This window comes from Metopolophium dirhodum, chromosome 7 (assembly GCF_019925205.1).
Source record: "Metopolophium dirhodum isolate CAU chromosome 7, ASM1992520v1, whole genome shotgun sequence".
Lineage (NCBI taxonomy): Eukaryota > Metazoa > Arthropoda > Insecta > Hemiptera > Aphididae > Metopolophium > Metopolophium dirhodum.
Window position 1 is genome coordinate 8,547,847 of NC_083566.1, and position 130,267 is coordinate 8,678,113.

General features: G+C 28.7%; 4 protein-coding genes and 1 pseudogene across 4 annotated transcripts; 2 read left to right on the forward strand and 3 right to left on the reverse strand.

Annotated features, from left to right (window-relative positions):
- The first annotated feature begins 343 nt into the window (after window positions 1–343).
- Window positions 344–4,271, forward strand: LOC132949258 (uncharacterized). Its single transcript, XM_061020046.1, has 2 exons — window positions 344–535; window positions 3,186–4,271. The coding sequence occupies exons 1-2, from the start codon at window positions 533–535 to the stop codon at window positions 3,588–3,590; spliced, it is 408 nt and encodes a 135-aa protein (XP_060876029.1). The 5' UTR covers window positions 344–532; the 3' UTR covers window positions 3,591–4,271.
- A 5,020-nt stretch (window positions 4,272–9,291) lies between these two features.
- LOC132948363 (choline O-acetyltransferase) lies at window positions 9,292–44,258 on the reverse strand. Its single transcript, XM_061018793.1, has 10 exons — window positions 44,243–44,258; window positions 44,017–44,138; window positions 22,369–22,557; window positions 15,368–15,543; window positions 15,085–15,265; window positions 14,602–15,015; window positions 14,306–14,529; window positions 12,739–12,922; window positions 10,621–10,815; window positions 9,292–9,498 (listed from the first exon to the last, which is right to left on the reverse strand). The coding sequence occupies exons 1-10, from the start codon at window positions 44,256–44,258 to the stop codon at window positions 9,292–9,294; spliced, it is 1,908 nt and encodes a 635-aa protein (XP_060874776.1).
- Window positions 44,259–53,227: 8,969 nt separating this feature from the next.
- Window positions 53,228–67,911, reverse strand: LOC132949256 (vesicular acetylcholine transporter). The gene is made up of 2 exons (XM_061020045.1): window positions 67,216–67,911; window positions 53,228–57,907 (listed from the first exon to the last, which is right to left on the reverse strand). The coding sequence occupies exon 2, from the start codon at window positions 57,828–57,830 to the stop codon at window positions 56,196–56,198; it is 1,635 nt and encodes a 544-aa protein (XP_060876028.1). The 5' UTR covers window positions 57,831–57,907; window positions 67,216–67,911; the 3' UTR covers window positions 53,228–56,195.
- Window positions 67,912–79,431: 11,520 nt separating this feature from the next.
- On the reverse strand, window positions 79,432–80,541 carry LOC132948364 (uncharacterized; annotated as a pseudogene).
- Window positions 80,542–97,208: 16,667 nt separating this feature from the next.
- Window positions 97,209–111,113, forward strand: LOC132948365 (tigger transposable element-derived protein 4-like). The gene is made up of 2 exons (XM_061018794.1): window positions 97,209–98,591; window positions 110,931–111,113. The coding sequence occupies exons 1-2, from the start codon at window positions 97,209–97,211 to the stop codon at window positions 111,111–111,113; spliced, it is 1,566 nt and encodes a 521-aa protein (XP_060874777.1).
- Window positions 111,114–130,267: the final 19,154 nt, after the last annotated feature.

Sequence of the window (130,267 nt, forward strand, 5' to 3'; positions counted from 1 at the left end):
ATATTTATCTCGTAAATATTTTTTTTATTATTTTTAAACAATTGGCTAAGCGATACATATTAAGTAATGCTTCCATGTTTTTCCTATGACGTTTGTCATGTTCATAAACATAATAATAGTACCTATATAATTTATGTTAATCGGGCATTCGTGTGTTTAATGCGCCGTGTTTATTGACGAGTGAAGATCACTCCAACTGTTATATTATTATACAGTAGGTATATACCTAGGTACTGGATTTATAAACTCGATAAATGTAGGAGGGGATTTGAGACGTACCCTTCCTACCTACCTGCCTACCTACCATTCCAGAAAATAATAACGTATATAATATTCTGTTTGCTAAACATCAGTTCACAAATTCTTAAAACCCGTCAGTGGTCAATGTTTACCGATTAGCATTACTTACATCGCAGTAAACGGTCGTTGCATTGTGCCTATAATAATTTCCCGATATTTTTCAAAAATCGACATACAATACTCAAATATTTATTGCTCATTTGGAGGATTTTTTGAGACAATCTGCGGAAAAATGGTAAATATCTTTTTCATTTTAAAAAATACATCGCAAAATATAGCTGTAAACGTTCAATATTATCATATTCGATTCAGTTGAGTTAAGAGAGGAATATTAATAAACTGAATACATTGAATTATTGCTATTTTAAACAAATATAATACCAAACATTGTTAACTCTCGGGTGAAATGTTTTGATGGGTACCCGGGATTCAAGCCCTCGGGATTTTATCAAAAAGTTAACGAACCTTTTTAAACGAATTGCGTCCGGACGCAATTCATGTTATTTTTTCACCTACAGTTAATTATTATAAGTTCCTAATGTGATATTGCTATAATATAGGTAGGTCAGGCAGAATATAATATCGTTATATAACTCATAAATCATAATCACATATTTATAAGAAAAAAATTGTAATCGTAGAAATATAATATCATAATATAAATCATAAATCATAATCACAATTATAATTTAATTGCGCTATCATAATATAAATCATGAATCATAATCACAATAATAATTTAATTTCTATAAATAGTATTCTTTCTCATAATAGTTTTCTGGGTACTCAAAGTTTTTCTCGACTTCTTATCAATATTATATAGTATCGGTTTAAAAGCTCATAAACATTTGTATGTTTGGGAGATGAGAATCAAAAAAAACATTATATATTTGATACATTTTTAATTTATTATTATTATTTTTGTAAAAAAAAAAATTAATTAAAAATAAATGTTGAAACCACTGGAACCACTAAAAAATGTGCAAGTTCAAAGAGGTTCGTTTACTTGTTTTGGTACACAATTCGTGTGCACCCCCTATAATATGGTATTTGGGTCACTATTTTAAACGATTTTGATTATTAAATCTTTTAAGCAGTAGTTGAAAACTAGAAGTTTATATTAAAATTAGAAGCGTAGGTACAAATAAAGCCAGAAAATGAATTTTAATTCGAAAGAATTATATTCTTAATAAAATTAAAAATACTAAGGAGGGAAAACACCAGATTTTAATTTGTAAAATTTGTATCGCATTACTAAGAATAATAATTGTATTTTTAAGAAATTGAAAAAAAAAAAATAATAATTTGACTAATTTTATGTACGTATTTTATGTAACTACCTATATTTTTATATTTATTCAAAAAAAAAAAATGTTAAAACTGTATAGGGATTAATTAATAAAATGTTATAACATATTCGTAAATTTTTGTATTACACATTTATGGCCTGATCCCCAAGTACCTAATAAAATATAAGCAGTGTGGCCCAATTACCGACCATACGATTTGATAAGCCTAAACAATTATAATTTATCTAAGAGATTCAAAGGTTAGTATTTTAATTATGTAAATGTTGTTTTTGAATTGTTATTTAGGTATCATTTATGATTTATTTTTAAATAAGTACCAATTTAATGAGTATTACAGAACAATAATAAATACAGTTTTCAGATGAATAAATTAATTTTGAATATTATGTAAATATCGTATACGACACATATAATGCAGCTCAATGTTTGTGGAGATAAATATTGAAATGTAGAGCAGCCCTTTTATTTTTTAGTCTATTATATGCTCATCCTTACTGCTGAATTTGAATTTAAAGAAAAAAAAGTACTTAATAAAACCGTCCGAGTTCCATATATTGCATCTAATTATAATAATATAGTCATTAGTCATTTATTAGAATTGGCCGGTCTGAGTGGCACGGGCCTATAACATCATGGGCTATACAAATATACAAACAATTAATTTTATATTATACTATTTTTATATAGGTACATTACATTTTAACTTCCAGCTTAATTTTGTATAGCTAAAAAACTAAAAAAAAAAAGGTTCAAATGTTGAAATAATCAATTTGACAATTTTCAGTTGTAATACATTAGTTACAGTTTTGAAGTCGTAAGGATAATGATAACTTTTTAAAAATCGTCCAAACATTTATTTACTATATGAAAAACATATTTTTCATATGAAGAAGAAATTATAATGAAACATAAAGAACAAAAAACAATTTGGGTTTAGTTCAGTTCGCTTCCTCGTAGTGACCTTGGATAATGTTATAGTAGTTGTGTGAATATTGGGACGCACTTGAACGGGTCATCATTATAGGGTCAACATAATATGCGATGAACGATGCAAGTCCGTAGGTACCAATATAGATACTCTGTATAAAATACTTTGCAGTAATGTTAGTATTTTGTTGTCGAACCGGTTATAATTTCTGTTATAGTAATTTATTAACATATCATTTTAGCAGACGTGAATTTATCTTACATTCTTATGATTTCCGTGGTCTGTATTACCAGTACAGTTATAGCATATTATCGGAAAGATTTAAATATGCGAGCAATAATTGTATTATAAAATATGTAGGTAGGTAGTAGATACTTGATTTAGCTGTTTTGAAAACCTATAGCACTATATTATATTATAATATTATACTGGAGACAGAAATAAAAACATTGCTTAGTTCATGACATACTTAACTCTTTCAATCGAAAATGATATTGCGTACTTTGGGCAATTGTCGATGCAGGGACAAATACAATAATTCAGTTGAATGAAAGTTGTCTGACTTTTAAAACTCCTGATCCTAACCAGTCCTGTTAGGACCTACCTTATAGATATATTTCTATTGTTGTTTTTAAAAAAAATTTCAGAGTGTACTACGTCTGTCAATCGTTTTTGCAGTATTAACTTGCATATGGGCCCAAAAGCCGTTTTATGCATCCAGCAATAATCAGTATCCAAGCGTCTTACCCCAAAATCTACCACCAAGTAATTCAGATGTGGGGAACAGGATTGGCGAAAACTCCACGCCTGACCCATTCCTGGGTTCGGAAAAGCAGCCGATATACAACGTGGAAAAAGAACTGGTTGATAGAATATCAAGCCAGTATCCCAGAGACAAGCAACCGTTTTGGTATGTGAATGCTGCACAGCTGGACAGCATCAGGTACCAACAGCAACCGGTGGTACAACCAGCTGTACAACCGGCCGTACAACCGACTGTACAACCGACGAGGCGTCAACTAGTAAACGTTCAACAACAACAGCGCAATTGACATTTTCCATCAGGAAAAGCGTCACGAGAACGCTATATTATTATAAAATATTATATTCACCATATTATTATCACAAATCTTAACGTCTCTGAACATTAGAAATTGATTCAGGAAGTAGTTAAATATAATAATAATAGGATTATATTATATTGCCAAAAGAGTTTATAACTTATCTAGACAGTTAGGTTCTATCGATTCATTTATCATTTAATAATGTATGATGATTAATGAATTACAAAAAATGATTTCGATTCTAGTGTAATTTAAAATATTTACACCTATCCAAATACACAGTTTCGTCGATCATTTTTAACTAAGTAAATATATGTTACTAACGTAATTAGGTAAATCGTTTTTTAATTTATGTGTTGTTTACAATTTCAAATATACTATGGAACTTAACTGATATACACTTTTATTTTGAAAATACATTTTTAAAAGTGTTTATTTCTCGTGAAAAAATGTAAAATTATCAAATTCAAATAAGTATTGCGACTTTGATTAGCTATAATATATATAATAAAATAAGACATTAGTAAATAGGAATAATGTCTAACAACTTTGTATCAACGTCATTGTAAAAGTATTATTTAATAATTTATCTTTCTTGTATACCTACCTACTAAATATAATATTTAGTATTTAATTTTTTTATCTCAAGTAATAAATTATATTGTTTTATTTTGTATTCTATTTTTGTACTTCAGCAATACGAACGATAAACGACATTAATGAGGGCTTGGAATGTAAAAGAAAAAATGTGCACAATTTTATGAAATTGATGAATTAAAACTAAATGCCTCAATAAAAAACCAAATTTTCACCATAAAAGAGAAAAAAACTGAACGAAGAAATATCTTTATTTGTAATTATGTAATTCACTTATATACGAAAAAAGTTATTAATTTTCTAATATCCATTATTTGTATGTCTTTTATAAACTTGACTAACTGTTTTTGCAAATGTGATATTGAAAAATAAAAACGATATTTTTCAGTAAAAGTTATTTTCTTTTTCTGGGGTAAATTTTGGTTTCTTTTAAATATCATCAGCTGTAACCTTTTTAGAGGTTCTGTATAATTCTGTATAATTTTGTAATCATACGCAACAACTATCAATGGTCCTATGGGAGTATCACTTATTAGTTATTATATTTAGTAGTTGTATATTTGTATACATATTATTTGTGGTAGGTACTCTTAATTTGTATTCAAATATGTTAAAATTTTTGAATTTTGTTAAAGTCATAAAAATAGCCTATCTTTATGAAACCCCTTCAAAAGCGAATGTGGACTGTTCACAATAATATGTCAAGTATATGTGTTTTTTTTTAGTACTTTTTAAATTTTGCATTCTTCCGTCTCTATGCATATCAATATAGGTATTTAAACACACCTAAAGTCCAAACACTACCATCACACCAACTAATTTACATCAGAATGATCGCTCAGAGCTTATCGCACAATAAAAATAATATAATTACTATGGATAATATGGTATTGAGTTAATCCCCCTCTAGAAGTATAAGTAATAAGTATATAGGGTATGGATTGTGGATAATAATAGAGTCTGGAATGCATGGAAATTCAGTGTTAAAATTTATATTTTAGAGCAATCACTAAATAAAATTACTACTTAATATATTTAGATTTATTTTGATGTATATATTATAATTTAATGCATTCATGATTTTTTGATATCAGAATATCACATATTTCACGAAACACGTATTTTTTTCACCATAAAATAATAAATTTATATGTAAAACACTGGAGAAACTGCTGATTAATTAAAATTTTTACACTTGAAACAATATAGCTTGTAAACAGCATTGGACCTTTTTCTTAATTTTTAACATAGATATGATTTTGGGCTGGGTGCAACGATGACCAAAAACAAGTAACAACAATACTATATTGTAGGGTGTTTATGTGTAGGTTCCATTAAACGAATAAGTAATTATTGGCAATAAGTTAATTATTATTTATCAAGCACGTAAATCGTTTCACATTTGTGTACAACACTTGGTACTCGAATATTAAAAAATAAAAAAGGTCGACCTTAGTCTTGGAAAATATGGCGTTGTTTGAAATTATTAAACAGAACCTATCTGGTGTGGAGTGACCCTCGTCCGTCAATCCGTAAACAAATAATATTACTATAATTAACTAGTAATGACTACTTATGAATAATTCAATTTAAATGTTTTGAATAATAATGGTCATTACTGATTATACTTATTGATTCATATTAAAGATAATTTAAGTTAATTAAGTGTTCATTAATTTATATTTTTTTAAATTAAAATTAACTATATTCCATTATTGCTATATACTATAAATTATAATAATAATAAGTTGTACAACTGATGAAATTTAACTTTGGTATCATATTATTCAATAAAATTTGTATAAAATAAAAAAAATCTTTAAAATTTGTCTAAAAGAACGTATATACAGTTGGGGTGTTCCATTAATTAAAACAATTAGTAAACGGGTACTCTCAAAAATCAAAATATAAAAAAAATTGATGAGCAGAAGATTCTCCTGCAGCGCTTCTTCTAGGTACCTAATTCAAGCACTACCACGAGTACGTGCTTGTTTTAATTCAGCATGTAGAATACTATGAAGTATGAAGTTATATGAAAAAAAAAACTCCAAATATTTGTGACTGATACGATTATTTTATTGTTATCTAATTGATTATAATCATTTATTTTTGTATAGTTACAATTCTAAAGCGTATTAATAGATTTTTTATTCAAGCACAAAAGAGGATCGGACTGGACAACAATGAAGTTTACAGATCAATGCATCATACTTACAGTTGGACAATTTATCAAAACAGCCAAGTGCATTCAATATTTTTGTTCATTAATATATTAATACTTCTACCTAATGTTTTATTATTATGGTTTTAACGGTATCTAACAGTGTACATTATATTATTAAGGTATTGACGGTATTAAGTATAATTAAATCGTCTGTAACTCTAAAGAGATTGCGTCAAAGTTAAAGCAGAATAATAACGAAATGTTTGAACATTATTTGTGCTTACAAACAGCCAACAGGGGTATGCAATAAGTACGCCACTGTAGTATTAATTAATCGAATACTTTTATATACTGCCCATATTTGTCCCCTCCAAGAACCTTTGAAAGAACTCATAATAAATTTGAAATTTCTTCCGAATAGTTATACATTTTATAGTTTTATATTATTTTTAATTTTGTCATGAGAGATACTGATTAAATAATTTTAACTTTGTTAGTATTAGTAACTAGTTAGGTTTTAGATTTATACGTCATTTTATGAAGATTTAAAAGTTGTAAACTGTTTTTTTTTAAAACAGGTAATAATGGCCTAGGCCCTAGGATAAAGATATTGAACAAGTCCAAAATCAGTAAAAGAGGACTTATAATCTTTAGCTGATAAACATATTTTTTTTCAGATACAAACAAAATGTTATACTACAATAGTTTAATGACAATATTTGAAAATTGTGATTTTATTAGGTACTCAGCTTTTTTTTTATAACGGAAAGGGCCCAATTATCTGTAATGTATAACTATCCGAAATAAAGTCTGAGCTCGTCTATGTTATGTTGCATACTATCATTGGTAATAGCCAACAGGTATATTATGTTAATTAATTTAGACATTATACCTAAATATTGTTATTAAGTAGATCATATATTAATATATTATATAGTTATCTATATAGGTACTATGCTCCTAAATCGTAAATTATTCATACATATGAAATATCGGGTATTTATGTTGTATTATCGTTAAATGGGCGCGAACACTGTGAACCGTATATTATAGTCCTTAATAATATTATAAACCAACTGATCTTTACACGGAATACCTACTAATATATTATGCCACTTAAAGCCAGTCCGGTCCTATTAAAAGAAACATACTCAATAAGAATCGTATTATTTTGTATGCGTATAGTATAAACAACAAGAAACATTCGAATAATAAGTAATAACATTGATAGGTACCTATATAAGAATAAATTGCATAGGTAAAGTTTAAAAGTTTGAACACATAACAAATAAATAACTATCGTCTATAGAATACAGATACTTTACATATAAATTGTATAAACTATGTCAATATAGGTATAGTAACACTATTATATTCTAACTACTTAACTAGGAGGTATATTGTAAATATTAAAAAAAAAACAACATATAGGTAATATAACAACGAAGAGAGTGAATAAATATTTTATACATAATTTATTATTTAGTACGATTTACCTTTTAAGAGTAAATGTACAAAATAACATTATTATGGTAATACATTTTTAAAATCGTAATTTGATAAAAATTTAATAACATTTAAACATAATAGTGAATAATAAGTATACTTATCTAGGTACTTAATAACAATAATAACTTATTTCAATTTCACAAAAACTATTTCCAATAGTATAAATAATGTTATAGGTAATTCTAATGATATGTAAATGTTATACAATTGATATGTATCAAGTTAACTGAATTGTTGATTCAATTTAGGAATGATCTTATTCTGATATAATTTAATGATTAATGATATGTAATTTTCAAACAATTTATGTTTATAACAAGTTAACATAATTCTTATTTAATTATAGGGATGACCTTATTGTGATATAATGTAGTTAATGATATGTAAATTTCAAACAATTGATATGTATTAAGTTAACATAATATTATGAATTAATCACGGAAAGTATGAATGATATTGTAAAGATACTTATACTTAAATTAAATTGATATATATTTTTTTTGTAGACTTAGTCAAAACAATATTAGTCTCAATGATTACAGAAAATTTAATTGATATATTAAGTATAATTTTATGTGTAGATAACTGTAGGTACCTACTTCTCAAGGTAATTATTTTAAGTGTAATTGTTGATCACTACAGTGTGGATATTCTCATAAATATTAAACCTTGGTATTGTTCAGGAATACAATTGCTGCTAAACTATTTGAGCTAGTGGTAGTAAATAAAGTAAATATACATATAAAAAAAAAATAACAAATAACATTAGATAAATAGCAATAATATGACTAGGTAGTTAGTTTCTTAACTATATTATAATGAATATAGTTTAAAATATTTAACGTAAATAATAATATTAAACATGTAGGTAGTCGTCAACAATAATATAATTTTCAATTTAGTATTAAAATAAAATTATATCAGACTACTATAAACGTTTTAAAAAAATTATTTATAAACTTGTTTTTTAAATACCTACATTATGAGAATCCATGTTCTTAATTTTATATTTTAATAATTCAATCATGCCTAAAATCACTTGAAACATAACGAGTCCATAAATAGTAACGATACAGTATAATTAATATAACGAAAAAAATAAATTTTAGAGTTATAAGTTTTAAAAAAATCAGTAACATTATAAATAAATAAATAAATAAATAAAACAATAACGAGTGCTTATAAACTTTAGGTTAGTTTTTGACGTGGTAGAATATGAATAAATTTATAACGACGCAATGCACTGTAATGCATTCGATAAATGGTTTAGTGTTTGGTAACTAAAAATTTCAAAGTGAAAAGTACAATTGTACAAATATAATATTGAACTTATTTTATCACTCAAAGATATGTATATGGTACTAAAGATAAGATGAGAAAATTCCAAATACGGATGCAAACAGTATGAACAATGTTGACTTAATTTCTTTTCATGTATATCATTTTCTGCATTGTCATCAAACTTTGTTCTAGAGCCACAGTAAAAGCATTGTTGTTTGTGGTTTTAGATGATTTGAACGAAGATACACAGAATACCAAAGAATTGCTTTGGGGATTATAGGAAACGCCATAGCCGTCCGGCACAACTGGTCCATAGCCCATGAAACTGTCCGTGGAAGTTAATAGCTACAATAAATAAAAACACAAAACAATAGGTACATTAGATTATGGTAGGCACCTAGATAAAACCCAAACATATGAATTAAATATGTATCCTACATACAAATATCGGCAATAAACAAATTACAAAGTATGTACAATTTATGTTTATGATATATAATATAGTCACTATATTGCGTTAAATAATATTAATTGTATACCTATTAAAAAATAATTGACATTTTTCGAGTAGAGTATACTAAGCAAAAAAATAAAAATACGAGTAAATTAGGTGGTAAAAACCAGATAATACCTATGCTTTGTTGGTTAGGTATCATCAATAATCAATAGCTATCATCAATATGCAACTGGTTTTATTATTTAGGTTCTGTAGTGAATCGATAAATTAATTTGTGCTGTACGTACAATAATATTTTATTTTATGTAATTTAGCCATTTATTGTAGGTAGGATATTATTAGGTGTGTTTCATATTTGTAAGTTATCTAAGCGATATAAGCTACTGACGAATTGCAAACAAATATTGAAATGTATGGCACACCCAATTTTAATAAAATCGATTTTGGTTATTGTATTGTAATAACCCATTTTTTATGAAGCATTACTTATTTCAATTGATGGGAAATCATTTTCAAATATTATGAACATTTCCTAGCTAAATATATTATAATAAAATATATCAGCTACTTTGACAATATTTGTTTCGAGTTATTATAACTTAAGATTTTAAATCTATAATATATATAACATTTGATTTCGAGTTCATTTTTATGTTATTCCATTGATACTTGTGTAATAATCAACACTTTTCAAAAACCTAACCACTAAAACTAATGTGATTAGAACTCATCCTATAACAGAGATGTATGAAAGGAGTTAGATTTGGCGAAAAAAAATAGCTTACGTTTAATATTGGTAGGAGGTAAATTATAGTTACATTTTGTACCATAAATTATTGTCATTCTAATTGATGTTTAATTAATTAATGTTTCTCACTTTCGATTACACGGTACACGTATACATTGAGTATAATATAATATAAAATTAATACTCGCAAAAACTTAAAGGTATTATATTATAAATTATAACTAACATATTATATAGGTCTGAAAAATGTAAAACAATTTACTTGACTTGTTGATAATGAAAAATGATTGGCAATTCTAAATGAATCGTCTTCGAATACTGGACACGATATGGCATTTTCTCTTGCTGCTTGTCTTAATCCCAATAAGTGAGAGTCTATCCCCATACCGAGAATATTGTCTATCATGATGTCAGTTTGTTTTTTTACTGCAGTTTCGAAAAGTTGAAGTTTTTCGTTCTAAAATATATATCACGCACAATAGTTAAGTTTAAAACAATATATTTGACTTAATCCTGAACACTTTTTTATCAGAATTTAGTTTTTAAATAGGTATGTGTATAAGTAAATATTCCATGTGTCCACCAAAACAGGGTAGGTAGGCACACAAAAAAAATTAAAATTGTGGCGAACGCACAAAATACATGAGTTAAACAATTGTAAGTCATAGGAATTTAACTTTCATAAAGTCATAAAACTTTATATTCCCACAAACAGAATTCAAAAACATTTTTAGGGTACTGACAATATTGAATAATATAAGCAACTGAATTATAGAGTGTACCCTGCTTTTGTGGACACATGGTATAATTAATGCAATGCCGGGTCTATCTCTAAAAAATGGTTGTCAACATTAAACGATGACCCTAAACATTATTACCTGAACAATTTTACTCTTTCTCTATTTATCTGAAGGTTGAATGCTTTTTTATGTATAAATATCAACGTAGCTTATCGAATTATAAGAGAAATAATATAACATTTTAAAATATTACTTATGACTCGTTATAAGTTATGTTACCACATCATTTTTTTATTAAACCTTAATTATCTTCATTAAACTTATCAAAAAATTAAACGTTGACTGGTACCATTCATCAGTAAATAAAATTAAGTAAAATAATATTGTATACAGTTCTGTTTTTAGATTTATCAAGAATGAGATAATACCTATGTGGCTATGTTGTATGATAATTCCTAATCCTGGTACTATTGTTGAATGACGACTGGAAAATGACCGTTGGACGTTGGTCGATATAAGTCTAGTAGTATTAAAAAGGCAAGGATTGGGTAAAAAAAAGAAAATTTAGACTCGAAGTCTGGGTTGCTAAAGGCCAGTAGAAAGTTAAATTCCTAGAGTTATTACTATTAATAATATTGTACTTGTCTTAACACAAGTTATATATTTTGTTATTAAAGACAAAATAATTTATCTTGTGCCTCTGTTTCTCGATTAGTACTTAGTACATTTGCTTAAACTGTTTAAAGGTTCTAATGTTTTAATTATATTTAGTATAATTTTTATTTTATATCCCACACATACTTAATATTGTGTTTATGCATTATACAGTTTAACTAGATACCTACCTAGCCAATTTGATAAAATGAAATATATTTTTTATTATACTTCTATTTAATAATAATAATTTATTTAAACTCAATTCATATAGGTAACATAGCGGTGCAATGCATATAAGTTTATATAAAGTTTCTTACATGAGTTAATTAGGTACCCGTCTCTTTAAGCAAACTTGTGGCTTATTTAGTAAGAATATACATACATATTAATAATAATGTAATAACTATTAAGTTACTGTTTTATTATGATAAGTAAAAAAATAGTCTTACCTTTTAAAATTTTAAATAAAGTAACTAAATAAAAATATATTTTCTGAAATGAAGGTAGTGTTACCAAATGTACCTATAGCTGTTCAAATAGTATAGTGTACAATGTACTTATTAAAGCTGAACATCGGTTACCTATATATTATTTGTTTTTTTTTATTCAAATTTTGGTATACATAAATATATTAATAATTAATAGCGGGTAGGCTTATACTAATTATTGATATTGATAATTATTATGAAATCTTTAGTTTTATCACTTATGTAAATGTTTATGCATTTAAAAATAATTTGAATTTATTACTCATGATATTGTGCCGTACGGTACCTAACTTTACCCTTTATTAGTGTTTTATTAGCTATATTACAACGGTTGTACTTATATGAAGTTTGATATTTGGTGATGTCACCAGAAGAAAGTTCTTCTCTATCTTTACCCCCATCTCTTTCTCCTCGACAACCTCTCACCGACCCACATATACTTATACATATACAGATGACACCCGGCACTGCAGCGTTTCAGTAGATTATTATTACATCAGTCACTGTATAGTATATCTTCTTTGTGCCTAATATGCCAGTTTCGGTGACGGCAGACTGATTCATTGCCTTAGCCCATTCCAGTGCTTCCACAGTCGCCGCCCGTATACAATCCACTCTACCCAATCGGAAACGTCTGGTGGAGGCGCTCTCATACGTAGCCACCAGTTTACCGTGCAGCCTGTAAACATAGAATCGACCGCAAGGTGGATGATTAATTAAATACAGAGAATACCATAATTTTACAGTTTATTAATTTATGATTTTATAAGATTAATATTTTAAATAAACAAGTGAGCACAAGTCTATTGTTTGTTATGATTTAAAAAAAGAAAAAATAGTTTTATCAGCCAAAATTATGATGTAGGTATAGTTGATAAGCTGTTTGCTGTTATATACTTACTTATGATAGGCTAATTGCATTGCAAGTTGTATGTAGACATCTGGACTGATCTTACAAGATTTTATGAATTCTTTTCCGTATTGAGTAAATCGGAATACATGGAAGTTTAAATTTTTGACTAATCTAAATATTTTATAAACAAATATGAAAAACGTATTACATTTTAAGCATTAATTGTAATAAAAAAGCTTATTTTTCATTCTATATATAACATGTACAACATAGTCTGTTATATATTATTATTATTAATTAGTAAATTAATAAAATAAGCACTATAATATATAAATATTTGTTAGAATATTGTTCGAAATAATGTTTTTAATAAAATTAATATTTATAACATATTTTGCAGGTATGCATCATTTTCTTTATTTAATAATTATTTCATTCCAATAGTCGGTAGTTTTTGATATAACCATACCCGACACGAAACAGAATATAATATTATTTGTTTCTGTCTTCTGAACAGTCCCTACTAAATTACTGATTTATTTAATAATTAATAATTTATTAGGGGAACGGAGTGGTCGAGCAGACTACGGCGTCGGTCCCGACGCATACTGTCGCCGGTTCGAATCTCGACTATGGGCGGCTTTTCTCTCTGGGCAGGCAACTGTCCCCGACCGGACATGGCAGAAACCTAAGGATGCCCAATTTGAAATTCTGCCAAAACCAAACAAACGTGTTTACCAACCTACAAACCTACCAACCTCCCATACAAATAAACAAACAAACAGCTAATTACCGGGCTTAATGACCAATAAAAAAAAAAAAAAACAATAAATAATTTACTGTCAGCAGAAATTTAAAAATATACTCGTCATAAGCTACCTGCAAAGGGACATTTTAAATATTGAGCGATACGAAGTGAAAAAAAGTATTAGTCTCACAATATTTATTTATTTTTTATTATTTTTGTGAACATTTATTTTTTTATTTTTTTTTATAGAATTATTTACAGTGCTCAGAAACTTTTATACAGCCCCCATATTTCTATGCAAAAAAATGAGTCTAGATATAGTTATTACCATATTATATTGAATGTGCATAGAACTATAGTTCTACGAATTTAAACATGGGTCTTAAAATAATATATTATTTTATTTTACTGTGAAAGACGTATGTATTAATAATCAATTTCATAAAATAATAATATCTTACTTGTCCAAAACAGTAGAAGCATCAGCTATGTGTTTTATGAGTTCATTATTAACACTCCATATGAGTTTTTCTGGTTTTTCTGTTGATGTCATTATATCTATTGATTGTTCGTTCAAGTCTTTGGTACTTTTAATCAATTTTTCCATTAATTCAATAACTGCAATTCCTTCAGATGGTGAATGTTCGTAACATAATCCATTTGCACCGTCTCTTCCAATGACCAACTGTATAAATAAAAGTTTTTACAAAAATATATATATTTTTAATTGTATAAGTTATTATTATGTATTGTTTACTTGTATAGTCTTGTCAAACCAGCGGTTGCCAGAACAGTACTCACTACCTCCACCGTGGATCATTTGATGCATCATGTTTGTCTCGTCTCTGTCATTCGATAGTCTATAGCCTTTTGCACCTACTTTACACGTGGAATTAAATTCCAGACCAAGTGGTTCCAAATCGTAATTGATGACAAATAAACAACGCTCGATTAATGCCAAATTATTGCGATTTGAAGCACTTTTCATCAACAACTCCCTGCTATGCGCCCAGTCGTCTCTCTTTTGCGATGTTAAAATGCCCACCGAATATGCACCCGCAGTGCCAGCGGTTTTTTTAGCGTCCATTATAATGTTCAGTAGTTTTGTCACAATTTCTTCTTCAGTTATGGGAGTTGCGTCTTCGCCCGAAGTTAATCGCAACACGTAGAACTTAAGACAATTAAGCACTTACTTAGTAAACAAAAACTATGTTTTACTTTAGACAACAATACGATATACCTGTGACTTGCAAGCAACTATAATGTGAGGTCTTGATAATGTCAAATCTGATTCGAAGTCAACGAGTCGATCCTTAACTAATCCTGGTTCCCTATATGATTTCATTAGTCTATAATACTGTGCCATGCATAACGGTTGTCCTTTTTCTCTGGATGCAGCTTTTTCTACAGGCAGTTCTCGTCTACATCACAAAATTTATGTTTTATAAGTAAATTTATAATTAATTTACGTATTTCATTATTCTATTAAAATCTATATTAGGTATTATGAAAAAAATATTTACTTGTCCAATATACGTTTGAAATTCATCATTTCAACTACAAATCTAGCTGAAAATTTGGCCATCTGCGTCTCTGCCGATAGATTTGGTAATGGTGGAAATACCATTCCGGGATTGGAATTAACTGGCAACGAAGATTGGTTACACAGATACATATCGTGAAGCCACCAATCATACACCTAAAAGCAACTTGTATTCTGTTAATTTTATTATTATTTTAAAAAATAATGATTTCACACATTTTAATTTCCATCGGTCTAGTATAAAACGAATACAAGTTATTAAATTAACTGGACAATGATTTTCAATAAATAGTATGTAATGCCATTGAATGCAACTAATGCGAGAAGATTCCGTTAGTTTCATGTAACTCACTATGTAAGCTTGCCAATTTTTTCTTTTGGGTTTATTATATACCTACATTACACTATGTACACATATTATACTTAGTAAACGTTTTTAATGTTCATTCTAAGTTGGGAAATTCGTCCAAATTTATCATGTCAGCTGTATAAACCCACGCTCAAAAAATATTACATTTATATTCATACAAAATTGGGCTTTTAGAATTAAGTAAAAATCAAAAAATGTGTTTCAATAATACAATTATTATGATCACACGGCGTTCTAAATAGGCTTTTTAGGTACATCATTGTCGTGTGGTCTGTTTCCCCGACATCTTAAAAGTTATAATATAATTATGCAGGTTTGTTAAAAAATAATAAAATGCCAATTAAAATTGGTACTAATTATAAGTGAGTATTATTATAAGTATGGAGAAATTAGTTTAATATATAATGTCGTTTACGATTGAATAAAGTTTCCAATAATAGCTGGGAGTGCAATAATCAGCAACATATAGTTTTATTTTAATGACAAAACAGTACCTAAATTAAATTATAATTTATAAATTAATAATTATTTATTGGTTTATAAAATAGTTTTATTAAAATGTATAAAGTATCTAACAAGTTACTCTGCAAAATTGTATCATGAATTAATTATGTTTCTAATTACTTTTAATTAATTAAATTATCATTAAATAATTATTAATTTTGGTCTATTCCTCTAGTACCGATAGGTTAGGTTAGAAAGTTATGATTTCTAAATAATTAATTACCTATTTAATTATCTTTAAAATAATATTAAAATAACTATATTATATTTGTATAAAACATTAATATGGTTACACTTAAGTATTTAATTATTTTAATGAATACTAGTTTGATAATGTACCTCAAGTATTTTATGATTAATATATTTGTTTTTTATTAGAAATGTATTTTTTTGTTTTTGCCAACCTACCAAACTCAAAATTGTAATGTTTTCATTTTATTACTAATTATTTGGTTTTAAAAATACGACTAAATACCTATCATCATATTGAATAAAACTTACTGAAATCATTATGAAAAATTATGGGTCGACATTTCACCGTAAATTATGTTTCCACAGTAATTATTTACCGTAATTCATATAACGCCATAACGGATACACGGACATCCGACACTCGTACACTTGGTATACTCGTACACAAATACTATAATATGTACTACAATATATACCCTAGACTATTTATGCACTTTCATCGACGTTTTTGTTGTATTATATGTCATCGAGATTAAAATAATTTTTAATAGTAGGCAGGTAATGAATATATTGTTTGATATATTGTTTCATCTATCAATCAGTTGATAATTATTGTTAATTTCTATGTTTAAAAAAAAAATGTTTTTTTGTAATTTTTTTATGTTCTTTTTGAGGTGAATTGTATTGACGTATATTTTAATTTTTAGTATTTTTCACTACAGTGGTTAGTACATTAAGTTTAGTAAATTGTCAACTAACATTCCTTTAATAAAGTGTAACCGAAATTTAAAATTTTTTTTTCTCTATTATTTATTAAAAACTAAATAGCACCACATATTGAAATAACTTTTACTTCAAAACAATGATTAGAATTTTGGTAAATTTTTAATTTATCTCATTCACATTATCGGTAAATATATAATATTATAAAAGATATAATAATAGTATGAACTGTTTTTGTTTAAGCATCATAATAGACTTTTAAGTAAACATTTTACTTTTCACTATTCTTATTAGTTTACAACGATGTATAACTGTATAAGTGTTGTATGTCACTAGCAGTTGTTTTTAAACTTTAATTTTTTTGTGAATGAAGGTAAGTGGAAAAATAAAAGTATCAATGAATTTTGTAAATAGTAGTTTACAATAATTATGGTATGGATCTAGGTATACATAACCAAATAAATTACTAACTTCACATTTTAGTTTATTAAGATGTTTTAGGGGAATTACGTTTTTCGTACAAAAGAATAAATATTTAAAATCTTATTAATAAATTAAATTTTGTTTTTGCGAAAAAGTTTACTTAAATCAGCATTATACCAAATAATATATTTTTCAAATTACTTTAATCGTACCAATTGGCAGTTCTGAATTTTTATTTAGTTATATAGGTTAGGTTAGTATATACCTATGCTTGATTATATATATTTGTGTATAATATTATAATAGTTTTCAGGTAGGCAATCGTCATTCGTTTTATTGTTAGGTATGTATACTTAGTGATTATTATGTATATTTTATAGAAACGAACGGGGAAAATATATTTTGACGGGAAAAAAGAAGAAGGGTAATTTAGCAGCTATAATTCTTTGGAGGCCCTAGGGGCCGTTATAATATATAGGAGCTATATAGACACGAGCAAAGGGGGTGTAATTCGTACGGTACCCACCCGGCGGCGGGGCTAACGCTATTCGGTCATTGGCAGTCGCATCGAGACTGCGTGCCTCCAGCGTGGGCGGTACAGTACATCCGTTCTTCACACACATAATATTATCTAACCTCAAAATATAAATAATAATAATAATAATAATAATAGTAGTAATAATAATAATAATTTAAGGAAAACAATACAGTTATGATCGTTCCGGTAATACTTGTATAATAAATTGCGTGATAAACCTCGGTAATCTTTATTCACGACCAGTCGCCGTACAGTAAAACGCCGCGTGAATTATTCAAAACCAAACCCCGACGACGCCGCCGTACACTTTTGCAAGGGGTTGTTCATTTGTTCGGGTCAAAATAAAATCGTAATCGGAAAAAAGATAAATATTGCACGTTATATTGGGGATAAAGAGATCGAGAAAGAGACAAAAGAAATCGGTATAGATACGTGCACTAGCTCACCTAGGTATCTAAATACGCAGATCTCGGGGATTACTCAAGTAGAAATGTATGTATATAATATATTGCAAACGTCGGCACTAGGATCAACTAACCTTAAATCAAGTTATATCCATGCCACAATGTGGGTGCCGGTGGGAGCTTACGAAAAAACTACCGATAACTTATTGTATACGCGACACTTACACCGAATAGTGTAATAAGAGCTCGTAAAATTATCAATGTGCTCGATCTTCTATGCTCCACTTGTAGGAAGAATAAGAGATGCAGTTCGAATCGTGACTTATCACAACTTGGATAAATGCAATACACTCGTATTTTTTGAGGTGCAAGGGAATATTATCACAAAGCCTATTTTGAGTGCTAGAATAATAAAAATAATAATAAAATTCATTCAGGTTTATAAAGAACTTTGATTCATTGATATTGTGTAATAATTATTGATTATTTCATTTATAAATTATAATATTATTACAATATGCGTGTATACCTGTAATTTCCATGTTATAAAAAAATAGTGAATTTTAAGAAATTCACTGTAAACAATTTATTACTGTTAATGTATGTTCTATATTAAGTATTATGGTTAAATTATTTTACCCACTAAAAATTAGGAAAAATTCTTGTTTAATTGTAAATCACATTTCTCGTTGGATTACTTTCATAATATTATAACTTTAAAGTTTAATGATTAAATATTTAAATGGTTTGTTTTGTTGGTACCTACGTTATGTTTGGAATATGTTGTATTTTAAAAGAAAAATTACTATAATATGATATAGAGTATGGTCTTAAAATTTATAAAAGTTAGCCTAACATTTTTTCTTGGAAGGTTATAAAAATCTTATAAATAATAATTTGAATACGTGACATGTTCAAAGAAACATTACTGTATTAATTATTTAAATAGATCAAAAGCTTATAAAAAATGCCCTGCAGCTAACGATTTTTTAGATTTCTTAGAAATAGGTACCTATAGTATATAAGTGATATAACATGATAACCTTTAGAGCGAAGGTAGACATTTTTAATTAAAAAAATGTATTTTACCGTATTAAAATACTACAGTATTTATTTATGGTTTTGACAGACTTAAACTAAAAATTAAATTGTACAGCCCAACTCATTTATTAATTTATTGAGAATTTCCACGAATTGAACATATTATTTAACCATCAGATAACTTTAACTGTGATATAAAAATAATGAGTTTATCAAGATATCAACGTAGGTAACATTGTTAAACCAATAATCAATGTCACTAATTAGTTGAAATTGAATTACTAATCTGTGTGCAGAGCTTAAATTGTAATAGTATTAGTGATAATAGTTATGAATAGTTATAGATTTTTATTTATAATTTAATATATTGGCAGGGTATAAAATGAAAAAATGTATTAATAATTTCAATATTTCTTTCCTAGTGCTTAAAATTAATTTGATACCTTAACAAAAAATGTTTTTGTCATTATATTATGACTTATAATTATATAAGTACAATCTAATATAAATTTGTATTAGAATTTCACACCGAATTTGGTTATAACGTTATTTTATTATTAAAACTTATTAAGTTGTCTTGGAAAATTCTAAATAAAAAAGCATATCAACGCATGTGTTGTCTAATTTGAGTCTATATCGTTATCATTCGAAAAGTACACAGTACACACAAATAAAAAACATGCAATATTATTTATATTTATATTTTTTTTTCGTTTATTGAGAATAAGTAGTAACTTCTCTGTGTATGATTATATTATATAATATATATAATATTATTTATGTGCAGGTACCTATACCTTTATTTGTGACCATATAAGCTCACGAGGTTTATGATAGGTAAGTCGTAGGTACACCCATGTATGCTCGTCAAAAATACAGAGCCTTGTTAGAGGAGGAGAGGGATACGTAGGTAATGTTTTTGATACATCATCGCCAGTTTGTGAATCATTTGTCACGGTGACAGTGATATGAAGGGCTCGTCGTCTGCAGAACCATTATTGTTATATGCGTCCATTGCGTCCCATCATAATACCATAATATAATAATATTATGATAGGTTATACAGGTAGGTATATATTTTATTATATTATTTACGAACAGTAAAAGATGATTGGTAGTGGCCCGAGGATAAAAAGTAAGCGCCAAAGATAAAAATTAACATATAATTTGCGCCTTAATTAATAGGACCTATCCTCCAAAGATATGTAATAAAAATAAATATAATTTGCACCTGTTATAATTTAAAAACACACAAATATTAAATATATTTAAAAACATTCAAAATCGTCAATAAGACATAATATGTAATCGTAAAAATCTATATGTTTGTTCATTAAATAAAATGCATAAATCGCCTTTATTCGTAATTATATTTTTATAAAATTAATTTTCACCACGGAATAGATTACACGAATGCTTACTACGCATAAGTTTAGGTATTTACAATATAGTATTATCACACAAAAAGTCAGACGCTCTTTCATAGCCAGATTTGTTGATCAAGACTATATAGTACTATACGTTTGTCGTTTTTGAACGATATGTCTAGTTTTGAATTTAATATCTGAAATGAAGCACACTGCGCACGGGTATCTGGGATTTTGGTGCTTTTATACGATACGATTATAGAGACACAATATATGTCATTAAAACATAATTATATTTTTGTGCAATTTTTCACCTTTGGGTTCGTAGCATGATCGCTATATTATAATTGTACACGTACTATAACCTACCTATCTACTTGTATAAGTGCGTGTGTGACCAAATAATTATATTATTATACCTATAAATACGAAAGCATCATTCGATTATTCGAATGTAGGAATCAAAACCGAAATTGATGTTTAACCAATCAACGTTGCAGTGTGAATAAAATTCCCCGTTTATCTCGTTTTTAGAAGGGTTCCCGGCCCGCCGGGAAAACTCATCATAGAGACAGACTCGTCACGTTTTCTACTAATTGGATTTGCTCCCGGAACCGAAAAGTGTATCCCTCTCTGGCGCTCTCCCCAATTCGTGTATGAAAACTCCAGGGCGTTCGTTACTCCATTATTGTTCACGTGATCTGAATTACATATATTTTTACTTTGATATGCTGTAAAATGATTTATACCCTTTTCGACTATCAACTGTTCCAAACCCGAAATATTAATAAAAAATCGTTTAGAACTTTTTATTTTATTATTATTATAAATGTAATATAATGATAGTACCAATAACACAGTGGCGTACCCAGGATTTCTAAAAGGTAAATACACGAGTGGACATCGCACAACTACAGAATAGATGACATTTCATCTATTCTGTAGCACCACAGTAGTATAAAATAGTATCGTGTATTATTGTACGTCAAACTTGGACGGTTTGCACAGTAGTGATTAGCGTGAACGGTAGTTTTGTAACCCTACTACCCTGGCTATAGATAATAATTAATAAATAAAATTGTTATCTATTAGTAACAAACAATTTACACCGCCATATTATACTAATTACATAATATAAGTATATTATCATACGAACTGACGTATACCTATACTCATAAACATACTATTATCCATGGATGTACTGTTATAATAACAATATAAAAATAATACAACCGATATGGGGTGCATCTCGCCAACCCGGTCATGGGCCACTGCCCCCTGAATACGCCACTGCAATAACAGTAATAATAATAATAATAATAATAATAATAATAATAACAATAAAAATTCAACGAGACCTACTCGCATCAGGTTCTATATACTCATACTAAAAATATCGGTATTCTTGATTCAACGTACCCAATTGTCATGTTCTTCTCTGCGTTCGAGTAATATTTCCTGTAACATTGGACCAGGTCCACTCGTGAAGTCTGCCACCAGCTTTCTAGCATGTTCGTATTGTTTTTCATTTAATATTGGTTTCAGCGTTTCCAGATATAGTTTCGTAGTACGTTCCAACAAAGGCACTGGCAGTTTTGGTAGTTTTGTCTGAAAAATAAAAATGTATGAAGTAGGTACGCAATTAATAAACATTTTCTACTGCGAGTCAAATATATAAATCAATTTTTAATTTTTTTTTATTTCTGTATACCTAATACGTATAAAAAAAAAATAATAATATTACTATATTTTTTAAATCCAATCTTTGTTGTGTTAAGTTCACTTGGAGAGGATAGAGATATACAATTAATGCAATAATATATTTTTATACGTAATACCTAATATTATGAAAAGTAGATACGTCAGTTATAACAATATGGATGTTTTTTTTTTTAAATTGACATATTTTAACACATTTTTTTATAGTAGGTATAAAAAATTGTTTTTATTATTATGTTTTTTTACGTTAGTAACTATTATATTGTGCGTATGATCCGCGTGTTCTTGGTCATAATTCGATTGTTTTTTGATACGGTTGAAGAATAAAGTAAGTTTAATTTTCTAGTCACTGTTATTTTTTTCTTCTGAATGTTTTCGTTTAATCATAAAACTCCCCAGGGCAGGTTTTTCCGCCGCAGCAGACTAATAGAAGACACGTGGTGGCGCATCCCACGGTAGCAAACAAAAACCGCCTTCGTCAAACAAAGAGTCCATTCCCCAAAATAAATTCCATTAATTTTGATTACAAACACAGTAAAGTGTACAGGTTCAGGTAGACGCCATGTCATAAATCATATATTCCCAAATGATAGTTGAGAATAAATTGAATCACTCTAATAATATTCTTAATCATATTAAAAATGAATCATTCGTTTAATAAAATATTGCATATAATTGTTTTTTTATTTGTGTACCTACACTTTAATAAAGAATATTTATTCATTAATATATTAATTAGGTACTAATAATTATCATTGCTAAGTAAAAATGATAATATAGTTGCTAGTATTTAACAACATTATATTTTATTTTATATTATAATGTAATTAATTAAGAATTTTAAATAAAAATCATGTGTTTCGATACAATTGAATGTGGAAATATTTAGTTGGAAACATTAGCATAAATGAATAGATATTGAATAAAATAGAATTTAAAATATTTATACAGCGTGCCTCACAAGTCACGACGTTTGTTATCACCGATGACTTTTTTGGATTCACTGTACTATACAAAGTGTTTCACCAAGCATGCTCACCCCATATTTTCCTCTAATAATAAATCTATTAAAATTCTGATCTTTGGAATTTAAAACGTACTTATAAAGACCATATTTTAAATTTCTTGAGATATTTTGTAATAAAGAATGTCCTGTGGTGATTCAAAGTTCGGTTTTTTTAATGAAAACCTCCCTTTTTACTTAGTAGATAATTTTTTCTCAGTTATTAAAATGTTTCTACTTAGGATATTAGGTATATATTATGTAGGGTAGTCCTTAAAAATGGTTTAAAATTAAAAAATGTATAAAATAGATGTATTATTGGATATTTGAATTTTGAACCCAAATTTATAATCTAATATTTATTATATACTTGGACCATTTTTACAAATTATAAAGCTTGATAGATTAATATTAATTACTAATATTTTCAAACCGCTATAGATTTTATATTATCTTCCAAACCCATTATTATGGACCTATTATCTTTACTACACAAAATAAATCACTCAAAAAATACTACATAGTTTGAATTTTGATTTTGATACAACAAATTTTGTCAACATTTTCACAACAATTTTATCTACTAAATAATGTACAGTAGAAAAGGGAAGTTTTCATTTGAAAAACAGAAACTTTTAACTCCACAAGACATTCCTTAAGTAGGTAGTAAAAAAATATCTAGAATTTTAATATACAACAGGTATTAAATTAAAATTAACAATTCCAAAAATCATATTTTTAATAACTGCATTATTGAAGAAAAAGGTAGGGAGCATGTTTGGAGAATCATCCTATATAAACCGATTTTCTTTTAAAAACATATTTCTTATGTGATGTTATTTATTTGTTTTAAAATTTAAAATTTTTACTACAGTATAGAATCACGTCAAAGTGAACAACTTGAAATATTAGTTCTTAATGTTTTTATCAATGTATTTTGTCTGTACCTATAACTTACACTGACTTACGAATTCCTGTCACTCATTCACAACAATGATTTACCCAATATGCTAACTAGGTACTACAAAGAATAGGTACATTTTTAACGTAGGATTCAAAACTTTATAAGTACCTACCTATATGTACAAAAAGTAGTAAAGTCAGAAATTATTCAAGACATACAAATTGCTATTTATATATTCATAAACTTTCATTATATTGTATATTGTCTAGTAAAATATTTCATTAACAAGTTTGAACATGTTTGAATGTAAGTTCATTCACCACTTTTTAAAATATATATATTTTTTTATCTTAATATTTATACATTTAAAGTAACACTTTCAAGAATTTACAAAATGCCATGAATATTTTAATACAATAGTATCATATACTGTAGCCAGTGTTTAAATTGGAAAAATGTAGTAAAAGAACGTAGAAATTCATATGAAAAAATAGCGTTATTATACTTCTATACTATGTAATAATATTATAGGTATATGTACTATGCAGTTCGTATAGCTCATATAAATACACGAATATGATATACTTACATTTTATGAAAAAATGTAAAGAGTTTTTCTCATATCTAATAGATTTTATTGGTCATTGGAAAATGAATACATAAAAAAAAATTGTTCACCTAAATCTAATAGTTAATTTGAAGTACTTAATAAATGTTAACGTAATAGGTATTATACATTGTTACAAATAATTCAGACACAAATCTAGTCTCTTCTTACGAAAAGTATACTTATTGTACAAAAATAGTAGGTATACAAGTAGGTATTCAAGACTCATATTATATTTTGATCTATTTTTAATCCCAACTTAAATTATGTGTTTTTTTTTTTTTTTTAAGATTTTTTGGATCTCTATTTCATTGAGTGTATTCTCCATTGAATAGGAATGGAAATATTTATCAATAATGAGGTATTGATTTATATATCAGATTTTTTATCGGATATTAACAATATTTTGCGGTTAGTTGATGTGTGACATGGTTATATTTAATTAAATACATTTAATGTAATCAAATAGATTGGTCGGTTTATCTAACGTGCAATTATTTCACGGAGGTTTAAAATTGGCGGTTACGTTTTAAAGCGCAAGAATGTGTGGTTCAAAAAAGCAAACACGGCGCAGAACGGTGTAGTTTTTGTACGCGGAGTGGCGCAGTCAGTTAGGTCCCTGGCAGCCAGGTGAAAATCAATAAGTTGCCCTCGGCACATAGGCCGGCACGCAACCGCTGTGGTTGAATTATATGTAACAATAATTTTACCCTGGGTTTCATTTGAAACGAGGTCACCGGCATTCCTATATTATATTTGAAATTTAACTACCAATATAAATCATAATAAATCCTATTCATTATACAATCCGAGGAAATTCCGAGGTAATATTGTGTATTTCATAATATAAATCATAATATGTATAGGTATACTAAATTCAGAAACACTTTATATAGTTCAATGATATTATTACAATAAATAAATATTATAAATATTTCAATAATATAGAAACTGTACTGTTAGCCAGGCCGTAGGCCGTAGCCAGGGAGTTTATAGTTCCAACCCCACCCCTTGCCCACCGCAGTTTTTACAAAATAATATTAAAAATTTTAAAATTGTTAGTCAAAAACATGTATTCTCTTAACTCCCTCCAGCCTCCCCCCCAAAAAAACCAAAAAATGCTTTGCTTGCTACGAGCTTGATTGTTAATATCCATGACATATAGAAATATAGATCAAAGATTTACAGCTTAAAGCAAAGCTTAAATTGAAGACAAAAAAATGTTTAATAAATTGTTTTTGAAGACGGAAAATCGTTCAAATTAAAATTTGTATTAGTAATCAAAGTTAAATTTAACTGCACGTAGTTTATCATCGTCTACCGAGGCCCAGGATTTCGCTGCATTATTTTTCATATAGAAACCTAACACCATGTTTTTGATATTAAAACGTATTTAATTATTTTTTCCTAATTTTTACTTATATCCAAGACATTTTTTTTTTTAAATTATAACATGGTATTTCAATATTATTTAATAGATATAAGAATTTTGATTTAGTTTTAAAAACTAGAATTTTAATGTAATATTATTATGTAACTAACATTCTCTTGTGACTCTACTATTTTACACAATAGTCAGAAAATGGTAAGTTTTATCCGCATAATAATAAAAGTAACCTATGACGTGTTCATATGATAATAGGTCTATAAGTATTCATAAATTGTAAAACGTTTATTTTACAAATATTAGTTCTTAAATGCATATTGCTTTAAAGCATATTTTTGGTGTTTTTCAGGCAATACAATTTGACTCATAGTTAACAAAAATGCAACTCTTAATACCTATATCTACTTTTTTTTTATATATTACAATATTTATTTATACAATCTGTAAATGTGTTTTTTTACAATAAGTACAAGCGCTGTGGGAGTTGATGGATTGGAGGCTTGAAGGAAGAATCCATCCAGTGATTTCCATCTTACATGGATTGGATTTCGTTCGTTAGGATTTTAAGATTACATAGTTGACAATGAATGTCAAGTATTTTCAAATTTCAAATTGTTGTAGATTTAAAGCACTAATAGTGCAATTAAATTTTAGACAATCATGGGTTTCATGTTTATTTTTGTTATTTTTGTATTAAATTTAATTCGTTCACGTATGAAATTCATACATAAATTTATTTAATAGTATTATGTTACATCATATTAAACGAGTGCTATTCATGCATTCGAAGACATGAAAAACGATGAAAAGTTTTCAGCTCGTTAAAAACTGTGGACCCTATGCTTTTATTTGTTTTGGTTCGACAATTTTGTTTACCCACTGGAGCGTTATTGTTTGTCCAATTTGTTTTTCTGCTCTTCATATCCACCCTTCTGATCCAATTAAACGTACAGTCGGACTCGTCAATTAGTGAATATGGGTACAACACACAGCGCGTAGGAGGGATCTCAAAGAATCCCCCCAACAGAAGTCAACATTGAAATACGATGTAGGTATTATTTTTTCGTGTTCGGAAAACGTGCATTGCTACGTAACATAGTCATATGGAGTGGAAAATTATGCCCTCGTGGAGTATAATAATATCTAATATTTATATAATATATTATACACTCGAAAAAATTGAAAAATGGTGCCTTTATGTATTGGTAGGTATACATCTTACTTATTATATACTGCAGAAATTTATAATTCCGTTATTTTTACCCATACTGATCATCAATATCTACGTAGTTTTATTTCCTATATAAATTACATCAAGATTAATCGGATGTGTACCTAGTCGAACAATGAAATGTTTATAGCGTTAGATAATAATGCTATATCGACCATATTTATACAGGGTGAATCATGAAGGTCTGGCAGTATTACTCTACAATTGCGTTTAGTTATTTCATATTTTCGTGATATACCTACACTGGGCACGTGTTATTTTTATTCTTTTTTTTTTTTATTGAATTCGACGTGCGATTGTCAATTAACCATATATACTACGATTTACGCCAAAAAGCAAACCCAGCAATCGGCCATCTGGACCCTTTTGCGGTGTATGTTTATGGGGTGCGGCGGTGTATATGTATTTGCAATTAGACACGTGTCATGCCGGAGAATTCTATTCCTTTTGTTATGGTAAACAGCAAATGATGATGAACGATAACGCCGTGCGTGGACAATATAATTTTGCCGGTTATTACATTACGCCCAATTAAGTTCTGGTATGTATAGTATAATATTATTATACAGTGTTGTGAGTTGTGACGGAAAATAAAATGATAAACTGCGCGCAGCATAGATAAAACTCGTTATTAATCACTATCTAGGCGTATTTTCAAGGCAATTTGTGTATATAATAATATTACGTAGGCATGATAGGTATACCTACTTAATAAACGTGATCGACTCACTGGTTTGTTGCTGAATTTAGCTGGTTTATAATATAGGTAATAAGCTCAAACGACAGAATTGGTCAATTAATCTAAAATGCCAGATGAAATATAAGACTGTGGGTGATCAAACATGCCATTTTAAATACCTAGTGTTCAACTTGCAGAAATTGTTCAGTAAATCATTGGATAGGTAATAGTTACCTAGGTAGCTAATTAGTAATTAACCAAGAAATTGTCGGAGTGGCTGACGTTCATATATTAACATAATTTATAATGGATTGTGCTTTATTATAAAACTCATTTACGCTTTAATGACAATTAAATTCTTCGGAAACATATAAGAAATCGTTCCTAGGTATTAGTATAAATACGCGTATAGAGTAAATGCAGGTAATTGCGATTATACCTATAATCAAATAGTAGTATAGTAATCACATATTAACAGGTCTGTAAATTAAATGATTTCGCATTTTATTCTGAATTCAAAATAACTAAAAAAACAAATTTGATTCAAGCCATTACCATTCTAAGTGGGTACAACATTTACTTTGCATATTATTATATTATACGTTAATGAATATAAATGCATATTACTGTTTTTTTTTAAAAAAATTTATTGTATATTTGAGGAAATCTTTATGAACTTGGACAAATTTGATACATACTAGATATTTTTTTGAATTTATAGTTTTAATATTTTTTGAATGTACTTGATACTTTTATACATTTATTATCTTTCAACCCATATAACTGGGCAATTATTTGTTTTAGTTAATTTAACAACATTTTGTATATTTTGGAATTTTTAGTGCATATTTCTCTATTTTTGAGTGCCTATAAGTGCATGTATAATTTATGCTTTTTATACTTTAATTACACAGTCCCGATGATATTGTTATAATATGTACAGTGTTTTGATCCTTTTAGTTACGGTTTCAATAAAGTTAATTTACACCAATTATTGAAAATTGAAATACTACGTAGTGTGTCTTATAAATCAACGAGTACACCTACTTACTTTTGATAAATAATTTAAAAAATAAAACATGTCATGAAATAGCTTTTTACGTTGTTGTTGTTGTATTGTCAACCGAGGTAATCGGTGGAGAAAATATGAAGGAAAACCAAAGACGTCGTTTTCAGTACTTGAATGCTTCAAAGGTAATAGGTATATTGTATGTATCAGCTGTGTATAATTGTTGGTTTAAGGTTACCTGCTTAACCGGAGTACGGTGGGTTGTTCAAATATTATGTCGTCGTAATATTGTCTCGTCATTGTCTCCGAGTGTTTGCCGTATAATATCATCTTTGGGTACGTGGAGAGTACCTTTATACATTATACATGTTGTATATGTCATCAGGTGTAGGAGGAAACGCCGTTGGAGAAATATTATAATATAATAATACAACACCGACGGGGGTCGTAGGGTAGAGGTAGGAGAGAGATATGCTCAAAAAAAAAATTATTCATCACGCGGTGGGAACGGCGGCGTCAAAATAACGGGACGAAGGAAGATGATCCGCTGGCAAAGGGGTCGTTTTACACGGGGGTGAGGTTATATATACTATACAGCAACAATAATGATTATTGTTTCGCCCTCCGCTCCCTTTGTGTATACCGCGACACTACTACTATACCACTACTCATGTATATACTTTATATTGTACATATATATATATATATATATGTGTGTGTGTGTGTGTGTGTGTAAGTCCGACGTCGCGGTGCACGTGTCGCCGTTTCCCATCGCTCTGGCAAATACGGCCAACCCGCGCTTATTATATACACATATTATCACACACACACACAAACATACACGAACTTAAATATATATATATATGATATTTATCACTATGTATATATACGCGTCACGGTCGTGTGCGGACAAAGTTTTTTTGTCATGGGGTGCGTGTGTATATAGTGAACGCAGTGAGCGTTGTCTGATATAACGAGTAGGTACCAGGGTATAGGTAGGTACTATTTCTATACCTATTTGATGTAGAATATTAGAATCACAGATATTTGTGTATTGCAAAATATACACCGACAATAATACGCATATCTGCAGCAGATATTGTATAATATTTAATATGTAGGTGAAGGTATTCCCGTGCCGCACGACATAAAATTATAGCACAGTTCTGCAGCTCCTGTATAAATTTAGGTATCATATTATATACCATTTTACATTTGTATGGGTCCTGCAGTATTGCAACTAATTCAAGAACTTTGTATACCAGGTTGGCTCCACACTCGCTTTATAGAAGTGGTGTACCTTGGAGTATTTTTGAAGTATTTTTGTTGAATCAAACATTTTTGACTTAATTTTGAACGATGCCTTTGCTCCTGTTATGTAATATGTGGGGAGTCGATTTCTGCAACCACTAGTTTGGTGCTCATACCTTTATTATGCTCAGTAAAATATTGTTACAACGAGTAGGTACTGTATAAATATATCACCAGTTTTAAATAAAAAAACAATATAGATTATTTTTGGCAGTGGTCGGGTATTGATTTCGAATACAAAGATTAATCATCGTTGTTCTTTAAATATTTTAATATATGTCTAGACGGTTGCAACCACCTCGCCCAGTCACCCAGCAATATTCTTGTGAAGATTTATTAAACGTTCATTTTAGTTAAATTAATATCAACAAAATAATACTTCAGATACTTATCTCATTGAAATTGTATTTTTATTGGTTGTTCATGGCACGCTTGGTTTTAATCAATGTATGGAAGCTACCTATAAAATAATATATGCTATTGTGTATATTTTACTATTTACATAATATATAATATAATATAGTATAGAGCAGTATACGGTATCTAATGGATATTTCGCCTCGTTTACGAGACCTGCGGGCTGCGGACCAGTAAAGGCATTTCATACATAATATAAAATTATTGTAGTACAATCGAGCGTATCAATAACTCGCCTAATACTTACTGTAAATTAAGATTGAAATGTTTAACACTAGTATTGTAAATTGTAATGCAAAGTTTAAATAAAACAATAAAGCCTGCACTATAAATGGAGTAATAGGTACATTTTTTAGGCATCTTCCCAGAGTGGCCGTAAAAAAATATGCAGTATGAAAAGTCGTAAAAAATAGCAACCGGGTACATCGTATATAATAATAAATGATAATATTGCGTTGGCCACGATCAAAAGAACTGTGCGTCGACGAGATACTCCGGAATAGGCATCACGCTAAAAGCATTTTAAAATTCCAAAGGGACTTCTAGGTACAGGTACTAATGTATTATCATATACCTATATATATATATATATATATATATGTATCCTGACTTCATTTATACATATATATACGTGTTATGCGCGATATAACAGTATATATTATGAACGACGAGCAGACGGAATTGGACGTATACATACGCATGTATGGACTGGAGCTAAGCAGATGTTATTATTGACGCAGTGCAATATAAAATAAAGGATTTTAAGGAAACGAGTTTTACTTTTCAGCACCCATTTACCCCAAATCGTGCCCATGATTTATGAATGTATTGAATGTTGTCACATAATACATTCTACAATATTTATACGTATATAGTCATACATATACCTATACACGTCGTGCTATTTTCTACGGGAGATATAATATATATAGTGTTATCGTTGATTTAGTGTATTATACATTATGTACATTTCACAGCAGCTGCAGTATACCCACACGGCCGCACGGTTATGAATTTCAACTATCGTTTATAATTTTCAATTTAAGAGAATTAATTAAGCGATTGAAATCGCAAACAGGATTTGCATGCATCAAGCTGTGCTTGTCTTGCGTCGTGTGAAAGCGCCAAAGCGAAATCAAAATAATATACAAACCATATATATATTTATATATAACAAGGGTGAAAAGGATGCGGTAAATATCGTTTTTTATTTTGTGCATAAATAATAATATATACACGCGGGTGCATAAAACAACCGGATGTAATAACGAGCGGGAGGTAAAAAAAAGATAAAAGAACCGACGTGCAACTATTCCTGCGGGGGTAGACGTCCTGCTGGCTGGCTTTTAAAATGTTCATTAAAAATATAAATAAAAAGAATTTATTTACTCCTGTTATATTACAGTGCGTGGCGACTAAGATAAATGAAAATTCGGCTGTTGGTACCTCGAAAAGTCAAGACATAAACTATGTGTTGAATCACATATAATACAGTTGCTAAAAGAATCATAAATCCACACAGTAAACATATTTCATAAAAAAAAATTATGAGTACCTATCATGTGTGTACGGTGTATCTAACAAAATATCGCATATATCTGTATTTAGAAAACAAAATGTATGCTTGAAACTTGAAGTAAATCAATGTACCACAGAATGCATATTAATATAATATGCTTTATAATAAAACAAATAGGTACCATTTGTGTTATCTGTTTTGCTGCAATAACATTGTCATTTTTGTTTCCCCGTTCCATTATTCTACCCACACAGCATTAAGGAAATATTTTCTTCTCATGATAAAATAATATTGTACTATATAATATATGATTGCATAAAAATGTTAACTTAATATTTTTATAAAGTTTCCGTAAAAATGTCTTGTGAAAATATATGATAAAAATATTTTGTAAATGTTTTTATAAAATAGTTTCAAAAATATGAACTTCTTAGTGAAAGAATATAGCTAAAATATTTCCTAATTATTTACGCATTTTTTAAAAATATTTTGACAACTATATTATTTTCCTGATAATATTTTTACTGTAGTTAGGAAATATTCTTATGCTGTGTGGCCTTGTGGGTATGTTATATTGAAGCTAATAAGGTTCGATTTGGTTATTATACATCTAAGTAAATAAACTTAATTGTTTTGGCGCTATAGTGCTATGCTAGTTAGAATGCTTAAACAATAAACTCTGTGTTTCGTAACTTAAAAATATGAATTATTTGTTCCATTCCAATGTGTCTAATATCAATTAAAATGTCAATAAATTATAGTTTTAGTGTATGGTTTAGATGGTTTAATTCAAATACAGTGGAGTAATAACAACCGAACTTGTAGTATGAAAGTTCATGGTATATATTTTAGTATTGTTTATTTAATGTTTATGCAAAATATGAATGATAATAATTGAATAATGACATATAATAATGCAAAATATGAATATGATTATTTCTAATGATTATCAGAAAATTATTACTAATGCTATAGAGTTTGGTATTGGATACCTACTACCTATCTTAAAAAAAAAAAATGTATAATAGTTTTAAAATAAAAATCCAGCTCTTGCTTATTTTTCTGCATGGTTGACGCAGTTCCAACGATTTTTAATACTTCTACTGGTAAATTTAAAAAATAATGAAATAACGCATTATCAAACCATTTCTCAATATGATAGAATCTAAACTAATAAAATGTTGTAAATATAAAATTGATTTAGTTTCCCGAGGTTTCGACGTTGGTTACCAAAACAATGAGTAGAGGTAACTTTGGTAGTATGACTGAAATAATATTAAATTTAGAAAATCATCTACTTACCTACTTACCCAATTATAAGTTTTGAAGGTTTCCTAACTTATTATTTCAAATACGTGAAACAGGGTTTGAAAGTCTTTATATTTCGTAAATTTAATTCAAATAAAAATGCCGAAAACAAAATACTTTATATCATAAAAACTTATTTTAAGGAGATATATACTGTAAAATTCAAAACATTGTCAAAAATACAGTTGGGAGAGTCACATATTACAGGTAATATGTATTTACTATTTATTGAGAAGCTTTTTTAATATTATTCTTGGATACCGTATTTTTTCGTTCATATTTCTTCAATATATTTTCAATCAGAATATTGTTATTGGCATTTTTCGCTACATTTATATCTCATTTTATTTTATACCATAATTTATTCTATTTTCAATCATAAAAAAATACGATTATTATTCCATGTTGTTCAAATATTTTATTTCATTATAGTTTTGAATACCTCTCGCTTACGTTATTATATTACACGATTTGTGTCTATAATAATCTAATAAAAAACGCCTGATGTATACGTTGTAATGACTACAAAATTGTTTTTATTTTTTAATTTAGCAGGTACCTATAGTGTTAAAAGAAATTATTTTGGTATTTTAGTGTCAGCTAAGAATAAATATAATTTTAAAACCATATTACAGTAAATAATTACATTTTGAGACATGAGTATATTGAAAATAGCACTTAAAATGTAATTTAAAGTTTTTTCATGGAGTTAAAAAGATAACAAAACATAAATATATTTTAGGCTGTAAGTGTCGAATAAATCAGCAAAAGAATAAACATTTTTTTCCTAAATTAAATGCTTCGGAAAATAATGTCTAGACAACACAGCAGTCAACACTCAACCATATATTATATACTGTATCGAATAAAATGCTTTCTCGGAAAATCCGTAAAAGGCTGCATATTTTATAATACCAAATCCAATTTTATTGACACATGCATATCAATTATTATTGCATTGTAAAAATATTGTTACATTTCATATATAGTAGCAAATAATTCAGTGTGAGGTGCAATAAATACGATTTACGCTTTTACAGTATATTTTAATATTATTTAGTAATATAATTAAATTATAACAAAATATAAAGGGTATCATATAATATTACAAAATAATATGACTGTATGAGGTACATGGACATATTTTATACTTTCTACCAAGCATATTTGGTGTATTATTTTTTATGGCATATAAAATATTCTGTTCAGTTATAATTTTAACGGGCGGGGTACAGCGGTATCCTGCTAAATATTATGTTGTTCACTACTCCAACTTTAAATACTCATAAGTATAATTAATTAATTAATGAATCTAAATATTCTGCTCCCGTGTATACAATCAAAATTCAATGTATCTATTTATTTAAAAACGAGTGATAAAACTATAACTATATCTTCTTTTTTCAAAAACGTTGTGTAATAAATAATAATAATTTCAAATTACGTTAATTAATAGTCTTTTCAAGAACGCACATACATTTGCCGATTAAATGACTATTTAGTGATAAAAGAATCGCTCAGCATGATATACCGCCTGCTGCAGTAGCGTATTATTATTATTATTCGTGGTAGGTCCATATTTCGAGCGCGGCAATAAACGCATACCTATATATAGTAGTTATTTTATACAAAGAAAAAAATTTAGAACGAAAATATAGCATAATATTACTTTGCGCACCCGCACTAGCTGCGCACAGTGTAATATTGTACATATTATTATTATAGCACGCCGTGTGTACAGAGTGCAGTTCGTCACGGGGGAGGGGGCTCGCCCGCTCTGAATCGGCTCCGACTATATAGCTGCACCGCCGCGGGACTCGGCCCGGCCCCAAGGGTCATTAGCTATGTAAATGGAAACACGTCACGTCGGCGACGGCATTGGCGAACGACGTCCCATATAATATGTATATATTATCTACATTATACGGCGAGCCCGCGACACTGCAGAATAACGGTGCTAAGGTTTTCCCGGAGCAGCAGCCGGGCAAGGGGGTTTTCCGAGGGGGAAAACAAAAGTGTGCACACTATATTATATATTGTGTGCACATAATACAAGCCCGACGGACTCGCCTCGGATTTTTCATGCTCAACGATTCATCAATCTATGTGTGCACGATGTTATATAATATTATATTATTATGTTTCAGTCGCGGGTTGGCTGGTGTGCGGGAGAACGTTCAACACCCCGCGTGGGACATGCCCCAGTTAGCAATTTAATGGTTGTTGGCGTTGAGAATGATTAAGTACCTACCTAGATCAAAATATGTAATACTGTAATAGAAGAAACAATTGAAAAACATAAGGGTATTGATTTTTAACATAATATATTAAACAATTAATATTTTATTTGTTAGTAGGTATATGTTATGTGGTTTTGTGATTTGCGCATACAAATTTAAATAAGCTATTTGTAGTATACTATAGAGATCAGCTGGTCCTTAAAAAATGGTCAATGCCTATATTAGCTAGAGGTCAGTTTTAAAAATAATGCCTTAGATAGTGGTACCGTTTTCCTATACTTATAATATTATAAGAAATTAATAATGTATAATAATATATTAATATGTATGTGTAAAATAAATTAAAAAACATGTACACACGTTTATTATGACATACTTACAGTATTGATATTATGATACTTAATAAACCTCACTTGAAGTTTAAAAGTTTGGAAAGTAGATAAAAGTAACACAATACACAAATGCATTAAAACGTGTAATACGTTTATTTAAACTAAATAAATACGTTTACGATAAAATCCCGATGGAACCGTAGAACCGGAACTGAACCCTATATGAGTATTTAGTCCCATGGCCAGTTTATTCCAGTTCTCGATACTGGACAGTGATGGTTAGAGCTGACTGAAACTGGTTTTTTTTTAAATAAACGCGCCTTTTTTCAACAAATTTTTATTTTAAATTTTCTAATTCGCGTACACCCAGATAACTTACTAAGTCGGATCTGCGTGTGATACTTGATGATGCAGTAACACGCCGCAGTTGGATCACCGCGCCGTCATCTCCACAGAGAGTATAATATATATAAAATAGGTCGACCCGACCTATAACAACGATGGCAGTTGAAAAAAGGGCAAGTGTAGCCTCGAGGGATACAATGGCAAACACGCGTGAAGGGCGAGTGACTCATTTTTTTTCCTATTTTATTTTTTCTCTTTTCTCTTTTATTTTTTTCGGTCTGTGTCCCTACAAAACGCTTCGAGTAGGCTAGGGGAGCTGCTGGTGTTACGAGTAGGAAGTTTGACTTGATCCACTTTAAATGCCACGGTGAGAACAAAAGTCAACGTTGATTCTTAAAGACAATAAAAATATATAATATTATGTTGAATTTTCTCCTTTAAAAATGAAAAAAATGCAATTTAATTTGTATCTGCATACGTTTAAATATTAACCTCTATATTTTATAATTTGTACTCTTGCCTAATAATATTATCTATATTTATAATTATTACGTACCCATGTAAAAAAATTATTTTATTTGAAATCATGTATATGAACATACTACAAAAACATTATGATATTTTCATTAAAATCATTGTATTATAACTTATAACTTTATAAATATTTAACACTATCCCTATTATAAAAAATATTCTATGACACGCTTCAAAAATATTGAAAGTTTTAACTTTGAATTACTTATGCAAAATTTTCATTGATCAGTTTGATTACTGTAATACATGATTTATTATATAAGTATCTATACATTTAGGTACCTATTTAGTATTTTATTTATTCACTTTAACGAAGTACAAAACCGTTAAACTAAAGATTTTTTTTTTTACATTCATATTAGTACCGGAAATGGTTTCACTTTAGGACAAAACGCTATAAAAGAACTGATTCAACCTAAAATGCTTTTTAGAGTCATTGGCTATTAAATAAATGTTTTTATTATTGTGTCTCGTGGTGTTTTTTATTTTCTTACAAATTTTATAAATAAATTAATTCAGCATGAAACTAATTGGAAAATATGTAAGTATATGACGTATCACACATATTTTGATCGCAATTTATTATTTGGATATACGTATAATATAGGTAGTAAATAATAGTATTAGCGTCGTCTTATGCATTGAAATTAACAAATAGTAAATAATTATAATTTAATAAAAATAAGTATTAGTAATTATTATATTTTATAAAAAAAAGTACTCATGTAATTAAATTATAATGCTGAGAGAATTCAAATTTTTTATTATTAATGCAAAGAAACAAAGAATACGACGCATAAAAGATCCAATTTAAAAGAGAAATTAATCAATTTTTTCTTTTTAATTTCCATTTTTGCAATAACGTTATAATGTAATTAATTGAAGTAATTAAGTTAGTAGATGCTATAATCAAATAATACGAAAATCTGTAACAACAATAATTAAAAAAAACTGTACTGAATACAATATATTTTTATCCAACAAACCATATTACATACACATTGCTGTTAAATGACTATATTGTTTTATTTTATAATTAATATTATAAAAATGAAGTTGAACAAGTATAAATGTTAAATTTTTTTGTCAATAAACTTAATTCTTAAAACTTAAGGTGATTTTAATATTTAAAAAATAATTGTTCACATTTGAAGTAACTTTTTAACAGTGTTTATGCACTTTTATTTCATTTTATCGGATCATTATTGACTGAAAAATTACAAAATACTCAATATCATTGCATATTTTATTATTATAGATTTTTATCTTTATTGCACGATTAATAATTAATATATAAAATAAATAGCACTAAGATAATTTTGTTTAATAATTCGTAAAATAGTAACAATGTACCTACTTAATATATTATACATATGTTTATTTTAGTAATAAGAAGGTACCAAACAAGATATAACTTTAGGGTTCTAAGCACGACCCCAGATAACACACTTACTGAATTTAAAAATTTTTAAATATTTATATTATATATATTTCTATACATAATATATAGTTATACTTAACAATAAATATCATTACAATATTAGTACTTTTTCAGTATCGTTGACGTCTTTCAGAAAATATTAGATTAGTAGACTCGTTGGATAACACACTGAACGCAATATAATTTAATAATTTAAATATTATCTACGACCATTTCTATACAAATATTGAAATATAATATAATGGTATAGTGTGGGATTAGTGAATTTTTGTCTCCAATGCGTCTTTGACTTAACGTTGGGCATCTTATTTTGATCGTCGTACATATTATTAAATGACGGATGAATATAACACAAAAATAAAGGCTATGAATGAACAAAAAAAAGGGGAATGTAGGTAACCGCTACGCTGTTTTGTAGGAGTCGAGTGTAACTCGTAATTGAGTATGTCACTATGTAGGTAATGGATGTGTTAAATTTGAATTCAATGATAAATCATTGCATACGAAAAACGATTCTGAGCGAAGTCGGTCTGACAGCCTCTACCTATTATCATATAAATAAATTGCTATTAATTATTGTAGTATAATTAATTTTACTATTTTACAGTAATACGGTATAAACTGTAAATAGGTATAATAGATAGCGTCAAATTTATCCAAATGTTTTGAAAATTTTATGTGTACGTAAAATTTCAATATAATATAATGATACACGTACAATTTTCAAGTTTTCACAAAAAATACTTTTGAATTTCAACAAAATATTTAAAATCGTTATTCTTGATTTAAATATCGAGTTACGTCCCAATTCGAATTTAAAATATCAATAAAAATACATTTAAAGAACAAAGAAAAATATAAAAATGTAAAATATGTTTGCATTTTTTTACTAATTATCGTGCACACAAAAATAAACACATCATAGCAGAATCGATGCATTTGGGTAAGTTTATCACTCCGCTCAGAATCTAAAAAATCCAAATGAAATAGTTTAATGTCTATATAAGTATTATAACATACATAAATGTGCGTTCAACACGATTTCTTTCACGGTTAAAAATTTGGGGGAGAAAACAACAAAAAAAAAAAAAAAAAAATAGAAACAAATTCACGTGAAATTCACACTGGCTTGTAACACAAAACGGTACGCGTGTATATATATAGGTTTAGAGAGCGCTAGTTGGGGGTCGCTCCGTGAACTTTTGGGCCTCGTATTGATCCAGTGCCCTGTGTTGTGCAGTAGTGTTTATATATATATATATATACATGGCGGCGGCGGGACGTTTGCTCGGTTTTGCCTACAAACGTTATTTTCCCCCGTCCAACACGACGGTTAATTGTACGTGTACGGTATGCCCATGTATATCAGTGTGTGTGTGTGTGTGTGTAGACCAACCCACACACGCAGTAAAGCCCATATATATGTGTGTATGTATTTACTATTTGTTATGTTGTATCACACACATGGGAATTTTGTACGACTGCAGGTATTAATCAATTCCGGGGGAGAAAAAAAAACAACTGTCCGTCCCGGATCTAGAAGATATTATTATTTCGACGCATTGCCCGCGGGGTATAATACGCGTGAGCTGCGTTTTCCGATTTGGAGAAATTCAAATCCGACCGGTTTGATTGCGTTTTGGCCTGCATATCCTATAGGAGAGCCAATATAATATATATACCTATATATCATGGATATTTCACGTTCGATCTCATTTTCCGATACGTTTAGCGCCTCTGATTCTCGGCATGGAATTCGATTATGTCGACGTGTTACACTTCTGCATCGCCAGAAAAACTCATTTTCTTCATTTATCCGCCCCCTCGCGCCCTCCACAAATGGAAGTTTTTCACCCTCCCTCACAGCCACGAAATTACCAAAAAACACGCGTACCCGTTATATGCGGTATAAGGTACCCTATACTGCTGTACCTGCACTACGTTATGTATATATTATTATTATCGCGATAGGTTTTTAAGAGGGCGAAAATGTTATGTATTTTTCATTCATGAGTGGGCTTATAATATTATATGCGTGTAATAAAAAAAAGAGCCCACAATTACTAGCACGCTATTTCATTTTCTTTTTAAGTTACTCATTTTTTATCGGCTTTAGATTTTAATTGTAACTAAAACATTTGTTATGCGAGATTGCGAGACAATGTTTTGACTGTTAAATAGCTTATGATAAAATATAATGCAAAATCTTTATACACATTAAAATATTTTATATTTATTATTTGATTAGAATTTAAATTGCAGTCTAAATTAAAACAAACATTTTGAAAATGTTTAAATACGTACTAGGTACTTATTATAATATCTTTAAATTTGTTAAAATTATAAGGTTTCCTCACTTAAATATTGTATTATATACATTTTTGAAAAGTATTAATAAAGAAACTTCATAATTTTGATTATTTTCTTAACATAATATTTAATATTTATTTAAAATTTAACGGAATTTCTACTGTACATTTAAAGTTTAAGCTTCTAATAATAGTTAATAACTATTAAGCTCATTAAATATTGAGAATTTCTACGGATCAAATTTACAACATCAAATGCATTTGTTCTGTCGTATTTATAAGTATTAAAATATATGTATTATGATGTCGAATAGTGTAATACATTAATATTTAATACCATGAAAAATTGGAAAATACTTTTTCACACGAATGAAATAATGTTTCTAAATACAATACAATGTACCTATTTAGTATTTATCTATTAAAAACATATCATTGAAAAATTAATGTTATTTATATTTATATTATACATTTATACATTGTACTGACATTTTTTTACTTAAAACATAATATGCAATCTATTTTTACAGTCTGTTAACTCAGAATAAATTGCTTTTGATAAACGTTACTAATGAAGATTTATTTTAACTCAAAATGTCGCAAGTAAAATAATGGAAAATGTATAAATGTACCTTTACTATTACTTATTAGGTTATTATTATTAATTTATTGATAATAATAATAATCGATTAACAAATTGATTGACAAATTAATATTGTTTATATAGTGATATAATATAGAAACGAGCAAACATTGTAATAACAAGCAAATAACATCGTAATAAATTATTTAAAAAATCAATTTCGCAATAAACATACATATCATTTATAAGTATGAAGTATCAAACAGAATAAACAGGTAGGTAAGTCAAAAAAAATTCGTTTTGTTTATTTAGTTTAAAGTTTTTTTTCGCGTGAAAAATGTATCAAGTATTTTGTATATTTTTTATGCAATGTTTGTTAGAATTTGTTATGGCCAAAATGTGATTTCTATACAACAACGGCCGGAGCCACAGATTTTTCAGAAAAAGATTGCATGACGCTTTGCGGTAATAACTATATAATTTACTTTAGTGCTATATTAATACCTATACACGTTGTATTAAATTGTATCTACGTTTGTTTTATGGACAACTTACACTCGTACAGCTTTTTGATAATTTACGTATTGATTTATTTGGCCGTGTTGTACGCATGATAAATGAATATACACGTTTTCATCAATCGCACGTTTCGCTTTTAAGAAATTTGATCATTGATGTGCTCATACAGTCTTAAAAGCGAGAGGAATACTGGGCGTGACCGTTGCCCTTTCTTTGGGTCGGTCTTGTGGTCCTGCGTAATAGTGGTTAGTTTTCACTCGTAACTTTATACGTTATTAAATATAATATGTTTAACATTGTATAATGCTTAAAAATTAAAATATTTAATTAAATAATAGATTTAAGTCACGGGAATGGGAACAGTTGTGATTATTAGATGTATTTAATACTTATAGTTTAGTTGAGTCAAGACGTTTTTATTTTATATAGGTATCGAAAAGTAAAAACTAATCTTAATTATTAAGTAGGTACTTCCTGCATGCTTCTTAAAAATGTAAGAGTTTAGCAAACCAATTTGTTTTTATAAAATGTATTTAAACTTTCAAAAATGTTAATGAATCAACAAGGAACGTCTAATCGTGGCTTTTAATCATTATATAAAGTTGGGTAGTTATATTTAATTTTTGATTTCGTTAGATTGCTTGAAACGTCAGTATAACCCTTAATTCGTAAGAAACAATTATTATAAAGTCCAACATACTGTGCACTTGGACTTACTTGGACCACTAAATATTTATACCATGATTATTGATTGCATTCAAAGAATAATTTTTAAGAAAACTTTTTCTTATACCATAACATTTAACATTTCTTTCAAAAAGTAATGGTTAACTAGCACATTTAACTTGTTAAAAATATCGAATTTATGTTAATTTTCCAACTAAATACAATATAATATAATGAATTTAACATAACTTTTAGAATATTTTTACTACCATAAAAAAATATGTTTTCAATAAGCCACTACAAATATAATATAGGTAATTCCATTATATATTTGTATAATACGTATACTAAAAGTTATAAGACTAATTGGTTCTTGTTAACATTTATATAAGAATCTAAAGTTGTTTTGCATATGATTTAATTTATCTTTCTGCAGTTTCAGGTTATTATTTTGTGTAACATATTATACAACTAAATATTTATTATTCAATAATTTTCTTAATGAATTTCCTTCATAATTCAGTAAGATTTAAGATTTAAGATCATAATAAAACTAAATAGGTAACTGCGTTTTCTATATTTAACATTGTAATATAGGTAATCCATAAATATAAAAATATTCACTAGGTAGGTATTTATAATTTTACAGTATTTATATGATTTAATTTACTCTTACCTAAATTTAGTTTCCTAGTAGTATAGTATTTTATAATGATGATCAACATTTAAGATAAGTGTACGTTTACTGCTCGTTTCCAATTTTACTGTCCATTTCAAAGTGAATAAATTATATCTTATAGCAGCGTTATAGCCTCATAGGTTCGCTTTTACTTCCTATCCAAATAATTGAAAAGTCTGGTATACTACGAACTTATTTAATAAGGCGGAAATTAATATGGTAGGTACGTGGTGTTGAGTTTCATGGCAAAAGCTTGCCAAGAAGTCTCCTGGGAAAAATGCATTTATTGTATAAGCCTGCCTGTCCCTTTAGGCCATCGATTTACCTCCTCGTCCGGTGTTCTTGGCCGTTGTTCGCCCGAGTCTGAAGCCACGTCCTTGTCCGTACGTTCCGTATTTAGATTCCACCATCCTTTTGCGATCGTTTCCTTGATATTTCCCCGCCATCCTGCGAAATGATTTTTACGGTTTTAGTATGTTAATAGCTAAATAATGGTATAGACGTTAATTAATGGATTTAAAGTAGGTACGTAATGACAATTCACGCAGTACGCATGCACGCAGGCATGTTATACGTACACTTAACCTCGTATGAAAAAGATAGATCATCAGATCGCACAGTTTGGGTCGCTTGGAGATTTCATCATTTATTATACAACGCGTGTAATTTTGCTTGACGAAGACATTCGCTCCCCTTTCTCGTCGTATAGCTAATTACTCTAATTTGACACTTTATCCCGTTAAGGTGTCACTTAAATAATTCGGCATGTCTTCCCCAATCAAACGATTTTGCCAACAAACGTTTCATTAAAGTAATTACATGGTTATAAAATATTGGTGTTTTGATTTAAACTAATGTAAATACACACACTTCAACGCTACTTTTATTTTCGCAAAATAATGTTTGTATTACATTTAATATGAAGCGAGAGTGATCCATACGATTTAGAATGGTTTGTATTTTTTTAGTTAAATAATAACTTTTCTTGTAAAAAGATTGTGTCAAAAATTGTACGTAGTAAATTATGACTATTACCAGGCTAATTAGTGATTATGTTTATTATTTTAAACTGTAGTTTTCTTAAATGTAAGGAAAAACTGTCAACAAATTATTAGTTTAAATTGTTATATTAGCTGGTTAATTATCCAATTAACGTACTACAGTAATGTATAAATTTGTTACAAATGAAAATTGTGGATGAAAACAAGGTGAATAACTATCAAATTATCGTATTACAAAAATGTAAACATTGAAATTATAGTTGTTTTATGCTTGCCTGTGTTACCTATGTGTATTTTTAAAACTTTTATTATATAATTTAATTTGATCATATTATGTAATATGTAATTTTGGTTTTAAAGCTCAAAATTTGAGTAGGTACATGAGTTAGTCTTGATTTAGTAAAAAGTAAGTATAATATATTAACAATTTACAAATGAAAATTCTTGTTATGACCTACGAGTCTTAAGATTTTTAAAAAAACATCATATATACACCACCACCTATGTCCTACAGTAAAGAAAATGGTGCATAGAATGGGTTTTCTTAATGCTATAACTTTACCTAGTCATTTATTTTAAAATGTATAGTGATAATACACTGGAAACGTCCTGATTTAAAGGTGAGCAAGTGAGACTTACGTTAAAATCCCCATTGGCCTTGTATAATTTCCACATAATGATACATAGTTAATAGTGTAGAGAGTAGAGACATGATGATCGAGTGAGATAAAAATATTATGATTAATGTTGGCAGAGGGGTACTATATATAATATATATGCATTTCAATATTTGTATTTATCTTTTGAACTTCGGCAAACCTTATCTACTATGTCTATTTCTAGCCACTCTCGTGGGCCCAATTAAATGTCTTATGTAACGTACACAGTATATATATGGTCATTGGTCAGTCGTAAAACACATTTAGATAGAGGATTATTTCATCGGCACCCTCGTTGACGGCGGCGTTCGTGCGCTGCTAAAACCACCCGGAGTGATAAAAACCGGAAGGTGCGTTACGATTTTTATTTCCGGTTAATGGACCATTTGCTTACTGGTTACACGCGAGCCACGTTATATAATATATTATTATTGTTCGCCTACTCTCCGGCTGTCAGGTGGGACATTTTCGGAAATAAAAACGTCTTGCGCTTTCGTTTGCACGCATCAATCACTTGGCGCCGGTCAGGAATATAATATATATGTACACGTGTATACGACGTACGGACGAGGTGCCCCCGGAAGTGGTGGTGGCGATTTGTCCCCTCCGGCGCAAAAGTAACCGGCTGATTAGTTCGCTCTGACTCAGACCGTCCCTCTCTCCACGTATAGGGCGCCGTGTAACCCATTTGCCGTGCCATTTTCCCCACGCGCTAGGAGTTCGCCCTCTGCCTTTCGAAATTACTTTCGACACGTTTTTTTCCATCCCCTTTCCTTCCCCGTACACCTTCCTTCTTTTGTGGGACTTGGGTACTTTTTCTAAACGCAATTCGGCGCTATTCCAAACTGCAAAAAGGACGAAAGAAGACTTATATATAATACAAAGTTCCCGAGGATTTAGAGGATTTCCTTCCAAAACCGTCACTATATATAGCCAACTACACAATAATAGTAAGGATATAAAATATAATAGGTAGTAATCAATTTTGTTCTAAACTTTAATTAAGTATGTACAGTGTTTTATATTTAGACATTTTGAATATAATAATATAACATATTTTATGAGTTAATTAATTACATATAACCTTAATAATATATTGTATTGCACGAAGAGTCGGATTATACAAAATATATAATTAATCGATCTACATTGAATTTACTATAATTTATAATATAAAAGATTTACGGTACTGATATAACATAGTGACTTTAAATAAATCTATTTGTCTGTTGTTTATTTTATTTATACTAGTATGTATTTTATACGTCTTGTATATATGTTAGTTTACTGACTGGTGTGACTGAAAAAGACAATCAATAGAATAAAAAAAAAAACAGTATTTGCAGGAGGTAGGCGAGTTAAATAGAAATATAAGGGATGTCTGGCTCTGTCTTTTTCAGGAAACTTTAATGTTTGTTGTTCGAATGTTTTAAGATGGAAGCAAACAAACACGTGGATGAAGGGGAGAAGTGACATTATATATACGATAAGTTATCCCTGCGGCTCTCTTGGGATTTGCGTACACCCAGATGGGGGACAAGGTATTTCGCTTCGGTAGTAAAAACGCTTTTGCCCCACTACCCCTAGGGGATCAGCGGGGATACGGAACTTTCGTAAAATTATATATACCATAATAACGGGTTTTCGCGGCAACGATTCGTTGGGGATTAGGACTTTTAACGGGGAAAACGGTAAAAAAAAAACCACCAAAATGGACATTAAGCTATTAAACTACATTATTTCAACTCGAGTGAGTATCGCTGTGTGAGGTCCTTTTAGTGTTACGAAAATGGACAAAACGGGCATTACAGTTTTTGGTAGATTTAGTAGTTTGTTGTGTAGTGTGCCCATCTACGAAATAAAAACAAATTACGGTAATAATAGCTTTTTTGAATTAGAGAATAATAAATCTGAGGTTAAAATTAAAATTTATGCGAATTCTGAACTTTGTATAGGTACCTATAGTATTTAATATGATATTATACGTTGTGAAAATAGTCTATACTAATAAATTAGTTGTATTTAATTATTTTCTGTAACTGTAATGGGTAACATAAATATTATGTAATAATTAAAACAAAATAGATAGTATTCATTTTTGTAGTTATAATATATATATTTTGTTATTGTCATTAAATTTAAGATGTTGCAAGTTTGCAAGTCGTATTGAACTTAAAACAAACGTAGCCTAATGCTTAAATGTAGGCTTAGATTATTAAAAAAATGTTTAAATAATATAAAATAATTGGTCTTCTTCTCAGAAAATATTAATGAACAACTTAAAATTAATATAATCTAAGCTTTTTAAACCATTGCAATACATTAATTGTTATTCACGTCATCCTGTATATACGGCCGTTAAAAATATAAAAATATATTTTCGAATCATTTTTGAGGCTCGCCGGTTCTTTGCGGGCGATGTCAGCCGGTCGTCTCGCGCATCGCAAGTATGTGCAAAGCCTCGTTTCGTCTCGTTCGGGGCTCCGGAGGGTAATCCACTAATCCCCCATCCCTTAGCTCCCCCCCCCCCCACCGTGGCCGTTAATCCAAAACGCGTGCTGCAAAGCTAACCACGACCACCTACCCTCGTACACATGTACACTGCCACGCAGTGTCCACACACTCACGCACGCACCCACCCAAGCACGCACACACCCAAACACGCAAACACGCACACAACATCGTGCTTGGATTACGGGCTGGAAGAAAGGGGAGGGGGAGGGTAACGCTGCGCCGCTATTCATCAACCCCGCCGACGCGTCTATTGCACCACCACCGCCGCCGCCGCGGGGTCGTGTCACCGCCTGGATCAACGCGGGATACTTTCGACGGGGTTTTTATTAATCTAAATTTTGGCATTGATTTAGGTCCACTATGATATAGCTAGTGTATACGTATATAATATATATATACGGTATAAACACACATATATATATATAAACGCGCGCGTGGTTGTGGTTCGTTTATAGGGCGTAAAAATTACACACGTACCCCTGCGGGTGGGACGGGCACGGCGATAATTTCTCGTCCGAGACACACGACGCGAGACGGTCATAAAAAATATTTAATAGGTATATTGACACAAGCCCGAGACGGAGAAAAATAAATATTATCGATTACATATATATAGAAAGGAAAGGCAGTAGTGCGAAATAAACTTTATCTCAAAATGTGAAAATACATAGCGATGACAAATGCTATGCTAGCACTTAAGACTCCGAATGAAATATTTTATAATTTAATCGTATGGTAGACCTATAATTTTTGCTGTGAAAATTAAAAATAAAAACATGTTTCATTTTTGTTTTCATGAAAAAAATTACGTTTCTGTATAAAGCTTCGCGAAATACTCGAAATTATTATTGCCAAATAATTAAGAGATTTTAACGAATGTAATTAAACATTATTTTATTTTTTGTGGTACGCGAATATTTTTCATTTGAAAGTATGATGAATAATTTAAAATTTGTAAGTTTTGATGCTTCATTTGTATGCTTGGAAAGTAGTTTTTCGTCGCTATATCTGACTTAATTATTATTACTTTTTTCAATTTAAAATAAATAAAATGTTTATGATAATATTTTGCTTTGTTATTATGGAAGACATATAACATTTTCGTTGAACCGTCATGAAGTAATAGCAGATTCATTGCCATAAATTAGTTGTACATTTTGGAGTCCATTAAAAAATATTACCTACTTAATTACAATGTTGCATGATTTGAAATGTGTCCACATTTCATCTAAAAGTCTAACCAGAACCATTAGGAGTAAAAATATTATATGTTACATATTATTTTGTGATTTGTAATCATTATGTTCTTATAGACATAACATGATATATCGAGCAGAGGCGTACACGCGTATTTTCAGGGGAGGTAGGAGGTTATATTAAATATATATATACATATATGTTTTATAAAAACATTTTCATATGGTGAACCCCACTGTGCACGTCACTGATGAGTTATGCTCAAAGTTAAAAACTAATCATAAAATATAGATATTTCATACGGCCATCGATGCTGATCTAATATTGATTTGTAATTCAAATTACTTTAATTGTTGGTAGTAAATAATATAATCCAACTTATACTCATACTTTATTTTTATCATCTTGAAAATCAGCAATTTACATTTTATACTATCTCGTACATTTTTTTAAACACAAAATTGTAGTTTATTAGCAGTAAATGAGTTCCACTTGATATTTCTTAACAAAATTACTTTTTTCTACTTCAACATTAGAAATTTCAACGTAGGTGTTCGCATCAAAGTGTTTTACCAAAATGACAAAATGGTCACACACGGATATGGCGTATATTAGCTTTTTTTCATTCAAATTGCTGATATTTACAATATATGTATTATTTAATTGTTTTATGTTAAAAATGCATAATTACGAAGACATTTGACAACATTGAAATTGTTGGTACATAATATAAAATAAGTGAAAAGTTTTCATGTTATGGGAATGCTAAAAATTTATTTTTCATTCACATTTAATATTGTTAATAATCTACTAGTGACAAAGTTAAAGTAATAATTTTATACTTTTTCCAGGACTATTACTGTTCACTAAAATTGCTTTTATTATTTTTTTTTATTTTACTAAGTATCGCGGTATAAAGATATAACTATGATAATTTATTTATGGTTAAGCCTTAAGCGCGTATCCAGAATCCAAGTCGTACAAATTATCTGTGATTTGCGTAGGCAGGTTTAATTTAATATTTTATATTATTTGCTAGATGGAAAAAAAACCAAACCAAATACTAAGTCACTCGTCTCTTTACAATTGTGTATTTTTAAAAAACATGTTATTCATAATCCTTACTAGAACTTTCACGAACCACAATATGAAAATACCGTGTCTCCAATGCACTTTTCTTTATAATATCCTCTCCAGCCACGGCAGCCACTTCACCGGTCGAATTCCAATTAATGTAATCGCCACGGTGCCCACTTCAACGACAATAATAACAATTTATCAATGGCAACGCACGGTCTGCGTCGAGGGTTATTGTATTGAAAAATCCATATTTTTATTGAACGCGGACCATACGCCAAACGAAAAGCACTCGACGGTGTCGTCGGAAATGTGCCTTTGATGGTCCCATCAGATGATTAAATTGTACAGACTTTTGAACTTGTGCCAAATGAATTTAGGGTGGATTTTACTTTTTTTTGACTAAACTTGTACAAAATAGTCCGACATTCCCCCTCTGCCGAGTTCATAGTAAAATGAAACCTCTTCAGTTTTGACTTTCCGAGGTTGCCCCCGTCCGAGTCAAATTCCACAAAGAAACTAACCCTTTCGCGCGACCGAATTTCGTCGAGATACGTACTTAAAGGTTGAACATTAAATCATATTACATTTTGAATGTAGGTACTTATGCAGTTTGCAAATAAAAGTATTTGGTATAAAGGTACATGTGAAAAATAAACAGTATAAATAATGATATATGCATGTGAGAATAAGTCAAATATAGGAAGTATTCTAGAACCTATACTTAAATAGTGAAATATAATATAATTTATATGACACGATTATTTGTAATACACTTGTACTAAATGTCAAAATGTATAATTGTAATATATAATAAATTGTTTGCTTGGAAGTTGATTTAAAACAAATTAGAAAATATTATTTTTTACCAGTATTAAAAATATTATAAACATTGTAAAATATTACACATACAAAAAGGTTACGATTTTGAATTTTAGTTCCTGAGTGGAACAAGGAATTTGTTGGTTGTACCATGAATCTATTTTTTATGTATATAAATATATAATTTTGTGTCTATTATTATTACATTTTGCTCCTGACTTCAACACCAAGGGTGATTTCTGTTACACAATTTGATTTAGTTGGTATTTTGGGTTAAGGTTAAAATTATAAAATTGTTTGTGATTTTCTTAATAATTTGGAAAAATTCAAGAAGTATCAAAGACAACAGTAAAACAGGTAGCAGCTACCTAATTTTTTTATTTTTGATGACGAGAAATAATAATCAGCTGTAGTAACAAAAATAACTAATACTATCATACCGGGCCCATTAAGAAAACAAATATATAAATTTGTTTTTAATAAGTTGCTTACTTGTAAGGTTTTTATAGTGATTTATAATAAATTAAGTCTGCGTAAAACAAAATCTCAAAAAAAAAAAAATAAGAAGATTTTATGGTATAGGTATACCTACGTATATCGTCCTTGTCCCTTCCTCATACCAACCCATAACACACTTAAAACAACCAACTAATCCAATTATTATCACGTTGTTTTGCACCACAGTACCACACCTTAAAATAGTTATAATTTATAAGTTTATAACTAAGTTAGATTAAACCTGCAACTAACTAATAAATAATAATCACAACGAGTTAAAACAAAAATATACAGGAATATCTGTCAAATAATATATAGTGGTAACTATTTTCTTTAATATATTGAAAGTGATTAAATATTAAATTGGGAAATTTCTGAACTTTGTTTTAGTTTATTAAAAGTAATATTAATACTATATCATGGGTATTAATAAATAATAAACGTTGCAACAATATATACATTCTGACCTTCAGTAACTATAAATTAATTATAGTTGACGTTCGTTTGAAATAAGTAATAAATATTACATTTCGTATTTTTAACACTATTGTACACTACCTATATATAACCATTATACATTTATAATGCTTTTACGTATAATAAACAGACGATATTTCTAATCAAAACATCGACGTTGTTTTAAAAATATTATTTTGCCGTTCTTTTGTACAAATATTTTTTTTCAAACATATAATTACAATTCATGCGTTTTCATAAGTGTTCGTTGACGCATTGTAATAAAGAATACAGCATAATAAACCTACATCTAGACTGTGCAGTGGAGTGGCATTCAAAAACCGATCGAATTTGTTAAAATATTCAAAAGGACTGACGGCAACGCTGTTAAGCTTTTCTTTAGGGATGTTTGTTGTGCAGGGGACATACATATTTAATACACCGGTCAGGGGTTTATAAAGTGTATGCTGTATAGTATGCGCGGAAAAAAAGCCTGCAAAAATACTAACACAATTCAAAACAGTGTAATTTTTTTTTGTGAATATACACATATTATGTATTGTTTATAGCAGATAGTATTCTATAGAATACATAATTAACAAATAACAATTAACTAATACGTTGTACGCAATTGATCAATATTTAAATGCAAAATGCAAAACATTTGATTTCCAGGATAAATTTTCAAAAGAATGAAATATAACATGTATAACTACCGTATTTTCATGTCAATGACAATAATTAATTATGTTTTAAAGATTTATATAAATTATTTATATCTTTAATATGGAATTGAATTTTACCTTTATAAATAATTTTAATCCATTCGTCTCGACTCATCCCCAAAGAGTATTTTATGGTTTAACTATTATAGCCATAATTATATAAAACATATTATTACTTCGTTATCTATTGAGTTTTCCATGTAGCAATTGACGGTACCTATAGTGATAAATTCATTGACGATTCAGTCAAGAATTAATTATTAAATTAACCTTGCACAATGCACACATTTAATTATTACATTATATTATTATCATGAGAAACAACGAGTGTTTAAATAGTACTCATCATATTAATTCCTAAACATGTTATGAGAAAACTATATGATATTACTAAAAAACATCGAACTTGGACTAAGTGGAGCTAGAAATATATTTGCTTTACAATGATGTGTATTTTTAAATTTTTCATAGTATTTCTTTATTAACTTTATTCAACCGTTTACTGTTTTTAGGAAACTTATTTTAGGAACTTATTATAGGTATTTTAAGCGCCTTTTATCCATCAAAATAAATCCTTCAACGAATTTAAACTAAAAACCAATTTTTTTTATGTAATATAATGTTTTATTCAGGTCAGATAACAATATAAAATCATGATCAAAAAAACATTTTAATGGCTGACTAATTGTTCACGAAACAAGCTTTTTGTAATCTACTACTACTTATTTTAACATTCTAGTCTCTAGGATTATAATTTATAACAGTAAACAAGTGTAATAATTGTATTAACTGTTATTTGTATTAAATTACAATAATGACATGGTTATAAATTTCAACAAGATTAAATAACAACTAGATAATAATAATAATAATATTATTCATACAAAGAAGTGTATTAGTAACCTATAAATATACCATTAGTACTTTGCCATAATATTTACAATCGTATTTTTTAATGAGAACAAATTAGTTATTTTCATTAAAAATTAAGATTTATTTTATCTAACATGTTTAGACTAATGGAAAACAGAGTAGTCCTAAATAATAAATAAATACAATTGTTTAGTGTTTGCTTAAATACATAATTGTTTTCATTAATATATTTTAACATTAAACATAATGAAACAATAATAATAAAAAAGAACAAGAAGGACTTAATAATATTTTTTATAATTTAATCAAAATAATAAAAACTGATGAAATTGGTAACAACTTAATAAGTTTGACATTCAATAAATCAAACAATGTTTCAAACCATTTACGAAAAATTAATTTTAGGAATTTAATTTCATAAAAACACATTGATATTATAATTAGTTAATTTGTTTAACAATACTTACTGCAATATTCTACGTTTCTATGCAATAAAATAGATTTATTAATACGAGACGGACGTAGACGAATAGCTAAAGTCATCGATTATAAGTACCTATATTATTTTTTAAATTGTTTACAAGGTAAAGACAAAAATTAAAATTAAATAAAATGTGAAATCATAGTTCACTGTAAATGTTAATATAGTCTAAGTAAACATCAATCTATATTTAATTATTCTTAATATAGTTGTTCTTAACCTATAATCCTTAACATATAGTCCTTAACTAACAATAATTTCGACCAATGATATGTATCGAATTTGGTTTTATGATATGTATGAACTTGGTTGCTTACACGATTAAGTGTAAATATTATTATAGTAATAATAATATTAAAATGTATATAATATATAAAAAAAAAATAATAAAAATAAACATTTTTGTACATGTTTATTATTAGTAATTAGTATTGCTAATTTATGTACAACTTAGTATTTAATGATATGTGTTGATATGATTGGTTACCCCTTAAGATAATTATATAATATCTACTTATTCTACTTATATACTTATGAACTAATAATGTATACCTATTACCTAATAATATAACAAATAATAATTGATACTTGAAAATGGTTAAGGCAAATAAGTTGTAAGTAGTCTATACCGATTAAATTTAATAGATTTTATATTATAGTATTATAATACGTGAAGCTAACATTACAAGCTCGACTTTTCACATGGATATGTAATTTGAAATTGTATAATTGTGTTTGCGTAATAATACATTTCACGAGTTGAAACTCTTCAAATTTAATTTCTGTTGATATGTTTTGGTAATTTTTGAGCATTATGAAAGTACGAAATATTTATAATTTATTTATATATATGCTATATATATATATTAACTGTTTAACGCTGAAAAGTGATATGTAATATTTTATTAATTTTCATAGTTCTGTTTCTTAATGTTCATAACAATGTGTTATTACAAATATTATTAGAACTATGGAAAATAAGAAAATATATACGAACATTTTTATTCAATGCCCGATGGTTAATGGGTAAACATTAAAATCTAAATAATTTAACTTAACGGAAAATTATGTGATATTTTTTATACGTTGATGTTTTTTTACAGAATTTGTCATTTATTAAGTTAGTTTTACCTTTAATTTACTTAAAATATAATAGAATGTTTAGTTTTTAATTATTTAAAAAAGTGATCTAAAATTAGTATATTTATATACGTAAATTATGATATTAACATTCAATTTGTATAATGTAAATTTAAAATAGTTGTTAGTAAATTAGTAAAATGTATTGAATAATTTTAATTTTTTTTCGTGGGAAGTGTATCACTAAAAAATTAGTTTTAAAGTAAAATAAGTATTATTCATATTTTATGTTTCTTGTCAGTATTGTTTATTCGATGTATAACTATTGTTAAATAGGTAATATAAGTAATGTTAATTTTAAATAGACGTAGTTTATGCGATACAAAGTTGATGAATATTGCACTGGATTTAAATAGAATACTGTACTAGGTAACAACTAACATGTTTAATGATTATATTAAACAATATGATGTCAATTGATGATGCTTTGGTGTTTCAATAGAAATTATTTAGATAATATAGAGTGTCTTTAATTGTCTAGCTTAATTTTTGTATGCTATTTATATTTATTAAAATATATGATCCAAAACTAAATTTAGTTATTTATTATTTAAATGCATCGATGCAAATAAACATGTTAAATCTTCTTATAATAGTAACTTATTATTATTTTGTTCTATATAAATTAAGTGTTATGTTAATTAAATGTATTAATCATTAAATAATTTATAATAGCTGATGCACAATTATGATTTAAAATTGTAAAAATGAAATATTCAAATATATTGAATACCAGCTATAATAATAATCATAATTATTAATAAAGTAATTATATTATAAATATTCTAAATATTCATATTTCCCATTAACACTCAATCAATATTTCATTACCAAAAAACAAATAAGGAACGATATAGACCATATAGAATAATGGGTTTTTTCCACCATTAATTTTAAACATGACTGCTACTCGATATAATATTGCTTAGTCTACACATATAATTTGTATTAAGTCTTTTTTTTCCCGAGAAACTATTCATTTAAAAACGGTAATGTGTGATACTATTAATCATCTCACCTTCTATTTTAATACAGATCAATAGTTTCCTCGTTTAAGCATTTCAATGCTGTTGCCTAAATGGATTCCTATCCTGTGCTGGTTGAGATGATCTTCTAAAAGGATTGGTGTCCTGCGATTGATGGAATGTGGCATTTTCATTTTCGATCGCTACATGGCCATCCATATCAGTTTCTGAGTGTCCTTCCATTCTACTATACTCGCTATTAACTGGTATGGGTTGTTCTTGCATGGCATATGTTTGATATTCTTTATCTGGAGGGTCAGCCATAAGTATATTTGCCTCATTCTGGAATGGCTTGAAGTCATAAATATTTCTAAGCCTCATCAATGCCGGAGCGTATGCTAAATTGGAAACAGCTATGATGACATTCAGCCAAGTGAAACCAATCATTTCTACCACTTCACCAGCCACTATAGGACCAATGGCATAAGCTAATGAGTATGAAATATCGGCAATCGCGTAAATACTACCATAAACTGAAACATATCGGACGTCTACAATGTACCCAAGGGTTGGCAATATAGCTGTATCCACTAACGCAATTCCGAAACATATAATGCAGATAGGAATCATTAGAACTTTGTATGAGGTTGAAAAAGGAATTATTAAGCAACTAAGGCCTTCGAGAGATAATCCAATAGCCACCATAAGCCATTGATAGTTCGGGAACAATTTCGATAGCTTTACTGTCAGTATTACACCAAACACGTGTGGGAAAAATGCGGGTAGCCATATCATCCCCATTTTCCAGTTGTCATGAGTAATGTGATCTTCCATCCAGAGTGATATAGTAGGTTCTAAAAATGCAAGTGCAACGTTTGACATCATCAAGGCTCCGGAGCATACAGCAATATAAGGGTCCATAAAGAGTTTCCATATGGGTATGGTTGGAACTTTTTTCAAATGTTTTTGTTCTTTGAGTTGTTGTTTTATGGGTTTCATAACGAGGAGTAGCATTAAACCATCAACAAGACAAACGAATGCTAGTATAAGGAATGGAATTTCTTTACCAGCGAATTGATATAAAGCGCCCCCAAAAGGTGGTGCTACTAGACAACCGAAGCTGATGAATGCTAATGCGATCCCTAATGCTTGAGCTCTTTCATTTTCTTCGGTAAATCGATCAGCTATCATTGCTAAGCCAGAAGTATCAGCAAATGCAGATCCGACTCCTTGAAGACTTCTAGCTATGAAAAGGACGGAATAACTTCTTCCGCATGCAAATATCGAGGTGGATAGGAACATAATGGATAAGCCAATCATCATTGGTATGTCATATCCAATCCGATCGATTAGAGCACCAGAAAATGGATTCACCATGAGTTGTACGATTGCTTTGGATGCAAATAATACTCCAGTTGCTGAATCTTGTCCATGGTGGGCAGGTGGGGTGATCGGATCATCCGTAAAGTTTACTCCCGTGGGGATTTCACCCCAAGAATCTACGTACCTCAAATAATCTGGTATGATTGGCACAATTACCATGTATAGCATGTTGTCCAACAACAATGCTATAGACACGATTACTAGGATCAGTCTTCTTTGAATAACTGGCTCTTGAATCTTCTCCCATAGTATTTCCTTTAACTCGTTGACTTCTAAATTAATAAGTGGCACTTGGAACGTGCCCACAGCGCTCCAACACCGAAATAGTGGATTCCCTGATGGTTCCATGGTGAAGGTTCTGATATCACATTACACGACCTCCCCCGATGAAACGATGATGGAACTCACCATGATTGATCCCAGACCTTCAACAAAAAGATACAAAATAATTGTGTTAGAAAATTAATGTAAAACAATAGATGAAAAATAATGAGTGTATCTCATTGCAAAGGTATGAAATCCATCATGGAAAGTTCTTCAATAATATAGACAACAATAATGCATTAAATAAATATGAAATCTGCACCTTTGCTGTGAGAAAAACTTTAAGAAAAATGATTTAAACAATTTATTAAGTAAACGTACATTTTACTTTGATAATATTATTTACAATTTTTAATGGTTACACTTAATAATATGTATGTTTCTTATTTTAATATTAAATCACATAAATATATACTTCTAGTATAATATACATAGTACCTAGTATAATCTGATAATAATATTATTAATGTTTAACACCAGATCAGTGTAAAAGACGCGATAATTACAGATGCCACATACTCCTGAGGGTTTAGGTTTATTTAAAGTTACAAAGCTGTCAATCGAAGGGACTGTCAATTGCACGCGTAACCTCGCGGCACAAACGATTCTCTTTTACATTTTGAAAATAAATTACATGGCTGCTATCGTAACGAACCGACCCAACAACCTACCCTTTATAATTGAGTTATGTTATGTGAAATATAATTATTTTTTGGCTATGTTTAACACTATTTCTTTTTATTCAATGTACCTATATCGTACATTTATTGCAAAAAACGAAAACAAAAAAATTATTTATATGGCATAGGTAATATTGTTAATAATTTGAAAAAAAAAATGCTGAATAAAGTATAAGTTATCAGTATATTTACGTTTAGTCATCATTTCCCTTAGCAATGATTTTCGTGTTTGTTTTGGTCCCCCACAAACATTTTAGCAAAGTTTATAAAGACATCCACTGTAGTCACTACCCTGTCTCATTATTTTTAATGATGCAATTTGCTAATTAACTGGTCACCATATACATTGGAAGGGAGCAACCCTCCTAGTATGTTTCGTTCATTTTATAGGGTTCGAGTGTCGATAATGTACGTGTTTCTTCGCTCGATGCAGATTCGTTTGACGTACACAAAAAAAACATCAATGAATTTGTATATGTAAAATAGTTCAGTAAAAGAGAAGACATTTTATTCGTCGAGTTACCAACAATTACTCAAATTGGTGAATTTGTTTGTTATTTAGTAGGAACTAACATCTATTTTTATTTTAATAACCCGTAATAGATATTGGACATGTACTTGACTAATACATGAACAACATATTTAACATTGGAAAATATGTAGGTACTTAATCAATAAGTTCAGATGAATTCAAATAAAATTTAAATTGTATTATTCAAATTTCAAGTTTTTAATTTGTAATCAAAAGAATTGTGGTTTTGAAATTTTAAACAAAATTAAATTCAATTATTGACTAAAAATATATATGACTTATTATTAAAATACACTTATTACTAAGCTAAACCTAATCATAAAAAAAAGTATTTACAAAAAAAATAATTCTCAGCTAAACGGACTTTATCTACATTTTATAGTATAATATATTAAAGAAAATTTCCAATCATGGAAAATGTAAATTACTGTTGTATAAATTATATTTGTATTACCTAGTAAACAACCATATTTAGTTATTCAATTAATTTTTTTATGAACAAGTTGAACTTTGTTATAATTTAAATAAAAACCCAGTCACTACAGTTTGTTTAAATTTCTACATTTAATATTGAGTATTTATTCAACATATTTTGCATAGTTTAACATAATCGATGTAATTTAGTAGATTTATTATTGAATCACAATTTTATATTTCAATTTACATACTAATTTATATTACTTACTATTTTAAGATGAAATTGTCATACAAAATTATGCACTTAAAGCATATCTAAACTTATAACAACCGTAAATACATTATATAAGTACTAAATCTTTAGTATCTACCTAATTATTATAAAATACAATTTAATTTGCTTTACGATTACTGATTGTTTGATTAGTTATTGAAATATTCTGTGGTAATTATTTACATTAAGTAAAATGCCAATATTGTAAAATTGTTTGTTCATAATAATGATAACTTAATAAACGTTAATTACATTTTACAAACTTTTTAAAATACATGGGCGAATCGTACAATTAAAATATGTACCTATATACCTAAGTTTATAAATTGAAATAAAAAAAAAAATAAATTGTATTTACCTAAGAAATAAATTAAAAGCTGTTACGCTCAAAGAATTAAAAAAAATAATGAAAATTTTCTATTGAAATGTGTTGGTTTGGAAAAATTGTTTATGCAAACTCTGAAAGGGGTAGCTCATTCTTAACGTGGCGGAAAATATATTTTTAACCGTGCGCACCTAAGTCAATTTGATCACGTTTCGAAAATCCGGTGTTCTGCTGAAATTAAATCAACCACTTCGCTTTTAACATAAAAAAACTGGATTTCTTTCTTTTTGTATAAAAAACTACTGTCGATTTTTATTTCTTTTCATATAGATTTATTTCATATTTAAAATATTGATACAACTAATAAAATCTTTTTTTAGTAAATTTACATGACTACTGTTATCGCTCTAATAATTAAATACCTAGTCAAGTTTAGTTTATTTTTTTTAATTTTAACGGAGATATTATTCTAAACGTGTTATTTTTAAATAATACCTACGATAGGTATCTACATTAATTTGTTCAAATTGTATTATTACTTATCTGAATAAAAGCATCCATATACTTATAACAAATTGGTTCGGATTCAATAAATAATTATTATAATTGCATAACATAAAATATACTATCACAATTAATTGTACTATTTAGTATTTTATAAATATTTAGGATTAATGGAATTTGTGAATGAATAATTGAACGTTTGGCTTTGAATGACAAATATCAAATGTTTGCGTGAAAAGCTTTTTAAAGAACATAAATTAATAATTCAATTATATTGAGTATTGATGAATTTCCTAGAAGGTTCTATATTATTTCATGTATGTCTGAAATAGTATTATTTTTTTAATTTATGAAAATAAAGTAAATGGATTAAATTACAAATCTAAAAAAAATAATAAATAGAAACCGTACGTAACTCTGTTAAAAATCGTAAATATTTAATTGGTATATCAGCTACATAATATAGGTAATTGATAGCTACTTGTGTATATTTATAGTATTCATACATAATTGTAGAAATAACCAATATTGATTAAATGGTCTGAATACTGAATATGTTAATTTGTACTATAGTTAGTACCTTATTTCAATTAAACTGTTCAACAAATATTCTATACGATTACCCGAAAAGTTGACGTTAAATTAAAACTGTATTTTTCAACTATCTTTTTTAATTGTCATAGGAAAACCTAGAATAATTAATTAACGATAACAAGAAGTGTAAACCTAATATCTATATCAAACAACATCACTTAAAATTCAGCAGCACAAAAAATAAAATAATATTTAAAACTCACGTCACATGGATCAAACGTGTAAATTAAATACAATTTTGAAATACTAATACTAGATTTTTTAAAAAATTAAATATTCTAGTCATGATTTAATTTCCTTGATAAATATAAGTATATTTATAATCTTACAATGACAACTACCTACCTAATCAATACATTTTATAATATCATTTAATTATTTTTTTTTTTCATATGAGTTATAATACATGTCATATTATTATAACGATAATAGTTTAATAAAAATAAAATCGAGTAAAATATTCGGGCTGTGGTATGTGCGTTGTACCTATTTACTATTTTAATTTCTCTGGTGGCAAGGAGGCAACTACTCCTCAGATACCTAACCAATTGGACAATAGTGTCTTTTTACCTTATGGATGTTTACCACAGACCGCCATACCTCCACTTAAGAATTTACCTCAGATTCCACCTATGTGGACATATACGACGTTTTCTGCACGATGAAAAATTCCGTTTAAAAATATTCGAACGAACATTATGATTTTATAATAATATTTGTTTAACTAAAACTGGTCTTCAAGTGTACATTATGAGGTATCATACCTAAATACGTTATGTATAGATATTGGATAGGAGTCCTGACCTGTGTGCGTTCGTTGACGTGCACATAATTTGGCTGGCCTTAACGTAATGTCTTCGATCTGTATATACAAATAGTATACTAAATAGTCATTAGTCAACGAAATATCGGCTGTAGGTGCTAGATTCGAAGAACTTTTACGAGTGGATTGCTGCGTCGACGGGATCGCCATTTTAGTTTGTACAGTTGCCGGATCGAGGTGGTCACTATGATAAGTTATAACTATTGTTACTGTGGTAGGTGCACCTAATCAACCCCGCCACGGCTCGTCATTATTATAATATCCGAAATGAGAGGGTCGCCTGTTCGTTATATTATAGGCCTTGTGCATAAAATATATTATATCGTCGTCGCATGTCCGATTTGTCGAATGGTGCCGTGACCGTGCGCACTTAAACTTTTCCTCAGTCTTTCCGCCTCGTTATTCCCTTCCCAGTGGTTATAAATTATACGTGTTGTGTGTGTGTGTGTGTGTGTGTGTGTGTGTGTATGTGTACCCTACACGTGCGTGTCGTATACGACAACGGCGTTTTACGAGCTATTCTTGCCTCACGAAGACAACCACGTAAGTCAGCCGCTGCTTCATCGCATTACAAAATATCTTTGTAATACTCCGGCGTGTATAATTTAATAAGCAAATAACCATTTGCTATTATTGGCACGTAGCTGTCGTCGTGGTTTTGTTTTCGAGTGGACGGAAACTCGCGCTCCGCTGGAAGAACTTTTCATCCGTGTCCATATTTGAGTATCGTAAGCTCCCGCAAGTCATCACGCGCGGTCTATACGACGGGCACTGGGCGGCGGATAGAACGATGGAGGGTCAATTATAGTGGTTGACGGGAGGGTGAGGTGTTGGCGACCGATCGAACTGGTGCCACCTCCACCGCCTTTACAGGTACTTACGTATTGTACGACAGTAATTAGGTATTATAATATACATCTAAGCGAAAACGACGGTATAAAACCGAAACGATGGGCGAGACGAGCACCGAGCTCCGGACTCTGGGAACAAAGAACCGACGTAAAGTAACAGCGCGCGGTTCCCGAGGGCTCTTATTGCGATTTCCTCAAAATCTAAACAAAACAAAAAAAACAAAACTAAAGAAAGAAAATTATCGTTAGAGGGGTTGACCTGCATGTACACGACGCACAACTGGGGCGGCGAGCGGCAGCGGGTGCTCACAGGAAGTAATTGAGTTTGCCGAGGGCTGATGGCCGCGGGCGGCAGTGGTAAAATACCAGCGAGAAAAAGCCGCCACAACTGCTATAGGCCTTTTGTTTCGAAAGCCGAATGCAAACGCGGTCTCGGTTGTGTTTTCTACCATCCCCCTATATATATATATATATAATAATATACGTATGCCCGTCACGGTGGGATCAGAAATTAGGTTACTTTTTTCTATATTCTCCCCCATATAACAAAAACCCAACTAACTGACTGCGTACACAGACCGACGACAATGGTAAATATACATCTATATATGTATATTACATTATGTATTGATGAGTCTGAATATCTTTATATTCTTACGGGATTTACACGCTAAAGATTTGTCCACAAAATTTGAGCTTTTAAAAGCCAGTTAAAAAAGCACGTCTTGTGCGAGGGTTATAACTTAAAATGTGAAACTATTCAAATTCGATTTCGAGGTGTAATGATTTTTAAAAACCAATAAACATATTAATATTATACGTATTATTTTCTCTTGGTCGGAGAAAAAATTTACGTAATTATCATATGTACAACATTATGTACAACAAATAATTTGCTCAAATTAATTTTTGAAGGCCATGGTTAAAACGATTTCAATTTCTGTACAACTATTAGGATGTAATATAGTAGACGATGATATTGTTTTAATTTGACAACCAATATTATCAAATATTTCAGTTATTGCTGTTGTACTTATATTATAGTTTTAAAAGCTCTAATAGTTTGGGTTACCCAATTTCTATGAGTTATTACTTATTTAACTTGCACTTAATGAATGGGAAAATCTATAGATTATATATAACCTAATAAGATTCTTTTTAAACCACATTCAACACAAATATTATTGATTATCAATAATCGCTATAGGTACTAGTTAGTATTGTTTAGATTATGTCGTTGACGTTTAAAAATTATATTAAATAAAAGTTTTAAGTTGTAAGTTTAAAATATTTTATTACATGATTTTATATATATGGGATAAATCTATCTCAAAAAATTGAATTAATTATAATCGAAAATATATTAGATTTCAACCTTACCAATATTACAATATAGATTCACTAGTCTCCAAGTAACAATTCCTTATGTTGTATTTTATTTTTCTAGAATTTTAAAATGTCGAGAAATTGAGATTTTTGTAAAATATTGTTTTAATACTTAATGAAATATAAATTATTTAGTGTTCCTAGTATAGGTATAAGAGTAATAATATTTTATTTTACAGCATTTATTTTAAAATAATGGGCTATATGTTTCAACTATATTCTTTCGATGGTTTCTTAAATGTTTATTTTTTCTTTTAAAAAAATGATAATATCTTGTCGACGTTGTACAATGATTGATCTCGAAAATGTTGCACTTGTTAAATAAAACACATCTTCTGTTAACAAATTTGGTAAGTAATCAAATTCGATATCTTTGATAAATATCTAAGGTTGACAAATTTGAGATTTAGATAAGTATTTTCTTTTTTCTGACAACAGATTTTTTTACATTGTTGTTAAATCATTAATTTAGGCCTTCTTAAGTATTTTTGAGAAATATTAAGCAATATATTTTATAACACGTCTACACCTTTGCTAGTTTTGTGTAAACCAAGTTCCAATCAGAATTTTTTTTATTTTAAATAAGCCTAATCAGGCAAGACGGGTGTATCGATAAATTGGATCGCTTCGTTGTGTGTTCTTAACTCTGTTAAAAATTGAAATTTGAAAGTAATTTGAAATTAAAATAGTGGACAACCCAATATTGAGTATTGCATTTTAGGGAATTCGATACCGTGATTTTATGTTTTTGTCTAACACATGCGTGACATAGTATTTTAGACGTGTTTTTTGCCAAACATTCAAATTGATCTATTGAAGCGATAAGAATTCTGAAAACAGATTTGAATTCGTCGTCAAGTCTACTTGAAATCGACTTTCCCACATTTTTGATATTATCCCCCAAATTTTAGAAAATATCAATTTAAAAAGAGTATTTAAACATTTTTGTATTTCAATTTTTGGAGAAGCTAAAATCAAAAAATCAAAATTGTGGGAAAGTCGATTTCAAGTAGGTATTTTTTTTGGTAAGGCTTCACCAAGTTAGATAGAGGAAAATATTATCACAGAAACTATTTGTGTTTCACCTGTGACTTAGTAAATAGTGACGAAGCTGTGAATCTTTTTTTTTTAAGAGGGGGGGGGGGGGCAAAATATTAAATATATAACTTAAAAATCATTAAAAATTAAAATGTAAAAGTATAATAATATATTTAAAAATAAATATGCATTAAGCAAAAGAATAAAAAGTGTCTTGAGGGGAAATGCCTATGTCATCACCACTCCATAAATACGAAACTGTGGTAAATACTAAATGTAACAGAAAAATCTATCTACTGTTATATAAATGGAGAAATATCAAATAACTGAGATAATACATATTTTGTTTCGTTAACATGAGAAGTTTATTGCCTATATCTTACTCCTTATAAATTCAATAAATTGATTACCTATGTTAAAATAATATTATAATGATGGAATATAACACTGTAATATACTCTGTACTTCACAAAACAGTCAACATATTATTATATATGCAAACAAGTAAAATATAATCCAAACGGAGTATAACAATTTCTTGTAAAATGTTATTAATATGTTGAATATTACATGTAAATCATACATTGTTATTTAATTCATGCAAAAATCGATATTTAGTTATATGGAATGTAAATTTGAACTGTGGTAACATCTGGTATGTAAGAGACAAAATTATTCTGAGAATTATAAATTGATATAAAAATTATCATAGTTAGAGGCAGCAATGTACATCATTATCTCATTGACTGGACTTCATAAATTGGGACTAAAAACAAGACAGACGTGAATTTACAGAGTTACTGTATGCACCTTTACGTCACTCAGCATAAAATTTGGTGTAACACTTGGAATATTTTCAAGATTAGTTAAATACACATAATATTTAATTATTGTTTGTAAATATTTATTTAAACTTCAACTGAAGTCGTATCTATTCAAACGATTGTTGATATTGGCACGCAACAATACATTATAGCCATAACTCATAGTACTATACCATCTTGTAATAATAAGTAATGGAATGAATACAAATGTGTTAGAAAATGAAAGACGTAAATCTACTATATAATATTACCAATGGGCTATGTTATACAGGTTTTGATGTCATAAAATCAAAATGTAATGAAACTTTTGTTACCTACCTCGATCTATCATTGTTCGTTAATGTACATGAATCAGTTTAAACATTTTGTCATTAAACACGGCTTACAATCGTTTCACGGGAATGGCAAATATTACCATCGTATTTAGTTAAATTTCAACAACCCATAATATTCCATAATAACCCATTTCATTCGAGTACTGCAAAGACGCAATCCAAAAACAATAATCCGCATAATACCTATAACTGTCCAACAGTTAACCGTTTGGTCTTCACTGATCCTCTTGTAGGTATAACATCATACTAATCGCTGAATACATAATTTTAGATCAAACTTGTAGCAAGTAACGCGTATTATATATACAGATAATTGGCATGGTCGTTGCAGAGATTTCTCGCGCTGTACAGGTAAATAATAATTCGACTCTGACAAATAAATCGCGGCTGCCAAATGGTGTGGTCGTAGACTTCTATGGTATAAATCTGAAAAGGGATAAAATATTTCATGTTTCGCGTTAAAAACCGGGCCACATTTTTTGCGGGTTACCACGGTTCTTACACCCCGTAACCCGGGTTTGAACCCGTTTTGATTCAAAACTGCCGACGATTATGTGCCCTTAAATAACTATATTAGTTAAATTAATCAAAACGCATCTTTCCTCACGTTTTATGCCATTTGTGTTTCACTTTAATGAACTCGTCTTGAATTACGTTTTATTTCAACCCACCCTTATCGTACGTACGTATATACACTTACTGCTTATAAATAGACTTATCTTGGAAACGGTTGCTCACTTGCTCATATCAAAATATAATAATAGTAACGGTGACAATAATTTATTATAAAGACTTTGCAGTGTAATATTATAATAGCAATGCTCACCCAGAACCGAGTTAGCAGCCGGACCCGCGGACGAGTTCCAGAAGCCCCTGATGGTAGTGGCCAACTTCTGCGGCGACGCCGCGACGGACGCTACGATTGCAGCGTGCAGTTTGCTGCCGGTTGTGCCGCCGTCTCCCGCCGCAGCCGGTCCGACTTGGTCGGCCGTCGCGAGCGTCGCGTCCGTATCCACCTTGACCGAGCGTCGACTATGCGTACCGACCACGCCGCGACTCCCCGTGTAACCGCACGCGCGTGATCACCAACTGCCGGTGCACATCACAACGATGACCGCGGACGGCGACGACGCGGAACGTTGATGATGACCGTGGCCGCTGTGCCCAAAGTGCAGTCCTCGTGATGCAGGACGGTCGGACGGGCAGCTATGGCGCTATGCACTCAGGATCTCGAAGCGAAGATCGCGATCGAGTTTCCTGTGCAGTGGCGGTTGAGGGTGCGAGTAGTGGTCGCGGTCGTGGCGATGCGCGTGCAGTTGTAGGAGAGGGTGAGGGGGCGCTTTTGACTCCTGGAATGGCGGGGGGGGGAGAATAATGTATATTTTTATTTTTGTAGTGGTGGTGATGACGATGGTGGTGCTGGCGTTGTGTTACGCTACGGAGATGGACATACGGAAAAACGCGGCGCGACTGTGGCTGGTGATCGAGCTCGGGCGCGTGACGGACGCTCAGTGCGACCGGCAGGTCCCTTCGAACGCCGCCGGCGCCGAATCCGCTCGTGGGCGTGCCCGAGGTGCCGGCGCCCCGCCCGGGCGCCGCCTCGATTCGCGCGGGTCGCCTCCGACACCCGTGTCCCGACGTCCCGGTGCCAGCGTTCGCGCGCGCGCGTGTCTTCGCAGCTAGTGGGTATCTGGGTCAATGCGGCCCGGCGATTCTTCGCAGGTCCACCCCGCCACACCCCACCAACGACGTATATGCAAATTAAGACCGGTGACTGACTATCGCTACACTACTATGTGGTGCAGGGTGTAATGTGGGTACGCGCTTATACGAGTAATATAATATAATAGGTAGCTAGCTATATATAGCCCGCCAGGTTATCACAGCGACCGCGGAACACACGCGTGTGTAAACAGAAAAAAATTTGACGAACGAGTGGAAATGAAAACTCGGCAAAAGAACAGAATAACACCGTATATAATATGATACTGTAGCAATTGTAAAGTATACTCGTAAAACAGACGACTTTATTGTTGTTGTTACGATTTTAGAGTCTGGCGTTGTATTGCGGAACGAGTATAATAACTATTACATACATAAACTATAATATTGTTCTCGGTACGGGGTAACGACGATACACGCGTCCGCGCCATTGTATAAGAATATAAGATGTATAATATAACTATAATATAAGAATAGTACTGTATGCGATATGTGCAGTGTGTGTCCGAAGAACAAGACCGCAGAGTAACTGTTATATTATGTAATATATGTATATAGTATTGTATTATGTTTTATTATATAGGTACATAATGGGCTATGGTGGTGTACTGCTGTTCCGTATTACACTGGTAATGCAAAAATATAATAGTTTATTGACTCGTTCGCTGTATAGTGTAATATAGTACCTACACACTACAGTATATTCGAAATTCTGATATTGCACGTTTATATATAGTATTTGTTTTATAATAAATTAAATTATAACTGAAAATTGCGTAATTTGTGACTTGGAAATAACTTTGCGATCGATTTTCCTCCTTTATGCGTGTTACATAAACTATATTTACGATAGTTTGCTGAACTATACCCTGTGCCAGTAAAAAAGAATTCTCTATGAACGACAACTGCACGTACTTCAAACATTAAAATATTCTTCTCGTTTCGTTTAAATATAACTTGAAATAACATTAAGCTTACATAAAGTTTATTTTAAACCACATATATTTTTGATGTTAAATCATCATCATAACTGAAATCAAACTAAATTACATATCAATAACAATACACTGTCATTACATTATATTATAAGGATTAAGGACACTATTACTCTTAGCATTGATTATAAATATTTCATTTTAATCGTATGTACCAGTTGTACATTTATTAATTTATGTCAAAGAAAAATAAGAATAATATATGGTGAAAAGGCACTATATTAAAAATTATAATAAAACATGCATTATACACTCTGCAAGACTTATATTGTTTTAACTTCTAATTATAATTTTCATCTGAAAAAAATAACCTTATAGATAGAAAAAATATAGTAAATGAGTATTTGGTATCAGTCTTACTTCACTCGCCATATTGCAGCTAGGGTAGCAGTTTCTTATGAAAGAAAATTTGAAAGCAATGATAATCCATCGTATTCAAAAAACGATTTTAAGTTCAGTTGATGCCGAGATTACTTACATTTCTTCAACGATTTTTGATTGCCATCGATGGTTTTCCTTAACGCTTAGAGAAACTATTGAGATAGGTAATCTAAAAATGTTTCTTTTCAAAGTACCATCCCGACTCAATCTCTGATCTTATAACTACGACATTGTTACATAAAACTTTTTAAACACTCTTTTAGCTTAATCTTCTATCTGATATAGTGTTCACAACAAAAATAAATATACATTTCTTGTTTTGCTTGTAATCTAAAATCTGTTATGAAATAAGAGAAAATATTTTTATACAAAGTGCACTTTATTATAATACAAAAGATAATAGATATTTAAGATAGTAGTTAATACCTACACAAATAATTTGTATAATGCAAAAAAATACTACCAAAACTACCTACATTATACTTTTACTGCAATTACATTATTATATAAACTATTAAGTTTAAAGAAAAATGAGGGCTTCAAAAGTTTTAAGGAGTAACCAGTAGTAGACCATTTTTGCTGTACAATAATTAATTTTTTTTTTCCTATTCATATATCTCTTTATGTAAATATTACTATCACTCGTTATCTAAGGTAAACTGAATAGAATATTTTTCTTCATTAATCGGTAGGCATATTGTGTTCAGTTGGCAACAGTTGCCATTATATGGACTAGGTATAGTAGGTATATTAATACGTTTAAATCAATTCATAAATTACACACGTTTTCCCATTCTTAAACCAATATTATAGTAATCCAATAGATTTGAATAATTTACATTTTACACACATTACTCATAATTAGTAATTTATTTAGGTGCTCATTTTGTTACTGACATAAATAACTTTCAAGTATAATTGTACAGACGATAAATAAGCTGACTACTGTTTATTAGATCTAAATTTGGCTTGTAAGATACACATATTATACTATGGTATATTTGCACGTTAATTTAATCCTCTGAAGTCTTAACAAACACACTAGTTAATATATTTTCATTGTTTATTTAGACCTATTGACAATTCCTAAGATCTACTAGCTATTTATGAATTTATGATGCAAGTTTATTTAAGCTTTGTATGAATATTGTTTAATCTTAGGATTATTTTAAATATACGTATACACGTTACCATTTAGCATTTCAGATGATTAATATTGAACGTTTGAGAAATAACTTTGTCAAGTTGTATCTAGATATATAATTAAAGCTTATATTTTGTATATTCACGTAGGTATACTCATTATTCGTAAATTCATAAATCAAAATAAATATTTTATTGAAACTAAAACAAATCTACAATGACAACTTTTTTTAACATTTATTGGACTATATATACAATTTTTATTTAGGTACCATAAGCATAAATGCGAGAAAAAAAATATAATATAAAGACGTGGAGACATGATGTGAGAAGTCACTCAGCAGTAACACTCAAATATGAACGATTATATGATTAGACTATATTATACATATTATATTTGTTATTTTTTTTTATTTTATTTTTTATTACTGAGCCAAGTCATGACATCATCGCCTTTTAAGCATTCTCGAAGGATTTCCAAGGATGTTAGCCGAGTGAAGTGCAGAAATTAGTGGATAATGACAACTTAAACCAAATTGTTTAACTGCAGTGTTGTTTTAAAATACAAATATATTTGATTTTTAGTAACTGTTTTAATGCTCTCAACATATTTTTGTGACTTTCTCAAAAGTACCCAAGAATATTAAAAATCTCTCTAAACTATTTATTTGAGGTCCTTAGTACTGCATGTAATTTTTCGAAACTTTAAACTGTCTCAAAAATATCAGTCATTTATCATACATTTATTAATTTTAAAACCAATAATTTCGTCCTTAACTTAAAAAAAATTATTATATCATCTAAAAATGACAAGGTTATAAGAAATATAAAAGATACTGATTTTTTTGTGTTGTTTCATAAAGAATTTGCAACGTTTGTTTAATTTAAAAAAATAATATTTTCTTTAACTATGAATACTCATATGTTGCACGAGTACCTACCATGCCATGAAAGTTTATAAAACTGGTGAAGGATTCTAGCTGAATTAAAGTTTTATATTGTAGTATAAAATAAATATTATATTTCAAGAAAGAAATATTTTATGTAGGATTGTTCTCATTGAAATATGTATTAGATTCTGAGCGGAGCGATAAATAGTCGAAATAATGGTTCGATTTTAAACTTCAGTATCTTGTTTGATGGGAAAGTGAATCTAGTTGATGCTTTGAGAAGGTCAAAATCCCATATTTCAAAAGCGCAGTGAGAAACAAAATAAAAATTAAGGAAAACCGGGAATTCTTACGCAAAATCTGTTTTTGAGAAAATTGATTTTGGTTTTTGGTGTAGGTAACTCTTAAAACAAATGACCGATAGAGACATGTAGATACACGTAGATACATTATGGTTGTTTATATTAGCATTTTCTATACACGATAAAATTTTCAAAATATTTTGAATTTTTCTTTGTTAACGGTCATTTTCAGTTTCTAATTTTTTTCTTTTTATGAATGTCAATACAATTTTATTTTTTGGGTAAAAATGCTTGAAAATTGAATACAAGGCTCTTAATATATTGTTAAAATGATATTTGAAAAATATTTAAAACCTATAGCAACAATTTTTTTTTACAAGCATTTAAAGTTCAAATGTTGACAAACCACTTACAAATCACGAAAATGTGGAAATTATTTTTAATTAGAAATTCATAAAAATTTTTGTTTTTAAATCTAAGATTTCAAAATGTAATACAAGATTCCTCATACCTTTGTATATATATATATACCTTTATCAGAAAAAAAAATGTCTACTAGAAGGTCAAATTACATTTTTAAAAGTGTTTGAAGTTCAAATTATTCTTTATTTATTTATCGTAGTTGTATAAAATGTTATATAAAAAATAAGCGTTCATTTAAAGTTAATATTTTGTGGTAATTATTAATTATTATTAATCTGAAAATGACCGTCTTCGCTCATCAGTCTCACATTCTTTTATTAAAAGTAATAAAATAAATCATAACATTTATACGTTATCAATAAAGTTCCAAACTGTTAATGAGACAATATTCTATTGACAATATTGAATACAATTATATAATCCTAAAACTCAAATGTTCACATTTGTATTCGTTTAAGTATAATGAGCATAAACCACAAAAATATTACATCAAGCGCTGTGGCTCTATGCATGCATATCAAATAAGTAATAACTATAAAATCAAATTAAAAATCAAATTTTTATTATGGACTTCCGTATCCGGCATTGGTCTCATAAAAAAAGAAATATAACACGGCTTCTGATAATTACATTTTTTAATACAGAGTTCAAAATATAACAGGAATAAATTCAAACTAAACTGCAGTATTTTAAAAATATTTGTGTATAAGTATACGCCATGAATAAATATATTATAATGTAATACTTTTGAAAATTATAATTTAACTTTTGTATGTACTTACCTATAGTATTAACTATTAATACGCAACGCTATAGTTAATTTTTCACTTTAAAATGATAGTTAAATTTTTATCGATTTATAAAAAATTAAAATTAATGCGTTTCATTTGAAATAAAAAAATATACCAATATAGACTATATAAATTATTGTATACTACCTACATATACTTATAAGCAATACAAATAATTTAGTTGATGGGTCCATCGTCCATTTTGAATTATTACAAAATATAAATTTTCCAATGAATAATAATTCACATTTAAATTATTATGATATACATTTAACAGAGTTAAAACAAAATCGCAAATGGTTATAACTGATTTACTTTTTGTTTTGAGATTGAATGTGACAGAAGGTGGCTCTAATAATATTCAAAGTGGAATATACGTTTGACAAATTTACATTTATGACATATTAAATATATGTTGACTTTTTTTCGATAAGTCACTCTAAATCACGTCTTTGTTGGATATTAAATATATTTGGCAATCAAATTTTTGCAATATTTTTTGTTTATTTTATTTTGCGTTCGCAATATTTTCATTATAAGGCGTGTTAGATAAACTACTCTTGTATAGAGTAAACTTATTATATTTAAAATATATGAGAAATAAAATTTAGTTATATGGTAGATACTATATAGGTATTAGAGTTTCCGATGAATTCCCCTATAGTCGGTAAAAGCATTGAAGGAAAAACTACTGAAAACTATTGATATATGTTTTTTAAAACCATGGCTGATAGCATGGATTTAATCGAGCTCAGAACTGTTTATCCCATTTGATATTGTGGGAGTCATGTAAATATCATTATTCTTCCACTTAAAATTAGTAAAATCCATTGGGACTCCATGTACATAACATTTTATAACAACTTCGGATACCACGCCTTGACATATATGAGATTTCCTTATCCATCAAAAGATTATAGGAGTAGGTACGCAGAAAGCTAAACAAGAAAAAAGGGCGAACTTATAGTCTAGGGCTTGAAATCGATATTGGACACCGATTTTGAATACCAATTAAAACCATCAAAAGCAGAAATCGATATATTCAAAACCAAAAACGAAATCAGAAAAAATAAATACCGATATCCGAAACTAAAATCAAAATCGGAAAAAGTAAATACCAATATCTGAAATTTAAATCGGAAAAAATCATAGAGTAATACTCTCTGGTATTATTATTTATTACTCTATGGAAAAAATATAGACCCAGGGCCGGTCTTAGGGGTGGGCGAGCTGGGCGCCAATATGTCATGGGCGCCTTCAGAGTTCAGATATTAATTTTATAATAATAGTTTTTGTAATTCAAATTATTTTTAATAATTCGAGTAAATACAATAATGTATAGCAAAAATTAAAAGATATCTTGAAAAAAACCATAGCTGTCACAGACTAACGAAAATAGATAGCCGAATCAATTATGCGGGTACTCCACCTTCACATTCGAAAGTATATTTAACGCTTTTGTCTTCGTGGAAATGTGTGGATCGCACTTAGGATTCTATTGACAATTCCTGTTACAGTTGCATCTGGAGAATGTAGTTTTTCGAAACTTAAGCTAATTAAAACATTTATGTAAGAGCAACTATGGGTGATGAAAAATTATCATCACTTGCAATCTTATCTATTGAAAATGATATTGCTGAAAATCTCGATTGGACAACATTGGTAAATGAATTTACAGAGATTAAAGCACGAAAAGTTCCACTAAATATATGAAGATTATTTGAATATAAACATACCTACCTATTAAATACTATATACTTATTCATATTATTATTATAAAAATGACTTTACTTTAAATTTATTTCAGTAATAAAAATGAATTAAACAGTTTGTTTTTTATTCTGACTTCTGAGTAAAAAATACTTAATCTGAACTAGAGGGCGCATTAATTTTTCTTGCCCAGGGCGCATAGTTCCCTAAGACCGGCCCTGTATAGACCTAACCTCGTAACCCGCATCTAATATGACGTAATATGTACAACAAATTATTGTTACTGACTATACTAAGAATGTCTTAAACATTATTGTCATATTTATTTTTAACTGATAGGTATATTCTAATGTATTGATTTTTGAGAATGACAGAATCTCATCCATATTTTCATACTAAAAGGGGGAACGGCTCTTCAATAAAGCTACAACCAATACAAATAGTAAGAATAATACATATCAAAAATAAGACATTGATTTGAAGTGTTTACTTAGTATTATTTCCGTGTTGCTCGGCAACACAATACGTCTTAATGTTGTTTGTTCGATATGAATAAAAAATTTCATGGACTTTTAAGTTAATATTTCAATTACTAAATTCAAGCTAAATTGTTATTATTTGTAAATTGTTCTTTTTTTCCAAGACCATCACAGTATAGGATATAATATATAGCTTTCAGTTAGAATTTACTTAGATATCATATAAAGTAAAGCGAGGTCACATCTGACAAAGCTGAATTTAACTATAGGTATTTCAAAAAATGTTTGCAAATTTAAATAATAAATACCTACGAAATATAGATAGCTCATTACTATGTATATTAACTTATAAATACCTAGCCGAAGGCTATAGCTTTGCAGCCAAATTATTTATTCGGGTTTTAGATCTCTGGTATTTTATGTAATATGTACAATCACCGGAATAATATTATAAAAAATGGGTTGCTGGGTGTGCACTCACCCCTCTGCAATTGTAATCCATAATTAGTCTAGGTGTTAATCAATACTTTGGTCTCGGAATTCAGGCTTAAATATTCATTATTTTTTTATTGTAATTTTGTGCACCCACATAACATTAATTCCTACATTCGGTTTACTAATGAATAAAATAATAGTAGTTAATTATTATTATTATTTATTTTTTTTCTACATGTTGTACTGCTTATAATTATACATAATTAGGTACTTTAACTAATTGATATTCTAAATTATAATTTTAGAGTTTTGCAGTTTTATAATTTGAATTGTATAGATAAACTATTTGAATTCGTATATAATATAATAGTGTACAAATTATTTATAATTATAAACAATATAAAACGTAAAATTGTATTCATGTATTATCATCAATCAGCATTCCCGTGTCTGAACAATTTTTTTTTTGTTCCAATAAATTACAATATTCATGTATGGACATCAGTAATAGTTTGCTTGAATTTCTGTTTCAATTTTATAGATAGTTATAGATATGTATAAAATTATGATTGAGTTTGATTTCAAGAAAAAATTTCTTTAACAAAAATATGGGAATTTTTTTAACAATAATTGATCTTTGGAGGGGGGCTGATGAGGAATTTACCTAATAGAATGTACACTATTCTACAAAACTGAAATGGCGCCCCTAAAAAATACTAAACATTATTTGAACGGTTATTATTCAGGTTCATTTGGGTTAACGCTGGGTACTTGGTTCAGGAAAAACTAAATAAATATTTAAATATAAATAGATAAATTATTATTAATAGACAATACTATACCTAAATTATTATTGAATGAAACTAAGCATAGTACATAAATATCAAAATGTGTGAATAACGATAAATATATTATGATTGTAAAATTATTCATGTCAATAATATTTTAAAAAATAATTCTGGTTTCACGGATTTCGGATTTTAAATATTTTAAGGGTTTTTGTGTTATGGGTTAGGTTAATTCTGGAGAAATCCTGTAACCTCACTTCTAACAAACACACACATACATTTTATGTAAATTGATCTTTTTCTTTAAGGTTATAAATATTACAGGGATAATACCTGTAGGTACAATAAAAATGTGCATTTACTAAAAAGGTTAAAAAATATTTAATGAAAACTAATAAAGATTATATGGAATGAAATAGACATTAACACGAAACCATCACTATTTTTGCGTACAGTGGGTACACTGTCGACTTGGGTTACATAATTTTTCAGTTTTTAGATATTTTCTTACAATATACATGTTACGTTTAGCAGACGTTATGATATGAATAATATGAATTATGTTCACTTGGTGGTACCAAGTAATTTGAATGACATTTTAACTATTTGTATCAAACGTCTGTATTCATAATTCATACTATCGTAGAAATAAACTGCTAACCACTCAGACTATAAAACCAAAAACTCTCTGCATATAGGTCAAAAACACTTAAACACTTGCATATTATTATTTAAACAAAAAGTGATAAATTAAACGTATAAGTAGTAAAACGTATTATATCACTTGACATGAGAAAATATATGAACTACATTCTGACTATCGAACATAAAACAACACATCGTTGCTAGGAGTTGGTGGTTTTAAAACGTAATAAGTAAGGTATCTAGTTGATTATTTTCTAACACATTTTTTAATATAGAGACTAATTTTTGCATTTAAAAATAATTAAAATGAACATAAGTCATTTCAAAATTAGTTGTATCCCTATAAAGAATATTCTAAATACAAATCTATATTTTAATAGTTGCGACCCCTTAAAAATGTTGTGATCGTTTTTCATAATTAATTTTCCTCAATCCGTGACGTCACAAACTTTCAACAATGCTAAATTAATTTTATTATTTAATAAACACAATAATCTTTGGTGAATTATTAAAATTAATTTGAAATTCTGCTCTCTACCTATAAACAATTTAGTTTATCAAATTATATTTTTGTAATATTATTTCAAATGATGTTGACGTATAATCATTTTTTAAATATTATATTTCACTTATCATGAAACTACGTCAATATCCATAATTAATTAAATTCTGTTAGTAAATCATTTTATACTTTTATTCTTTTCAAAGTGTGTAATTCAGTTATTGCATAATTTCTCAACTATTATGTTACTGTGTATTCATTCAGATTTAAATTAAAATGTAAAACATTTTATTCATATCTATAAAATATAACCTACTTTAAATTAGTTTATTTTTCTGAATTTGGATTCTTTAAACAAAATGAATATTTATGGCATGAATGTCAATGATTACTTGTTTTGACTAATATTATTAAATATAATTTTTTTTAAAAGGTGGACAAGTAAGTGTCGATCTGCTGTACAATAGGTTACAATGGGTCACCGAAATGGATGGTGTCAAATTTGAAGTGAAGTCAGCTTATGATATTACTAAGTATATTTGTATGTTTGATGATATTATTGTGAGTAAAATAATTTATGTGGAACCTTGTTTTAAATTTTCGATCCTTAGCTATAAAAGTTGAACATTTTATACATTTTTAACTATAAAATCATTTTTAAATTTTAAATTTGATGATTAATGTTGTTCAAAACCAAACTTTAAGTGCTTATGAAAAAAATGAATGACACTGCCCATATATCAGTGAATAATTTAAATGTCATTATGATGTGCATCTCACCTTAACGATACTCCATCAGATCGTAATCCTCCGGAAGCGGACAATGCATTTCGTTAGATCGTAAATGCTGAGGCTCACAAACATAATATGTAAGTTCAAGACTCATTAGGATGGAATTTCACTACACTGCACACCACTTTAATAATAAGTACATATACGACGACTCAAAAACAGTTTGATCGAAAATCGAACACATAATATTAACACAAATATATATTTTTCGACCATAACATATTTCGATTACATAACGGCGGGGGTTGTCTGACTGAAAATCAAGTGGCCGAAAGTCTAGTGATCGAAAAGGTATTGGTCGAACACATTTTCGATCGAAAAATATGATATCGAAAATGCAAATGATCGAAATGTTATGTAATCGAAATATGTTATGGTCGAAAAATATATATTTGTGTTAATTATTTAAAAAAAAACATAAATTATAATATAAAATTAACTAAAGTAGGTATTATAAGGTAAAAAAAAGTTGTAATAAAATATTAAAATAATTGGTAGGTATAACTAGTATAACTTATAAGCATTAGTTTAGTATAAATAATATAATATAGTGAGTAATTAAAATTTAAAATTTTGTACTATTCCTCTTAAATACTCTAGTAAATCATAACCTGGATCAGCTAAGAATCTTTGTTGCACTTCTTTTAAACGTATATTGTGGGATTGGACTTGAATTTTAATTTTTTATTACTGCGCCCGTAAAGTAGCATCTCAATTACTGCTTCAGTTTCGTTCCGAGTAGATTGTAAGGTTTTGATTAATTTATGTAATCCTACGGTATACAATAATAAAATTAATAATTTAAATAATGATAAATAATAATATCCATTTCAGACAAACCTGGGTGTGGCGATATTAATCTATTTAATTTTCTATGCCAGGATTCTGCCGTATTTGTCGTTCTGGGCAATCCTGATGATAACCTTTCAGCTACAGATCATAATTCTGGAGGGAAAAGTGGAGGCGTGTAAACTGGTTCTCTTCTTGGTCTTCCTCTTGTTTTTATAACTTGTCATATGAATGTTCAAAGTATTTTAATAGACTTTATTCTTCTTCGTTGCTCCCAAATAATGGTTTGATTATGGCCCAACCTTCCTGAACCTAAAATATAAAATGTTAAGATATAGACAAAAATACAATAAAACAAAATGAATGCAAATTACAATAACATTATAATACAAACCCTATCAACTGGTAAAAAGGCCATCGCAGGTAAATGTCTAGCAAGGAGATTGAACTCAGGATCATTAGCATATTCGTCGATAATATTTTGAATTTTTCTATAAATACTCTGGCATAAATGGAAAAAACATATTGAATGGGTTGCTTGGGGAAAATTTTCAGTTAAAGAATTTATGGCCGCTTTTTCAAAGTCTGTTATTATTTCCAAGTCATTAGTTTGTGTAATATTAATATTTTTTTCGATGCACAATTAATTTAATAAACAAAATACTTGAGTATATAGCTCTTCACTTTTACCATTCATCAGAGCAAATACTAACGGTAAGAAAATTTCGTCGGTTCCGCGTTTAACTGATTCGTGAATAACATACATTTGTTCAAAAATTTGCGGACAAGCCTTGAATGTTCCATCTGCTAACCAGCAGATAGATTCGCTTAAATTTTTACAGTTTTCATTCGTCGTAAACAATAACAAATCTTCATTTTTTTTTAATTAAAAATAATTCACCTTTTAGTGTTTGACACATTGTCGGGGCTAGACATATTTCATCAATAGATTTTGGTTTTTATAGTTTTCTACATAGCGTCTTTGACGTTTTACTAATTGTTGAACTGAATTCTTACTCACGTGTGAAGCAACAATTGTCGAACAATCGTTAATAGATTTCTGATAAATCTTTAATAGTTTCGCATTCATTTTAATTTTTTCTTTTATTTTTCTTACTTCCAAGCCTATAGGATCGGGAGCATGACAGTGTTGATCCGGAAAAAACGTTAAATTTTTATCTAGCTGATGTTTTTTTCATTTTTCGCCACAGTTCGAACTTCTGCACTACATTTATTAACACATATCCAATAAAAAACGTGTTTGCCGTTAGTTTTTCGTAATAAATCTTTGTTTTTTTTATTTATGAAATTATTTATATTTAATAAAATTCCTCCATGGATGCTAGGTACAATATCAATATTCATATTAAAATATAAAAAAAATGAACTGTTGCAAAAATATAAATAAAATACTAACGTAGGTATATTGAACACTGAACAGATGATAAACACTATTGGTACGCACGTATACTGAACAGTCGTTACACAACAAGTACCTACTACGATATATCTACATACGGGATAGGTACATCTATACAAATATTAGATAAAGTAATCGAAAAGCTAATCATTATCTTTACTTCGATCAAAAAACCCATTCGACCACAAAATATTTCGACTATATTAATTAAATATTCGACCATCTGTTTTTCGACCGCATGACGATTCGATCACATGACATTTCGATCACTTCTTTTCGATAACTAAACCTTTGACCAAATGGCTTTCGACGATTAATCTACGATATTAGGCTCCATACATTTTTATTTTCACGTCTTGTTATTCTGAAGGACGTCCCTGGCTATAGTGAAGGGCGCAGGCTACATCTTCTTAATATTAATTCTTACTATTATGGTGTATCAGCCTACAAATGTAATTTAAAACGTATACAAACAATTTATTCATATTTTATATAATAATAATATTATAGTATGCTTGCTAAATAATATATTTGTTGTTAGTTTTCTTTTACCACTTTTTTGAAATTATAATCTTAAAATATATTATAATATTTTCTATTGAAAATTGTAAGCAATGTCAGATTAGGTTTAGTTGTTTCGATTTTCAAGGAATTTTAATTTTAACGTCATGGACATTGATAATGTTTATTCAGATGTATATATGTCACCACTCACCAAACAATAATCATTCTCATTAAAATACGGTACGTGGTAAAACTAATTTCAACATTCTCATTGCATGGAAGGCCTGGTATTCGGACCAAAGAGTTAATATATCTCACGAGTGCTTTTACTTTTTGTCTCAAAGTTATAATACTCTGAGGTGCCGTTAGAGAACAGCTTCCTCCACAAGTTATACACGTGAAAAATTTATTTTTACCATATACCAAATTTACTTATTGTTTTAGATAACAGATTGTAAATATATTTATAAATAAGAAAAAAGAAAGTTAATATTATTAGAGTTAAACAATAAAATAAAAATTACTTGAATCATTACTTATATAATAGGTACTTTTAAGAATTTGGTAAGTATATACGGAGATTTGTTGTTTTTTGTTAACATTAATTAATGTATAACATATTTCCCAAAATTAGAGTTAGTTGGTAAAATGGCATTGATTGTTGAAATGGAAAGTATAAATAAATACACGTTGCATATTTATGTGTAATTATTAAACTTTATTTCAAATAATAAAACGGAGAAAAAATATTAATAATTCTGTTCATTATTCAAATTTCTGTATCCTTAATATACAACCATTGGCCATATTATTATAATTATTAAAAATTAAAATAATTACTTATTAAAATGTTATTTTTTTTTAAATTTATGCTCGATTCACCATTATAGGTCCTAATAAGTGAGTCTTAATAAAAAATATTGTTATGTATAATGTATATGTAGATAGAAAATTGAAAAATATGTAGAAAGAATAACGAGACTTACTAATATTTTAGATTCTGAGCGGAACGACGAATGTATTGATTTTACAATGATTTGTATTTTTTTATTTTTTGTTGTGTCTGTGTACATGATAAGTAGTTGAAATAATGCTTCGATTTTAAAATTCAGTATCTTGTTCGATGGGAAAGTGAATCTAGTTGGTGCATTGGGCAGGTCAAAATCCCATACTCCCATTAGTGTTCAAAAGCGCCGAAAAAACAACAACAAAAAAGGTGGGCAAGTGGATGTCACTCTGCTGTACAGTAGATTGCAAGTGGGTCACTGTAATGGATGGTGTAAAATTTGAATTTAATGATAAAATATCATTGTATAAGAAAAACGATTCTAAGCGAAGACGGTCAGACAGCATATAATATTACTAAGTATATTTGATGATATTATTATTATTAAAGTAATTTATGTGTAACCTATTTGTGGAACCTTGTTTTAAATTTTCAATCGTTAGCTATAAAAATTGAACATTTTATACATTTTTAACTACAAAATAAATATTAAATGTTGTCAAAAATCGAACTTAAATGCTCATAAAAAAAAATGTGCCTATGTATTTTTATATTTTTCAACTGCTATTGTAACAATATATCAGGAGCCTTGTATTAAATGTTTACGCATTTTTACCCAATATATAAAATTTTAGTGACAATTCATTATAGAATAAAAAACTAAAAATATTGAAATTTGAAATTGTCCGTAAACAAGTCAAAATATTTTGAAAATTTTATGGTGTATAGAAAATGAGAATTTAAACATTGAGTCAAATTTTCATGTATTTACAGTTATTTGTTTTTGAATTACAACAAAATAACAAAATCGCTACCTACATGTTAAATCGAGTGAATATCCAATGATGTAAAAATATAACTTAAAACGCTCATAAAAATTTAATTTGACATTCCGGTAGTGATTTTTTTGTTGATAAAGGTAGACAAACTTAGAAGAAATCTTTTATTAAATTTTCAAATCTTAGATTTAAAAAGAAAAATGTTTATGAATTCCTAATTCAAAATAATTTGCACATTTTTGTGATTTTTACGTGTTTTGTCAACATTTGAACTTTAAATGCTGAAATGAGAATTTAACATGAAATTATATTCATATGATTGAAGGGTTTCGTAGAAAATTGGTATTGATAAACTATAATATTTTGTTAAATCCTACCAGTAGAGTCCTACAATATTGCAATGACAACATATCTGTCTTTGATTTCTTTTTTGATGATACTCGTAAGTTGAAAAAATTATTACTTTGTTCTTAGCTTAATTTAGTATGCTGTAATAAAATAAGTTATAAGACTTAAGCTATTAATGTTATGTTACTTCTTATCTTGTGTAGACTGTACTACACTGCCCTCGCGGGCGTTACTATAAATAAATAAAAATAAAAATTAATAAACAATTTTGTATGATTTTCATCAATATTATTCATATATAATTTTATTCTTAATATAACTGAAAAATAAGGTAGGTACTTCTTATCCATGTACTAGGTTCACATAAAGCGAATACACAGAGTCATATAGTTCGACCCTATTTTATTCACGTACAAAGAGCTCTAGTGCCTAGTAGGTAGTTTAATAATTATAAATACAAGTATAAATATAAAAAGTTCCACACTCGCTACTGAGAGGACAGCTCAATTAAATATATCTCAGAAAATATTTAAATAGTAAAATTATGATCACACGGAGTATTATATAGGCTATTTAAGTACACCACTTCACTTTAGTGTGGCTAGAATCTTATAAGGATTGTATTTAGATACTATTTTATCTTATGTATTCCAATAATTATTTAATGTTAATAATACTTTTGTATTCAAAAACCTACTTGTACGATCATCCTGTATTTATATTCAATGTGCTACAGATAATGAATTACATTTTGTATACTATTTAATATTTTTACTTAGAGAGTTTGTCACTGGACGAGTATTACAACTGTACAATTAATTTTCCCGACCTTAACACTATAAATACAATAACATATTATTATTAATATATACTATATAACCTATACACTTGAAAGTTAAAACGATAAAATAATAATAACTGTAAAGGCTCAATTGTCACCCATATGAAAAAAAAAAAAAAAAAAAAAATATATATATATATGTTTATATATATAATCAACACGATAACTCAAATTAATAAATAAAACCTTTTTAGCTGATTTTTGCAATTTCTACAAAAATAACCTGATACATTTGTAAAATTACTTTTAATATAACATTATATATATATTTTTTTTTCTCTCTTCTCTCTCTCTTTTCATTGTTATTCATGTCACAGGGTGTTACCACTGGGTATCTTCCCTAATCTAACCACTCATACCATATTTTACCTTTCATATATCAAACCTACTTATTAAACAAAAAGCATGTATAGATTGTAGATTTCTTCAAATAAATAAAAAAAAAAAAAAAAAAAAAAAAAAAAAAAAAAATATAAAAAAAAAAATATAACATTATAATATTATAAGGTACAATAATTAATGGTTAATTTAAAATGTACTTATAGAATAACAGTATGATAGATTTTGATTTTTAGATTCTGAGCCGAGCGATAAATGTATTGATTTAACAATAATATGTTTTTAAAAAAAACACTATCATCGACTTTGAGGACAGTAAAAATCCTTGGATTTTCTTCAACAGTACTTTTTCTGATAGGAAAGTAAATCTAGTTGGTACTTAGCGCCGGGAAAAACAACAGAAACATCAATGAAAAACGGGACATTTTACGCAAAATCGGCTTTCAACAATGTCGATTTTGGTTTTTGTGTAACTCTAAAACAAATGACCGTATACATAACATTTTTACTAAATATTTATATTAGCATTTTCTATGCACCATAACATTTTGACCTACGTTTAGCGGTTTTTCGTAATTTGTCGGTGGTTTTTCCCATGACATTAAATAACTATTAAGAAAATGGAAAAATTACCTTCCTTAAGTACCATCTTGATCTAATTTGCTAAAAGAAGAAGTACTACTATATGTTGAAATACTATATGTTGAAATCCAAGCACTCATTCTGGTAGATATTTTGGATACAGGATAAAAAAATAAAAACACCATTGTAAAACCACTAGCTTCCTCACTCCACTCAAAATCTAAAAAAATAACATATATGGTTCACTAGATAATATTCTCACTTTTAAATTTAATAATAGGTCAATTTGCTCCAATATTAATCATAATAAAGTTAAGTGAATTATTCAGACCGTACAATTTGCCATGTTACGTGTTTTTGGGACGAAGACAGCGTATGCGAGTGTAGCGTTCTTTTAAGTCTGAAAATGAGGATTTTTTCAAGTTCGGTATCAAGTATAGTTTTAAAATAATTTACATTTCACGTAATTGTTACATAACATATCGTGTCTTTGCGGCATATAATTTAAGGTTTAATTGTCTACGCCTTAAATGCAATTATAATTATAATTATACTCTTCATGCCCAATGCACATTTAATGTATTTATAAGGTACGTCTCTCTGTAGTAATAATATGTACGTAATAGTATGACTATAAAGTATAACCTTTTATTAAGAGATCATTTAAACAAAAAAAATTACTCAGAAGTCAGAATCAAGATATATCAATATAAAATTGATGGAACCTCACAGGTCATACAATTATTACTTAATATTAGTAATAACTAATATGGAATTTTCTTCAATTAATATTTAATTTCGATAATTAATATTATACTATTAAAATTTAAAGGTACCTACAATACTACAATTATTTAAATATTTTTTGACAACTTATTTCAAAAATTACTTACCCATTTAACGGTAAATAATTACATGTTTTGATGGATTTAAGAAATAACCAATGTCAAATTATAGATATAGAGATATACTTGTTTAGAATTTTTTATGATTCTAATAATGTAAATAGGCATTAATATAAAATATAGGTAGTTTATTAAACTTGGAATAAATCTAAGTACAAAAGAACAACAATTATTTTTTAATAAATATAATTTATCAATGTGTCGCTTAGTAATTACGTTACACTTCAACAGGATCTTGATTTCTCTTTATCGGTGGCGGTGGGCTCAACAAAATTTTTCCGTTTAATTGTGCATGATTAAACATTTAATATAATAATAATATGGACTATGGTAGTATTTAACAAAATTTAAATAAAACGACCCGTAGGAAAATCTTCATATCTGTGCATAATGTGCGCAAACTACTTATATAATGGTATGTTTTTTATTTGTAAGGACAATATCAAGATTATATTTCATGTATACCTAATAGCAATGTCTGTATAACTGCCTAATATTGCACGTGTATAACTAATACAATCCGATGAGCTATATAGGTATAGCTAGGGTGCAAATTATTTTAAACACTGAACGCTTATTATCACAGTAAATATGTTGTGCTTTTGGAAACAAAATTTCGTATAATTTCAAGTTTATATCAGTATAATTTTGAAATTATAATATTATTTGATCGCATGATTCTATTAAGTACTTACACTTTTACTTAGGTATTGAAATAATCCACATTTTTTAATTTTGTTTTCCAAAGCAGCAGTTATTTGTGAAAGCTCGGGTGTTATAATATAACGATGCTTCTCCAATTTAAAGTTTATATATAATGAACAAAAGTATAATTTCAGTATAAAAAAAATGATGTTTTGATCATTATTTTATATGTAGATATTAATTAATACAAGTTACATACAATTTACAACCCCATGCCTAATACAGTTGACTGCAACTAATACAATTTATTAACTTAATCAACCATAATATTATCTATTCTCAAGTGACTTCCCGAATGACGTTGTTTGAATATAGATGGTAAATTATATACAATACACGGCATGTTAAAATGTATTATGTAAATCCAGTGATTCTAAGGTTTCTTACTATTAATCATCGTCGATTCACAAGAACGAATTTCAACAACACTCGAAACAAAAATGCATTCTCAATATTATAATTTATTATAATGAGGAAGCACGTTTACATTAATTGTTGGTGTTTGCTTGATTTGTATAATTCAAAAACGAAATAACCCTACAATACATAGTTACTTTATATTGAATTTTTATAAATTATTAGATCAATATTTTTTATTCATCAAAATATGATGAAGCTCAAACTTATTATACGGAAAAAGAAGTATTAGCAGACTATGTACCTCGGGAATGTTTTGAATAATAAGGTAGTTGTTGAAAATTGAGTGATAAAACATTTTGTCTATGAGTATAGTTTTCACGCTGAATAGCGGTGAATATTATATTACAATAGGAACCATTGTTCTAAAAAATTGTAAACAGAAAAACTTAACATATTCTGTCACACATCTGTTTTCTTTACGTGGTAAACTATATCCATGATTACACTATTCCAGTTGCTACTCAAGACTCAACTAACTCTATAATCCTACCCAAATCTCACGTTATACACTCGAGTGTTACAATAGGGTTTGGTAATTAATTATATAAATTACGTGTTATAAAAATAGAAATATACTATATATTATTAATATATTACAATCATATTCATTCTATGCAATCGAATTAATTGAAACATAAGACATCAGAGTTAATCATTTTGGCATTAAAATGTATCGCTAAAATTATTTTTTATACACAATAATGTTGAGCCATAACATTTTAAATCTGGTAAAAAATCAAACATTCAAACATTATTACTCTGTTTCCGATCATTTCATTTTCTCGCAAAATTGATTCCACTGTTACAGGACAAGCCGCCAGTCACTACCAATAGATTTACACCTACCTATATTTTAAAATATAATTTTATTTAGTGGTTTATAAATCCAATTGTTAAACAACTAACCGAAACCAAACAATAAACAACACCATCAACATTCAAGGTGTGGGTCGAATCAAATTTTTTATTTAGCTAGAACTTTACTTTTTACAAATAACTTATTATAACTCAGCTAAAAACTTCTTTGAGTATGGATTTTTTTATTTTTAAATTGTGTAGTAGGTATTACTTACTGATACGAAAACAAAAGGAATTTTATTTTTGTGGTGTATTGACGTATTGTTAGTATTCTGTATTGTTACTATGTTGAAATTTCTTAAGTTTCAATGAGTCCTATTTGAACAATATTATATTATTGAAGTATAAAAATGAACTAATACAATGGAGATTATGTCTAAAAAAAAAAAACTTATCTTAAGTTATTGTTTTTGTAAAAGTTCGTGTCAAATGTCTTTATAAAACAGGGGTATACTGATTTATGGTAACTGTTGATCATTATTTTCTTCTTTTTAACACTTATTTTAAATGTAGCGAAATTCCAAGAATTTGAATATAATTTAAAACTTAAACAAGCTTGATTATTTATGAAAATACAAAACCTAACAAAAGCTTATTTTTGTATACCTTTGCAATATTCGAATAATCCCAAAGGATGACAATATACCATACTTATGGACCAATTGTATTCATAATTCAATCAAATTTATTAAAATGTATTAAATATAATTATTTTGTTGTAAGCTTGTAATGGTATAACGCATAATGAATCAGTAAATCATCTATATGGTAGGTAGATCCTCATATTTCTGAAAGGAAGTTAGCTCAGTCCGTAGCGCATCACTAAATAAAAATTGATTGTGTGTGTTAGTGGATCTTATTATTATAATCCATGGTAAGGGCTAAAGAAAAAAAAAAGTTAATTGCAGAAAATTGTAGAGAAGTATAGAAAAATGCTGTAGATGTATATTTTTTGTCTTAAATTTCTAATTTATGTGGCAGTGGCGAAATAATACCTACTACACCTGACAACGTCGCAAAAATAAAATACATTTCTTGAGCGTAATCATTTTGTTGTGAAAAGTAGCGCTGATAAGCCATAAGCGCAGTGTGTATGCAATCGTGTACCACCCATCCGAATAATAATATTCATATCACTAATTAGTAAGTAGAGAAAATTAATATAAATAAGGATTAGGTACGTTTTTAAAAAGTGGTTCTTGTGACTTAATATGAACTAGATAAAATATAAAATAATATTTAATGTATGTAAATTATAATTATAATTATAATTTATAATGTAATGAAATCCCAGGAATTCAGAAATAATAATTAATAATAGAAAATTGAATATAGTTCTATGGATTACGACGTGATAAAATAGCTGATAAAATTTGATGGCAATTTTAATCGTAATTTGTAGGTACAAGGTAGGTACTATATAGTATAAACGTTAATATGCGTAATATATATATATATGATCAAAATGTAAAAAATGTAAAAAATAAGTTAACAGAAACAAGTGGTAGCTGGTAGGTACCGACTAAGGCCGGGCGCACACTGAGAGAGCAAAACTGTTCCGAGCTGCTTGGAGCAGCTCGGAGCTGTCTGTAGGCAATTTTAACATATGTAAAGTAAGTGAATAAAGTAAGTAACTAAACTATTACAGCTCGAAAATTAAATAAAATATACATATATGAGGATTATATTACACAATAACTTGTAAATAGCTTGCATGATCTCAAATATAATATAATAAGATTAAGATTGTTTGCACAGTAACAAAATATATAAATATAATACAATGAATAATTGGATAGGTAATGAGAGAAATATTAGGTATGGAGTAAAGCGTTCATGTAAAACCTTTAGGAAGGAAATTAGTGAACCAATTAGAGAATTTAAATACGAAATAAATTACATCATACTTGAGACGATTTCTAGGGGAGAATTTTTAATAGTAACAACTTCAGCATAGGGTTTCTTTTGAGGCTGAGCATGAGCTTTTGGGATCTCGTTTGACGGAGTCTTTGGAATTGTTTTGTGATTATGGTTTCTTTTGGAACAGTATGATGGTTAATTGTTGTGAAATAATTTTAAATGTTTCTACGATAGTCGTTGATGACTTTTAAATGAAATAGTTTTGTCAATTTAAATATGTCCCTTTTAACGTCTTCAATGTTAACAAGCTGTCAAGCTCAATTGCAAAAAAGTGACATCGTTTGGTTGTTAGTCCTATTAATAATATTACTAACCCTGAAAACGAAGAAACTCAGATCCGTTAGGGACGTTTCATTATCTTATATTATATGAGTAGAATGTTAAGGTAGCGAATGATCGCTATAATTGGACACAAATGGCGGTGCAAATGTGTGGAAAGATAATTCAAAATTTGCATGTGATATTTGGAATTTGGAGTTGTAATTTTGAATAAGTCTTTATATAAACATAGGATGAACCCATCTGATCCCAAGATAAGGATAAGGCCACTCATTAACCCATTTAGGTTGGAAATATTTTTGATGAATATTGGAGGATACTTAGAGTTTCCTCATAATATGGAGACAGTTCCACCGGAGATATAGGGTAGACCGCGACCAAACCTTGGATTAAATCAGTGACGTAATTCACCCCCCCCCCCTCCACACACACACAAACATGACCGGAGGAGGGCTGAAGACTTCGGTTGGTGAGTCTAAATCCTTTGATTGTGTGGCATATCTGTTGAGAGAGATGTACATTCTAGATTTATTGTCTGCGTCTTTAGGAGACGACGAAGGTGACGATGATGAAGATAGGTTTTGTTTAGATTGCGTATTACTATACGAGATATGGTCGGTTTTTATTCAAAAATAAAAATACCAACTTTTAATGAGCAATTAATATTAAAAGGTAGGCTGTTGAGATAGCATTAGGGCGGTTCGATTATTTTGATTAATCAAAATTTCCTCCGATTAATCGATATAACCAATTATTTTACGTATTAAAAAAAAAAAATTAATCGTAATTTTGATTATTTGTTTATTAATCGATTAATCAGATATTAATCGAATATCGATTAATTGTTTTTTTTTTCAAATAAACAAGCACTAAGAATAAATCAATAAACTATTTATATTTTTTTTTTTTTTTGGTATTTTTATATTGTTTGTCTAGAATAAATCTTAAATCCTTGAAAACATAAAAGAATTTACGACCTAAGTCTAAAGTCATAACATAAATACATAATCAGATAATCTATGTAGATACGTTCTAATTTAATTGGGAATCGATATATAATCCTAAATATTTGATGAAATTGACTTTTTTGATATTAGTACAAGAACAATTTGTGGAAGTATTACTTATACAAGAACTGTGAAGAACCTGAATATAATCTTTATGGACGCTTAGATTCAATTTTAATCATAAAAAATATTTTGAACATTAAACTATTAAAGATTACATAATTAGTTTTATTTAAGTTCAGCTCTAGATAATTGTTATTGGACCATGATTTTACAATTTCAAATATTTTACTAGCTTTAGATTTTAGAATATACCTAGTGTTTGGTCGACAGTCCTTTGTTTCCATGGTTTATTTTCAAAGGAGCGCTATAAGACTTAAGTATCATTAATTTTAACTATTTGCAACCTATCATAGGCCAGTTGCGGGTACTAACTTGCCATTATAGTAAGTCGATAAGATCTAATAAAAATAATAAAATCAAATTCTTTACTAAGTATTTCTGCAAAATTTAGTTTTTTAAGTATTAGGTTAGTTTTATAACTCTTAATTAATATTTAAATATTTAATAGTTAATACTGTCAAAGGCTATTTTGACATGAATCGATTAATCTGATCAGGAAATTTTAGAACTTTACATTCGGATGTGACTCAAGACCTAATAAAATTGAACTGTTAACTTATTAATAAATAAATTACTTACTTCTTGATTAAATTATAAACTGATTGTTGCAATTGATCGATTAATCGTTGATTCAGTTGATTCAGTTAATCGATTAATCTAGTTTTGATTAATCGGTTAATCGCCATTCCGATAAATAAACCTTATATAAATAAAATTTATCATTTTTCAATTAATCGATTTTTTCAATTAATTGTGCATAATCATAATCGATTCCTCCCAAAAATAATCGAACAGGCCTTGATAGCAATAGAATTAACGAGCGCGATGTGTGTGTTAACTTCGACGGTCGGCACAGCAATTACTTCAAAATACTGTATATGCATATTAATCGAAATTGAATAACAAACAGTTACATTTAACTCAAATATATATTATAAACTATTCTCTAATATATTTTATATATTTTTTTGTACAATATTATTTTATTATTTACAAGAACAAAAAAAAATTAATAACAATAACAAGATTTAGTCATCTTTGGAGCGATTCATTTTCGTTAAAATATATAATATTTCAATTCGTAGAACAATTATTTGATTATGATTACAACATTCACTTGTAATTTTAATTAAAAAGTGTAAATACAATTACATAAAGCTATTAGGTATAATTATTTTTGTATAACGATAATGGTTGCTAATATTTTATTTATCTTTATGAGTTATGCTTATGACTTTATGCCATGTGTTCAATATTCGAATCTTTTGAATTTAGTTCATTGTAGTACGCTGTGGGCTGTGGAATAGGTCTGTGGCTCTAATTAAAATAAAATAATATTCAGAGAATAAATTATTAAGTCTTATATGTGCCTTATTCATTCTTATGTAACTGTCGCCGATTCCGTAGGGCAATGCACTAAAGTTTCAAAAATCAAACCCGATCCTAAAAACTGTATTTACGTTTTCATAAAAATGTAGTGTCATTATTGTTTATTTGGTAATAATTAATAACTAATAGTTATTAGCTATTATAAGTACTGAACATTTAATTCTAAGTTAACAAAAATGGTTGAAAGTAGGTAACCGTTCTACTTACAGACTACAGTAGATGTCGAGTAAATCACTATAATATGTGTTAAATTTGAATTCAATGATAAATTATTGCTTACAAAAAACGATCCTTAGCGAAAACTGTGTACCTGCTGTCAGCCATATTATTGAGTATATTTTATGAAATATTTATTAAAGTAATTTATTTTAGGTACTATAAATATAATACGATAAGTTGAATTAGTTCTTGCAAGTTGCCGAAAACAATGCAGTTTAAGAATTTTAATTATGTATACAAACTATAATAAAATACGTTAATATATCGAGTACCCACGAATAATATTTTTAAATCACAACAAATCAACTAAAATCGTTTATTCTTCATTTAAATATCTGATTTCATCCAAATTTAAACATTAAATCTCTATAAATGAAAACGGTGTTTATATATTTTTTAGATTTTGCGGTTACAGTATGAACTTCTGAGGAACTTTGTATTACATTTCCTAGCTTTTGACCCAGTCAAAACATTTTAATCAACATTTATAGAAAACAACAAAAAAAAATTTAAAACTAAAAATTTGGTTCACGAAAATAATAACTCATAAATAGTAAGTAATTAGAAATTTACTCATGGATTTTCAATGTTGTAAAAATGTAAACTTCATACGCTCATAAAAAATATTTGTGGAATAACGCTCAATTTTGTTTTTAAATTCCTACAGTAACAACTTTGAGGATTCTCGTTATAAATTTTCAAATTTCAAAATGTTATGAAATTACTAATTATGTACCAACTAGATACAATTTTATACCTGAAACCACCCCCAAAGCATTGTTTCTAGTATAAAAAGGTCTGTAGTCACATAGAAAAATATACACACATCATTGCAAATTCAATACACTCACAGCTCCCTTCAGAATAAAAAGACTTACATTCCACCGAAATATTGCTTTTATTCTTCAAATTACAATCTTTAAAATATATAGGAACAGTAGGTACACTTCACGCTTATAAGCTTTTTACTAAAGTATTTTCACTTGAATGACTTAAGTTTAAGCATTGGAGAATTCTGTAAAATGTCAACTAAATACTTTTAGAGTATGTATAATACAAATTTACTATGTTTTTCCAGTTTTAATGTTGGAGTCCACATATAAAGATGAATTCACTTTTAAATGACAGTATTTCAAATTAAATATATAGATACCTATTATGTCCTATTCAGCACTTCAGAAGCCAGAAGGCGTTGCAACACGTATATCAGTTAATACAGAAATCTCGTCTCATCCCCGTTTACCTTTTGCATGATCTATATAGTTAATACATAAATTACATTGTTTTGAGTTGTTATGCTCGAGTGACCTTTTAGTCACTGTGTCTGTTAATTTTTTAAATGTTTATTAATTTAATAAAAATGTATTAATTTGATTACTAATAAAAATACTAATAAAAATCTAGGTTTGGAATCATTTTTAAAATATATATAGATACCTATATAATGACTAATAATAGCTAATTTTAACTTTTAAATATTTAATATATGATCGGAATCGACACAAACAAGTACCATATAGATATCTATTTATCTATTATTAATGATACTTCATTCATCTCTAAAATTATCCTCATGAAAATTACTTCTTAAAAAATATATGTATATTTTTTAACGAAATAGAAAGCATACAATTGATTATATTTTACGTTAAAAAACATGATGTTTTAATTTATTATATCGTATAATAAAAAAATTCAGAGTATTAGCTTATTTCATAATTTTTATTTTTTTGTTGAATAAATATAAAATAACAGTTCCCACCTGAAGTTATCCATCGTCTGTTTAATCTCAATTATTTATTATAATTTTAATTTTTCATGAAGTGTCATTGTGTTTTGAGTAATTATATATTTTTAATTTACCTATTTTTGCATGTTTTAAAATTAAATGAAATAGTAAAAATGTCTTATTCTTGTAATCTAATTATTAAAATAATAACAATAGGTAAATGTATTTAAAACAAAACAAAAACAATAAAAAGAAAAAATGTGTATAGATACTCATATTGTGAAATTAAATTGTCACACTCCGTGTATTTAATAACTTAATTCCAAAAATTAGTTTTTTTCAAAAAACACATCTATTCTATAATTATTTATGAAAAATTGTTAAAATAAATTATACACAAAACTATTGTATATGTTTAAACTGAAAGTATTTGTATAACATATTTTAATTTATCATTTTAAATATAAATATTATACGATTGTAAAAAAATTGTTTGTACCAAAAATATTTTTAATCTATACTTTCAAAATCAAAATCAAAATTTATTAGGATTTGAGAACTAAAGAGGGGTGTCCAGAATAATATTGTATAAACTGTATCAATTCAAATATAGGTACATTAATGAATCATTTATCCAAAACAACATAATATATTATAGACCATAAATGTTTGAACTTCACATTATATATTCATGTTAATTAATTTGTGGTAATGTTCAAATGTTACTAATAAATCAAGAATAAATATGCCATCCAAATAATAAAACGAACAAAAAGATATTTATATAATTTATTAAACACGTCATATTATATGAATAGAGAATAATAATAAAAGTATAAATTTACATATCTGTTGGTACTTGGTATGCATAACAAGTTATTCAGTATGCCAAACAATTCCATTGTTATAACTTTATAAGTATTCAATTTTAGTTTCATTTGTACACTATAGTACAATACAATACATAATACTGTTTATACTCTCATTCAAGCTGTTACAAATATTTTCGGTTTTGGCTGGTCGTTGGTATAATTCTTACCAAACCTAACCTAAGTACCCATATTTAAGTTATAACTTATAATCTTGGTTATAAGTTATAAGTTATAACACATTATTTTTTGTAAAAACATTGGAACCAACTTTGAAGTTTAAACTTTAAAACTTTATGCTTTTTAATGTTTATTATTTAAATAAAATATTATATAGGAACCAGAGTCTGGAACCTTACCGAAAAGAATCGGTTTTAAAACCGGAACCCTTTGAATATTGGGAACCAAAACCCTTATTTAATTTAATTTGAAAACCAGAACCTTACCGGAATCGATACTTTTACTTTAAAATTTTTTTTACATAAGTATAAAAACAAAAGAGGTAACAAATTTTTCATTATTTAAGTACCGAAAAGAAACCGAAACCTAAATTTTAGTTTTTCTGGGAACCAAACAGGAACCGGAACCGTAAAAATCATCAAGGTCCCAGTCCTTGAATTAGGAACATATATAGTTATTTTGTTTTATCTATGTAATGCTATGTTAAAATAGCTACCATATAAAATATGAATTTAAAATCAATAAAATTATACGTAGTTAGTAATTACATTGTAAATTTAATTGTGTCTTAAACTATATGCGTATAATATAATTAAAAGAAAAAACTTAATGGAAAAGTATAAAAACATAGTTCAAACAAATAATAAATTATATGATGTGACAACAATAATCCACGTGGAAATAAAATGTTTGCCAAGGAAATATATCAAATAAATAAAACTTTATTATCTTAGATATATTTTGTACCCTTAAATGTTATATTATGTAGATACTAAATCCTCATTTGTAGTAAACGTTAATATTATATTATAATAATATGAAAACTACAACATGTTTAAATAAAAAAATATATTATAATATTTCACTGTTTTGTGTCAGTTAATTTACCATGAATTTGTGTTAAATTAAAACTGACTCATACTGTAATAATAAAAATATATGTGATAGTATGGAAATAAACTGAAATACTATTCACGAAATTAAATTCCTATTCTGATTCGAATATGAAAATGTTTAGTAAAACAGAATAAATTGGTACATGTACCTACATGATTGCAATCAACATTTAATTAAAACTATCATTCTCTTAGTACCTATATTGTTATTTATTATGGTTAAAACGAAATAAAATATAATATATGTGGTGAATCACATGTAAAATAAGAAATACCTACCATAGTTATAGAATTACACAAAAAAATATTTTCGGGTAAAGTTTAGAGATACAAAACACTGATACAAAACATTGGTATATACAGTAAAACTCGCTTAAGACGCTCTCGCTTAAGACGCTTTCCCGCATAAGACGCTGTTTTTAGTCGGTCCCTAGACATTTCCTATACTAGTCAATGTAAAAATCACCTGTTAAGACGCTCAGTTTTTCTCTGTCTAATCGGGTAAAACGCTCTTTTTTTCAGCAGATTACGATAAATTTTAGTAGTTTTGTGAAAATAAAAATAGAATTTTTAGTATTATACGTGTTCTTATCGTTTTATTTTATCGCTATACCTATTTTATCATTACTTATTATAACAGTTTTACTGTATTTCATCGTCTTATGAGATTTAGTAAGTGCTGTTCGTTCGCATGTGTATAACCGTAATTTCGTTATGGCTAGTGGTATAAAACGTAAAGCGCTAACGATTTCGGACAAACTCAACATTTTGAAAAAGTACGATGAAGGATTGGCTGAGAAAAAAAAACAAAAAGATATTGCTAATGAACTGGGGATACCTCCTTCCACTTTAAGAACTTTATTGAAAAACAGACATGAAATAGAACAAAGCAGCTTGTTAGGTGGCAGCAAACGACAAAAATTAAAACACGGGAAGTATGAAGAGTTGGAAAATATTTTATTGGAGTGGTTTCAACAAGCTCGTAGTTTAAATTATCCAATAAATGGAGGTATAATCACGGAAAAGGCGATGGAGATTGCCGCACGTCTCAACTTAACCGAATTTAGTGGATCGACTGGTTGGCTGGATAGATTTCGGAGTAGGCATAGCATTGTGTACCGGCAAATATCAGGTGAGGCTGAATCTGTTAATAATGATGATATAGCTTCATGGAAAAATAACGTGTTGCCTTCATTACTGCGTGACTATGCTCCTGACGATGTATACAACGCTGATGAATTCGGATTGTTTTTTAAGCTTATGCCAGATAAGTCTTTTGTTTTTAAAAATGAGACATGCCATGGTGGAAAGTTGAGCAAGGAACGTCTCACGGTTTTAGTATGTACAAATTCTACCGGAACCCATAAATTGAAGTTGGTCGTCATTGGAAAAAGTAGGTCTCCTCGCTGTTTCAAAAATGTTCGTACGTTTCCATGTGAATACCTTGCTCAAAGTCGTGCTTGGATGACAGGAATACTATTCATAAACTGGATTCAACAGCTAGATGCATTTTTCGGTAAACAAAAGAGAAAAATTATTCTATTCGTCGACAATTGTCCGGCTCACCCTAAAGATATCCCTACTACCAATATAAAACTTGTTTTCTTTCCACCAAATACTACATCTAAGTTACAACCCCTAGATCAGGGTATCATTAAAGTGATAAAACAAAAGTACCGAAAAAAGTTAGTTCAGCGGTACTTGAGAGACATGGAGAGTACCAACCAAATTTCAACTAAAGTTAACGTTTTGGACTCCATACATTACGTTAGTGCCGCTTGGGATGAAATTAAACCAGATGTAATAATAAACTGTTTTCGGAAAGCTGCATTTGGTATGTTGAACAACTCTGAACAGGCTGATAGCTCACCTTTAAAAGAAGAGGACTTTCAGCTTCTGCAAAATTTTGCTGATTATGCAACAGTAGATGATGAACTCGTAACCAGTAGCACTCGGACTTTAGATGAAATAATCGCTGATACGAACTTAGTGGACAATGAGAAAGAAGACGACGATCAAGAAGAAGAAGATCAAGACTTTCCAGTATCTACTCCTACAATAACTACTGGTTTGCAACATTTATCGGAAATTCGGAAAGTATTATTCTGTGTTGAAAATTCCGAAGAAATGTTAGGTTGTCTTAATAAAATTGAAAACTTTCTTGCTGAAACACATTGTCAGAACCTTAAACAATCAAAAATAGATCATTTTTTTAATAAACAATAATAAAATATGTATGTAATAATAATATTTTTTTAAATTAAATTCAGTAGCACAAAAATATAAGTATGTATGTATATCGTAATTATAATTAATTTTTAAGTGTATTTCTCATTAAATTATGTTTAATAATAAAAAAATAAACTCGATATTTCAACCACATCATTTTGTTTCATTCCCGCATAAGACGCTTTCCCGCATAAGACGTTTTAGAGAGCTGGTCCCTTAAAGAGCGTCTTAAGCGAGTTTTACTGTATTTAATATAACAATATGACATATATCTTTGACAACTGAGGTCATTAACCTGTGGAACTGTGGGGGAGTGTACTGTAGGTATTTGACACGTGTGTGTTTGTTTTGGCAGAATTTTTAATTGGGCACCCGTAAGTATCTGCCATACCCGGGTGGGGAATGGCAGCCTCTCTCTCCGGACACCGTGACTGCCCGAAGAAAAATACCGCCCATGGCCAAGTTTGAACCGGCGACGGTGCGAGTTGCAACCGACGCCTTAGTACTCTTGGCCACTTCGTCTCCCATAATGATATTTTGTATCAATCGAAAAGTAGTATTTTATGGCTTCTCCTATGGGCTGGATCCCTCTTAAATATAATTTTAGAAATTCTTTCTCGTTTAAATTAGTAATAATAAAGTGTTATTATTATTTTTTTTTTTTATTGAAATTTGAAATAAATTCTGCTTATTGGGACACTGAACCGTTATCACTATATATTCATATACCTATAAATTTCATTTAAAAATTATATGTATTATATATATTCGGGATACTAACCTATATAATTATTATTAGGGATTTAAATTCCCTTTAAAAATGCATTTATGACCCATAAACTCTAAAAAATTCTCTCAAAATATCAATATATGCCTTTAAAAAAAATGCATTTAACATGGAGCATTGTGTAAATACATTTATAAATATAAAAAAATTAGTAAAAATTACATTTGTATTACACTGTAATACTGTACCTACTACTGCAATTAAATCAGCTAATTGGTTGATGTAACATAAAGATAAATTTCAGCTTTGTATAATTTAAAACCAGATTACCTGATGTTATATAGTTCAAAATGAAAATGATATGGCTACTTATATCACGGTAGTACTTTTATATTTCAATAAAGACATTTTTGAGAGACATAATTTTTAGTTATAATAAATTATTATTATTATTATATTACCAGAAATAAGTAAAAATGATTTTAAATATTTAAACATACATTAAAAACGTAAAAAATTACACCAAAAAAATATGCAAATGCTTTGTAATTTGAGCTCTAATTATTATATATATATAATTATCCTAATTTTCCCATCCATTTTATCATTCTTAGGTACTCTTGATTATATAATTAGTATATATATTATATTATATATACATTAAATTGTATTTTGTTTTATTTTCTATTTATTATTATTTATTTCGATTGTACCTTGAAATTATCAAACACTATAATTTGTTTAGCAGTCATAATCGATGTCATAATACAGACGGTATAGTTCATAATATTTAACCAATTATTTTCTATATCACTATAATTTATAATATAGCATACAGCATTATAGCCAATAGCCATATAGGTCTATGTATGCTTTAATAACTAATATTTTATAGTTTTAAATTTTACAATTGTATACATAGGTGATATTTTTCAGATAATTCGTACATAGGAACCAATATACCACACTGCCAATAGACAATAGCTATTACATAATCAGGTACCTATATTAATTTGAAACTTACCGGTAACAATATTGATATAGTATGAATTATTGGTATGTCGCATGTGTATTTATTTTCATTGCATTGGTGATTACATTACTGTTCTATAATAATATCATTTCCATCCCGTTAATTGTCTACAATTTCATATATAAAATGTATAACACAACTGCCTTATTATTATTGTATTATGACCTCTTACTTATGCTTTCGCTGAGAAATGCATTCCGGCAACAATTGCAGCACTACCTATATATATATATAAATGTACCTATATTATTATTATCCATAACGAAATCCCGACGGTATACGACAATAATATAATACGGTAATATAACAGTAATTACTGCAGCTGTTATTATTAAACGATCTTCAAACTTCCGTGACCAATAGGATTTCCGTCCGATATTCTAAATGTCATTATTCGGCTCGACAAGCTTATATTATTACAATTATATTAGTGTGCCTATACATAGTATACATATTATATACAGGTAGGCGGTAGCCAGTATTTATGTATAGTTTATTGTGCCACTCAGCTTCTGTTGCAGCGATTACAACTGTCAATTGTGCGCGGACGTTTCTAATGCGTTATATTATCATTATCATTATTATTATTATTATTATTCAGACTCGTAGAGCCCCTTTCGCCCACACACACACACAATGTATATATATATTATTTACGAGCTGTCGCTAACCCGCAAAATCTAATTATAATATACAATATCAAACTGCGCAGCACTATATTATATGTCAATAGTTAAATAATAATAGTAATAATGACCAGACAAACCTATTAGTAAATGAGATATTACTCGCATGATGCCAGTTCTCGTGCCGTCGCCATCACTGTGTAATAGTGTAAGTATATTATACGTTTTATCTTTTTTGTATAAGTTTACCTATACCCATTACATATTATTGCCGGCTAATATAGTTAATTAACTTCCCGGTCGATCTGGTAAACCACGCGCATAATATTGTTATATCAACTAGGTAATAAGATGTGGGGTCCTTTGATGCAAAAATTACTATATGAAATCTGAATATCAACATCTGTCAACAATAAAACATAATACATGATGCCTACGTAGGTATATTATACATTAGGACATTACCTATAGGCACGGTTATCTGCTAGTAGATGGGTGTCTGTATGCAATCCTGGGCATAAACGAGTGAAAAAGTTAAAGTTAAGTTTTAACTTAACTTTTTTAAATTTAATTTTTTTTAACATATAGTTTTTTAATTTATCTGATTTTTTTGATATAAACTTAATAAATAACAAATTAATTTTAATCAAATCCAAATTACGATGATTTATAAATAATTAAATAATAAATATAATACAATTATTATTGATGATACATGTTGCATAAACATTTATTTTTTATTATCTTAAACTATATTACTGACTATTTATAAATTTAAAAAAAAAAAAAATAAATAACTTAGCTTAAGTTAATAAATTAGTTGTAAGTTTCCACAAGACTGGGTAATTTAAAGATAATTTTTAATTGAGTTTAAGATGATTGAAAATATTTTTAAAAGTTTGTAGTTTATAGTTATCCAAATTTAGTTATATAGAAACTTACAATTAACGTATTAACTTAAGTCAAGTTTTTATTTAATTACCCTACTGCTCCCACCTTCGGGCCTCCTTCACCCACCTATAAGCCCTCACCGATCAGAGTATTAGATATTTGTAGATGAACAATATCCACTTCGGTGTAATATGAATTTAAAAATATTATATTATATACTATATTGTAACCATGTAATGGTCAAGATCAAAAGATAATTATTTTTGTAATAATAGGTACCACCTACCTAGTATAGGAATGTCTTACGCATAATAACACATACCAAACAAATCATATGAGAAAATTATAATCAAATATATATTTATATTGATTATGGGAATATGGCATGCCATTTGGATACAGCTCATATTTTTAAACCTATGGAGCTTACATGTTATACAATATGTTGCTTTGCGAGTCCCATACGACACGTGGAGCTTACAAATTATTATAATATCATTATCTGCCAGCTGCCTGATCTATGTTATCAACAATGTACCTGGTGACCGGTGAAGTTTACACATCTTATATAACTATATAATTATTGTAAATCGGTGGGATTTGTAAAGAGTGGAGTGCAAACGTTTTCGGAAATGGAAAACATAGAAAATGGCGTTAGACACGCCGTGGCAGTAAAATGTAACAGGCCGCACCAACGTCCGAACATAATATAATAGGATATAATAGGCATATACGTAGGTACCTACCTATACAACTATTATAGGTGCTACGATAATATTAAAGTATTTATAATATATAATACTTTCTCGTCGGGTTTTCGTCACACCATATCGCGGATATGCCTATATACCGACGCAAACACCGTCCGCGATTCGGTTCGATATTAAAAACGGGCTTCGCGTCGAATAAAACTTGATCGGTATGAATACTCGTACATAACATTATAATATTGTTATGTTTGGCCATTAAAATCAATTTTTGTAGCAGCAGCGGACAGGACGTTTATATTGCAGCCGGAACATGATGCGTTCAAACGAGATAACTGTTACGTTTTTGCACGATAAAGGTGCCTACCTAATAATTATTATACTGTTAAACTGAAATAATGTGACGGGTGCCTTGTAATATGAAAACAATAAATAAATAAAATAAGCAGATTAATCACCACCATCTTCGATAAATTTAAATAAGGTTTTTTCTTTCTATTTTCATTTTTCCCCAAACCGATAATTTATCATTAAATTTATATAAACCAATATTACCCACGAAAATCTTTCGATTTCCACCAAATGAGCAAAATAGAATAAACAAAGGTGGCCAACAAACACAACTATAAATTAAGGTGACGTCAAACCACATAATATGTCTTCCACACGGACAACATAGAAAATGTGAGTTCAGCAGTTCCAATTTTGTGGTATAATATTTAATATAAGGGTGAATTCACCTATTATCAAACTTAAAGGTAAGCAAAATATCTGTATTAACTTATTAATTTTTCACAATATTTGAATTTTTAAGCGAACATGAATTTTTAAATTTTAATATCTTACACAATTATAATTACTGTAAAAATACTGTACAAAATCAACAAGAAAATAAAAATAATATTTTTACTTTTAAGTTTGATATCAGCCAATACGTAAATAATTTACTCTAATATTTAGTCTAACAACATAAAATTGGAACTACTGAACGTATACGTTTTGTAAGTTGTACGTTAGTAACATTGGCGCAAATAGGGGGGGGGGGACTTAGTCCCCCCCAAATGTCGGTCAAGTCCCCCCAGTTCAAAATCTAGTAATTAGTACTAATTTTTATATTCTGTGGTACTAAGTAATATGGCCTATGGAGAGAGGGGCTTGAGTCCTCCCCCCAAAAAAAATTTAGTCAATTTGCGCCTATGATTATTTAGTACCTAAGTAAGATGGAGACAACTGTGGGTTAGACGTACCTACTCTTAATTGATCTGATATGCGTGATTTTATTAGGTTACATTTAAATGTTTTCGTATCAAATATAATATGGAGTTTCAGCTTATCAAACGCTTCTAAATGGATTAAAAAAAAAAAAAAAAATCGATTTTAATTATTTAATATATTTTGCCATAAAACCCAAATAACTTTTAATTTAAGTTTTTAATCAGAAAATTGCCAGTATTATTGCCCATTTTATGGTTGTTAATTTAAAATTTAAATTTGAATTTAAAAAAAAACAACAATTTGATTTAATATGAGTTGTATGTTTTGCCATAAAAAATATTACATAATATAATACTTAATACCTACATAATCATAAAAAATTTATATTGATAAACGCTATTGTATATTTTATTTTTCCAACATTACATTTTTGCTATAATTAATTTATATTAATAGTATAATAAGTTTATTAAAAATATACCAACCTATCCAAACTACACATAAAAGTTCAAAAGTTCAAGACAAATTAACACCGGGGAGGAACCGCGATTTGCATTACAGCTCCCCGGCCCCCCATCGCTTAGATAAAAATACACCTAAAGATTGTCTTAAAACCAGCTAATACATAGTTTCTTAGGCTGATTAAGAATCTAAAACTCAGGTATTCAATGTTATTTTAGTATTTAAATGTTAAGGATATATTTTTCACACAACATGCATTATATATGACGTACCAAATGGCAAATGTACTGAGTTACAGTAATACAATTGTTAGGTAGGTATTTTTTGAAAAAATAAATGTTTGCACCTTTATGGCAATTTACAATACAATACAAAAGTAGTTGCTTTGAGTACATTTACAATAGATGTAGCAGAAAGAAAATGTGACATAACAAGGGGAGTAATTATAATAAAGATAAGTTAAAGACATTATGGGAACCGAAGAATTAAATTAAAAATTAATGTTCTGTGTATACTCTATAGGATGATTATGTCGAAAGAAGACAAAGTGAGTGGAAACATGGAATAATTTATTATTTATTGTGGGGTAAAAAAGAACAACTTTATAATTTATTTAGATATATTTAGATAGCTTAAAGAAAGCGTGTAATTTTAGTTGACATGGCATTATTTAATTTTATTACTCCTAAAAAAATATGTCAAATAATAGCAGTTATTATATATTTTACTAATAGAGTATAGTATCGCCTTTAAATCGATCTATATATGAACATAACTAAAAATAATATTATTACAACTTAGAATGAATAAAACATATACCAAAAAAAATATGTGTAATATGTAACATATACCTATATGATACTTATGCATATATAGGTAGGTTAGGTTAGGTTAAATGTATAGTATAAATGTATTGTATTATTTTTAAATATAGGCTATAGATAGTTGGTACCATAAGAATTAGGCATAAATCATAATATTAATAACGATGATCTATATTTTGTATTTTTTTCAAAAAAACATTTTTATAATTATAAAGTAGGTAATCTGTGAATAAAGGATTTTAAACTGTGGTTGTATAAAACCTTAAAAATCCTGATGTATGAGCCTTTATTGTTTAAACAAATGCTCAAATAATTGTACTAATAAATTTAAGAGAAATTAAACTGTTGATTACAAATATGATTTAGTAACCAAACATATTTTACATATATCAATAAATCGCATGATTGACTACTATTGACTATATTATGTAGGCATGTGTACTTTCAGATCGATACTAATTACATTTGCATTATACATAAGTTATAAGTATAAATAATTTTAGTCAAGACTCATGAACAAATAAACAATATAATATATTCGAGACAATGCTTTATTGTGTATCCTCTGTTTCAATGAGTAATAAGTTAGGTAATACTGTAATTAATTTAGATGTTACCTATAATCAGTAGGTATACTTATTGGGCACATAAACATAATGCAACTATTTGATTATTATAATGGATAATAAAAAAGACGATTAATATTCTTTTGATCATGTCAATAATATTAATTATGTTTACTTCCTTCAATGTCGTTAGGACAATTGGTTGATGATGAAAAGCAATACTATCCATATGTTTCAGGTCAACATTGAAGTTACTGTTATATGTCAGTAGGTATAAAAAGAATACTATTACAATTAACTGTCAACATTAACTACATAAAAAACAAGTAAAAAAGTTGTTATTGGCGAACATCTCTAGCGAATATTTGTCACACGATTAGCGTTTCAATAAATTAACTTTAAACTATCGAGGGATGGAAATGAATAGATGAAATACCTATGTAGGTAACATATTATTATGAAAAGCTTTATTTAGAAATTTAAATGTGAAGAAATTTGAAACTAAATGTTTATGATCCAAACAATAGAACTTGTAAATTTAAGAACTCACAAGATAGGTACTCTTTAATTTTTCAATATAAGTGTTATTGGTCGTATATTTACAAGGGAATTAATTGATCAAAAATCGGGCTTCGTCAGTTTTTTCACATTTTAATGAGAAATCGACTGAAAAAATTAGTAGGTTCCTCCTAGTCTGTATACAGTGTACATTATATTTGGAAACAGAGATTACTGATTAGTGATTATGGATGATGAACAAAAATTGTAAAGAGTTAGGAAATATATACGTCATACGATATACCTATTAAATGACAATATGGAATACCTATTATACTTACATCTTAAAAAGTTTATGTTGTTTTTTAGATAAATCTTTACATAGTTCCAACTGAGTGTAGGTACCTAGGTACTGACTAATATTTATTGTCAGACTTTTTATTGAAAAATTAAATTGTTTGAAATTAATTATGAAGGATATTAACTTCAATAAACTGATGATTACAATAATATACTATTAATTATTATAATATAATATGTATACATTTAAAATATCGAATCACCTTTTTATTTTTCAAACTGTGGGAGATACACATTTCCATTACAATGATATTGACTGTTTCTGCCAAAACTCATATCCGCCAAAAATAAAAAAATATATTTTTATATTATTGGTTTTTTTAAATTACACGCAAAGTTGTTACATTGCTGTGCTTTTACGTAATTCCCAAACAAAATATTTTAGTGAAAACGTCTTTTCAAAAAATTGATTTTACAGAAACAGGCTATGTTCAGATCTGAGAACCAATTTTTCACAAAAAAGGACCATGCCCAAAATTGTCACTCGCAATACATCGATAACTCCGATTTGGTTCAATCATTTTAAGGCACATTGAATTGAAAATGTATTAAAGAAATTCTGCATTGACATCAAATACGATACAGCCTGTCGTACATAAGCAAGGTGAATAAAAACTATGTCCACCGCCGCAATTTCGCCTGACGTATCGCGAACCGTTGCCGATTTTATATTATTATTTTTACACGGAATTCAAGCAAAGGGAACAGCAGTTATATTTTACGTTTTTCATTCCGTATAAAAATAAAAATATGAAACCAATTTCTATGTAATATCTTTGCCGTAATTGGTTTTCCAGCAGGTAAACAAACACTATGATTATCTGCGAACGAAATTCGAGCGACATAAATTTGATAAATTATACGTGTAGTAGTGTCATCGTGTTACCCGCACCGTTATACGGAATATGTGCGTTTAGATGCAATTGGCGCTAATGGATTTTTGTTTCACGCGTCATTATCGCTTATTGCGTGGCCACGTAACACCTAGGACGTACGAAGAGAAAGCGCAATATGTTACTTTGTTTGTTCGTTTTCACGGCCTTTTAAGCGGATTTACCTAACGGCGGAGATAGATGTCCCGTCGGTTTATTCGGAATCCCCCTAAACACGTTACAAAATAATTTAACGACGTCCTTCAGCTGGAACAAACGACGGTTTTTATTTCATTTTTTGATGGATTCGGTCATCTGTGGCAACGGATATTGTTTGTTTTGTGTACGTCATAATAATAATAATAATAATAATAATAATAATAATAGCACATCTCTCAATCGTGTCGTAGTCATAAACGACTTTGTTATAAACGTATACAGAACACATAATATCATATAAGTATAATATATATTGCCTATATTATTATAATGCGTACATCAACGCACATTGTACACGGGACTTTCATACCAAATGTTCACAATTAAAAAATACACCAACAGATAATATAATTCACGTGGTATACAAAATTATTGTATTCGTTAGATAAATACACAATATAATATTGACTGGATGATTCCCGTTAACGAAGAATAAGAACCGATATTATTTTATTTTTCTGGATATCTGTGTCTTATATAGTTTATATAGAAACGTATTAATTTTCTCGTAATTGTCAAGTATGTTGTTATATATAATATTATTTGTTATTTTCCATAACCGACGTTAATCGGAAAATGATTTATAAACGAATAAACTATTTGAAATTATAGTTTGGTCATCCGGTTGGCTGGACTATATACTTCCCCATATACTTCCTGCAGGCAGTAGGCGGGATCGATAAGTAGTAAATCACATTTGAAATAAACGTGAATTTCCATTAGTGGATGGTTTTTTTGCACAGTATAGGTACTCGTACACATCAGCGATACATCACTTGCATTTATTGCAAACGAGTCATGTGTTAATTTGTGTAATATCTGTATAACAATCAAACAACATTTTAAAAACAATTCTTAGCGAACTTGATTAAAATTTGAAGCCACAGTAACTTGGAATTTTTTGTTGCTCCAACTTACAACCCTCAGACAATTCAATTAACTCATCTGAAAAACATATATAGCATTTATAAATTTTGAACTTGAAGTTTGAACCAATATCAACAGCAAAATGTATTATAAAACAACATTTATAAATCCTTTATCCTTATTATTCAAATATGTTTACATCATTAATAAAATCAAAGTTTTAAGACTTAAGATTTAAATAACAAAAATATTTCTCCAGAATAAAGCATGTATGCAGGGGGGATATCGGGTTTTTCTCGTTTATATTAATTAATTTACAAAATATGTACTCAACAACTTATAGTTTCTGACCATGTCTACCTTATGGTGCTTATGGTTTATCAATTATTTTTTCAAAGTTTCCAGCATTTAATTTATATTTGTATGACATAATATATAATGTAAAAAGGCGGTTGTTTTGTTTCTAGCCAACATTTTTTTCATTCCTACATTATGTAAATGTACACATAGGTATGTACTGTAGTCTGTAGAGTATGAAAACGTATATCAATCAGACATCACAAACTATAGTAACCACGTGAACTACCACTGAAGTACGTATGGCAGGAAATATAATGAATGTTGTCAGTCCAACACCAGTGTTGGGGGTTGGTGAGAACAGAAAATAAAGAATATGCATTATTATTTTCCTACACCATTTGCGTATCATATAATATATTTTCATTCATGTTCCACTCAAATACAAACGCTGTAGGTACCTTTTGCCGTTCATTAAAAATGAAAGTAACGCATATAGGTATACGCGAGTGCATTAAAATTTATAAATCCACTAAATCGAAATGAAATTCAAATAATGCATTATTTCCAAACAACGTAAAACCATATCGTTATAAAATCACACAATATCTACATTCTACGTAGGTACCTACATACAGTTAGGTTATCCGTTCCACTAGGAATCTGAAATGAGAAAATAAAGCTCCACGGACCACGATTGCATAATATTTGCATTATATTGATACATATTATGATATGTATAGATATTTTTCGCGTAAAGGAAATTGTGCGACATAAATAATAACATTTATAAACGCGCACAATAGAATAAAAGTATAAACTATATATTATATAACGATATGTTTATAGTTGATCGTAGGTATATTGTACCATATATAGTGTAAAATAGTTCATTGATACTTAAATTATATATATATATACAATAACCGTATGTGTTATTATATTTCTTGTTTAAACAATTTTCGAATCGTCATTATAATATTGCATCGCCCATTTGTAGTGTCATTTTGCCTATAAGTTTTCGTATTCCTGCTGTAGGTTGACACGTTCGATTTTTAAACCACTTTAATAACTCGAAATTTCCAATCATCAGCACTGTTATTCTTTTGGCGTCCACTGTCCGACACATGACTTAACGAATCGTCAGCATATAGTAGTCTGTAGTAAAGTAGTACATAATAATATATACCTATAGCTAAGCATAGGTGGGTAACATTATAATATAGTGTGGACAACAGTTTGGTAGGTTATACAACTATTTAATTCCATCGCGTCAAACGATGTTTGCGGATAGAAAAATCCAGATTATTATTTTAAAAATACCTGTATATTATCGTTACATTACCGTGAAATTGAATTCATTGAATACGTACAGAACATAACTGGTTTTGAAATTTGACACAACGTCGTCATAATAAAATGAAAAAAAATAAAGGTGACAAATAGTCTTCAATAGTATATTTACGTTTATTGTGCATACCTTTGCAATAACAATCATATATAATCTATATTGACTAGCTACTGTGATTTTAGTATTTTACATAACACAGTATTTATAACTATGAAATATAGTCTAATACTACTACAATATATTATACAAGGACGTATAGTTATTAAACTCGCTATTATTAAATCCGTACTTGGCTATTTGATTCACTATTTTTAATAGGTCGTAGACCAATACATAATTTTTCTGTAGGGTATTTTTATATTGTCTTAGTGAGTGCGATTCTTAACATTTCTTAAAGAGCCATTTATTTTAAGAGAAGAAGAAAATATAATAATTACAGTCCCGTAGCGGGTACGGATGGTTGGTAATTTATTTACTTGGGCTTATGGATATCATTTGAGCGACACTGTAGCGACGGGACGGAACATGCAATTTACAAGCGAAAATGCCAGAAAAAATATATTGTGCAAAAAGAAGATATGGGTTAGGAAGATACTAACAGTATAAACGAGTTATTGAACATTTTTAAATATAATAAGTAAAATAAAAATGAATTTTACAAACGTATGAATGTTGAACCAATATTTATTTAGCAGCATAATACAATTTATGTTACACTTCAACACTTGGGAAACTATTTTATTACCTGTGGCCTGTGGGCTATGTTATCCCATCCGTATGAGAGCTATCTCATCGATATGGGCTATAATAAGATAATACGTGCCATCATGGATTTATATCACTACAATGAAATTCCATACAGGCTTGGTGGTTAGAACTTTTTTTTGGAATAAACTTTATATTATATTATTAAGAGCATTACATCTGATCAAAGTCGGTGATCATCTCTGACATTATGGCATGAATAGCTCCCACTGAGAATACTTCACTCACATATTATATTGTAGATAATTTCTAACGAGAAAATTTAAATCTTACACTGTATAGTAGGTATACTATTGTGGGTTAGGTTAGGTTAGGTTATTATGGTTACTTATATCACTTATGGTGTCATATTAATATATTATAATATAGTTGGTAGGTTTAATTTTGTTAAATTTAGACTTATGAGTAATGTGTATATCATAAAAATAAATAATGGGTTAACATGTTAATTTATTTTAAATCGCAAACAGAGAATTATCGTAGTAAGGGCAACACATCATTTTTGTTTGAGACATCTGGTTGGTAGGTTTCCAGTAATGGAAGGGACTGCGAGATTTCGTATTAATGGTTTATTATTGGAGGTAAGACGGTTGTGGAAGCATTGGTAATGAATTTCAGCTTCTTCGTTGAGTAATTTTAATTTTAGAGTGGAATGTATAGCACTATACATTACAATCTATTCGAGACGAAATGTACTTATCACTGACATACATGCGCATGTAATACAACATTTTATATACTCACAATAATGACACACATATAATATTGCTGTATTGCATATACGTATATACTACAATAAACTACTGTCGTTTAATATTGTAGATAGACAAAGGTATATAAGATGGTAAATTAATACGAATATAATTAATTTTTAAGTAATATTTTTAAATAAATAGGCAAGACAACATACTATTTACGTTCAAAATGAAAAGCATTTTAATCGTGTTCAATACAGTTAGTTATAATAATTTATACTATAAAACTAAGTATTTTTTTAAATAAATGTATAAATACTCGTATAAAATATAATGGTGGCACCAAGTTTTAATCGTTTTGAATAGTCCTACAGGCTACGATTAACGCCGACGAGTAATTTGTTTCTTTTTTCGAGTAAATCGACCGTTATTAATGTAAATTTTCCGTTCGGCCAAAGGGGGAAATTATGCGAACGCTTATTATAAATTCATATCTAAATAAACCACAGGGGTCTATGAATGGCTGCTTAACGTATATGTTGTACGTGGGAAGAGGAGTAGAACTGTAAAGTATACTACGTAACGTGGGCGACGTAAATGCCAGGTTTGTCATAATATCGATCGACAAACCCTGCCAACCTTTGAACTTTGCCATTGCCCCTTCCCCGGCATTTCCCGGAACGCAGCCGTTGACGTATATTACAGCGAACAAAATAAACTGTTCCTAACCTGAACGGCTAAACTCTAACGAAGACGCACAAGGTAACGGCCGAGGTGAATCTTAAAAACTGTTCATCAAAGGCATTTTATGTTTGTACACGCACGTCCCATCCAGGCCATAAGCCCATAACTCTGTCACTTTAATTTGATTTCGAGAGACTGTTATGGAGGTGAAATAAGAAGAAAAATAGCGCAAACAGCGCATGCCTATAATACATTCATATAATACAAACTCGTCTAGCGTTGTTTTCGTATTGGACCTTAAAAAATGACTTTAACCGTTTCGTTTCTCTGTGAAGGAACCTATACAATAGTTTGCATGATGAAACACGATATATTCATCAGTAACCTACTGCCACGCTGGTCAAGGCGATATTTATAACTTTTTAAATGTCACCATATTAAATACGACAATTTTACAATTTTGAAAACTCACCCCGTGTGCACACTGTTACACAATATCACTGTATTTAGTTTGAGCTATAATAATACAGTATTATATTAAGATTAACTGTTCAACTGTAGCATGGACTGTATATACAGCGATATTTATCACATTTTTTGTACCTAATACAATTTAATTTACCATGCTGCAACACGTCCCGGATCCACTACAACTCGTGTTATCTGAAATTTGAATGAATAAATAATTTGATTTTAACAAATTGTTTGCTATACACCTATACGGTTATCTAAATTATTATTTAAAATATTTTAGAGGATGTCAGTGCACTACTATTTGTTTTCTCTGTCTGATCCAAGCGCAACGTAATAAATTTGTGTTCAGCAGGACCAATCTGATGTTGTTAGTTTTAGTATAAGAATAATAAGAATATTGTTTTTTTTTACAAAATTTCAATTTTAAAGCAAAATATGATCATTTTAAAATTGTAACACTTTACATAATATTATAGATACTCATGATTCACATAAAAATATTAAAATATCTTAAAAAATCAACATAAGAACACAAATAATGTTCTTAACTTTAAGTTTGATAATATGTCAATTTACTCTAATACTAAAGCTAACAACACAAGTCTGGTTCTGTTGAATTCAGATACGTTTCTGCGTGCTCAGGGATAGAAAACAAATATTGCGCAGCAGACATCCTCTAGGAACGTAATACTTTGATGTTGCTATCCCTTTATGATTTAGGTACCTACCACAATATTATCGGAGGAAAAAAGACTCAACTATTGCTGTGACATACTGATCGAGAAATATGAAAAATCGCGTTTACTATAATATTATGAATTATGATAATATATTATAACATATTTGGTAAGTACACACCTGTTAAGAAATTAGAGATTTGGTCGTGTGCACATTTATGATAAAACGTAGAGCGATGAAAACACTGAACAGTGCACAATGTACATTGAATAAATCTATTATGTTAAGACCCATTACACGAATTCACAAGTTTTGACATTACTCTTTTTTAAACACCCTGTATACCTACAATATGCATAAATACTCTTGTATAATTAATCTAATTAGACACATAATATACAATGGATAATTATTATCAGTGTTATTATAATTGGTTACGTTTAGGGTGTTCATTGAATTAGGTAGGTACTTACGTCGGAAATTCGCATATACCTACCGTTTACTCTGTTACGCGAACTGCTACCGGCATTTTCACCGCCGCCGCTTCATTATTCGTGTCAGTTTTAATCCGATCAAACGGCCGAGTAATACATTTATTAATGTATATAATGCAATAACAATAACGTCGGTAATATTGTTATTCGATCCCGTCCCATACCGTGTCATAGAGCTCTATATTTGTACTTTCTTTCGATCGTTTGCAATTTATACATTACGTTTCAATGGCCGCAGTTATGTAAATATCTCTAATACAATATTGTACGTCTGCAGTTGCTGCAAGAGACATCGGTTCCAATACGGAAAATTAATTAAGGTCCATGTCTAATTGTATCGAGATAGTTTTTTTTTTCACACCTTTTATAATCACCGGCTAGACGTTTTTAACGTTATTGTTCATTGAATTACACGTTTCAGCTAGTTGTACGAAGAAACAAATCCATTTATTATGTTTTAATCTGATTTAGAAATAAGCCGTATAGTATAATATAGAGTAGTATATAGGTAGAGGTATTGATGGTAGTAACTATAGTAGTAACTATAGTAGCGTATAAGTACATTCATATTAATATATTTCAATAAGATTCGACGATTGTTATAACTGAAACTCAGTAGTGGTTTTTGTGTCTTTGTTTTGTTTATTAGGTATCATGCAATAACGCATGATACATATACAAGTATACAACGTATAATTGACAACAATTTCACAAACAACATAATATTATTGCGTGTAGTGCAGTGTATATTAATGATACGTTTTCAAACAATTAGGTAGCGGCTAGCACACTCTGGTCGATATTTGCAAGCTGGTCAACTCCGTGCCTACGTCATTTATGAACATACAATTAAACACAATGAATGATATTAGCAATAGTGCCTAGTGCTCCAGTAAAACTATATCTAAATAATTCTAAAATCATTAAATTAGAATCAAATAAAATAAGAAACGAATATTATTATTAAAAAAAAAAAAAAAATCAAGGAGTTGATTAATGTTCGACGTAAAATCTCCTCTGTCAGAGACGTTGTGTTTGAAAAAATCCTTTTCCCCTTGAGTTAAGCTTCAGATACGGGCGGCGATCTATATAATATATATTATGTATATTGTATATCGCTGTACAATGTACCCATCTACAATTTGCATTATACCTCGTTTATGAATAATGCATATACTCTATACGTTTTCTGTCAAAGTGTCAACGAACCATGTCAACTTTCAAACGACAACAAAATACATACCTAACGATATGTGCAATATATTGATTATACTGTTGTGATAAAAGAGAGCGTACAATCGTGGCACAACAAATTGTCAACAATCGATTAAAATTATCCACAACTATGGTAATGCAGTACGTTAAAATCAGTTTTAATTTCTTTTTTTTTATCCCAAATAGCAGGTAACTTAATTACAAGAAGTAGGTAAGTATTAACTTACTTTGTGCACCTATATAAAATTACGATGGTTATACTAAGTAATTGACTAACGAATTTTCCATTAAACAAGATACTCCTTGATTATCATAAATCATAATGCTACATGAAATATATTATGTTCTTTTAATTGCTTAACAGCCCACTAAAATTATTACAAGTGCCGACATAACATATTTATATATTAGTATATTTTATTCACAAATTATGAGATGTTTGCATCTCAAATTAGTTAATAATCGTGAGTCATCCTTAAAATTTAAATACGTATGTATTAAAATTGGCGCTTTCAATTTCAATAATTTAGATGTTTTTCATCAGTCAATCTGGTGAACCGTACAAGTGATTTGTCAGTATTATTAAATATATTGATTTGCAAATTAAAAAAAGTGGGTAAGTGGATGTCGCTCTGCTGTACAGTAGGTGACAAGTGGGTCACTGTAATGGATGGTGTTAAATTTGAATTCAATGATATAATATCTTTGTGTAAGAAAAACGATTCTGAGCGAAAACGGTCAGTCAGCCTATGATATTATTAAGTATATTTGATGATATTATTATGAATAAAGTTATTAATATATAACCTATTTACGTGAAGCCTTGTTTTAAATTTTCAATTCTTAGTTATAAAAGTTGAACATTTTATAGATTTTTAACTACAAAATAATTATTACATTTTAAATTTGATAAATTTTGTCAAAATTCGAACTTTAAATGCTTATAAAAAAAATTGTGCCTTTGTATTTTTAATATTTTTCAACTGCTATTGAAACATTATATCAGGAGCCTTGCATTAAATTGTCATGCTTTTTTACCCAATAAATTTTATTGATATTTATAGAAAAAAAAAACTAAAAAAATTGAAAACTGACTATGTCTGTAAACAGCTCAAAAAAATTAAAATTATTTTATACATTTTATAGTGTATAGAAAATGCTAATATAAACATTTAGTGAAATTTTCAAGTATCTACAGTCATTCGTTTTTTAATTACAACAAAATAAGAAAATCGTTACATGAGAAATCGAGTGAATATCAAATGTTGTAAAAATATGAATTTCAAACGCTTATAAAAATTTAATTTGACTTTTTTGAAGACATTTTTTTTTTTATAAAGGTAGGTAAACTTATGAGGAATCTTGTATTACATTTTCAAATCTTAGATTTAAAAAGAAAATTTTTTGTGAATTTCTAACTCAAAATAATTTGCAAATGTTTGTCATTTTTACGTATTTTGTCAATATTTGAACTTTAAATGCTTTTAAAAAAAAAATTGTGACTATGGATTTTTAATTTTTTTCATCTGCCTTTGAAACTATAACCTAGGGACCTTCAAGTTTTTTTAACCAACAAATAAAATTTTATTGATATTTATAGAAAAAAAAACTAAAAAAATGGAAACTGAAAATGTCCGTAAACAGCTCAAAATAAGTCAAAATGTTATGGTGTATAGAAAATTCTAATATAAACATTCAGTCAAAATGTCATGTACCTACGGTCGTTTATTTTAGAGTTGCACCAAAACCAAAATCGATTTTCTCAAAAAGAGATTTTGCGTAAAAATTCCCGTTTTTCCTTAATTTTTCTTTTGTTTTTAACGTCACTTTTGAAAAATACTGGGAACCGCTAAAGTACCAACTAGATTCCCTTTCATATCAGAAAAGTTACTGTTGAAGAAAATCCAAGCATTTTTACTGTCCTAAAAGGTGATGACAGACACAAAAATAAAAAATTTAAAAAAAACACACATCATTATAAAATCAATACATCCATCGCTTCGCTCAGAATCTAAAATATTAATTTGCAATTATATACGATTGATGAATGGTATTTAAAAAAAATATCGGTCATTATGGAATGAGGAGGGGAACGTAAGTTAGCATCGAATTAAAAATATTATTTTACAAAAAATTATTTACATTATGAATTGGCTTAGTTAAGAATTATGTTTGGCAAGGTAAGAGGAGGTAACTTCGTTGAGATATATATTATTTGGTCTAAGCCCAATTTTGAAGGATATAATATCATTGACCATCAATTATGAGTGTTTAAACGAAACCTCATTGAAACTTCCTGAAAGTCGAAGAAAAACAGTAAAATCCATAGATACCCCAAAACCTGATAAACAACTTATGGAGCTTTAAAATACCTAAACAAAGAACTCACCCAAATCAAATGGCAGACACACTGGCTCAATCAAAACACTAAATTAAGAGAAATCAAAAATACTATCTTCTCTAAATAAGAATGGATAAGGTAATATTCAACAGACTCCGCATCGGCCACACCCGTCTTACACATGGATACCCCATGGCAAAAGAAGAAAAACCAATTTGCAATTTTTATGGACCTGAACTCTCAATCAACCACATAATCACAGAATGCCTTCAATACGTAGATGGACTCAACAACCTCAACATACCCAACACCCTAAACGCAGCACACAAATTTAAAATTAAGTTCTTAAATATAATCAAATAGGGTACAACTAATTTAACAAAAAAAATTATGGAAAATGTCACCGATGATTTCTGGTGTTATTTAAATGATAAATACAAGTGCAATCAACGCAAATATAGTGTGTAAACGATACACGGTACTCGGTATTCGGTAAATAACTATATAATATATTTTTCCAGTAACAGCGGTAACCTTATTATCTATCATAATTCATGCCTGCAATCATGGAAGCGTAGCGCAATGTAAATTATGATTTTAATTATTGTGACATAGATTTTTGAACTATAAATTCTAGGTACAGATATAAATACTAAAATGCATAATATTATATAGGTTACCTATAGGCGCAAAAATCGTTTGGAATTTATGGGGGGGGGGGGGACTAAAGCCTTACTTTGATAATATTGAATAAGCTTAAAACAAAATGTAGGAAATATTTTGGGGCTATGGACATTTTTGGTTGGCTTAACCCCTAAAGCCAACCCCCTTATTTGCGCCTATGGTACCAGGTAAATATCGATTAGTATCTGAAACATAAGCGTCTTCGAACAGCAGAAACATAGCACCTGCAGGAGTCTCGCGAAAAAAATTATCTTGCACCACAGAATTCGTCCAGCGATCATATATTTTATTATTATAACATAATCCGATTATTGCTTGTATTGAACGTATATTATAATAATTTGCAGACGCCTAAGGTGTATCATTTACGACGAAAAATTGAACGCCTGTTCATCTGTGTAGTATTAATGGATAAGTTTAAATAATATGATAAGTAGCATAAATCATATGGATATCAGGATATGAGTATATATGACTACATGAACAGCCATAGTTTTGTGCAAACTAAAAATATTGAAAAATGGATTAGTACAATTTCGTTATTTCGACTAGGCGTATATTCCATAGCTCCTTAGCCTCCATGACTGCACCGTACCTATATAATATTATAATAAGTATAATAGGTATAATAGGTATATATATATATATAGGTACTGTACGCCGTCGAATTACAACGAAAACCATTATGTGCGGCACGTGTGTATAGGTTTAAGGCAATTTCTTTCTATTTTATTTTTTTTACCCAGAAAACGTTTCATTGTTCTCGTTCTCACATATATATTACTCGCCCTCGTGTTTTTATTTGCTATTGCCGATTTACGGAAACCGGGTTCAAAAGCATATAATAAGACAAGGTTTTTAAACGACCTATTCCTCGGGGAAATATCATGATCGTGGCTTTTGTGTGCAGTAAACCCGTCGATGGTAATTTACAGTAAGCTGTAAAAAAAACACCCCCGTATAAAATATTATTATATAAAATCATAAAAAACGATTCAAACGTCAGAAAAAATTAACTCTATTTTGTTGATAGTAAATAATAAATATATTTAGTGTAAGCCATACATAATACATTAGAAATGAAAGGTTTTACTTAATAAAACCAACAATGATACAAATTTTTCTATCAATATCGTCATAAACATTTTTACTAACATATTTTTTATTTATATATTAGATATCTTTTATACTTATTACGATTATCAGTTTATTCCTTCAGTCAATTTTAAATTCCTATTTATAGTTCATTATATATCATATTATAATGTACTCCTTTAATAATATATATAATATAATGTAGTATAATATATTATTTACGTCTTAAAAAAATATCCAAAGTTATATAATATAAATTGTAATGTTAGTTAAGAAGTCCTGCAAAATATAAATAAGTACACTCCATTTATACGATTTACTTACTAACTAAGTCTTTCGTTTCTGTAATTTTAATTACGCTATGAGATTTAAAACTAAATATATAGTACAATGTGAGTAATACAAAATAAGAACAACTGAAATGTTTTAGTATAGTTCCGAAATTCTAAAATGAAAGAATACAAATGATAGTACCTATTAAAAACCTATTATACAAACCAAATTCAGATATTTTTTTATTATAAGTTGCAACACAAATGCTCTAGTGAACTAATTGTAAAATGGTGCAAGTACAGTATAATTACTATTGTAAATATTAATTATAAGACACTATACCCATATTTAGTAGTCATTTTTTTTTTAGTTTATAAAATCCTATTAAATTATTTGAAAAAATAACACGACTGTTCATATTCAATTTTAACTCCTAATTGACTAGTCTTTTTATTATTCTACATTACATAACAACGATCAATGCCTTTTCGTTTTCTGTCTGATCTTTCAAATAAGACGTAATCGAGTATTAATAACACACTCGTTTCCTATAAATTGTGAATGAAATGTCTTCTTACATAGAATAAATACATAATAGCTAACGTAGGTACCTATAATAATATATTGCAATTTATTAACAAAATGTGTAAAGTATCCAAGGCTGAAAGAATTCCTGATAATATATCTTTCTGACTTATACCTACATTCGACAGTTCTAATATTATGCGGTATTAGGTATCAAATAATAAAATATTAGCTTTGCACATAGGTATTGTATAAACCACACCAATCGTATTTGTGCTACATACGAAATTAAATTATTATCTGAAATATTATTGTAATATTCTGATACAAGCTAAAAACACGTAATAATTAAAAGAGACAAAATGAGCTATAGCACTCGGTTATCTGGGTTAAGAGGATGACTGCAGTGAATGTGCATAAACTATAAAGTGTGTAACTTTAGATGCGTACATATAGATGCTGCTGCTAATTAAACACGACACTGAATAATTAACTTACAGAAAAATATTAAAATAATGCAAAATTAAGCGTTGCACACATATTTCTTTATATTAAGTAACATTATACCTATTTATTTTTTTTAGTTCCGTTCACAAATTCTAATAAACCATAATGGAATAAAAAAAAAAGTTTCCTATCCTTAAAAATTAACTGCAACTTGGGTCTTGCGTAAAAAAATTAGGTGGCAGAAAATAATGTCATTATAGTATAGACTATAGACAAGGTATAATACTATATCATATTAAAGTACTAGTTCTCGTTTAATAATAAAATTGTTTTCGTAAAATAACATCGTAATTTAATTATGATACAAATATTATGTTTCTGATACAATATTGACTCATTTTCGAATAACACTTCTCATCTAGGTTTATAAAATGACCTACTAATATTATCAATAGGTAACTAATACATAGGTAGGTGTTATTATACATTTAACAGTTTAAGCACCTTTAATTGGTATCCACCTAATACACTTTTGTTGTTCGTTATTTATTATGATGCTGTGGAATGGAGACTTACGTTTAAATATTAACACTAAGTATAAGATACACTGGAATGATAACAGATAAAGGTTAAGAAGTAACAGTTATCTACACGACAGTATAAAATTAGTTTTAACATAATAAATTATATACAATTACGAAAACGGAACGTTTTGTAATGAATTCTATATTACTATGGGAAACTATACGCATAAATATGTAGGCACTTACAGTACCTAGTGTACCCCCGAGTTGGATGTTAAAGTCTCGTGTTATGTAAATAATTTCTTCAGCATATATGTACGAATATGTAAGAACCTACTTCAAACTTCCCCACGTTAATTATAAAAGTTAGTAGAATTACATCAGTACGTGTTCTAAGAAAACAATTTATTATCCACCTAATATTGTCTTGTATGTTTGTAGTAATTTTCTACAAAAATATATAAAAAAAAAAAACAATTAAATAATTTGTAACAGTACATTATTAAAACATTATATAAAAAGCGGGTAAGTGGATGTTGCTCTGCTAAGTGGGTCACTGTATAATGGATTGTATTAAATTTGAATTCAATGATATCATATCATTGTATACGAAAAACGGTTCTGAGCGGAGATGGTTTGTCAGTCTAGATATTTTTTATTGTTATTATATTTTATTTTAGCCTGTAAGTTGAATTAATATTATAAATTACAAAAAAAATAACTAAAATCATTATTTTTATTCGTTTCTATAGTGATAAACAAAGCGTTATAAATTAAAAATTCCATTTTTAGCGGTTTTTGTAATTTGTCGGTGATTTTTCCCGTGGCATTAAAATATAACTATTGAGAAAATCGAAAAATGACCTCTCTAAAGTACCATCTTGATCCGATTTGATAAAAAATAAGATATGATATGTTGAAATCAAAGCACTACTTCTGGTAGAAATTTTATATACAGGATAAAAAAAAAAAAAAGAATAAATAAACACCATTGTAAAACCACTAGATCCCTCACTCCGCTCAGAATTTAAAAGTCCAAACACCCATAACATAATACATAATATTAACTATATAGATAAATACATATAACTGAATTTAAGATATAAGGAAGTTCTTTGGCTGTACCTATTATTATGAATGTAATAAATGAACTCAGTGCAATGGATGTGTTAAATTTTAGTTCAATGATATAAAACAATTGTATATAGAACTTAAAATATCTATAAAAAAAAATAGTTTTATACATTTTTAGATTTTTGTTTACAGTATACGAATACTTATAAGAAACCGTATAAGAAACCTTGTTTTAAATGTTTTATCCTTAGTCATAAAAATTGAACATTTTATAAATATTTAAATACAAAATAATTTGCAAATTTTCGATATTTTGATGAATTTTGTCAAAATTTGAACTTTAAATGTTTAAAAAATCATACTAAAGTATCTTTATTATTTTTGAACTGCTATTATAACAACTTATGAGGGCCTTGTACTAAATTTTCAAGCATTTTGATCCAACGAAAAATATTTTATACATGTTAATATAATAATATAATAATAATATATTGTATTTTAGCCTTTAAGTACACATGTTTAAATAATAATGTAAAAATATAAACATTTTATATTAGCTTTACTTTTCAGGCGATTTCTAGTTAATAAACATTATTGCAATAAAAATAAAATAAATTGTAAATACCATTATAATCAATACAATTCATATTTGGACTTGGACGTATTTACTATTTACTCATATAATTTTGTATAGTTCATCTTTCACATAATTTTGCCACGGCAACTGAAAAAATAAATAAACAGTAATTATTTTAAATTTAATACTTAAAATTCTCTATCATTTAAAATAGTATTATATATTTTAAATTTCAAGTTGCAAAAGGGGTTTTATGTGGGAGGTCGGTTTATCTTGACCTTCCCAGGAGGTTAATGAATACAAAGAGAGCAGGGGAAGAGCCTCTAGTATATTATATTAATATTAATATTATATATTGGCTTGTTATCGGAGACGATAATTATTATTTTTCAACAGCCATTGAGTATTTTCTGGTCTGTTAATTATTATAGACCCTTATAGTTTTTATCTTGTATGTGTTTATTATCAACTTGAACATATTTCATCAATTTTACACTGAAATATAAAATATTTTAATTATTTCAGATATGCATCAATAAAATTATTTTTTCTTGATTTACCTCATTAACATTTATTTTGTACATCCTTGCAATTATACCGGTGTAACCGCGAAAATGTCCTCACTGAAATTTTACCCTACCGATGTAAAATGTAACTCAGTCAAAAATCAAAATACCAGACGTTTCCACCAGTACAACAAATGCTAACACTGTTTTTATTTCAATTTAAGTGAAAATAATAATGATATATTCGACTTAAACTTTTATGCGCTGTCTTCGATATCAAAAGTGTCTGGTCAAAACGTTTAAATTGAACTCAAATATTATGACGATACTTTTTAGAAATTACATTGATGTTATAATATATAGGTGTATATGAAAAAAAATGTGAGACAACTCAAAACACCAGGAAGAATTTTCGCAATTGTATAATACATCACACATATTCATATCGAATTTCACATTTTTTTTCTCTCTTCGCATATTACATTATTATTCATCTCGCGCATTATTATATAGGACATTTTTTAACATATTATTAAAAAAAAATAAAAACGATATTGTGTAGGATTCTCATGTCAGTTAGTCCGCGGTGCTGGGTAATAATAATAAATGTTTCTGTTTTATTTATATTTATCATCATAACACAATATATTGTAATGCGTACAATCGAATGGCATCCGATTCGTTTCATACATCATAATATATACGTTTTACATAAAGGAAAAGTCACAGAAACAACGTACCACACCGACCGTATGTGGTATTCTGGTCTATACGCGTATTAACCTATCTGTTACATCACGAATAGTAATATTGCACGTATACACATTATACATTTATACAAATATATTGGTGTTTATTGTATTACCGTTCGTGAAAAACGTGAAATTAATTGCTCGATTTTCGTCGGCGTAAGCAAATTTAATATCATACCCGCGGCCGTAACCGATGAGAATTAATATTTTATATATTATATCTATTATGGGCCTTATCATTGCAAGTGTACCCGCCACAATTGTGCGTGAGTATAGGCACTGAGACATAGTGTTTAAATTTATTTTATCGGCACAGTTGATTACACGTGTTCATCCGAGACGCTTTTCCTTCGTACGTCTCAATAATACCTACATATCCGTTGTATTATAAATCAGCCGACGCCGACCGAACTACTGTTGATTGGTAATAATATTCAAATAGTTGTATTATTAGGGAACATGTATGATATTATATAAGCATTTTACGCACGTATACCCACAGTAGTCATAGTAATCACCAACACGATAATCTGGAACAGCAACACCAGGCCACTACCGTTTAGTTACCTACCGGATTCAATTTCAGTACCCTGTAAAAATTAAATTAGGCTTATGATATGGAGTCAAAATAGTGAAAATATACAATAAAACAAATTTTAATTGGGCATTATGGTAAAAAAATTCACAGTTTTCATTTGATAATTATTATTATTAATTTACCTAGGTATAATTTAAAACAAATATCAAACAACTTATAATTAGGTATCTACAAAAAGATAGCGAAATATGCAAAGTCAAACTTTGTATTAATTTCCATTTCAGAAAACAAATTAATTTTCTCATGAGTATTCTACAAACAGCACAAAAAAAACATTTAAATGCAAGAATACCCAAATCCTATTAATTGCATATAAAAAATAAATATGTAAATGTAACGTGACTTGAGAGTAATTTTTTGCTATATAATACGACTGCTAAGCTACTCACCGAAAAAGTTTATTTTGTTTTAAAATAAATTCATTGAGATAATATTATAATATTAATACATGGAATTTGCATTCTATTCAACGCAATTCGACCCACATAGATTTTATTGAAATATAAAGCTATCGGTGCTCAACTTCACTTTGGAAAATACAATCAGCAGTCATGGCCGACGGCGTATTTAAGGGCGAAGGTGTGCGTTGTGAGATAGAAATTGACCAACCTTCTCACTAAACGAGTGAAGTTGGTTTTACAGTGATTTTTATCCGTTTATTATTTTTTTTTTATTGAAACTTTTTTGGTTTGTTGGAAAACACACTTCAAAAAAGTTGTATGCACCTACAAAATAGATTGGATAAGTATTGAATACATATTATACTTTAGTAAGGACATTTTTATAACGGTCAGCTGTTCAATGTACCAAATAGTTTTTCGAATAAAAAATCGTAAATGGTACAAAAAATTATCCACAGTTTATTTTTTTATTCTTTTATTCGTGATATAATTGTTGAATCCTTAAATTATAACTTTGCTATTAAAAATCGTTTAATCTAGTACTTAGTAGTAAGATATTATTTAAAGTTACACGTCATTACACTTGGAACAGATGTAGATGCATGTTGTACAGTTTGTGAATCCCAAACAGCAGGTATACCTAAAGATGATATAATATATCCAGTCAATCTAATATGTTATAGACAAATACTACTGATAAAAACGTGCGATAACTGATAAGTTGCTTGTTTCCAGCAAAATTGTAATTATGCTTAATACCAAAATATGTTGTCAGCTTTATAGTGGTTTGATTTAATTGGAAATTGATTTAACTTAATCATCACAAGAAATTATTGGAAAAATTAAAAGTACCTACATTGGTATTATTATAGGGCAGCTAGTCTCCTATATATATATTTATATTTTATGAATGACGATTATTACTCCGTGACTAAAGTTATATTGGTTATTACAAGTTTTCTAAAAAATGCTTTCTGAAAAAAGGTGGGAATGTAGGTGTCGCTCTGCTGTACAGTAGGTTACAAGTGGGTCACTGAAATGGATTGTGTTAAATTTGAATTCAATGATATAATATCATTGTATAAGAAAAATGATTCTGAGCGAAGATGGTCAGTCAGCATATGATATTAGTAAGTATAATTGATGGTATTATTATGAATAAAGTAATTTATATTTAAACTATTTACGTGGAACTTTGTTTTAAATTTTTAATCCTTAGCTATAAAGTTGAACATCTTATACATTTTTAATTATTAAATAATTTGTAAATTTTCAATTTGATACATTTTGTTAACATTTGAACTTTAAATGATAATAAAAAAAAAACATACCTATGTATTTTTAATATTTTTTAAATGTCATTGTTACAATATATTAAGAGCCTTGTTTTCAATTTTCAAGCTCTTTTACCCAACAGATACAATTTTATTAACATTCATAAAAAAAAAAACTAAAAAAATTGAAAGCTGAAAATGTCCGTAATCAGTTCATATTTTTATAATTTTACGCTGAATAGCAAATTCTAAACATTAAGTGAAAATGTCATACATCTACGGTCATTTGTTTTAGAATTATACCAAACACCAAAATCGATTTTGCGTAATAATTCCCGGTTTTCCTTAATATTTTTTTTGTTTTTCCCGGCGCTTTTGAAAATTACTGGGAATTTTACATTTTGACCTCCCCAATGCACCAACTAGATTCACTTTCCCTTCAAACAAGATACTGAAATTAAAATTCGAAGTATTATTTCAAATACTTATCGTGTACACACACAAAAAAAAAATTTCAAAAAAAGAACACACTGTAAAATCAATAAATTTAAAATATGAAACTTGGATGATGGTTGTTAACAAGCTTACAATAATACATCAATAAGATGCATTTACTATACACATTTTAACTACTTATTATTAAGGTAGGTATTTGTAGTTTGGCCTTATATATGGGCGATCGAGATTCACCAATTCCACAATACGCCTTCATGGTACTGCTCACATTTTAAACGTCGTTCGTCAGGAGCAAAACATGTACCGAAATTGTATGATAGGTAATGTGTTCAGCAGCTGCAGTCATCGCGTCGTTAAGTTATGTCCATCGTCTACGGCGCGAAAAATATAAAATCAAAACGCATGAAAAAAATCATATAAGACGGAAATGACATTGACGGCGGGCAAGTCAACAGAACCACCACGGCGGAAACTCCAGTATAGATACCTATTGAAAAGACGGGAAATTAAAAATGAATATTTCATCGAGGCCTGTCTCAAATTCACCGCTGCATATGCGTACATATTTTAATGTTATTATAATATTATGGTTTGTGCCGGTTTGGTATAGAACACACCGAGGCAATGGGTAATTCGATGGTCAATAGAAATGTCCCGTGTACAGTGGTTGTGTGTATAAAATGTTGCGCAATCGCGCCGTATACTTATACACTAATAGATTAATTCGTCTTCCATCGGCAGCAACGGCGGAGATAATGCGCACGCAGCGAATAACGGTGAGCGTCCCAAAATCGAAAATTAAATGCGCAGAAGGTGTGTTGTACGACACGCGGTGAATGCTCTAAACCTTTTCACTTATTATTATATCGGCGTGTGGGCAAAGCAACGAGAACAGCCGGAAATACTTTAAAAAAAAAAAAAAAAACAAAATAAAAACTCATTACCTAAGCTATATACGCAGACATATATTATACTTGAGACGACTAAAAATATTGCACTATATATAATATATCATAATATTATCATATAGGTATAGCGTTGCATTTCGTTTTTCATGAGATGACTATTTTTTTTTTTTGCCATACATTGTGTCGTTTATGACTCAATAGAAAACATTACATTTTATAATGTTTGTTCGCTAAGAATTTCGAATACCTATACAAATTATGGATGTACGCTCAGTGTACCTATATATATATATATCAGTCATATTTATGTATGGGTGCACACAATAAGGACAATTGTCCATAATTTGTCTGGCAAGTAAATTGAATAGATTATTCGATTGATAAATACAAATATTACAAAGAGGGGAATAGATCATCATAACCAAGCATGCATAACTAATGGGAAGTAAAGAGGCGCCCGCCAGCCACCACGTGTCTCTCTTTCTAATTGAAAGTAGGTATACTAAGAAAATACAAAATATAATATTCAATTTAAAATTTAGCAATTATGATTTTTAGAGTTATTTGAGATGGAATGGGTTTTTTTAGATAAAATACTAGGGTAGTACTGTATAGAAAAAATCAATATCTATAAACACGTATTATCCGTATGTGTTTTGCTACTATATTTTAAATTTAGCAAAATGTTTGAATATTTAATTTTATTGTTTAATACTTTGTCTATGGATCTTACTTGCCTGGATATTTTTGCATTTGGATACCTTTTTACCGGAATTTAATTTATTAATATTATTACCGATAAAAATGCCAATCCCTTTGATGTTTTCTCTGACTTCCTATTAAAGACATTAGCCATATCTTGTTAAAAATAAATTCTTATATACCTTCCGCCTAGCATGTTTCGACGTTGAAGTACAGACAGTAGCAAAAAATGTATAATTGTTGTTTCAGCTCTTTACAGTTGACGGTAAATATTATTATGTAGGTATTAATTATTATTATAAGCATCAAATGAAATTAGGATTTTAGATATGGTAATTGGTAGCAGTCAGTGAAGTATGATAGCAATCGACTATCATATCTTATAGGTATTCTTATGCTAATATGCAGTGCAGTACCTAACCTAACCTATTTGGGATATCAACGTGCACTATAAACTATAAATCATAATAATATTATAATGCATAACGTTTTTTCCGTATTCAATTATTAGCAATTGGCAATAGTTCCATGGCATCATTAACCAATATTAATATTATTTTATTATGTTGTACTGTTTTTAATTCTTACCTGATATAGGTACTAAAGGTATATGTATATAACATATAAATCCCGAAAATATTACATTTTCGTCACTACACAGTTGTACACCATCGATAGGTCCACGTCATGATTATTATATCACCGTATAGGTGCAACAATAAAGATGAGATTTTGGGGCTACTAAGCGTACAGTACCTATAACAATGGTTACGGGGGGTCATCCTACACCGGGACCGTTCCGACATTTGTTAATATTAAAATCTAATAAATTCGGTTCTATCTGCAACAATAGAAGTAAATGTGACTATATAGATCTCATATAAAGGAGCCTGCCTATAAATTAATTAATTTTAATACTAATTTTAATTTACAAATATTGCATAATTTATGTCTGTTTTTGTAATATATATACAATATACAATATACATGCATACAATATTCTAAATTTATATTTGCTACATCATGGTACAACGTACGGTCCATTTTGTTTGATTAAATTGCGTTGGCACTGTATTCGCACAAGACTAGAATTATTGTTAAGCCATCGCTGGTCCTTGGTTGGATTTTTTTGACGACAAACGATACTATGAAAATAACCTCTTTTTATAAGTGAACAATTTCTTAGTATTTATTTATTTATTTTGAACAGCACGGGCAAGTCCAATATACTGTAAAATAAATAATAATAATCAAACTCATAGTATAATAACAGGAACAGACATATTTGGGACACGTTATATTATATTATGATAAATTGCAACTATCTTTAGTCTAGAATCTAAACTTTATATTAAGATATACGTCGATGGTAGGTACTTAGGAAAAAATAATTTTTTTGTCCAATGCTGCTAAACTATTTTTGATAACGGGTAATGAACAAAAACAGCCTATAAAATTAGTAGGCAAGTAAATAGCTTAAGGCATTAACATTGATTTTAATCATACTATAAAATTAATCGTATTATGAATTATGATTTATGGGTATAACTACTATACTGCAGTGGAAAAGTAAAAAAAAAGTAGGATAAAAAAAAGATTGTTAAATCTAAGTTCCAACACATTGTAATAAATTAAAACTAACGTTCGTAAAACATTTAAACATTTCAACGTGTTTACAAATTCTATCTTCAAAAAAAATTTTTTTTTTCTATTAAAAATAAATAGTTTTTTCCTTAGTTTATTGTAACTGGGTGACTATACCTCAGAGTATCCCTACGGCCCTCGCCAACTCTTAGAGGTCAGGAGGTGCTGTGAGTAGGTAATTGTGTGGAAAACATAATTCATTACATAGCGATGGCAGACCGGATGAATTATAGCAGGTACCTA

Coding starts and splice junctions, on each gene's coding strand:
- LOC132948363 (XM_061018793.1), bottom strand. Junction 22,558..44,016: donor CAAGAACACCGGACGAGGAG/GTAAATCGATGG, acceptor TTTATTTTTCAG/ACAAAACTACCAAAACTGCC. Junction 10,816..12,738: donor TATACTATACAGTGACTGAT/GTAATAATAATC, acceptor TATATATTTTAG/AACGAAAAACTTCAACTTTT.
- LOC132949256 (XM_061020045.1), bottom strand. CDS start 57,830: ATGGAACCATCAGGGAATCCACTATTTCGGTGTTGGAGCGCTGTGGGC.
- LOC132948365 (XM_061018794.1), top strand. CDS start 97,209: ATGGCTAGTGGTATAAAACGTAAAGCGCTAACGATTTCGGACAAACTC. Junction 98,592..110,930: donor ATTTATCGGAAATTCGGAAA/GTATTATTCTGT, acceptor ATATTTATTTAG/CAGCATAATACAATTTATGT.